This window comes from Symsagittifera roscoffensis, chromosome 10 (assembly GCF_963678635.1).
Source record: "Symsagittifera roscoffensis chromosome 10, txSymRosc1.1, whole genome shotgun sequence".
Classification (NCBI taxonomy): domain Eukaryota; kingdom Metazoa; phylum Xenacoelomorpha; order Acoela; family Convolutidae; genus Symsagittifera; species Symsagittifera roscoffensis.
Genome location: NC_087071.1, coordinates 16,085,166 through 16,229,344, shown reverse-complemented (window position 1 = coordinate 16,229,344; position 144,179 = coordinate 16,085,166). Strand labels below are relative to the sequence as shown.

Below are 144,179 nucleotides of genomic sequence, written 5' to 3'. Positions count from 1 at the left end.
TTTTGAGGGATTTTAAAAAATGCTCAAAACGCCAATTTACTTGGTAGAGAATGCTTTGCATGCCTTGATCAATTCATGGTTAATTGAAAATTCAAATAAAAAGAAAACCATTTTTGAAAATCATTTGCCAACATTTATTAATTTGATACTTTCATTATATTGTTTGTTCAAGACAAAATTGAGACAATTCAGGCAGTTTTTGATGCATTGTAAGCGCCAAACGGTCTTATCTTTGGTGGCTCTGCTTTTGAGTAGACCATGATTTCTGTCGTTTGAGGTCGGTTATGACTAAATCCGAAAATTTTCAGAAAATAAATTGTACAAAACTAAATTTTTTGGTGTATAGAAAAATGCTAGTCATACAATTTCCATATCTGAAAAATCTCTTAAAGACCTTTCATGCAAATTTTTTTACCTATGGAACTGCATGAAAAGTGTGAGATTAGCCCTTTTTCATATATTAAAATTGTATGACTCTTATTTTTATTCAACCCGAGATATGCGTTTGATATAAATGCGCAAATTATATATTTTTGTTTCAATTTTTCATACAGTTTTATTATGATAGGCTAAAAAGTCAGTTAACTTGACGTTTCAATTAATTATCAGGATAATTAAACTTTAAATAGGTAAATCATATTCCTCTCAAACTTTATCTCAAAGAAACCTGTATTATCTCCACCCTAAATCGATTTGGGGGAGGGGAATAGTCTGGTTGATCCAAAATAAGTAAATAGAATAAGTTCATTTTATATTTCTTATGTCTCGCTGTATTTGAGTCCCCGGGTTGACCGATAAAGCTAATGATACTGTTTTCATACATGGAAAACGCTAGGGATACACTTATTATGCAATTCCTTTAGTAAATTAAATTGCATGAAATGTCTATGATTAGTGATTTTTCTTATATGGAAAAAGTATGAGTAGCATTTTTCCATTTTAAAAATTTTTCCAGGTTTTTCATGTTAGATTTAATTTCGTTCAAAAATATTTGGGTTCTGTTCGTAACCGGACACAAAAGACAAAAGTCATATACCCTGAGTCACCAAATGCTTAACACTCTAACATGTACAGTCCGCACCGGATTTTGTGGGCTCGTACACGGGGGAGGGATTACACAGAACGTAGTGGATGTAAGCGAATGGCTGTAAATGTGGGTTGTAACTAAAAATTTCTGAGAAGTTGTTTTTTCTAATGTAAAGTGTAATAAGCCAAAAGCAACTGTTAGGATTTGAATATACTGCACTGTTATGTTGGTTTTACCATTTTAGCTCAAATGTATGAAATGTTCATGACAAGTATCTTTCAACAGAATTATTTTATTGAATTGCATAGCTAGCATTTTCGGTCTATGGAAGTCAACCTGGGTCATTTTAATGTTTTTAAGATATTTTAGGATTTTTTTGAAAAATTGGTATTGAAAATGGTCTTTAAAGCTGCTTTGTTTAATTTATTTACACATGTTTTTTTATTTATAAAATTGTATGATAATTGTTTTTGGTCTATGGAGGTCAACCCGGGTCATCTGAATTTTTTTGAGATACTTGGGAATTTTTTGAAGAAACTGGTTTTGAAAATGATATTTAAAGCTGCGTTGCTGAATTGAATTTCACATGTTCCTTCAATAAGTATTGTAACAAATATCTTTAGCTATGTTGTTTTTGGTCATACGAAATAGAATTGCAAATTTTTGGCTTCGAAAGCATCAAGTCCAACATAATAGAAAATCTATATAATCAAAAAAGCTTTCTCAAAATTTCGCCTATGTGTTTCTCCTCGAGGTCGAAGTGGTCCAGTTTTTGACCTTACTCAGCTCAATAACACTTCCCTCCATATCGATTCTAGGATCTACTTAACCCATACCCCCTTCAGGAAAGGGGGGTAATTATTAAGAAGATTAACTCAGTCGAATTTTCGACCAGTCAGAATGAAACAAAATTCGAATTATAAAGAGAACGCTCTAGTGCTAAGTTACTGCTTTTTATTATAGGGGTGACATTTTTTAGTAGATACCTTAGGGGTTGGAGGGAATTTTTAAGAAATTAACTATTCTTTTTTCAGTAGTCGTTTTTCTTTGATATTAAAGTAACCGTAGAGTCGAGTGGTTTTAGCTCCTCCCACGGAGATTGCGTGACCACGTGCGATTACTCGAACACGTCTCTTTCGGCTTTCTCTTTCACCGGCCTTGTTCCCGGATCTCAAGTTCACCTTGTAGTCCGGGCGCACGCAGATCACGTGGGTTTCACGCGGAAAATCGGAGCTCCTCTTGACATCTATGAGGCGGCGACTCCTCTGAAGCCTCAATGGGTCGCAGGATCCGACAGTTCAACCACTACTTCGATTGCATTCACAATGTCCCAAGACTCCTCACTGGGCGTGGTACACGGGTGGATGATTTAGTAAGCATTTTTCTGAATCTTTGTTCGAAGACTTCACGGCACCTGTATTATTTTTTTCTTGTTGCATAATTTGAAAAATTGTTGAACAACTTTCTAGGTTATAAATTGGTATAAATTTACCAGCGCAAAAGAAATACCGAAAAAATAATCAAATTTTTAAGCTAATGCTTAGCTTTTTATGAAATTTTAATAAAATCAGCAAAAGTTACTCAAACCCGAGTCGAGATTTTTCACCTAATTTGAAGCAAGATTTGAGCGGTTTGAGCGGTTTTTTTAGACAATTACGCTCAAAATCTTGCTTCAAAATGAGAGGTTTGAGCGGTTTTTGAACGGTTTATATAAAAAAACCGCTTAAAAAACCGCGCAAGATTTGAGCGGTTTATCTAGAAAAACCGCTCAAATCTTGCGCGGTTTTTGAGTGGTTTTTTTAGATAAACCGCTCAAATCTTGCGCGGTTTTTGAGCGGTTTTTTTAGATAATGATGTAGGAAACTATGAGATAAGCATTTTCGGTGTGGGGAAATGTAAGATAAGCATTTTCTGTTTATAGAGGTCAACCCGGGAAGTATTTCAAATGCATCTTAGCGTCACATTACCTTTCCAGGCCTTTTTGTTGATTTTAATCGGTTTTCTTTATAAGACCGCCCAAAAACCGCTCAAATCTTGCCTGAGATACCGTTCAAAAATCACCGCAAGAAATGAGCGGTTTTTGAGCGGTTTTTCCAAAAAAACTGCCCAAACCGCTCAAATATTGCTGGAAAACCGCTCAGACCGCCCATATCTTGAGCGGTTTTGGAGCGGGATCTCGAAGCGGGAAACCTTGTAATTTTAGTATCTTTTTCTATTCTAATGGCTCTCAAAAAAGTATCATATTCAGAAGAGAATCTAAAATTTTCTGAAAGATAAAAATTAAATTAGAATGTTTGTCAACCTGTTTTTATGATGTCAGCCACTTATAACTTCTGAGCTCGTCTGAACCGACAAACAAATACACAAATTAAGCCAAAAAATAATTTAAAAACAAAAATAATTTGCAAAAACTAACAAACAAAAACAGCACAAAAAATAAAAATTTTATAATTTATGATTAAAAATTCAATTATAAATATTAACTTGGTTTTCAATTGACTGTTTTTTCCAAAGCATCTTTCAGACATTGTAACCATATAATTAAATTAGTTTCTAAATGGCTGTATAAATTTTTTTTGCAATTTTTAGTTTTGTGTAATTTCGAAAAAAACTCAAAATTTTGAAATATTTATTTTATATTTCAATTACTGTCGTTTCATTTTTTGAATAGGTTTTGAAATGCAACTGATTTAGTTCCAACTACGGCAGATGTGCGGCGTCAGCGTGCATTTATCGCAGTCATGACCCTACAGTAGTGGTTTCGGATCTTCCGACAGGCACGACCGTGACAATCACAGCCAGGGCATATGTGAACTACGCGGGAACAGGATTGAGACTAAGCGAGTCACTCATCCAAACGAGAGGCACATACCCCAACACACCTTCTGGTTATTTTTTTTTCAGTTTCTTTACGAGACAGAGCAATTTAAGTAAATAAGTTATTTTACCAACATAGCACCGCGGCTTCGATTTACCATCAGACCAGATGCCTCTTTAAAGGTGCCACGAGTGAACAATGATTTTGTAGGAAATAGAGGACCACCATTACAGAAAAAAAAAGACTAAAAAAAAGTTTTTACTTCTATAAAAAAACCAGATTATTTTCACGGAAGTTCTTTTTGGACGAACTTTTTAGATTGAACTTAAACTATAGACTGCTTTAACGATTTTCAGCTTTAATGTTTTTTGCAGAGTGAAATTTTTGTACTTGTCATATACTCTAGGTACACACCCCAACAGAAATAGCAGTATAATTTTAAATGTGAACTGTTTCAAAACAATTAGCAAAAATCGCATCTATCCTTAGCTGTCAATTTTGAAAGATAGTTTTGTAATTGTGCACTTGTGCACATGGGTTAAATTGGTTCGAAGATAAGGATCTCGACTGATGATTCGACGACAAGAATCAAGCATAATCCTCTTTTTTATTTTTTTTAGCGCTAAGAGTTGTCGGTTGATATCTTACTGAGCCTAGTGTTTGTCTGTTTTGTCTTTTTGAGCTTGACGATGCTCATTTTGACCTTATTCCTGAATTTTTTACTTCATGTGGCCTCTCCGAAAACCGTTTAATATCGCTCGAGTTTAGTACTCTACTAAAAACTAAAGCTAATTGTAATTAAAAGTTTCATGTCAAACTTGAAAATTAAAAAACCAATCCAGACTGCTCGTATCAGGAAGTCTTGAATGTTCCGACCGCCTTTTAAGGTCTATGGAGCAGTGTTTGTTTAAAAATTTTAGCTCAGTTTTGGCTTTGAAAGTGCTAGCATATTTTTCAGCGTTTCAGTTGATGAAATTTATGATTAATACAAGATGAAAGAAAAAATTGAATTGATTCAAGGGTCGGATTGAGAAGGGTTGGCGGACACCCTGCTCGCGAATATTTGACTCACTCAACACCCAAATGCTCAAGCCTTCTGTGCTATTCTACGTATTCTACGAAATTAATAATCGGACAACCAACCGTGGTTTTTCTCTGAGGGAACCTTTCGGCACCAATCTTTAGTGCTCTTAAAAGCTTGGCGGGGGGGGGGGGCTTCTTGAAAAAAAAAACTTTCTACAAAGTGGCCAAAAACAATTGCCAGCGGAATATTGTTGCAACTTGGATTTTTTTAGTGTTTTAGGAAAGCTTGGAAAATCAATTGGTTGAATCTAAGAAACATTTGATAAAAAATTCAAAAATTGTAAGAAATGTGTGAAATTTTTCTCGCTCCTCAAAAAATTGTAGATCTGCACCTGAAATGATGTGTCTGCTAATGATGTGTCTACTAATCATAAAGTTCAATTTTCAAAACTTTAGATTTTCAGAACTTTACTTTTTAATATTACGTTTATGCTACCAAGCAGCGTTGGACTCTTTGATAGAAAATATATGTCCATTTTCAAGCCAGATTTGAATGGTTACTGTGTCTTTATAACTGAGTACGCTCAAAATTTAGCTTGAGGTTCAGCGGTTGGAACGATTTATGAGGTTTCTTAATTTTACTGGCAGTTTTTAAAAGTTTTACAAGCTCAAATTGAGTTGATCGATGGTTGGGGCTCACTCATAGAGTAGTTTCAGATTGAGTTCATCGGCTGCTCGTCACGTTAATTTCTTAATCTAGAACTACAGTGCTGATTTAAATTATCCGGACAAAATTAACAAAACTTGAATTTTCAAACGCATTTTTCTCAAATTGGGTTAAGATTAGACAAAAAATGAAGAGAACAAAAGTTGCTTAGAAATTCACCAGAATTAATATGATGCCATTTTTTCTCCAAAATTCTCAACAAAAATTTTACCTCAAAAATGGGTCATTTTGGCTTTTTTCAATTAATCAACAATTACGCTGAAACTACTTTGTTAATTGATAAGATAAATATATCCTAGGAAACATCTTACGCAGCTCAACAAAGTTTAACGAGGGTTAAAGCTTCAAAAACCAGTAAAAGAGAAAAAATTTCACTCGATAGTCAATAAATGTGATTTTTACTATACAAAACCCAGAATCTCTGTTTAAAAACAAATTTTAAACAATTTGCGCAAATTTTTGGAGATTTAACTCTTGTTAAACTTTGTTGAGCTGCGTAAGAAGTTTCCTGTGATATAATTTTTATCAATTAACAAAGTAGTTTCAGCGTAATAGTTGATTAATTGAAAAAAGCCAAAATGACCCATTTTTGATGTAAAATTTTTGTTGAGTTGAGAATTTCGGAGAAAAAATGGCACCATATCAATTCTGGTGAAATTCTAAGCAACTTTTGTTCTCTTCATTTTTTGTCTAATTTTAACCCAATTTGAGAAAAACGCGTTTGAAAATTCAAGTTTTGTTCGTTTTGTCCGGACAATTTAAATCAGCACTGTAGTCTTAATCTAACTCTTATTTCTTAGTCTCAATAGATCATAAAATTACTGGAAAGTTGATTAGTTGGGGATCAACGTTAGTCGTTATTCTCAAAATTTTTCTGATTGCAAATAGACAGAGTTCAGAATTATATTTATTGTTCCGACTTTCGATACGAAAGTAACGGAACATTTGTGCTCGGGGTGGGTTTTTTTTCTTCAGACAACTTTCGATTTTTTAACTAGCCATTTTTGACGGAGTTTTTTTATATTCCTCAAAATGTATTGTTGTCCTGAGCTTAAATTTGAAAATATATTTCACTTTTGATCATTATGGTAAAGTTATGGGGGTTTAAAGATTGGCATTTTGGCCAATTTGGAACAATTAACGCGCGACTATTTCGCGCTATTAACGCGTAAGTGGAGATTTAATCCGTCTTGGAAGTCGTTCCAAATTGAATGAAAGAAACGTTTTTGCCCTAATTGATTTGTTACAATGAGCGAAATTTTTTCTTTTGTACTTTATATGGCGTGTGGGGTGATGATTTCATTAAAAAAAGAGTTTCAAGTTTAAGAATTTTTTTTTTCAATTTGTTTTATTACAATTAATTTTTTATGTTACAACTGCTCCATAAACCTTAAAAGGAGGTCGGAACGTTCAGGTCTTCGCCCTGATACGAGCAGCCTTAGTAAATTTAGTTACGGAATTTTTTTTGACTTTATTAAAGAACTTACAACCATGTCCAATGCCAAAGATACCAAGCTTAAGGCAGTTTTACTAGGAGAAATGAGGGGTCGGTTGTTAGATTTTTTTATTTCTATTAGAAACTAAAATTATAAGTCTCAATTAAATTATATCATAGATCGTATTCGATCTAGTCCTAGAGTTAAAATGACATTTATAAAAACAGATAAATTAAAAGGGTTGATCAAATAAGTTTAAATTAATTATACATGGATGAAAAAATGTCTTAAATACCGAAATAGGTTTGGGGTATTTAGTATAAGTTACATTAATTTAAATAGGAGGAAAACATTAAAATTTTACTTCTGTCAGTTCTGGAATGTTAAATATTTTTTAAAAGTACTTTTTTGTTTAAAGAACAATTAGTGATTAAAAAAATAATAATTCCACTCGACTGAGCGAGTGGGGAAATTCTAAAGATTCAGGTTGATTTAATTCTCAGCTATTCTGCTGAGACCAACCTGCACCTGCAGTTTAGGCTTCAAAATTTATTTTCCCCTTTTTCTTCTTACTCTTGATGAAACTGACATTTGCAACTTATTGATTTTTTATTATAAAAATCGATAATTTAAAAGATCAGGGCAATTTATCAGTGTTGCACCTGCCTTACTTAAATAAAAAATCAAAGTCTTTTTCTAAGATCGCAAAAGAACTGGGGGATTTGTGGCCGCGCTGTCTGCTTTTTACGGCAATACAATAAAGCAGTCCGCCTAACTGGCGACATACTTGTTTTCAATATCCAGGCTAAAAGCAGCAGAAAAAAATGAGTCCATTTTTAAAAGAATTGTTTAATTCGGAAGGATATTTGAAATGTTCGAAAACTATATTAAACTATAAGTTAGTGAAGTATTTGCAAAACTACACAGTGGAACCAAGAAGAATTTTAACGGATCATTTCCGTCATGGGTTTGTTGAGAAAAAAAATGTTTTTTTTTTTAATTTAGAATTGTATTGATTGTTTTCTGGATGAGTTCTTGAGTGTGGTTCTTTCTTTCAATTCGAGTTCCAATCAAGATCTGATTGTAGATATTTTTTCTCTCGTTCGCGTCAATGGGCCAATTTGACAAGTCAAAATGACCCAATTTTGGTGTAAAGTTTTGGGCCCGAAATTTGTAAAACAAATTACACCATATTCAAATTGCTACAATTTTAAGCAAGTTTTGTCTTCATAAGTTTTCAACTAAACTCAAACCAATTTGAGAAAAACGCGTTTGAAATTTCAAGTTTAACGCGTTTTGTCCTGTTAATTCAAATCAGCACTGTTTACAGTGACCGTTCAGCGCAAATACTTTCTATCGTCCAGAGAGGGTCAAACACGTTGAAGTAAACTATTTTTCCTCTGAAAGAATATCGCTGAATTGAGCTCGGATTTTCTACAAGGGATTTAGGTGTGAATTAAATCATATATAGGTGGTCATTGAGTAAATTGTGCGTGTCGTTTTGAAGATTAAAGAAGTTATTGTTCCGACTTTCGATACGAAAGTAACGGAATATTTGTGCTCGGGGTGGGTTTTGTTTTCTTCATAAGCGGAGAGTTAATCTGTCTTAAAATCGTTCCAAATTGGTTGAAAAAGCTTAAATGCCATAATTTATTTGCTACAAGGAGCGAAATATATCCTTTTGTACTTTATATGGCGTGTGGGGGGATGATTTTCATAAAAAAATTCCAAATTTTAGAATTTTTTTTTTTCATTTTATTTTATTACATTTAATTTTTTAATGTTATTACTTCTGCATAAAACTTTAAAAGGCAGTCGGAACATTCAGGTCTTCGCCCTGATACGAGCAGTTTTGTTTCTTTCGCGTCAGATATATTGAGACGTACAGAACGTCTATTACCTAAACTGTAATTTTTGTTAGTTTTTGTTTGTAAGGTCTTTTTGGACTCGTTGCTCGCACCAGATAATATGATCGATGGTTGAGGCAACTTGTAGGCTAACTTCAGATTGAGTACAGTATCTAATCGACAAGCTAAAATTTCTTAGTCTTCTTCTTAGTTCCTATGTCTCAATAGATCCTAACAATTACTGAAAAGGTGATTATTTAGAGAGTGATTGTTTATTTGATCACAAATAAACAATCACTCAAAAGAGTGAGTTCACAATTATAATTATAAAAGTTAGTTACGGAATATGAATGCTTCGTATAAAAACTTCACAATCAAATTCAAAAGATATATAAAAGATATATACCGTAAAGGGTTGAGCGACAAAAGCCCCCGAGTCAAAAGCACCCGAGTCAAAAGCCCCCGGCGCAAAAGTTACATGTACAAGAAAACCTACATGCAAAAGCACGGGGGGCTTTTGACTCGGGGGCTTTTGACGGGGGGATTTTGTCGTGGGGGCTTTTGACGCTCAGCGACCGTAAAGCAGTAAACAAACATGAAACTACCAACTGGTCGCAAACTATAGTTTCACAAGCTTTTTTTTTGTTTTGAATCAGCGTCTCACAGCTCTGGGTGCAGAAACATACATGTTCACGTGGGCACGCCAGAAAGATGTGCAACAATTGAGTTCTACTTAAATGGCGGCCATCATGGGAGTCAGTCATGCCACGGCTCAAACAACTGGGACTTCCATGGTCTCTCTATGGGCTCAAGTTATAATTTTAGGGTAAAAAAAACTTTGTAATCTAAATAGTGGATTCCACAAACGGATCAAGGAAATTACAAAACTCTGATCAATTAATTCCAAAAAAGCATTCCCTCTGTTTTGATTTCAGCGTATAAAATTGACTTTATGGTCACTTGTAGCATAATTTCTTAATGATGATTTGGCTCAAAAAACCACGTAAAGTGTGGAAGCGATCTTTTTGTTCAAGTTTTGCATAGCTGAGATGAGAAGCCAATTATATAAATTCTACTTAACTTATCAATAACACCCACGTTTCTTAAATTTAGTTATCACGATAAAATATCACCTTTAGCTCGGATTAACTTTTACATGATTTAGTTCCTACTATTTTGGAATGATCCGTAAATGATTGAAAAAGTTCACAAAAAATCGTCGAGCACTACATTCAATTTCAAAAAATGCAGAGATGTCTAACGACGTATCTGATTTTCTAAGACCGTAATCACTCAAACTAAAGCTTCACTGACTGTGTATTCTGAACGACTATGAAACAATCATTTATGACAAGTAAGGCTCAAAACCCGTTTTTTATATATCATCAAAGATACATAATCAAAGACTCGATGATAACACGTATATTGTTTTTTTGATGAAAAATATTCATTTTAGGTTGTGGCGAAGTCCAGTTATGGCCTGACATCTTCCAGAGAATTTTCGGCCTCCACACGCGCTTATGCAGGAAAGTACGTTTAGCTTAAAAGGATACCTTTTTAGGAGACGATGACCGTAGTGAAGGTACTCTTACATAAGTCGAGATGAGTTTTTTCAAATTTGGTTTTTCGTGGTTCGATTTTTTTTCTTAGTTCAGTTCATTTCTTCTAATAAATGAAGGTCACTTCACAATTGAAAATCAAAAATAAAAAAAATTACAAAAACGTGATCAACATCTAATTTTGAAAGTGGAACTTCATTTTTCAAATTTCTCAGCGGAATAAAAGTTTTACCTAATGTTGCCGTTTTTCTGAGTTTATCGAAAACAGGGTCAATCATAAGTTCAAATAATTTAAAGGCCATATCTTTTTTATTATAAAATGTGAACGAATTCATTTTTCCAAGGTCATTTTCCAATTTTTTTTCAAACCTCCTATCTTTAGAAACCCCATATCTAGAGAAAAACCTCTATCTTCAGAAAAATAAAGATCGAACCACGACTAGGTCGTACCACAAGCGACAATTTACCGCAAGTGACATTTTTGATTTTTTATAAAATTACGCTGGCTGCGACAAAGATCTATTAAGCAAAAATTATACGTAATAATAAAGTAGAGTGCATCCGCAATTCATTATACTCTTCAGCAATTGATCCATAATCTTAGTTCAGCCAGATGATCTTCTAACAGTATCCGGGTCGAAATCCCGCTAAAAAACTTGCACGGTTTGATGGGTTTCCCAGCAAAATTCAAAAAAACCGCTGAAATTGCTCATCAAAGGAAACAAAAATAGTTGTGCAATTTTTTTCTTCATTTAAAGATAAAAACAACTGTTCAAAAATTGATTTTTGAGAAAAAGTAAAATTTATTTGCTTAAAAGTGGCCAATCTTACTGAAACATGTCGGTTAATCTTTTGAGACTGAATTGACTTTGTGAGCGTTAATTTCCAGAAATTCTATCAACGTTCAAACAATTGAAATAACGAGCATTTTCTCGGCAAATAACTCTAGAAATCCATAATTCAAACAATTTCTAAACATGCTTTAACTTCGGTAACATCGGCCATCGGAATAACTCGAAGCAAGCTATTAAAGGGCCATTATTTGTGCATGAGACAAACTTCTCTTTCTGACGGTCAGCCTTAATTAAGACTGAGCGAAAAAATGGTTGAAAAAGGTCAAGTGGGGCTATGGCCCCTCGGGCTTACATGTTTAAAGGTTAGGGTAAGGGTGGGTTCGAACCCACACCGAAACCGTAGACCATATGCCTAGCTTTTAACTAAGACCACTTGGCCATCTGGTCTTATTTAAGCTTAATTTTGGTCCAATGAAATTGCAGGCTTGTCTTATTTACAATTGCGTTGCAACAGCCATGAAGCATACCCGGGTTGACTATCACACCTCGCTATCATTCAACTTTTTTATTGACTTTCAAAAATTCAACATTTCTTTTCAAAGTTCCAAATACTGCCAAAAACGTTTTAAATGTGTTTCCATATCATAATTACAGAAAAAAATTTAGAAAAAAAATTAAACATAATATAATCAGAGGCGGATCAAGAATTTTCTAGAGGGGGGGGGGGAGGATTTTCAAAAAAAATTTCAAAATTTTGACGAACTTTTAATTTAGGTCGACCAAATTGATTTTCCGAGCTCGCTTAAAGCACTAAAAAGACAATGTTTTGGCTAAATTTTCTGCGCCGAAAGCAGAATTTTGAAAAACAAGCCAAAAAAAGGCGTTTTTAGGCATTTTTGGAAAATTTTGACCAAAAAAATTGCGTTTTTTTGTCGCGCGCTCCCCCCTCAAAGTAAGTATATATTAGCGCCAAAGGCGTATTTAGAACATTTTTAGGGTCCGTCACCAAATATGGATATCTCAAAATTGTACAAAGGGTCGGCAGGGGCTCGAACCCCCCCGCTTCCTCCCCTAAATCTGCCCCTGGTTAATAGCGTCTTGTTTGTTTCAGTTGGGCGTGCATCATACCATGTTGTGGGATCTGCTGCTAGTCTAAATGTGGAACGAACTTCTTTCTTCAAAGTTTCATGTAGCTGAAATTTAAAAATAACAATAATTTGAAAAAGAAATTGAGTCGGTGAAAAGCTTCAAAAAAGCTTCGATAAGAGGCAAAATTTCACCAAATTTTCAATATTTATTGTGACAAGCGTCTTACCCCATTTAATCAAACACTTTCCAATTTTCTTGCTGACTTATGTTTTAGTTTATTTATGCCACAGGGGCGGATCTAGGATTTTCTCGAGGCAGGCAAATTTTTGAAAAAACAGTCAAAAAAGCCATTTTTGGGCACTTTTTGAAAAATTTTGACAAAAAAATCGCTTTTTTTGGCGCGCGCTCCCCCTCAAAGTTAGTATATATTGGCGCCAATGGCGCCTTTAGAAAAATTTTAGGGTCGGGCGGCCAAAAATGGATTTCTGAAAAAATATCAAAGGGGGGACCCTTTGGGTCGGCAGGGGGTCGAATCCCTGACGGGAGAGGCGTCCGACCCCTCCCCGCCCCCTCCCTAAATCCGCCACTGTTATGCCATAACTGTGCCCATAAATGTATATTAGTCAATTATCAGTCAGAAATGAGTGGGATCAAAATCACACGCTTTAGGCTGAAACTTAATTGATGACAAACATTAAGTTTTTTTCTTAAAATTTTTGGCCGAGCCCAGAACGCCTCAGTAACGTTTCATCTAGATTTCAAATCATAAAAAATAGAATTAATTTTGTATTATAACGCATGTATTTTCAATATTTATTCAAACAAAAGAGTCTTGCTATGAGATAGAGCTAATCCGATAATAAGAGTTAAAACCAATCAAAATATGAAAAGATAGATTTGCAGACATGATATTTACAGATAAACTCGCATTTTAGAGAAGGGTATGCCTGCCAAGTTGACTAAGAGATGAGAAGAAATCTTTGACTTAGAGATGAAATATTTGGATGTTCAGAAAATAATTCAACGTTACTCTGGGAAACATAATCCAGCAATCTCCGCTGTGAGATCTTGCTGAGTATCTGCTAAAAAATCTTGCAAGAAATAGGCAAGAGTGTTGTATTTTCTTGCAAGATATCCTGCAATATGTGGACTCAGAGAACATATGGGATTAGTTAGTTATTTTTGAGAACAGCGAAATCACTGAAGTTTTTCTTAGCATTTTGTGATTGTCAGAATTAGTTAGTGACAGGATAAATAACAATTCACACTCAGCTTCAGTCTCTAGTCTCTTTTCCGATGTCATTGACGACCAAAAACCCATTAACTAAGTCAGCTATCTGCGCTTAAAATTGGTCAAAAAATATTTGCAACATACTTTTTAACACAGCAAAACATCTTGGAACAATTTTTCGAATCTGAATTACAACTGAAATGGCTAGGCTTTGATGCTATAATTGACACCTACGAGCTTTTTGAGCAAGCTAAAGTAGTGCTGAAAAACAACCCTTTGCTATAATTTTTCTTTCAACCCTATAGAGAGTGGACAGAACAATGAATCTCTAACATCGATCCCATGATTTTGATTTGCTAGCGATTTCCACCAGCATGAGGCCAAACTGTGCACTGGATAGGCGCAAAATTTTGTGTCTGTATGTTTCTGGATTCCAGAGACAAATCTTTAAACATGTTCCAAAACGTTAGAGGATTCCACTTACAAAAGTTTCGTGGATTCCGCGTACAGATAGCTGTAACGTAAATTTTGTCGGCACAATTGTTTTGTTGCGGATTCCGCAACAAGCAAATATAGCTAGTTGTTCTGGATTCCGCAATTGTAAGAGGATTTGCAAAATGTACGGGGAACCCGAAAATACAAGTGGAATCCGCAAACAAAGTTCGGATTCCACTTACAATTTTCGGATTCCACTTACAATTTGCAGATTCGACTTACAATTTGCGGATTCCGCGACAGCTCAATGTGACTATACACATGTATTTTTATTTGTTTGTGGATTCCTTAAATTGTTCTGGATTCCGCAATAACAGTGGCGGGTTCCGCAAATTTGCCTATTTTTGGAGCGATTTTGATCGGTACAATGTTTTAGGTATTTGTTCATGGAATCCAAAACAGCAAAGAAGATCAAAGAAAAGTAGAAATGTTGCGTATTCCGCGACAAATCTGATTTTTTTCGGTCGCAGAATCCGGGGGGGAGGATTTTCAAAAAAATTTCAAAATTTTGACAAACTTTTAATTTAGGTCGACCAAATTGATTTTCCGAGCTCGCTTAAAGAACTAAAAAGACGATGTTTTGGCCAAATTTTCTGCGCCAAAAGCAGAATTTTGAAAAATAGGCCAAAAAAAGGCGTTTTTAGGCATTTTTGGAAAATTTTGACCAAAAAAATTGCGTTTTTTTGGCGCGCGCTCCCCCCTCAAAGTAAGTTTATATTAGCGCCAAAGGCGTATTTAGAACCTTTTTAGGGTCCGTCACCAAATATGGATATCTCAAAATTGTACAAAGGCTCGGCAGGGGCTCGAATCCCCCCCCCCCCCCCCCCCGAATCCTCCCCTAAATCCGCTCCTGGTTAATAGCGTCTTGTTTGTTTCAGTTGGGCGTGCATCATACCATGTTGCGGGATCTGCTGCTAGTCTAAATGTGGAACGAACTTCTTTCTTCAAAGTTTCATGTTGCTGAAATTTAAAAATAACAATAATTTGAAAAAGAAACTGAGTCGGTGAAAAGCTTCAAAAAAGCTTCGAAAAGAGGCAAAATTTCACCAATATTTCAATATTAATTGTGACAAGCGTCTTACCTCATTTAATCAAACACTTTCCATTTTTCTTGCTGACTTATGTTTTAGTTTATTTATCCCACAGGGGCGGATCTAGGATTTTCTCGAGGCAGGCAAATTTTTGAAAAAACAGTCAAAAAAGCCATTTTTGGGCACTTTTTGAAAAATTTTGACAAAAAAATCGCGTAATTTTTGGCGCGCGCTCCCACTCAAAGTTAGTATATATTGGCGCAAAAGGCGCCTTTAGAAAAATTTTATGGTCGGGCGGCCAAAAATGGATTTCTGAAAAAGTATCAAAGGGGGGAAATTTGTCATCAGCCTAAAGCGGCAGGGGGTCGAATACCTGACAGAAAAGCGTCCGCCCCCCCCCCCCCGCCCCCTCCCTAAATCCGCCCTAAAACCCATTAACTAAGTCAGCTATCTGCGCTTAAAATTGGTCAAAAAATATTTGCAACATACTTTTTAACACAGCAAAACATCTTGGAACAATTTTTCGAATCTGAATTACAACTGAAATGGCTAGGCTTTGATGCTATAATTGACACCTACGAGCTTTTTGAGCAAGCTAAAGTAGTGCTGAAAAACAACCCTTTGCTATAATTTTTCTTTCAACCCTATAGAGAGTGGACAGAACAATGAATCTCTAACATCGATCCCATGATTTTGATTTGTTAGCGATTTCCACCAGCATGAGGCCAAACTGTGCACTGGATAGGCGCAAAATTTTGTGTCTGTATGTTTCTGGATTCCAGAGACAAATCTTTAAACATGTTCCAAAACGTTAGAGGATTCCACTTACAAAAGTTTCGTGGATTCCGCGTACAGATAGCTGTAACGTAAATTTTGTCGGCACAGTTATGCTATAACTGTACCCCTATATGTATATTAGTCAATTATCAGTCACAAATGAGTGGGATCAAAATCACACGCTTTAGGCTGAAACTTAATTGATGACAAACATCAAGTTTTTTTCTCAAAATTTTTGGCCGAGCCCAGAACGCCTCAGTAACGTTTCATATAGATTTCAAATCATAAAAACTAGAATTAATTTTGTATTATAACGCATGTATTTTCAATATACATTTAAACAAAAGAGTCTTGCTATGAGATAGAGCTAATCCGATAAAAAGAGTTAAAACCAATCAAAATATGAAAAGGTAGATTTGCAGACATGATATTTACAGATAAACTCGCATTTTAGAGAAGGGTATGCCTGCCAGGTTGACTAAGAGATGACAAGAATTCTTTGACTTAGAGATGAAATGTTTGGATGCTCAGAAAATAATTCAACGTTACTCTGGGAAACATAATCCAGCAATCTCCGCTGTGAGATCTTGCTGAGTATCTGCTAAAGAATCTTGCAAGAAATAGGCAAGAGTGTTGTATTTTCTTGCAAGATATCCTGCAATATGTGAACTCAGAGAACATATGGGATTAGTTAGTTATTTTTGAGAACAGCGAAATCACTGAAGTTTTTCTTAGCATTTTGTGATTGTCAGAATTAGTTAGTGACAGGATAAATAACAATTCACACTCAGCTTCAGTCTCTAGTCTCTTTTCCGATGTCATTGACGACCAAAAACCCATTAACTAAGTCAGCTATCTGCGCTTAAAATTGGTCAAAAAATATTTGCAACATACTTTTTAACACAGCAAAACATCTTGGAACAATTTTTCGAATCTGAATTACAACTGAAATGGCTAGGCTTTGATGCTATAATTGACACCTACGAGCTTTTTGAGCAAGCTAAAGTAGTGCTGAAAAACAACCCTTTGCTATAATTTTTCTTTCAACCCTATAGAGAGTGGACAGAACAATGAATCTCTAACATCGATCCCATGATTTTGATTTGTTAGCGATTTCCACCAGCATGAGGCCAAACTGTGCACTGGATAGGCGCAAAATTTTGTGTCTGTATGTTTCTGGATTCCAGAGACAAATCTTTAAACATGTTCCAAAACGTTAGAGGATTCCACTTACAAAAGTTTCGTGGATTCCGCGTACAGATAGCTGTAACGTAAATTTTGTCGGCACAATTGTTTTGTTGCGGATTCCGCAACAAGCAAATATAGCTAGTTGTTCTGGATTCCGCAATTGTAAGAGGATTTGCAAAATGTACGGGGAACCCGAAAATACAAGTGGAATCCGCAAACAAAGTTCGGATTCCACTTACAATTTTCGGATTCCACTTACAATTTGCAGATTCGACTTACAATTTGCGGATTCCGCGACAGCTCAATGTGACTATACACATGTATTTTTATTTGTTTGTGGATTCCTTAAATTGTTCTGGATTCCGCAATAACAGTGGCGGGTTCCGCAAATTTGCCTATTTTTGGAGCGATTTTGAGCGGTACAATGTTTTAGGTATTTGTTCATGGAATCCAAAACAGCAAAGAAGATCAAAGAAAAGTAGAAATGTTGCGTATTCCGCGACAAATCTGATTTTTTTCGGTCGCAGAATCCGTTTACAATGCACAAAATGCACAGTTTGGCCTCGTAATGAGGAGAATGAAAAAAAAAATTGAAAACTACAATTTTAAAAATTAATGATAATATTGCAATTAAATGCAAATGAAATTGAACTAAAAAGTTTTAAAAAGTTCTGATCATTGAGCGTGATATTCTGGAAAGGGTAGAGCTCTTAGTTAGACAGCAAGAGAGCCGGTTGCGATTCCCCCAAACCACGTTTCATTTTCAATTATCGCAACCACAATTCGATATTTTTGACCTGATCTTCAACTGAAAAAACTAAAAAACTGTCCAGACGATATAATTTGGGTCACAAATTTCAAATTAGCATAAAATTTAAATTTTAGAAAAAATTCGTGGACCTCAACGATGGCAATGAAAATTAAATCTCGCATATAGTGGTCTGATTCATTGAAGGATTTCAGAATTAAAAACGTGTCATACAGTTACATATTTTATCATAATGAAAACTTTGAACTATTTTGCGAAATTTTTTTTCCTGATAATCTCTTTTTGGTATTATGCTGCTTCGAGAAAAACAATTTTGTTTTGCTTAATCTTTAGTTACCGTAATTAATGGCCACATGGATGGACTTTGAGCTGCCCAGTTTTATTTTAAACCCATATCGAAGCAAAATTTTAGTTCTTGGTGTTTATTAATTTTAGTTCTTAGAATTTCTAAAAATTAGCAGCAATCAGTCAAATTCACCTGGTAAAAAATTATTCCAATTACATTTCATCATACAATTCATTGCGAAAAAAAAAGTTAGTTAACTTAAAAACTTTTGCAAAAAGAAAAATTATTCAAGAAAGACAAATCCGGGTCCTATACAAAAATGAAATTTCAGATTATGATATCTTTTGTCTAGTAGTTTGATGTCCTACGTGGTGGTGAGGAATGGCTTTGTTTTCAAAAACCATATAAGATTAAATATAATTTTAAGTCTTCAATCATCTAAGAACTGAGAATATACCCAACACATTTTTTTAAATGCCGTTTTCAATTCAAAACTAAAAGTTAGCCATTAAGTTTGTTTTTAAAGCTGATGGAATTATACTTTCCGTTTTTTTTCTGGTAAGACGGATTTTCAATTAAAGCGTTTTTGTGCTCTCCAAGACCGCTAAAATGGCCATATTAACAATGCCGCGGTCAATCTTGTCAACAAAGCCCAATTATTTGTAGTTCTTTTTATTTTTGGGAAGACTTAGACAAAAACTTGTTTTGCTAACACCCTATTTCGAAAAACTAGTATATATTCACCACAACAGCATATCTCTAAAAACTACAGTTTTGCTCAGCATCAAATGGCTGTCACAAAAGAGTGCCAAACGGACACTTTGGATCAAATTGTCAGCATCAATTGTGGCAAGGAAAGCTTCGGTGTGTACCTGTGCATGGTGGTGGTGGGTCAATCATGAAAGCGTTAAAGTCCATTTTAGTTTAAAACGTATCATAGAGCTATGTATTCTATCATAATGAAAGCTGTAATTATTTTTTCAACAATAATTCTCCTGAGAGTCTCTTCTTGGTTTTATGTATTTTTGAGGAAACCAAATTTGTTTTGCTTAATCTTCCATTTCATTGATTAATGCCCACATGGCCTTTGAGCTGTCCGAAATAAGATTTTGAACTAATAAGCAAAGTTTTAGTTTCTAGCGGGTTTCTAAAAAGTTGCACCGATCACTCAATCTTCGTCTGGAAAGTTGTTGTTTCAAAAACATTACACCCGGGCTGACCTCTATAAACCAAAACGCTCATCTTACAATTCCATACACCAAATGTATGAAAACTTCTAATCATACAGTTTTCTTATAACTTCAAAAAATCATTGAAAAAAGTTTCGAACTAGTTTCTGAGGCTGTTTGAACAAAAAAAAATAGCCTGATGAATAATCAAACTGTTTCTTTTTTTGAAAAAAAATGGTTATCATACAATTTCCATATTTTCGATGGCGACAATAAAAAAAAATTTTCAAGTAAAATTGAAGCTGCCCTAAAAACTTTTTTGTTTTTTTTTCTCAACAGCAAATCAAATTCTGTACTCAAACTAAAAATTTCCAAACAAAATTTGGTATACAAAGTCCTGGATACAAATGCATGCTGGATACAAAGTCCTGGATGCAAAAAAATGCAAGATGGTGTTGGTACACAATCTGCTGATAACCTGAAGTGAGTGACCAGTATAATTTTCACTCCGTCCATGAGTTTGAGGCTATAGCCAGGTTTCTATCTGAGATTCTTTCATCAGGATACGTCTCCTTTCAGTAGTTCGATATCATCAAAAACTTTTTCAATGGACTAATCTTTCCTTTGGTACTTCTTTTCAAACTTCACTTTTGCCCGATGTCGTTGTACGCCAGAGACGAAAAAAACTCATTAGATTTTGATGATTTTTCGAGCACTATCACGTTCAGGGCCATGCCGACTAGGTTACTTGTCAGTGCACTGTGTTATTGTTTTTTTCGAGAGATTTTTTTCCTCAAAGGGTAGCTTCATCACGTCTATCCAGGTGTCATGCAGCCGTCCGATTCGTCCTCATACTACTTTGGCGTCTTGAGTGTTCTCCGTAATCGGTTTCCTTCTTCAATAGGTTTCGAGAACTTCGTAATGAACGTTTCAAGGGTCTTCTTGAGCGGATCAAACATTGATTCATACATCGTGGTATCATAGGACACCGTTGTCAGATCTGGAACCAACTGATTTGGGCCATCCCGGGCCTATGTATCCCTGAGGAGGCTCCCATTTTTGTCGGATTTGAACTCGTACCGTGTGTCCCTGATGACGCTGCTCTGGACTTTTCCCTTTCCGTAGACTCATGTTTCATCTCGGTTTTCAGTGAGTATCTGTGTGTCTCGGATTTCGGAAGCATTGGTTGGCTTAAGTTAATTTTTTACTCGTGTCTGAGCGATTGTGTCGGATGTTGCTGGTCAAAATTTCATCGATTTTCCGCATCATAAGGTCAGCTTTATCGTCCAACCCACTCTCTAAATTCGTCATCGTTGGAGAATTGGTTCTTTCGTGATCGTTTAGCAGTCGCGCATTTTCTCTAGTCATTCTACATTCTCTTTCTTTGGGTACCTTGGCTGCTAGAGCTTAACTTACTGCGAGGTTTTGATCGGTTTTCTGAGCCAGTATGGCCTGGTCAATTCGTATCAGCTGGCTTGTCCCTAAGTTTTTTGAGATCTACCATAATATTGGCGATTATGCCACTCAGATCGTTAGCCGAGCCCAACACTGAGGTCAGACCCAGAGACGACGATGTCAATTGGGGTTGCAGCCTGGTGCTTGATGATGCACCATCCCTCTGCGGACCATCGACATCATCAGCCTATCAAACGTCGAGGACGTTCCGACATTGGTCTCAGTGACAAAGTGGACTCGTACTGTGTGTCCCTGGTGACGCTGCTCTGGACTTTTCCCTTTCCGTAGACTCATGTTTCATCTCGGTTTTCAGGGAGTATCTGTGTCTCGGGCTGGGAGAACATTTTGTTTCCGAGTGCATTGTTACCAGAGGGGCAAAGCCGGATGGTAATCAGCTAGCTTGTAGCGCTTTCATGCGTTCATCATAGAATGTCTGAGAACTCTTTTTTCATTTTCGAACTTGAATTTTCTTCTCGTGGACTTATGCTCGAAACCATGGCATTTTTTCTTTGTTTGGCCAGCGAAGGTTGCTCTTTTTTCCGAGTGTCGCTCTTCGCCTCTGACTAAGACAAGCTTTTAGACAACAGCTCTTCTCCTGCAAAAGCCTTGGAAAGCTCTGAGGTCCTTCCAGGTCCTTCAGTTTTTTCCTGCTCGGAGTCGGATCTTTCGAGTTCCCTATGATGTTGGTGGTCGGGTAGGATTAACATTTCTTCCTCGAAGGGATCAGGTTGCATTGCGTTCACAGCCCCAGCCTCGGCGCTTCGCCCTTCAACGCTATCTACTTTCTTTATGCATCTTTTCCTTCCGATCACTAAAAGATCATCGCGACCTTCATATGTTGCAAAAACTGCTCATTGACAAAAACTTCAGAGGTACTGCTCACAGAAAATTGGCTCGATCTCGACTTAAACTGTAGCGTACTATCCGTGCAAAGCCCAGGTATTTTTTTCACCTCTCCCAACAAATTTTTCAGTTCTATATCGTATGATGAGTGACGTAATGGAACTTTTTGATGACAGTGCGCAAGTACAAAAAAAACAAGTACATATTTATATCAATACTCGATTTTTTCAAAATTTCAGTCTTTGATAATTTCTATGAAGATGATTCAGCTAAGACTTAACACTGGGTCTGCCCATTGGTGAGATTAACTTAATCCAGCTTAAGTATTTGCTTAAAATAAGATCCCAAAAGTTTCAAGGGCAGAATAGCCGACACAAACAAAACACAACCTGCGATAATATAATAACACACCCTATAGGTGACAGCAATCTCCGTGACAAAATCAAATCACGGCCCTAGATATATCAAATCCTTGCCACATTTGAAATCAAGCATATCCTGTAAAAAAAGCAGTGATAATTTCAATAAGAATGGAGTAAAACCTAATTTTGAAGAAAAACACTTCCCCCAATTGGAACGCTCCAAATGAACGAAGCCCATGACAATGGTCGTCTACAGTGAGTGGTTTCTTGATATCGCACTCACCGGGGTATTCTTCTTTGAGTCCTGCCATTATCCCAGCTGTCGTAGCTCAATTAAGTAGCTGAGGGAAATCTCTGATTGAAATTATTCAAGACTTAATCCAGGCAAAAGCTCTCCCACACTCAAACTGTTCAAGTGCATGAGAGTAGGCAACATTTTTCTTCTCAATTGAGCTCTGCAAAACTGGCACACTCAGTAAAGCCTTCTTCTATGTGTTACTGGATAGCCCGAGCTTTCCTACTAAGTAGCGCAAGGCAACCACATAACCAAAATAACAATCGATAAGCTGTTCGGGTACTTTGATGAATCTCATCTAGAATCCAAATTTGATTGCGATTCTCCGGGCTAGCTGGCCTACTTACTCCTAGTTTGTGCCCCTCGATGGTGGCCAACCTTTATTTCAACTCTAAAGGGATGTTTGATGTACTTCAGTTTTTTCGGTGGGTTTTTTTGATTTCCGCTGAGGAGGAATATTAAGGGGATTATTTATTTCGGAGGGTTACTTCGGAGGGTACCCGTGACGCTTAACTTAGATTGAGAATTATTATGGAGGGTACCTAAGGCACTTAAGTACCTTAGTCATTTTGGAGGGTTCCGTCGGAGAGTTCCAGAAAGCTTCCAATTTTTCAATTTTTTGCCTCAAAGGGGTCTCCGGCTGGAGTCAAATTGACTTGAACACGCTTAATTTACTCCTGATTGTCGCTTTTAGGGTCAAATTGAAGTTTTTTTAAATTTCCGCTTGGAGGATCCTTAAATTTGGACCCTCCAAGTTGACATTTTCTAACTATTTTTCCGATCCAATTAAGGGTCAGAAAAATGAGCAAAAATGGCGTATTATGGTCCCAAATTTTTTTCCAATTGGTTCAGTGGTCTTAGAGAAATCATCAAAATTGAGTTTGCTAAATTGGCCTTTCTTCCCTGCCTATATAGGTTTTTAGTGAGTTTTTTCGCAATTTAATGAAAGCGCTCAAAAATACTTGGAACGAGCGCAGTATCCCTGGTTGGTTTAAAAAGCAAAAGTTTGGTCGAAAAAACAATTGGAATTGGAGTTTCCAATTCCTCCGTTTTCCGATTTCTAAGTCACCCTCCTTATCCACAGAGCTACTCGGAGGGTTGATTTAAAATCGTTGAAGTACCTGAGCTTCTTTTGTTAACAACCTCTAAGTGCCAAAGTTTTTATCGCTTTATCTCTAAAAAATCAAAATTTTGATTTTCAATTTTTTTGATAGAAATCAAAAAATCACGAAAAAAAAAATTGGTCAAAAAAGACTTATTTGATCGACTTCTCCTAAGTCTTTCTCGGCGCGGTTTTTTTATCAGAATAATCGAACTGAACATGTACTAGTTCTCTGCGAAGATGCTTTTTCCGTACGGAAAATCTTGGATATCCAAAATTTTGGGGCTAACATTTTGTTCGCAAGTTGGTATCTTTCAATAAAATTAGGTTTATTGGGTCTAAAATGGGAAATAGATAATATAAAGCACGGGTTGTAACCTATAAGTGGTCCTTAATTAATATTAGTATACCCCCCTTTACACCAAAATAACCGGTTGAGACCCTTGGATTGGCAGTCGAACCTGCCGACGCACGCACAAAAAATTGATGAAGACGTTAGTATTGGAATTGTGATAAAAATGAGGCTCAGAATGTTCTAGAATTTTTTTTAAATGTTTAAAATTTCGATTTGGACTAGAAATCCAAAAAAAATCAGCTATTTTGATCAAAAGTAGACAGAAAACCACAATCAGCGGAACAACGAGCGGAGCACTACCGAATTGCAAAACGAAATTTAGTTTGAATAAGAAGAGAAAACTAAGACTCTTGTTGTGACTACAAGATACGATAGGTGCTTATCGAAAGAAAAACGTATAGATGGAATGTTCAGTGGGACATTCGGGACGGATCCAAACCCCCCCCCCACCGTGCCACTAAATCAGAGAGATAACGACGTTGTCTCCGGGAGAGTGCGGAACTAGAGGCCCGGTGCCCAGAGACTGTTAGAGACTTTGAAAATACTTTTCAACTGCTGTAATGACCTGAAGGTATTCAATTTACTCCAACATTAATTTGTAACAGTCGCATTTCTATGTCACTTCTGAGGTTGAGAAAAACAGGCCCTATAATCGCTGGCTCAAGGGTCAGGGACACTATCTCTTGTGCTCTTATACCTCATTCAGTCGGAGCCAATTCGGTTCGTGTAAGACATGAGACTACAAATGGTGTTACCGCATAAAATCCACCACCAAAAAAGCCCCCACTCTAGAAATCAGACTACCCCCATAGCTAGTCCTCTAGATACTCAAAACAAGTGAACGCCAATAAAAACTGATTCAAAAGCTTTAGTATACTATTAGCTTTCTTAGACAGTGAACCTTTGATTCATTTCCGATGGATCAACCTAAAACTCGTCTTATCTCAACATAATCACACAAATTGCACTCAAAAAAATTAAATTAGCTAGTCAGATAGTGATGTGACTCTAGAAATAAGTAAATGATAAAAGTAAAGCAACTCCAGAAGTTTTCTGCAATAAGTAGTTTTAAATTATTTAGTTTAATCTTCTGAACCATTGGGCAGCTTCGGCTGTCCACCTTTTCAGTCAAGGTTTTCTCTCGCCCAACGAAGATACTCTCGCAAGACCTCGCGCTGCTCTCTATCAGGAACAAGACAGCTCTGCTCGAGTTGTTGGTTGCGGTAAAATTGCCAGCAGCAATTTTACTCTTGACTGATTCTTATCAATTTTCCCGCAATTCTGATTTTTTCCTTCTGAGAAAATTTACTTCCGATTTTCAGTTGTCGCGAGAAATTGAGCATGACATGGTCGATTCGAAGTTTTGAAAATTTACTTTTGTGCCCAAAATCAAAGTTTAACTTCCAAATCACGGTCAAATTTCCAAATCAAGGTCAAATGCCAAATATGACCGACTGGCACAATTTCGTACTTCAGAGCATAAGTAGTTAGAGTCAAGGAAAAATTTCATCCATCTTTAATGAACTTAGTAAATAACTGTCACTAAAAACATTAAGTTTTGATTTTCTAACATAGTAATGATTTTTTAATAGCACTCACGAGACCCAGCTGTGTGGTTGTTTTTGCGTGTAAACGAAAGCTGATCAAAAGTCGTTTCGCTGATGGCCTAAAAATGGTAAATTAATACTTATCCCATAACAGAGCAAAAAAGCAACTGGTTAGGTCAAAACGGTTGAAAATAAAAGCAGAATTAGGGTAACTGACGTCAGCCAGTCGTCAATAGGTACTTTTTCTACGCAACGTCACTGAAATGTCTGGGCGAATAATGCATCGCAATCGATGGAGGGTACAGTCGGACCGGTCCAATTGTGTCCCCCAACACCTAAGTTTATTGAAAGTGTTCCCGAACGATACTAAAATTGTGCTAACGATACCCAACAGTCGTTATGGATGTTGTCCCTGTTGTCTTTTGCTGTGTCTGGAGCACGTCTGTCCGCTTGCGGCTCTAACCTTCGGTCACCTGCCAAATTATCATTAACGTGCTTAAATACTCAAAAAACACTCAAGTGAGGGTACCAAACTAACGAACAAAATACTTGATCTTTCAATCAGGATCGACATAAATTAAACTGAAACAACAACAAATAGAAAAGTAAAAAAAAATCACTATTTTGGACCATCGTTCAGATTGCGTAAATTATCTTAGTTACATGCAAAAATAGTGATCTGATGGCTAGGTCTCAGTATCCCAAGACCACGAGGTCGCTCCTTAAAAAATGCTTCTGTCTGAACCGGCAAGCAAGGTGTAGTGTCATTAACCTGATAAGCCGACACAAGAGAAAGCTTGAAAAACTTTCGGAAAGACAGAATAGACCATTAAAAAACTTGGATGAAAGGTCAGCTAGAAATTTAGATGCTGTGATTTTGCCGCTTTGGTTGAGGGAAGTCTTTAGAAATTCACTTCCTTGCTGACATTGATAGTTTTTGTCTAAACTGAAGTTAAATAGAAAACCCGGAGAAAAATTATGTGAGATTGAAGCAGCTGCAAAGAGATATGCTAAGAATGTAAAATAGACCCCCTCTGACAAAGGTGTTGAAAAAGCCAGAAAGTGTTTGAAGGACAACGGTCCTCTGGCAGTGCCGTTTGATAAGGGGGTGGGTTTTTGTGTAATGAAAGAGGAGGCATATGAAAAAACTGAAAGATTTATTACAAGCAGAACAATTTATTGAGAGGAAAAATCTGACTGACAGCGTTATTATGAAAATTGAAAAAGACATAAACAAAGAATTACTCGCCATGAAAAAGAAGTACGAGATTAGCGAAGCGCTGTATACTAGGTTGAGATCAACTGGAGCGCAGCCGGCTAGGCTGTATGGATTAGCAAAGTACACAAACAAGACACACCACTTCGTCCCGTCCTTTCTCCCCTGATGTAAAGAGTTTTTACCTTAATGTACCGCTCAAGGAAGCGGTTGAAATAGCACTGAGGAGATTATATGAGCAAGTCAAACCTCCGGAAACATCTCGCAAGACTATGAAAAAACTACTGAATTTGGCAGTGAGTAAGGTACACTTTAAATGCTATGGTTTGTGGTATTAACAAAACGACGGTTTAGCAATGGGCGCCTCTCTTGCAGTAATATTGACCAATTTATGGCTCAAAAAATACGAACCTGCATTAAAGAAAGAATTATCAAAATTGACTGTGCTAAGTGAGGGTAACAAGGAAGTGTGCCCTAGATGTCAGAAAAAGGTGACATATCTGACAAAAAGGGTAGAATGCGGAGCTTGTTTGAATTGGTACCACTTAGGGTGTGGTAACATATCGCAATCCGAATACGCCGACATCGCTGAAAGAGTATGGTATCGCATGGCTTGCAAAAAACAACAGGAGGCAGATCGGACTGTGAATGGTTGTTAAGTTTTTCTAAGATATGTGGACGACATAGTTAGAACGGTCAAGGGCGATCCTGGGGTAGATCTCGAGGCTGCCAATAAGTTGCATCCAAACTTGCAGTTTACCATAGAAGAACTTGATAGTAACGGTACTTTGGCCTTTTTGGACTTAAATGTCAACGTGGATTCAGGAAAAATGGTCACATGTGGTTGGTACCAAAAGCCCACTGATACCGGCACCATTCTCAATTTCAGAGGCTGCGCACCTTTGCAGTAAAAAGAAACGTTATTGAAGGGACGGTTCATATGGTTTTCAGAAGTACCTCAACATGTGAAAATTTTGACCAGGCATTGGAAAAAAAAGGAAGCGATGGATTGAAAATCAATATCCGAAAAACTGGTCTGACAGGTTAGTGTTTGAAACTCTTAACAAGATCATTGAGGGAAAGAAAATTTAGAGGTGAAGGCATCAGAACCGAGAAATGATAAATGGTTGAAAGACTCACCACCCCTTCTTACAATGATATATCGGGGTAAACCATCTCAACTGTTAGCTGCAAAGTTTCGGCTAATATCCGGGGCACAAATAATTTTTTATTTTAAGAAAAAGGGAAAACATGCTTGCCATCCCTCAAAACTTCCTTTGCTCCTGAACTCAGATCCAAAGTGGTGTACAAGCTTACATGTAGTGGATGTAACTCCACCTATGTCGACCAGACAGTCCAAAATTTAGCCACGAGGGTCGATGAACACCGCAAAGGGGACTTCCCAGTATGACAACACTTGTTAGAATGTAATAAGGAGGTAGGCGGTACTGCTGAGCTGAAAACAGAGATTATAGACCAAACAGCCAACGCTCATAAGCTACTGACACGAGAGGCTTTGCATAGTTGGACGGAGAGGCCGAAGATCAACACACGCGATGAACTCAGAAGCCGGGAATTAACACTAAAATTATACTCTGTATAACATGGCTAAATGTTAAAAAACTGACATGTCAGAATCAAAAATATTTCCAAATTGAAATTTTATAACCATGAAAAAACCAAAAACTAAAAAATCTCAGAAATTCACCGGAAAATATTATTCATGATTACGTAATTATATTATGAAATTACAATTAATCAAATTTGATTGGTTAAAAAATTTTAGATTTTTTTTAAACATGTTTCTCATTTTTCAGATCTTTGATCATTTTGTAAATATTGTAAAAAATTTTAATCCTGATTTTGCAAAAAATGTGCGAGAACGTTTGAATTAACATTTTTAATTTCTTACTACTACTTATTATCATACAACTATTATTTTTGTTCAGTAGATAAAAATCATCATTTCCATCGGAGATGGAACAACCCTTTCCCTCGACAAGGATTCATTTCAGCTAAAGGTACAAATTGTATCGGAAGCTAAAAGTTGTTAAAAATAGTTTTAGTTTATTTCCGAGGACCTTCCGGATTCTCGAATCCGGACGAGAGCGGTCTTGTCGTCTTTCTGGAAATGTAGTAAACTCATCCCGCATGCCCTCCGTTTTCTCGGGAATTGCTCGGTTCTGATTGTACAGATACAATTCAGAATGTTCTTCCGTAAGTGTCGTCAACTATACTTCTGTCGTTCGCTATAATTTCTCGTACGTCTTGCTTTTCTTAGCGAAAATCGTTGTTCTGATTATTGCGGTTTTCAGTATTCGCGAAATTTAAAATTGTTGTCATGCACGCACAAATCGAAATTTTGAAAGTTGTTTTGTCACTCCGAATTGACCTCTACCAATTCGTTAATTTGAACGATTAATCGTTAAATCATCACAACTGCCAATTTTCCCATTCGGCTGCTATCAATAAAGTTTCGATATCGTCATGCATTTTGACCGCCATTCTGGTCGAATGTTACATTTCGATCTTTCTGTAAATCATAAGAAAGTTGAAAAAAGTTAGATTTTTAAACCTTAAGATGCACTGAAAATGTGCTTAAACTTAAGTTTATTTTAAAATGTTAACATTTTAAATCAATTTAGGTTATCCAAATCATCAAATAAGTGAACATTATCGACAGAACTAATCTTCAAACAGCAATATAATATTAAATTTTATGGGAGCTCTACCAATTTGGAACAGCAAACGAGAAAATACAATTAATTTTAGCTTAGGATGCTTTTTCATAAACTTTGATAACCTAGATGATAAAACAGTGGCAGCCTATGGAAGGTGGAATAATTTTGAATATATGTGACAATTAACAAATTTGTTGTAATTCATTTTATTGGTAGATGTTATTTGATTAACATCATATTTAAGCTATGATTTTAAATGAATAAAGTGTATTTTTTTTCTGCTCACACAACTGCCTGTGCTTACTTTTTGCAACCTGTTTTCTAGAGTTGAGGTTTGGCTGATGATGATAAGAGAACATAATCATGACAGATGATTTTTCCGATCACTTAGCTCTTAAAGCTGCTGATTTTGTTGAAGAGTCCTTTAGTGATGCTTTAACTGACCAGGCACCAGTCAGTGAAGATAAAGGAAATGTTGATAAGAAAATTAAAACTCGAAGAATTCATAAGAAACGCCGCGGATTTTCATGGGACAAATATCTTGTCACACAAGCTGCTAGAGGCTGCCCTACAGAATGTTTCCCTCGCTGCATGGAAAGCGTCTCAGTTTCTTTGAAGTTCAAAGAAGGCATGAAATTGGAATCCGTAGATCCAAAAAATCCTTCAAGTTTCTGCATTGTGACAGTGATGGAAAGGAAATCGTTTCGTCTGAGAATGAATTTTGACGGCTTTGCACCTTGTTATGATTTTATCTGCAATGCAAACAGTCACTTTCTCCTTCCTGTAAACTGGTGCAAACAGCATGGAAAAAGATTGGAGCTACCGAAAGGATATACAACTTCTGATTGGAACGAATACGGTGCCCTTGTTGGAGCCTCAACTTTGGCTACAGACGATTGCTTCCAATTTGTGCCTTCATCTGAAATTGAGCCTTGTAATTATTTTATCGAAGCGCTAAATAAATCGAATGAAATGCAGCCAGCATTAGTGAAAGAGAACATTGGTGATTATATTTTAGTCGAGTTTTTGTCAGTTTCCATTTCTCCCTCGGAACAGCGATGGTTCAATCTATCTTCCCCTTGTATCAAACCTTTCGGGTGGTCACATGATAAAGGGTTTGCTTTCAACGATTGTCAGTTGACAAAACAATCTAAACTAGAGCCGCTTCCAAACTTCTACTTCAAAAAAGCACCTGAGCTCAAATTTGAGAAAGGTTGTAAGCTTGAAGCGGTTGATCAATGGAATCAAATTCTAATCCGTGTTTGCACAATTATTGATATTTTCCATTTAGATGGATCTATAGCCAGGTTAAAACTTCAAATGGACAGTTGGTCCGAAGATTTCGCATTTTGGGTCGACTCCGATTCTGAAGAAATTTACCCTCCTAATTTTTGCTCCACTGTTGGGTACCCATTAACCCCTCCAAATGAGTTCCTTGGTCCAGCTCAAGGCTCATCATGTCCGACTCAATATTGTCGGGGTCAAGGTCACGTCAAGGGTCCAAGATTTCTGACTCATCATAATGGTTCTGGATGCCCGTACTCCACCAGCAAACTTCAAATTCCGGATAGGTTGACCCAACTTCATTCTCCGAATAAAAACTCACCCACTAGTTCAAACTCAACTAATTCGAGTTTGTCGCCGCAAATTGACTTAGAAACTAAAGAAAAGTTAGTCACCAGTAATAGTAATTCTAAATCGGAGATTAAAATTCATGCTAAAGTCGAAAAAGATCTTGCAATTGAAGCGGAAAAGGAGTTATTGAACAAAGAAGAACCGATAAGTTTGCACGATGAGGCTTCGAGTCAAAGTTTTAAAGAAGAAAGTGGTTCTATAACAGCTACAGAAAATCAAAACAGGCCCATAAATGAGTCGGAAAGGATAGCTGAGCTAATTACTGACGAAAGTGTTACAAAAATTGACACCGAAACTGAGAGTAGCAAAACAATAACAGAACCTGAAATTGAACAAATTTTAGTAAAAGATAGCCCACCTGACGAGGAGACAGAATCATTGAAAGTTGAAAACAAAGAAGCGTCAACTTCAAATGAGTTGATAACCGAAAGTTTTGTAAAAACGAAAACTAGCACAGTTGCTGGTGTTAAGCAAACTCAGTTTATTGAAAAACCAAGAAAACCTCGTTTTTGTTGTGGTGGAAATCGAGCTGATTTTGACCAAAATGAAGATTTGTTAGAGCGGGCGATCTATAATTCAGTGTTTGGCCTCCCATTAGAAGGAAGATATACAGAGTTAGGACTGTGTTCAAAGCATAAGCGCAAGTTGATGCCGACAGTAAGAACCAAGTTTTAACCATTTAGGCATCTTTAAAAACGTATATCTTGTTAAATGTTCTCCCTTTTCTCCATGTGGTACCTAGTTAGGAAGCTCCAGGAAGAATGTGTGAAGTGAGTGTTGCACTTAACGAATTTAGTACAAGTTCCCCCTTGCAGCATAGGAGGAGGAGTGGGGGTGGGGTTTATTAACTAAATAAGAAAAACGAAAAAAAAGATCACTGGATTAGAAAATTGAAATAACTTTCAAGAAGCAAGTTTTAAGTCAACTTCACGTATTACTTTTTGAAGTTGTTTTACACTTGCAAGATCCACTGTTGGGTACCCATTAACTTTCTTAATAAGTTCCTTGGTCCAGAAATTAAGATTGCTTTTAAAGTCAGATTGCTTTTGTTAGCAAAATCGATTAGCTTTATCACAAAAAATTGCGCCCTAATATTTCAACAATATAATTTAGCAAATTAGAAAGCGTTAGAGCGGAAAAAATTCTGAAAGTTTTCAATATTTGAACCATATAAAACCTAATCGAAGTTTCTATTGACGAATCAAGATTTTTTCAGATCGATAGGTAACTAGTTTTATTGGTCTCTAACTGTCGATTATACTACCAAGCTAAGCTGTTCACACTTTTTGTAACAGTTTTCTGTGAATTTTAACGTTTTAAAAGTCAGATTGGCTTGGATAAAACATTTGTTCGAATGTTTTTCTGAATATTAGTTATGATATTTAAACTAATTCGAAAAGTTTAGGTCAAAAGAACCGAAAATCCAGTCGCACGCTGGACACCTGAAGAGGTAGGAACATTCGTCGATTCTATTCCGAGCTGCAACGGACAAGTGTTCATCAAAGAACAAATAGACGGGGAAGCTTTTCTACTTCTAACACAATCAGATATTGTCAAGTTACTAGGAGTGAAAATAGGGCCCGCTTTGAAAATATATCACAGTATTCAGATCCTTCAGAATTATGAGGATAAGCGAAGTCGATATAGTAATAGTAGTCATAACAATATTTGTAATAGTTCGTCCAAATCTAATTAAAACAACCTAGTAAATTAATTAAAGTGCTATTTGTGAATTGACAATGAAATTGTATATTTTGTGGAAAGTTTATATTTCAAAAGTATTTCTCATAGTTTTGAAAGAAAAAATGCTGCATCATTGTTTTTTTTAGTTAGTCTGAGTAATCACTCCAAGGAATAAAGGTTTTTTTAAAAACTTTATTCATACCCACGGATTTGACCCCCTCACAAGGATTCGACCCCCTCACAAAGTAAAGGTCAAAAATGCCGTTTTTGGGCACTTTGAAAAATTATGACCAAGAAATTTGCGTTTTTGTGGCTCAAAATAAGTATATACTGGCGCCTTTAAAAAAATGTTATCAAAGTCTACCTAGGATTAAAAGCGTCAATTGATCAAATTGTAATTATCATTTGAGTATTCACTGATTTTCAAAGGAAGATCAAGCAAATAAAATTGGGATCTACTCAACGAAAGCACCCTATGATACTATCTAAATGTTGAACTGAGAAGGATGTACCAGGGATCCAAAAGTTGGGATATTACAGCAGTTTTTTTCACAAATCTCCATGCAGACAGAAAGTAGCAAAGCGAGCTCTCCGCGCAGCTAGTTAACTGTTTTCTCACGAATACTATGTTGGCTGTATACTTTCCGTAGAAAAAATCGTTTCAGGATTTTTCGAAGCATGCGTTTCCTAACAATTAGCTCCTGCTTCGTTCCATGTGTGTATTATTCAAATTTACAATTCAGGGGCGGTTTTAAGGGGGGAGGGAAAGCGAAGAGGATGCTCCCACTTCAGGGATTTGACCTCCTCACCAAGCAAAAGGGTCTCTTTAGTATTATTTTAAGAAATCCATTTTCGGCTGAGCAACCCTAAATTTTTTCTAAAGGGGCCAAAAAAGAATAATTTTGAAGGGTACAGCACGCGAAAAAAACGTGCGCAATTTGTAGTCAAAAATTTCCAAAAAGTGCCCTAAGAAGGCTTTTTGAACTGTTTTCAAAAATTTGCATGCGGTTGAAAATTTATTTTTCAAAATATATTCTTTTTAGTGTTCTGGGCGCGCTCGGAAAATCAATTTGGTCGAGCTAACAAAAATATGGACTAAATATTCGAAAAGTTTTTGAAAATACGCCCCCGCGAGATAATCTTAGATCCACCCCTTAGATGGTCTTCTAAGGCCAAAATTAGACGAAACGGTGTTTGAAACAAGGATAGCCGGTTACTGTGCAGGTAGGTTAATGCGCACGTACTTTACTTAAAAAAAATAACAAAAAGATTTTTCAAACTAGTGTCGCTATTTTCAGCGTGGTGTGATAAAAGGAGCTGAATGAAAAATGAAATTAGGCATATTCGACAGTCATAGTAAAATAAGCAAACTGAGAAACCATTTTTGTGGGTTAATGACTGACTAGAAAAGCAAAAAAATTCATTTTTCGGAGTTTTTTTTTAAAAAGGCGTTGAAATACTGAAAAAAAACCCTAAATTTACCACGGCAAAACTAGCTGTTTACGTTTCGACTATTGAAAGCTTTTAAGTCATTAAAATAAGCTATTGTAAGCGTGCTCGCTCGCTTTATTCGCTCTTTTTTTTTGAAATTTTTAAATGTCTCTCGAATCACTACTGTAAGGGTTTTAATATGATATGTCACTCAACTCTCACCGATGATCATTTGTGGTAGCTGATTTTGTGTGGAAAACAGAAAAAAAGTAAAAACACCCGAATACAAAGTTCCTTCCCATTTTTCATATGGTAGGCACAATAAGCTTCATTTCGACATTTAACCAAATTTAGGAATTATTTAGTTGAATATCTGATATCAAACGGTTGACTTCGGTGTTAGTCATTTTTTAAAAATGTCATATTAGTTTTTTGGTAAATTTGTTTGTTTTTGTTTAGCGACCAAATAGATGGATGTGAAACCGTAAAAATGTTGTTTGAACACGGATAGCCGGTTACTGTTCAAGTACCGCAGAACGTTCGGATCACGAACTTAAAAAATGTTTTCTCAATTCAATAAGTGTCGTTTTTTTGTGCTTGGTGTGGAAAGGGATCTATGCGAACGCGTTTTACGTTAGTGAATCTGGCTTATTCGAAAACATTTGTCTCCGGAAGACGAGTAACAAAGAAAAAAACTTGAGCAAATCCTTTTAAGTTGTCGTCGAAATTCTAAGGTTTGAAAGTAAATCCGTTGATAAGTTGCTTCAAAATAAATTGTTGTTTAGCCAACTATTTTAAGCTATCTAATAACTTAGAAAACTAATTGTTATTCAACGATTTGAAGCTTACCATTTTCAACGTTTCGACATGAATTGCTAGCTTAAAAGACTTCGTGATCTAAATAAGACTATAAAACAACTTGAAATGTGGGAAATTGGGTCCCATAATCTTTTTGCTTGAAAAAAAATACAGCCAATCATTTCAAGCTGTCAACTATATTTGAATCCATCGAAGCAGCTTGAAAATTTTCATTGCTTGATTGACATTGCTAAAAACGTTAAGAAAACATTTTTGCTCAGCTCTTAGAGCGATCAAACATTGAAATACTTCAGTTTTTTGCTTACAAAGATTGCCTTAAAAATACTACCAATTTTCGTGATGCAACCCAAGTTAACAAAACCAATTGAACTACAGTCACATTGCAAAAGTTTTCGTACAGCATGAAATTGATTTTTTTCCGTTAAAAAGTGAATTGTCGGACTCTTGTTTTTCTCAGGTTTGTCGGCTTAGTTGCCACATCTCGAGTTTTTCTTGTGCTGTAAGCAATTTTCATTATAGTCGCAAGTGTTTCTCATTGTAGTATCATGCCACGCTTTTTACGAACTCATTTTTTCGACTCAACTGGTGTCCGCTCAAAAATTGTTCGCTTTGTTTCCGATTCGTAAGTTTTGTTCCAATGCTAATTTAATGTTCAATTGTTTTGCTTGGCATGTTTGCCTAGAATGAACTTCTATTTAGACGAACGAAATTTATTGTAGATCTAGTTTTTTTGCAATATTTTTCATTTTTTCTAACTTAAATTAGATGTTTTTTTTAATGGTTCAAGTGATGCTTCGCCTCTGTGTGAAAACTTTTCGAGGAAGGGGAAAATGATAGAAGAGTAGAACAGGCAGAAAAAATACCTATTTAAATTTGTGTTGAATCAAAAGCGCACGTGTTTGTTTTATTTCATTGAATGGGTTTTGAATGAATTTGCTAGCTAAGTGAGTCATTTTGTGTTGCTTTGTGGATCTGATTTATTTTCATGCTCTTTAATGCTGGAAATTGACGTGATTGGCGTCTTCGCATGTGTTTGGAAAACCAAGAGAGAATAAAATAAAATTACAAGACAAGAGAAGAAAGAAGTTATATTTTGTTATTGCCGAAATACAGTTTGAATTGAATATTAAATTTACTTGGCAAACAGCAGACAAAATGTTTATTCATTTGGAAGTTTACACTCCTTATTCAAATCGTAACCTTACATTTAACTCCCTCCCCCATCACCTTCGCAGGGTATTTTTGACAAATAATTTTTTTCCTGCAATTCTGATCATGCTTATTGTTCTTAACGCTTCTCTGTCCACGTAATATTTTTTTTCACGCTGTCTTGTTCACGCTAATGTTTTGTTCACGCTATCCTGCTCATGATTTTTTAAAATCACGATATGCCCAATATTTTTTTCACGCTAGCTGTAGGAAATCATTGTCTGAAATTGTTTTTTATTAACGCATAATTCTGAACAGTCCCATTTTTCTATTTTTTTTAAAAGTCCTAAAGAGTTCTTGGATTGTCTGCTGTTTGACTTGTCACTTTCCATTAACCGTTGTCTACTCTCCAGTTATAGCTAGTCAGCCTGTCTGTTATAACCTGTACCTGTAAACCGCTAGTTGTTTCTGTTCGTTAGTAGTCAGTTGTCCAGTGTTGTGTTATTATTGCTGTCATAAATGAAGAAGAAACGGGAATGGTGAAAATGAAACAAAGACTATGCCAAAAGGTCAGTTGAGTTGAGTAGTCAAAATGGCTTTCCTTTTGCCGTGAACTTAATTTTTACTCTTTTCCTAGTCCGCTTCTGATTTTCGCTAGCACCGAATTTCGTAGCTTGCCCCCTCTCAAGTTTTCTATTTTATAGTTGTTTTACTTGTTATTACAGCCAAACGCAGGAAGTTTTGATGTAAGGTATAAAGACTAAATCGTTTCCAAAGTGTGGCTCTATTCCAGTTCTTCCCCCTGATTTTTTCTGAAATTCAATTATGAAAGTCTTTTTGAAATGACTTTTCATGTTATAAACAGCATTAAAACGTGTTACCGTGAACAAATGAAGAAACTTTTTCCATTCAAAATGCCGTGTGAACATTTTTTGAACAGCTTAATTTTGTAATTTTACGAGCGGGGGGGGGGGGGGGTGGTGGGAAACTTGAAAAGAGCCTAAATTGTTGTTATGTTCACCACAAGGTTCGTTCAATTCCGACAACGTTGAAGCAGTTTTTGAAAATTGAAGTGTAGGGAAAAGGGGTAAGGAAAAAGATTAAACTATAGTTTTTGGTTGTGCGACAAACGGCGCGAGAAGATATACACTAGTGGACAAAATTAACCGTAAAATCTGGTTTTCACTCTCTAAAATACCTGCAGATGAGGAAAGCATGCATTTTCAAACCCGGATTACTTTGATAACAAATTTTGTTAGTTTAATAGAGGGTATTTTTTTTTGGTTTATGAAAAAAGGGCTCTTTTCCAGTTTCCCCCCTTTCAAAATACTAGTTTTGTGTTTTACGTGTTAATACGGCCAACTGCGTGATGTTACGCTGTAAAGTATGAAGAAAAAATCTGTTCACAGTTGTCGATTTGTTCACCCCGCCAAATTTTATTGCATTATGGCAACGTTGAATAAATTTTTCAAAATTGAATTTGAAAGGTGGGGGGGGGGACTGGAGAAGAGCCGAAAAAGATTTCGCTGAAACTCGGAGTAAATGTTGTCCAAAATGGACATTGGAAACAGCATTTTAGAGAGTAACAATCTGATTTTGCGCTTAATTTTGTACTCTAGTCTAGCAGAAGAATGAATAAAATAGGTATCGATTCTTCTTCCGTTCCAGCGCACCGGAGTACTGTTGGTACCTAGTGATTAGGTTGCTACCTCGTGATGAGCGTACAGTTTTTCCGGCTCTTTTCCAGTTCCCCCCCTTTCAAAATACCGAGTTTTATATTTGTTTTACGTGTTATTATGGCTAAATGCGTGAAGTTACGCTGTAAAGTATGAAGAACAAATCTGTTCAGAATTGTCGATTTGTTCACCACGACAAATTTCATTGCATTCTGACAACGTTAAATAGACTTTTCAAAATTGAATTTGAAAGGAGGGGGGAAACTGGAAAAGAGCCGTTTTTCCTATTTGGCCAGACACTTTTCCACTTCCCCCCACATCAAACTTTCAATTTTGTTAGTTGTCTTGGTTGGTATTATGGCTGAATGCGTAATGTTACGATCTATGTTATGAAGAAGAAAACGGCTCTTTTTCAGTTCCTCCCTTTCAAATTCAATTTTGAAAAGTCTATTTAACGTTGTCATAATGTAATGAAATTTGGCGTGGTAAACAAATCGACAATTCTGAACAGAATCGTTCTTCATACTTTACAGCGTAACATCACGCATTTAGCCGTAATAACACGTAAAACAAACATAAAACCCGGTATTTTGAAAGGGGGAACTGGAAAAGAGCCAAGAAAACGGTTAATAATAGTTGGTGTTGTTCAACGTGCATATTTTCATTACATTATGACAAATTAAAGTTAGTTTTCCGAAACTGAAATTCAAATGTGGGGAAAAGTGGAAAAGAGCCCAGGATCGCGCAAAATGCTCTTGTTTCAAATATTTTCAAAGGCATCGGCTCTCGAAAGTTACTAAGTAAAGAGTATAAAACTGTGAAACAAACCTTGTTGTAAAAAAATAGGGCTCTTTTCCAGTTCCCCCTTTCAAAATACCGAGTTTTATGTTTGTTTTACGTGTTATTACGGCTAAACGCGTGATGTTACGCTGTAAAGTATAAAGAACGATTCTATTCAGAATTGTCGATTTGTTCACCACGCCAAATTTCATTGGATTATGACAACGTTAAATAGACTTTTCAAAGTTGAATTTGAAAGATGGGGATTGGACAAGAGCCAAAAATAGATCAGGCAGTTTCACCGGCTCTTCTCTACTTCCTCACATTTGAAATTTTGTGTTGAAAGTTGTTATAAGTGGTTATACGCTATGATGTTATGTATGAAAACGTTATGCGTGATTATGCGTTACGATGTAATGTATGGAAATATTTTCAGAATAGTTAGTTTGTTCACCATGCATTTTTTCATTGCAGTATGGAAACGTAAAAATTCCTTCAAACTTGAATTTCAAATCACGGCGAGGTAGAAAAAAGTCATTTCCCCAAATTTAAAATATTATTAAATGAAATCTGCTATTTGTTATGGCTAGTTGCGCGAAAGTATTATTACAAAAGTAAGAAAAAATGGGTTTAGAATAGTCTGGCTTTCCTTTAAAAAATTTCATTTGTTAACGAAAAACTGTCAATTAGTTCTCATAATGAAAGTTACAATCTGAAAGTGAGAGAGTCCTAAAATGTGTCAAAGATCTGAATCCTTTCTACGGAAAATATCCAGCTGTTTTTTTCTCAGTTGGACTGATTTTTCTTACTTGCGCCTTTTTAAAATGCTTTGAAAGTTACCAATTTACGATAGAGGGTTTTAAGTAACAATATGAGACTGAATACATCCAGATAATTCTTTTTGTACTCTCTTGTCTCCACATAAGTTCACATAGATAGCTTTGTAGCCTTGAACGGTGAGTGCACCACCTTTTTCTGTTTCATGACATTCCACATGCATTCAACCTTGTTTGTACTTGCTTTAGTTCTTGGATCCCTCTACTTTTGTCTATGATGAACCGTCAGATTACTGATTTGCTTTTCAGATTTTTGCTTGCTTTTTGGGAAAGTTTTCTATTAATTAGAAAATACTGAGTTCCTTTTTGAACTGATTAAATTATCGGAATGAAATTTTTTTTCGTGCGGCTAGACACAGCATTAGGAACTATTCAAATTCCCTACAAATTACCCCAAAACCTTTTGCTCTTTGTCATCATGGCCACAATTTTCTTGTGTTTCGAATTCCTCCATGGCCACGAATTCCTCCATGGTCATGGAATTCCTTGTTTTTCCTCCATGGCCACGAATTTTCTTTGTCTAAAAAAACTAGTCTATCTCAAGTTATGTCAGCTCCGCTAATTATTTAAGGATTAGCAAACCATGCTTGAGCACTTACCTCTAATAAATTGTTGTTGCAATCGACCATGGTTTTTCTAGAAACTGTAACAGGAGTGTACTAATTGACCAACAAAAAGAAAAGTAACGTGAATTTGCTGTATGATAGATGTGTCCCATGAAACCAGCTTATGTTTTTCAGTTGAGGTTGACGTCCCCCTTTTTTGTAATACGACGCTCTCGGTCTTCCTTCTCAGTTGAATCTAATTTCATTACAGATGCATATTTAATACATCATCTATCTGCATTTGACAATCGTTTTTCAATTTGATAGCGTCAGTTTTATCTTGTATAATATTGTTCATTTTGCACGTTTTTCAAATTTTTTTTCACGCAGGAAAAAATGCAAATTCCGGGCATTTTCGATTTCTTAGACATCCGATGAAAGTACCTTACAAGATTGATGCTAATTGGAAGAATGATATTTCAGTTGTGAAATTATGAGGGTGGAGGGATAATAAAATTAAAACCTTCGGTTGTCTAGTGTTTGAAGCAATTATGTCCTCGAACAATTGAACTAGGGGTGGCTGGTGTCTTCGCAATGTTGCTCATTTTGAGAATTCCAAACAGTCGTTGATTTTTTCATTAATCATAGCTGGCATTTTTCTGCCAACTACTCTTGTTTCAAATATTCATAAGCCTCGGCTCTTTTCTACTTTTCCAGCCCTCAAAAAATTACTATGTAAAGAGTAAAAAATTGCTCATATAGAAGTTTTCATGAAAGTGATGTTATTGAACTTAGCTCAGGCATTTTCACCGGCTCTTTCCTACTTCCCTCCGCATTTAATTTTTTTAAATTTCTATTTGTTTTATGTGATTGTACGTTACGATTTGAATGAAGTATGAAAAACATCTGTTCAGGATAGTTGTTCGTTCATCATGCATTTTTTTCATTGCATTATAACAACGTTAAAAAGCTTTCAAACTTGAATTTCAAAAAGGGATGGGTCGAAAAAGTGCCCTTTCCCCAAAATTATAATATTATGTTATTAAATCCTTGCTATTTCGTATGGCTTAATGCTCGAAAGTGTTATTAGAAGTGTAAAAAACAAATGGATAACAATAGTCTGGCTTGCGATGAAAGTTTCGCTCATTTTTTGACAGTGTAAAAATAAGTTTCATAATGAAAGTTTCAATCTGAAGGAAAGTGAAAATGAGCCAAAAAAGTATCAAATTTATGAATCAATGTCTTTGCAAAATATCCATCAATTTTTTTCAGTTGGGATTTTTTTGTTCGTCCATATTTTAAAAATGCTATATTTTTAAGGTTATCAATAACGTTAGAAGGTTATAAGTAACATTATTAGACAGAATACAATCAAATAAGTGTTCTTTGTTGTTTCTTTGTCTCTACATAAATTCACATGGATAGCTGTCTAGCATTGAACAGTGGGTGCCCACCGTTTTCTGTTTCTTGATTATGCTACTAAACATTGTTTGTACATGCTCTAGTTTTTGGATCCGTGAGAAGTTTGAAGAATTTTCCATTCTCCAGAAAATATCCGAGTTCTTTCTTGAATTGATCATGAAATTTTAGAAATCAAAATTTCTCTCGTGCGGTTGGATACAGCATATAGAAAGCATTCACTCATTTCCCTACACGTTTCCCTTCCAACCTGTTGCTCTTGCAGCATGGTCATGATTTCTTTTCTCTATTTCTAAAAAGACTCGTATATATCTCAGGATTTGTCAACTCAGCCAATTTTTAAAGAATAAGCCAAATTTGCTTGAGCTCAAAACTCTCTAAATTAGTTGTTTCAACCGACGATCGTTTTTGGAAAGATATTTATAACTCTTTTTTGGCAAACTGCAACAGGTGTTTACTCATTTGTTCAACAGTAAGAAAATTAAAAGTTTTGCTGTATGATAGATGTTCCCCATGAAACCAGGCTCGCTTTTGATTTGGGGTTGATGTTTCCTTTTTTTACACCGCTATCGGTCTTCCTTATCAGTTGAATTTAGTTTCACTACAGCTGCACTTTTAAAACATCATTTATCTGCATTTGAGAATTGAAAGTGTCAGTTTCATCTTGTATAATGTTCATTTTGCACTTTCTTAAAGTATTTTTCCATTCCATGCAGGAAAACGTGCATTTTCCGATCACTAACGTTTTTTTTACAACACCTGTTGGAAAATAAGTTGCAAGGTTGATGCTTATTAGAATGAATACTCAATTATGATTTTAAAAAGTGGAGGGAAAGGAAAAAGCCCTTGGTTGTCTAGTGGTTGAGATGCAGTTATGTTCTTGACCAAATGAACGAGGGCTTCCGGGTGTTAGGCAATTTTGCTCATATTTAGGATTTAAGTTAGCCATTGATTTTTTTTAATCAATCTTCTGTAGCAATTTTCCTTCGACTGCTGCTTTTGTTGATTTTTGGAAATCACCAGAAAGGTATAGTTGCAGCGAGAATTGCTATCTGACGTTTCAACCCGCTTATTTGCCTTCAGAGAGTAAATTGAAAAAAAAGTCACTCTACCTTTTTTGTTGCGATAAAATATGACAAGTTTTAGATATTCGCAACATTGAATGCTCATTTTTAGTTTTGAACTAAAAACTGACGATGAAGAATCTTAAATCAGTATCGGAATCTTTTTTTTTTCTTAAAAAGTCAAATTTTTTTTAAGTAAGTCATAATTTTTGTTTTGATTGCGTTCATTGAATCTTTTCCACTTGTCTGTTGGCTATTTTTTTTCAATTTAGGATTTTTATTTAGTTTTCTCGCAAATTTTCACCTACTTCAATTGTACTCTACTGAAAAAAAACTGACAACCGAAATTTTGCGAAATTATGAAAAAGTTGGAAACAAAATTTCAAATTCATTTCTTAATTTTGGCTCATCTCCTTTTCCCCTTCTTATTTCAAATTTTTCATTTTCTCCGACGTCTTTATGTTCATGAAATTGGTCTAGTTTTTGCTTTCAAAAGAAGTCATTAATTTTTTGCTCTCATTACCGTAGTCCTTTTATTGTATGCTTATGGACTTTACAGAATTAGGATGTTTATGTCCTTAAGTTTGGATTTTTTGCTTTATTCCTTTTTTATCAAACAAGTTGAATCTTTTCTCTGATTTTAATTTTTGCGTAGATGTGAAAATGAAACATAAACCAAAATCCGTCTTGTAATCAGCTGGTTTCAAAACCGCTTTTTAGAAACATCCGAAATAGAGAAGTAACATGCGTTTGAGAACTATTGTGATTTGTTCGTTTTCAAAACAGGAGCGGATTTCTAATGGAAAAGCTTCTTCGCCGCACAGTGAAATCACTGGTTTATTTCCTATGTAAAGACATAATTAATTATTAAGTCTTATTGCAGATGAGTTGGAGCGTTTGATTTGATTTGTGTATTGAGTGTTTTAGTTTCTGTTTCTCTGAAGATATTTTTATCGGTGTTTATTTTGACGCCAATGGATTTTGCAATAAAGGACAGTATTTCGAACAAAATCTTGATAAATTGTTAATTTTTTTCCTGGCCAAAAGGTTCAATAATAGTACAGGGGTTTTTATATTGAAATCCAAACTATTTTCAATAATCTTCTGTTATTCAGCTCTCCTATCTATTTTCGAATTATTTACTTTGCAAGAGTAGCCAATTTATAACTAATCTGGTTATTATGCGTTGGTTATGATGACTCTAGATAGCAAATGTCGGTAGATGCCATTGCTCAACGGGCTCCATTGCAACCACATCATTTCGGTGAAATATCAGAACAATTATTTATATAAATAATGAATAAAAATATTAGTACTAAATTTTGACTAAAAGGGGTTGTGTAACTGCCTTCAATGATTTTCAAAGTCTGAATGAATGGGAAATCTAAGTCATGTCAGGCAAACCAGAATTACTACAGTTTTTGCTGTAAAATTATACCTTATTGCTTTAAATGAAGTCTAATACGCACAGCCTTTCCGTATCATATGTTGAAGATCAAAATAATCACGATATTACACAAAAGTTAAAGTTTTGGGATCAAGTTCAAAAATGTTTATTTGACCTTTAAGCTTGTGAAAAGAGTAACTTGCAATTTTAAATACGTTATTTTCGTAAAATACTATTTAAAAATTTGTACAACCTTTTCTGATATATCGCCATCCTATCAATTCCCAGTGTCAGTGGAGACTCAACCATCAGTAGTAGCCCCATCATCTACCCTTGCAGCCTCATTACGTAATCAGACGCATTACAGCAACAGCAATAGGAGCAGCAACAACAGTTTGCATCAGACGATAGAGAGAACAGCTGCACCTCCGCCACCCCAAAACATAATCAGGTTACTTCGATTTTCAAGTGTTAGCATGCTGGTGAACTTAATGGTTAGCATGCTCTTCCTAATTTTTTCGATGAAACTGCGAGTTTGTGAGTCTTGATTTTCGGTTTTATTGTTTCGACCACTGAACGTGGGGGTGGGGAGGAACTTTGTCTTCGAGTGTTTTAGTATTTTCTTATTTTATTTTTTTTTCAACGCAAAATCTGGTACCAAAAAAATCATTGCAATGGGTCGAGTGATGATATATATTATCTATTATATGTATACAAATGTGGGTTTCACGATCTCGCCATGTTTAAGTTTTTTCAACGTTTTTTTCATCTTTAAGAAAAGAAATTTTTCACGTTTAAGCTATATCGTTTATTGCATTGGTGAAGACTTTTCAATTTTCCAGTTTGAATTTAGTGTTTATTTCACTTATTTTCCAATTAGCAACCCAATAGTGGGATGCTGTCAGTTTTCTCCAGTTAGTGCATTTTGCCTCCAATTATGAATAACCGAATCTTTTTAGTTTACGAGATACGACGACTTTTCGAGATTTTTCAAAAGTTTCTAGAAACTTTAATTTAAAAGATTTCACAAGGTTTGAAATTCTCAACCCTACAGTTGGGGGCTGTCAGAATACTCTAAGGGTTTTTGAATCTTGTCTACTTATGATATCTCAAATATTGGTTGTTTTTGAGATATGAAGTGTTTTGTGTTTCTAGTCCTGTACAAAGTTTAACCCAAGGTTGGATGTCAAAGCCTGTTTTTGTTCCACTTGCGGGTGCAACAATAATGCTTGAAAACCCCAAAACCTAGAAAATATCGCCATCTGCTTTAAGGCGTCTCTGTTGTAATCTGAGTTAAACTAATTACTATATCATGTTGTGTGGTGCAAATTGTTACCAACAATGGTCTGTTCCTTCTATACTATATTTAAATGCGAGTGACAACTTTCTCCCATGTTTAAGCATGATAATTTTGTATGTTTAACGAAAGAGTTTGTTCATGTTTCAGCTATATCATATATTGCAATGCTTAAGAAAATTTTTCAATTAGTTTTCCGCAAGGTCATCAATTTTCAGTAATTGTTTTGCGAGGCCAAATTAAGACTGTCTATCTACCCGTCTCATAATTTTTTTGCTTTCATCTATCTATTATATATTTATATACGGGCTTCACTATCTCGCCATGTTTAAGCTTTTTCAATGTATTTTTTTTGCATGTTTAACAAAAGAATTTTTTCACGCTTAAGCTATATCGTATATTGCAATGGCTAAGTTTTTTTACGCATTTCCAGTTTAAATTCAGTATTCATTTCATCAAGTTTAAAATCAGCAACCCAGTAGTAGGATATTGACAGAGTTTTCCCAGGTTTTGCGATTCTGGCCTCCATATATGAATAACCAAATGCTTTTAGTTTACGAGATAGGCAGTTTTCAAGATTTCTCAAAAATTTCTAGAAAATTTAATTAAGAAAAATTTCTCATTTTTTGAAATTCTCACCCTGTATCTCATTCCTGTTGTGGCATACTGGATTCTCAGGGGTTGGCAATCTTGCCTCCAAATCTCACTTCTCAAATCGTTGTAGTTTTCGAGATATGACGTTTTTTTATGATTTCAAAAACTAAGACTTTAACAAATTCCAAAACGTTGAAGATCTCATTCCTGTTGTGGGATACTGTGAGAATACTCTTAGAGGTTGTGAATCTTGCCTCTAATTATGGCTGCTCAAATCTATGTAGTTTTCGAGATATGACGTTTTTTAGGATTTTTTCAAAATTTTTCAGAAAAGTTAGATATAAAAAATTTCACAAAACTTCATATTCGCATCGCTGTGGCGAGGCTCTGTCATAGTACTCTCAGGAGTTGCGAATTTTGCCTCCAAATATGACTGGTCTAATCTTTGTAGTTTTCGAGATACGACGTTTTTTATCATTTTCTCCGAAATTTTCAAAAAAACTTAGATGTTAAAAAATTCAAAAACGTCGAAGATCTCAATCCTGTTATTGGAATCTGTGAGGGTACTCTCAGCGAGTTGCGAATCTTGCCACTGAATATGGCTCCTCATTTATTTGTAGTTTTCGAGATATGACGGTTTTTAGGATTCTCTCAAATTTTTTCAGAGAACTTAGATATAAAAAAATTCACAAAACTTGAAAATACTATCTATGTAGTGAGGCTTTGTCAGGGTACTCTCAGGGGTTGCAAATTTTGCCTCCAACTATGGCTGCTCAAACCCTTAAAGTTTTCCAGATATGACGTTTTTTGTGAATTTTTCAAAAAATTTTCATGAAAATTAAAATATATATTTTTTTCAAAGTATGAAATTCCTAACGTGTAGTTGGGGGCAGTCAGTAATCCCAGGGGTTGCAAATTCGGCCTCCAAATAAGAATGCACAGTAGTTTTAAGAGTTAAGACGATTTTTGAGATTTTTTTTTAGAAATTTTCAGAAAACTCAAATTACTAAAAATAATTCACCAAAGTGAAATTCCCCAACCTGTAGTTGTGTGCTGTTAGAGTACTTTCAAAGATTGCGATTATTGCCATCAAATAAGACTACTGAAATCTTGGTAGTTTTCGAGATGTGAAATTTTTTCTGGTTCTCAAAAAATCCCTTTTTTTAGAAAACTTAAGGTGAAGTTTCTCAAAGTTTGAATTTCCCAACGTTGTAGTTGGGTACTATAAGAGTACTCTCAAAATTTGCAATTTTTACGTCCAAATGCGACGGCTCAATTGCCTTTTCCAAGATGTGACGTTTCTTAGTTCACTTTAAATTTTTCGAAGAACTTAAAAAAACTTCACAAAATATTATTGTTCTTCAAACTTTGTATGAAAAACTTGAATAAAGAACTTTGCAAAATACGAACTTTGTAATTACGAACCTTGTAATTGGGTGCTGTCAGAGTACACTCAAAGAATGCAGATCTTTTTTTCAATATATGCGGTTTATTTTGAGTACCGGAGGTGCGTTAAACGCTAGTCAGTTTTAAGAGCGTCATCTATAGCGAAAGCGATGTTTTGAAACACAATTTTTTTTTACTAATGGTTTCAACTTCGTAAAACATTTTAAACTCAAAACCGTTAGATATTGTTTCTTGTTTACGCTAGCGAGCAGCTAGTGTTTTAGTAGCAAGCTTCTTTTCTTCTAACTTAACTTTTTTAACCCGTTCACTTCTGTGCCTTTTTGCTATAATCACGATCTATATCATTGGAAATTTCATAGCATCTGTTCTCGGCTTTATTTATGGCTAGTGTTTGTGATGAACTAAGCGTCCGTGGCTGAGTGGTTAGTGCGTGAGACTAAATTTTTCTAGGTCGGAGTAGGTCGTTGGTTCGAGTCCGAGACGTCGCCGAATTCTCACTAATTCGAGGCTTATTTTTACTTTTTTCATCTAGAGCTACTTGTCGTGTTCTCGCTAGTGTTTGCGAAGCGCAGCTTTGCCTCTGTGTTTATTCTTGTGATAGTTTTTGATAATTTACTTCGCTCTTTGATTACGCTTGCGGTTAGCAAGCGTTATCAAATCGTAAAGGAGACTTTTTTCACGTTAACAACTAGTTTAACTAAATCATTTGAGTGACTATACAGCTGACATACTTAGTATCATCAAAATTCAAATGTATTTTTTGCTGGGTACTAGTTACTACAGCCTAATTTCAGGGGGAGTTAAAACCTTCGAATTTTTTTTTACAAAACCAGTTTTTGTTTTTGGCTCAACTGGTGTCTGCTCAAATATTGTCGGCCTTGTTTCCGCTTCGTAAAATTTGTTCTGTTGCTAATTTGAGTTTCAATTGTATTGCTTGGAATGTTTGATCAGAATTCCAGTTTGATTAGAACAGGTGTTATGAAAGTGTATGGGATTGGGTTTTTTATTTTCTTTTTGAGACGCTTCGGAAAGTTATTTTTTTGGCAAAAAATTTAGTTTTTCTCAAAAACCCTTTAACCGAGTTTCAAAAAAAAGCTATCCATAGAAAGAGCGCCGATTTTCTTGTTTGCTTCTATACATCTCTATAAGGCCTTCGAAAAAGTCTGTGGGTCGAATATTTGACCAATGCTTCTATGCAACCTTCGAAAAAGTCTGTGGGAGGAATATTTGACCGGTAAGTAGGCAAGTTCTCTCGAAAACTTACCTACGGAATCTGAGTTTTTGGTTTCAAGGAATAGAATGGATTTGAAAAACTCCCCTCTTTAAGTGGCTACGCCCAATTTTTTCCTCACTTAAAAGTAAGGCCCTCTGAATAGTCAGAGGAGAAAATACACTCCAATATTTGAGATTGTGGTTTCAATCCACCGAACAGGTTGTTGGAAGCTCCTTTGTATACGCGTCATCGCCCAATTTTTTAGCACAAAAATTTATGGCCCTCGGAAGAGTCAAAATTTTGATTTTTGACAGTTGTAAGAAACTTGGTGACTTTTATCGAGAACTACCCTTCCAACCTGGGTTTTGGGTTCAATAGAAACTACAGGTTGGTCGAATCTCTTCTATTTGAGCGGCTACGTATTATTTTTTACAAACAAAAGCTATGATTCTCGGAAATGTCAACTACCTGATTTGTTGATCGATTTTTGGACTTCTGAATTTGCGCGGAAAAATAAGCTTAAAGAAACTTAATTTCATCCGGCTACAAAACTTTCACACTTTGTTTTTCTTCGATTCAAGTTTTAATCCACTAGTAGTTTGGACATTCAAAGCGTAGTTATTAACGCATTTGGAAAATTTTTGAATTTTTTTTAGAAGTCAAGTTCACAATTCTACATCATCAAAATCAGCAGGCGGCCAAAAAACTCAATTCCAGTCTCAGCCAGATTCCATCCGTTGTAAACTCCAGCAGACTACATTCGAGAGAGGCGCTTCCAGTAGTGTTTCCAGGGGCCAAACCAGACACAGCCCAGACTAACGCTTCTTCCAGAGTAGCCATTTACAATTCAGGTGCAAATTTTTATTTCGATTGATACCATTTTATCGTTTTCAATCTCGATTTTATGATAGAACAGATTTGTCTGTTAAGAATTAGCTTGCTGTAACGATTTGGCTTGGGCTTTAGTATTCTCTGCAATTAACAGGAAAGGTATTTAAGAGTTGTAATGTATAATTCTGGTCGAAAGCTTAGTTCTATTGATAGTATTTTAGACCAGCCGAAGTTTAAAATAGTAAAGGAAATGTACGCCATTTACATTGAAGTTTGCATGCTTTTAGTAATTCTTAAATAAATTTCGCAAAAATATTATGTAACTGCTCATATGGTAGCTGGTTTGTACTTGTAATAAAGCACCAACATTTTCAGTTTGTTTTCGATCTAGACTTTTCCGATAATTGAGAAAACTCTAATTGTCTCAAGTTTGGTTGCCTATTAATATCCTTTGCAATTCGCAATAAAACTTTTCTATCGAAAATAACCGATTGGTCGTTGAGGATAATTGAAAAATAAATCATGTCAATTCGGTCTAATATCTTCCTGCCCTTCCGATACTTTTTTAGCGGATTTTGTATTTTTAGGAGAAATTAGCTATCGAGACGAGACAAATTATGACGCACAGGCTATTTTTTCAACTAAAATTTCAAATGGTGGAAAGTTATAAAAAAAATTCTGATTTGTTTCAGCTTCGAACCCTAACCTACATAGTAGCTCCTCTCCAGCAGTGAGTCGCCATAAATTACAAGCGAACATCAGCCACAACAATAAAAACTACAATAATAGTAGTATCAGTGTGCAGAAGTACAACTCAATTGGACAGAGTTTAAACAGCAGAACTAATTTGAACTCGCAAGACTCACTTGCTCAGCAGGGATTCCAAAATTCCCCAGGGTTTCAGGTAGGCACAATGTATTTGGGCTGGATTGCATTATTTTTAGAACTTCTGTTATTCAGTGATGACTTAAACAGCTAATGTCAGCCAAATGTGTTACATGAACATGTAAAATCAGACGTTAATTATTAAACTGTCCCCAAAATGTAGCTGCCCTCATATTTAGTTCACAAAGAAGTGTATCGATGACAATAATTTGTTTAATAATCGAGATATTTTTCAGCATATATTGAAGAAGTATAATAAAGAAGCACTAAAGAAGTCATATTAAAGAAATACGAGTACCTGAAAACCTGTTTCATTTTTTCTAAATGTTTTCGTAATAATTAGGGGTTCATCATCCAGAGACCGGACTCACCTGGCCCGTTGGGCGACGTGGGAAGTAATTCCAGATTAGCACAGGGACAGTTGGGACCTCTGAGAAGTGCAGGAGCGACAGGAAAGGGTCAGGACAAGACGGCGGCTGTCCAGGTAAATATGTCCAGGGCACTTCCAGTACACGTCTTCCCAATTAACGACTTTTCTCCCCTCTTTTTGTAATAGAAGATTTTTATAAGATCATAATATAAGATTTTATAATATAAGATTTTTAAAGATTTTAATATACGATCAAGTGAGGTTTTTCTGAAATTCCCTCGTTTTCTAGTTCGATTTTTTTTTGAATTTTTCTCTTGCTATTTTGAAATGTTTTTAGGTGGTATAATTTTATATTTCTACTGTTGTTTTTCACGTTTTAAACTACTTTTGTTCGCGCAATTTGTTTTGCTTTTATTGAAAGTAATGAACGTAGTGAAGACTATACTATATAGGTTTTGATGATTTTTTTGTCTTAAAATGTTCTTATAAAGTCTTTAAATGCTCCAATAACTACAGATGTGCGTTCATACATATTAATTTGATCACTTGATAGCATTGTCTTTCTTCAGGTGAAGGCCAACACAGGCCTGATAGCCTCAATGCCGGTGGGTGGTGGTGGTGTCTCCTCCAATTCCCAGCAGGGGGGAGGGGGCAGGGGCTCAGTGTCGGAAGTGAAGAGCAACCTATCCACCAGTCACAGCAGACGAAACTTGAATCAAACAAACAAGAAAGACGAGAATAATAACAATAGTAGTACGACAGTGCTTCCACCCATTGCAAAAGATGCATGTTAGTTTCAAAGTTTTTAATAGCTATTGTTACCAGTTATCCGAATTTCTTGTTGGTTTTTGTGTAATCGTAACTTCGGTTTGTCAATAGAACTTCTAGTTGATTGTTTGTTGATTGGAATCAGTGTGTATGTGAACAGTGGAAGTGATTGGCCATCAGGGATTGAACCCACTGAGCAGCAAACAAAGAGTGCCCATTTAATACTATTTACGGCACTTGTTTTGTACGACCAGCTCTGAAGTTCTGTGGCCAAACAGGGTTTTTAGAGTGTTTTCTCAAATGTTGTAGTTATAGGTTTTATAGCTATAGGTTTTTTATAAGGTTTGAGCTTGTTAACTTGTTTTTCGTTGACCGAAAACAAAGAATAAAAACTAGATAATTTTGAGCATCCGCGGGAAAAAAAGAAGTTTGATTAGTCATATTACAGAAATATTTGGGCAATATCTTTGTTTGAATGAAGTTGCTCATACTTTTATATCTGAAATGATAGCTCTAAAATGCATTTATATGCGCGTTTTCTTTGCAATGGCACATGGGAAACTAAATTCAATCTATGTTGTTTTTGAGATAGTTGGTTGTTTGCTCGTGAATAATCTATGAAAATGTGATGTTGAATCTTTTTTCTAAGGAGTGTTACGTGATATTTTTCATTAGAACCATCAAACAGGTAAATAAGCATTGCTATTTTTTGAGATTTACGGATTTCCGTTTATTTCCTTCAAAATGTGAAACTGATATATATATATTTTTTTTTTGAATTTACGTTATTATTTAAGCGCAATATTGATTTTGTGCGGTTTGACTTTTGATTTCTCTGTACGTTCAGTGCATTCCTTCGTTAAAGGGAAGGAAAACGCCCTTATCGAACAGAAAAATTGTAAAGGTCATAAAAAACGTGATCGACCTCTAGTTTTGAACATAGTATTTAATTTTAAGATTTCTCTGCGGAATAAAAATTATACCTACTGATCCAATTTTCTCAAATTGGGATAATTTTATTAAAAATGCGTCAGAAATTGTTTTTGAAGTTCAAAGAGCTTGAAGGCCATATATTTTCTTCTTTTAACTTGAAAAGTTGCAGTTTTATTTTTTCGTGCGTTCATGACTCGTTTTCAACTGTCTGTTGGCAATTTTTTTGTTCCGACGACCGAAAGTGAGGATCAACTTTCACTTCGGATTTTTGAGTTTTTTGTACTGTTTTTCGAAGTAAAAATCAAGTTACAAAAATAATCTGATAATATGAATGGCTCGATTGGTATATATTACAGCCTTTTCACTTGTGACTCGACAACTAAATTTAAAAAAGCTACGTTAACTTTCTCAGCGTCGAGAAAAACCGTTTTAAAATTTCGAGGGAGTAAACTGTGGTGTATAAAAAGTACAACAAATTTAATAATATCGTAAAGAAACTTACTTTAAATCCTGGTTCTTAAGAGTCGATGAACGTAGTTCAGAATATTATATAGGTCGTGATGATATTCTTTTTTCTCCGAAAAAATTCTGAAAGTTTGTTCAGGCTCGAATTTGCTTTTTCTCTGTTTTCTTTTCATTTCTTTTTAAGTTCTGTGTTTTCCTTAGTGGAAAGGAAGGCAAACTCCACTATCAAACCGCGAAAGTGTGAAGGTTACGAAAAACGTGGTCGACGTCCAACTTCGAAAATGGATTTCAATTATCACATTTCGCAGCGAAATAATAATTTCACCCATTGATCCAGTTAGGGCCATGTATTTTTTTCATGGAAATTCGAAAAAAGAGACTTTCTCAAAAAACAAGTCAGTGTTTTTTTCTGAATACTTTGACTCTTTTACAACTGGGTTGGCTATATTTGAATCCTTATGCAGCGCTTCCTTAGCAAATAATAGTAATAAAAAATTGAAAAAATATATTTTTAATTTTCTTCTAATGTTTCATGCTCAGGTCCAATTCTTCTCCTCACACCGCAGAAAAAATTAACAAATGTTTTTTTTAACTAATGTGGTCGGAACTTTCTGTGCTGCTTGCACAGCAACCGGCTTTTCATGTTACAGTTTTTTTGGTTTTCAGCTCAAATTAATTCTAACCAGCAGACGACAGATACTAGCAGGACAAAAGACACCACAGGGACAGCAGTTGAGAACAGCAGGCGACAGAGTAATTTTGGAGCAGGCAGTTCATCTTCTAATAGACTGTTGAGGGACAGGGGACTGCCGCCTGTGGGTGGGGCACTCTCGTCAGGCGAGTAGTACAGTAAATAATACATGGGCTCTTCTACTTCTTTTTACTTATCCATATCAGAATCATCTCTTTTGTCACTCTCTCCACCCCCCATACTTCACATGAGCATCAATTTCATGGTGTAACGAGTGGTCGTACAAGGTATGAAGACCAAATATGTTTTTCATGGCCTAGCTAGTCCACGTGCTAATGTTAATTTTCTGTAACAATCAGACAATGTGAACAAACATTACTTGTAAAAACAATTGTCGGGGGGGGGGGGGGGTGGGGTGGGTGATTAATGTGATGGAAGGAAACATAAGGAATGAGTGTCTGTGCAAATTTTTTGTATACCATATTAGCGGTACCAGATGATCGAAAGTGTTATATACAGGGTGGGGGACTTTGTTTTAAACAGTTTAAAACACAGGGTTAAAAAACTGTTTAAAACAGCGGGAAAAAAACACGTTTAAAACAATTTGATCGAAATACACATTTAAAGCCGTTTTTCGGCTAATGACGCAATAGTGCTAAAGTGCTTGGGATGACTTACGGATCTTTGAGAAATCAACTTGACGTCGAAAAAGCGGGGAAAATGACTTTCTTGTACAAACAATTTAACTGTTGAATTCAGTGTTCGCGAAATAATTTTTTTACAGCCAATCAACAAAAAAAACGTAGCCGCGAAAAAAACATAAAAGACATAAAGAGTGTTTTTTTTCGTAAAAAACATGTTTTAATGTATAATTGGATAAAAAACGTTTAAAACTCCCACCCTGGTTATATAGTTGAAATTGTAAATTAATAGTGGTAGTAAGCAGGGTAACAAGAGCCGATGCATGAAATTTCATTTTGATTTGCTATCGTTGAAAAAACTTCCTGGAATATCGTCTGTGTTTTAGACTTCGATACCCAACTGTAATTAAGTTCACGCAAGCATGCACGAAAGTGAAATGTTTTGAACTAAGGAATGCCTGAAAATACTAGTCTTTTATTTATCGGAAACGAACAAATGATTTTTCCTGTTTTTTTACGCGGCCTCGAAACACTAGTTGTATATTCTGTCTGAATTTTGTGTTTATTCAAATTTGGGATTGGAATAATCTGGCAGTAAAATTGTCATCGTTTTTTCGATTGAAGTTGGGAACATTTTCCGAGAATTCAGATCATATATCTTGATTGAAAAGCAACCCATGTATTGTTGCAGGTATGACCCCAGAACAGGCCATGACCCAGTACATGCAGAAGTTGAGTGCCTTCGAACACCACGAAATATTCCAGTTCCCAAAAGTGAGTTCTGTATTGCTTATAAAATCTGTTAAATCAGACTATTGAAAAACAAAACACTTCCGAACTGAAGACATTTGAAAGAAAACTAATAAAATTATGAATGAAAACTATAAGTTAGAACGACCAATTGAAGTTTTAAATGCTCAAGCCAAGCATAGATGTCTTTTACTTCTAAGCTACATTCGAATATTATCATTTTTGATTATTTTCCTATTTTCTGAAGTCTGTCATTTGCAATACATCCGTATCTCTAGACGATTCTTTCTTAGATTGAATGTTTCTTTTGTTCAATTGGGTATGCGTCTCGATGCTTTGTTTTACTAATCCTGGCGAAGTGTTAGACCGGATTGTGTGGTTTTTTTTGGGCTGATTTGACTCAGTAAAATAAACGACTTGACTGAAGAGAAAAAGTACTAGAAGTATTTGGGTTTACCAATATAAGTAAAGTCAGTTCAGAAAGTCTGTTATTTGGCAGCTATAATGGAAAAAATCCAATTCGTTTTATAATGATTTTTCAGATATTAGCTTGATAAAGTGACTAGTTAGTTTCTGTTATTTTTGCAGGTCTACTTCTGTGGTCACAATGCCAAGAAGAGACAGGGGGCTGTGGGGAGTGGGAACAACAGTGGCTACGACGACGAGAGTGGCTGCTACATTCCAGTGCCACACGACCACATCGCATACAGATACGAAATACTAAAGGTCAGTCAGTTACCACCATATTCATGATTTGGATTCCCTTTCACCAGAATAATTGATAAAGGCGATAAAGTAACGAAGTAGTTTTCTGATCTATAATTCATAGAAAAATGAAAAAAAAAATTTTGCTGATTTTTTTCGAAGTTTTAGATTCCCAAAATGGCGTTAGAAACACCAAAAACTAATTTTACTAGAGTAATAAATAATGTAAAGCGTAAATAAGCTATTGGAAACGGCTTAAATTAAGCATAAATAAGCATTCGCTCGCTTCACTCGCTCGAAGCTAAGAATCCAAAATTTTAAACCGGTTTCTCTCGACACAGGGAATATGTTTTGGAAATTTGTAAATGTCATTCGAATCATGACTGAAAGAGCCTAAATATGATATCTCATTCGACCCAAGCCGATGCTTAATTGTGGTACTTGATTTTGCGTGGAAAAAAAACAAACAAATCCGATTACAAAGTTCCTCCCCATTGTCAATGGTCGGCACAATAAACGTGAAAGTGATATGCTAACCTATAATTGTTACCAGAAAGTACGTTTCAAGCTTATCTTTTCCTAGTTACGATGACTTTTGGTGGCACTTTTCAATCGGTAAATTGCGCACTAAATCAAACATGTGCTTTCAAATTTGATTTTTAAAAAGTTAACACAGCTGGTGCATTTTTAATTCATTTAGTCAACCGAAAAAAGTTATTTGTTTCGAACGTCATACAATGATAAAAAGCTCGACTTCAGAAATTTTCCAACTCCATGAAAGTCGCATTTTTTTTCAAATGAATAATTTAAACATAATTTGGCCCTAAACTTCCCAATTTATTACATGCAAAATTGTGTCTTTTTGTATTTGATGCTACCTTTGCTGCATTGAGTTGGCATTTTATTAGCATATGTAGCTGCGTTATTGGTGGCTAGTTTTTGGTGGTTTTAAGCATCCGTGGCTGAGTAGTTGGTGTGTCAGATTCAAGTTTGATAGGTCGCGTCCGACATGTTCTATTTTTTATTTCACTTGATAGAGCTGATTTTTGGTGTCTCGCAAGTGTTTGCGAAGCGCAGCGTCGCCTCTGTGTAACAAAATATGATCAACTTGCTTTAAAAATAGTACCTCAGACAGGCGTTTTCTTTAAGACTGATATTTAAAATAGTGGCTTAGGACGCTGATGCAATTTTGAAGTTGCAAAAGCAGTTTGGTTACTGGTCCTGTTGTTGAACTCCAGATATGTCAGAAGTTTAATGATTTTATGGCCATTGATTTGCCTCAGTTGGAACGGAAACTTTTATATTCACGGTATAGTTTTTTTCACCAGGTTCTCACAAACCGGCATAGTTTATTAAGAGTCGATTACCATAGTTCAGACTCTTATATAGGTCGCAATGATTTTTCTTCGCTGTTTTTTTTTTTCAGGAAAAGTCGTAAAACTTGTTCGGGCTCAAGTTTACTTTTTCGCTGTTTGAATTATATTTTCTTTTAAGTTCAGGCCATTTTCTTTGTTAAAAGGAAGGCAAACTCCACTAGCGAACAGCGAAAGTATAAAGGTCACAAAAAACGTGATCGACTTTTATTTTCGAATATAGAATTTAGTTTTAAGTTTTCCCAGCGGAATAAAAACTTTACCTTTTGATTCAGTTTTCTCAACTTGGGTACATGTTATCTAAAAAGCGCCAATCATAAATTGTTTTGGAATTCCAAAGCGCTTAAAGGGCATCTATTTTTCTCTTTGAAATTCGAAAGTTGACTTTTTCAACAAAGTCAGTGTTTTTTTTCTGCTTACTTGCGTTCATTGCTGTTTTCCAACTGTCAGTTGGCTATGTTATTCTCCAAAAAGCACCTAACACACAACACAATTAGATAGTAAGATTTGTCGAGAAAAAGATAAAAATTTTGGAATTAAACTCGTTAGCACAACTACCTAAAGTCCTTTATCGAATGGCATTTGTTACCGGCTTAGCAAAGTGATTATCAAAATATTTTGAAAATTTTACTGATGGAATCGCAGACGACCAAGTCGAACAAAAATTCTGTATGCTAAAAAAGTTATACGTCATATCATGGACGCCTCTCACCCTTACAATTGCTGTACGCGAACGACATTGGTTTCGAACTGCGTTAGATTCAGAGAGCTACCAGCTCTGAATGATGTTTCCTATGTTTCGGAGGCAGTACAGAAACATCTATCATCTAGCAGCCCTGTTAAAATTCAGAAAATATATTTCTGCTGCTGAATCATAAGACCGCATAAAACGAGCTTTGACTCATTAAGTTCTTCTACGGGTGATGTTGTGTTTTTCTCTGAGGGCAGATGGAGAGTCCCGGCGCCCATAATTGGATCAGGTTTCTTCCGTGGTTTTTGTTCGATACATTTGCAAGTTAAGATCCAGATACGATGATATCAGCGCTCAGATTGGCGAATGGTCTATTAAACGGGACAACTGATTGTCAAGAAAGAAGGCCTCAAGACGGTCAAACTCTGATGCCTTTCAGTCGATTGCCGAATATGGAGATTAGAATGAACCATGCCTCAACAATTAACCTTTGGATGAAAGTGACTGTGAAGAGAACAATACCGATGAATCGATCTTTCAATTTGAGACTAAAGAAGAAGTTGTTCAAAAGGAGCCTCAGTAACACTGATATTCTTTTTCCAATGATTATGAAACTGAAGGTGTACAGCTTGGGACGCATCAGATTTCAGCTATCAATGCTAGCACAGCGACAAGCCAGCACTCTCTTCAAATATGGCGATTATGGGGATCTTCTGGTTACTCCAACTTGTCCCAAATGTCAAATAATCTATTTAAGACAAACTGCTCATTACTTGTCATAAATTGTCTCTTTGTTGTTCACATAAGTCAAAAATATTACTTATTAGTTTGCAACAAATCATGACATTATTAAATGATTTCACAGCGTTTTGCGAGAACTAACGTGAGACACATTCATGTCATGAATATCCTGGCTCGGGAGAGGGAGGTCTTAGTTAGAACCGAATGGGAAGGGGTTGAGCCCAGTTTTTTTGTAGTGCAATTAGAGTGGTCTTAAATCTCCTTTGTTGGAGATACAAGGGCAAGTTTTACCACTGGTCTCGTTAAAGTACCTATGGCTCCTTTCAGTTTAAACAAGCGCGCGATGCCATCCGAGCCGGTAAAAACTTATAGAACTCGATCCAGTGGCCAGATGCCTCGTGTTGTAAAGTCTTCAAGTATCCACACGAGGTCATTGTTTTCCAATGGTTCCTCTGGTTGCATCCGTGTAATCCTTCTGGTGAGAGTCGGAGCGTACTCTTTAAGCAAACGCCTCGAGAAGCTGTGAAGTCCATGTTTTGCTCGCTTCCAGGACTTGTTTGACAGTTTTATGGTAGTTGCTTCGTAGAAAACTGCTACCGGAGTGTAGACGATTGGATGACCCATTAGGAAGTAGTGGGGTGTCAGTGGAAGGTCGTAGTCAAGGCCAATACTGCTATGCGTTAGCGGACGTGAGTTGAGGGTTGCCTCAGTCTCGGTTACGATAGTAGCAAATAGATCTTGATAGTCGACCAGAACCGAGATTTAGTAAGAACGCTCTTTCTATCATTGGGACGAGTCGCTCCCACACGCCGAAGAAGGGGCTGACGTTGGATTTATGCGCCATTCGACTTTTATTTGTAGCGTTTGAGGGTGGTTTTATTGAAGTTAGTTGGTTCTGAGCGTAGTTGCTTACAGGCGCCGCCGAAATAGCGCTGTCAGAGATTAAATGCTTAGGAGTGTCTCTAACCACCTGTTTCTAATTGCCGTTATGCAGTTGTTCGTAGTAAGTTGCCTGCTAGTTTATCGAGAAGGGCGAAACAAGTGGTTACCTTCTCTTAACTAAGCTTAACGTATTCGATTTCGCTTGAGGTGGCTGTTTGCCTCGTTACCTCTTCCTCAAGCTCCTCGAAGGTACTGTAGCGGATTCTCCGTTAGTAAAGCTGTTGTTGTAAGCTTGGCTTCGTTGGAGCCATTGAATGAGATAGTTTTAAGATTAATTGTTCAGTAGACAAGGTGGGTTACCATTTTACGAGCTCGGATGGTAGCGATCGCTAAGTATTTCCGTTATTTAAGCTTCATGAGTTTTCTCAAGAGTATTATTTCAAGTTAAGTTTACTTTTTTGCTGAGTTCAAGCATCCATCGGGTTAACCCGATGCTTAAGAAAGTAAAATGAGCTACAGGTCACGTAGTCATGAGCGCTTTGAATTATGGTTTAAGAGTATTTGGTGAAATTTTTTCCTAAAATATTTGAGAAACTTAGCTAAGATGTGCTTATTGAGACCTTTTTAGTTGTGGGTTAGAATTAACGTTACGGAAATTACTGGGGCCTTTGAAATCTTAAAGCGTGAGTTTTTGGGTTAAAATTTTTTCGCTAACGGGTGTTGGCTATCATTTTTTTTATTGCGAAACCTGTTTTTTTTAGTTAGTGCTACCTTGGTACCCCAATGATTCACAATTTTACAGAAACGTACAAAAATCTAGCACTGTTTTTGTTGTAGAAACACCAATTTTTTTGGTACTGGTCTGACTTCATTTTGGATATCAAATACGAGAATGAACATTTCAGTTATAGCACGAGTAAAAAAAAAATTGAATTTTTGGAATGAGTTCAAGTTATCTCCAAGAAGAGGCTCAGGGAATTAGGAAAACCCAGGAAATTCGTAATATTAGAAATTTTTTTGATCTGGCCTGATTGAACTGAGGAGGTTACCTATCGCTGGTAACTCTTTGAATTCAGGAGGTTCCCTCTCATTGGGCCTAGGGAACGGAGGAAATTCCCTATCACTGGGCCTGGGGAGGGGCCTGTGCAACTGAGGAGGTTCCCTGTAACTGGGGCCTGATTGAACTGAGGAGGTTCCCTGTCACTGGGGGCCTGATTGTCTGAAAAGAGGGGTCTTGTTTGACTTTTTCCGGCGTTGACTTCGATTTCTGAATGGTGGCCGCCAGATATTTAAGACAAGATGCTGATTACTTTTGTTTTAAAATATCTCTTTGTTGCATTGTTCGGCTGTGCATAAAGTAAGTGTTTCACCAACTCTGTTTGCACAGTAAGTTATCAGTTTACCGGGTGATGCAATCCTCGACAAAACAGTTGTGCTATCTGTCAAAAGTGAGTGAAGCGGGGCTTCATTCGCATTTCATCGTCAGCGAATTGGTGGCTTGTAATTCCAGTTTCGGAACGCTCTCTTGGTTTAGTGGTGCTACTTTCGTTCTGCCAATCAAAAAAGTAATGTGTAGGCCAGAGCTGCCAAGAGTTCGGAAGTTGATACATGTAGCCATTGCGTCTTGCGACGCTTCGCAGAAAACATGAAGAGGTATATCACTAAGTTGCACTTGGGGTACAATTAAGCGCGGCAGCCTCACAGGGAGGCTTGTTTGCATTGTTCGGCCCATTTGTCAATTATCGGAACGAATTCACTGGACACAGGTTCGTTCCAGGAAATACTTACAGGTCTTGTAGAAACTTTTCAAGTTTTTTTTTGACATACGGCGCTAGAATACCTAGTGAGTCGAATACCCTTGGTACTGTAGAGGGACTGTTCTCAGTGTAGACGTTGTAGTATTAGTTACCTTGGTTGTTAATTGCACGAATATCGTATCATCAATTGTATCGCATTTGTCTCCCAGGACCCAATGCACTGTAGCATTAGTAGAATTTTCGCCTCCATAATGGAGTAGATGACGTCATGAGTGTTAGATCCGAACTTAGTTAGGTAGATACGAATTCACTCTGTCGTGCTGCACGAGTTTACAAAGTCGTCCATGTATAAGCTTTTATGAAGCAGATAAGCAATATTGGGCTTGATTACGCAGTAATCGGCAGCTGTTTGATGAAGCGCAAAGATGGCAATGAATGGTGAGCATTTTGCACGAAAGATAAGTCGCGTGTATTGGTAATGCTTGACACCATTTTTGGTAGGCCAAAAGAAGCGAAGCGCATTTTGGTCTTCATATTTGATACCTATTCGCATAAACATGCCTTCAATATCCGCCGATACGGCCACGGGTTTTTCCCGGAATCATAGTAGCAGGGCAAACATGTTATTCAGGAGATCGGGCCCAGTTTTAGGACAAGAGTTCAACAGACGCCTTTGTACATTGAGGCAGTGTTGGCCACTCTGCGTGCCTTCCCGGGCTTAATTGGATTACTCACGGGGTGTTAACAAAGTAATTCAGGCTGTGGGTACTGAAAAGTAACCGTTTTGACGTAGTCATTTTCCAGGCCATTAGTTAGCAACTTCTCAAAGTTGCATGGTTTCAGAGTGTTTTTTGAGCCATTTTGTAGTGATTGCACTTGAGCTTAAGTTACCGGATTGTTGTTCGGTATTTTCACTTCACTTTTCTACGGTAGTTTTTTTTTCTAGCGATCTCCGTCATGCTCAATGCTTTTTTCCAAAAATCTTAATTGTCGTTGTTTTTATCAGAGAATGTAGCTTTGTTATCTTCGCAGATTCCTGCTCCTTCTACATCCCTGAATTTTTCCACTATTTCAGTGAGAGTAGCGTCTTATTGATCGTTCAGGTCAATGAAATAAGTCAATTTCGAAGCTGAGTGGGACAGTTATTGTCCAATCTATTAGATTTTGACTGCGTAGGACGTTCCTGTAGGAACTTTCCTGATATGGCGCTCCGCATTATTCCAGAAAGCATCTACGCTAAACAAATTTTGCACTGTGTTGTCGCCTAGATCAGGAAAGTTGACTCTGAGTTTTAACTGAGTAGACTGACTGTAGAGTGAACATAGGCTGAGTAGCGTTATGTGGTCCGATATTAAGTTTTTAATAAAAGCACTTCGTACGCTAAGCTGGTTGGCTTGGCTTACACTGAAGTGCTTCATCTGTTTTGCTGAGGATGTACGAGCAGCTGCTACATTTGTCGAGGATGGCGTAGCTATCTAGTTTGATGCCAATAATAAAAAAAGTTACCGGCATACAATTCAATTGATTTCTGATGTCACTCAAATTTTCGATAGGATTATTAGCATGTTTAAAGGACTTGATTACTGTAGTGCCAAGCTGTGTGTTATTTGGTTTTTGGTTGTGCGGCGTTTGGAACAGCTTTTTGCCGATGTGTAGAGTTGAATGGTGTTTCCCTCTGCAGTTTTTGGTGAAACATCGCTTGGCCGATGTGCATTCACTATATCTGTGTTGGCCTAAGCAGTTGAAGCGCAGTTTATGTTGTTTCACCAGATCTGCTCGTTGATCTACGTAAAGTTTCAAAAATTCCGGAATTTTTTCAATAAAGTGGGCTTGGTTATCCATTGAACATAATTAATTTGTGGGTCTTGTCGATATACCTGAAGATCTGTCGTAGTTTTGCTTGGAAATAGAAGTAAATTGGTTGGGTCGGCTGTGAAATTATTGTTGCTTCGTTGGTTGGCGATTTTGTTCCATTTGGTTTGAAGTCGATGGTTCTATGTCAAGGTTCTCGCATGCTCGCGAGTAGTTATTTAAGTACTGCGTCAAGTCTTTGTGTAGCGTAATCGAGGTCGTGCAGCACGCAGTGTTCTTCCCACTTCATTAGTAGACTTAATGGGAGCTTTGAGCGAGCAAGTCGGGTCAGGTTACGAGAACTTAGATCAGCGGTGTAGCCGGTGAGTTCGAAGTTGTGAATTAATTGCCGTAGGAAAGCAGCGTGTCTGATAAAGCCCTCTGGTTTGCTTAGTAGCAATTTAGGAAACTTTTTTTAGTTCACAGATGAACGCTGACACCACTTATTTTGAGTAACCGTATCTACGCACTATTTCAAGTATCACCTGTTTGTACTGAAAAGATTTGGTTCTGTAGCTCTAAGGATTTAGCATTAAATAATTTTCTTAACCGGGCTTAGACGTGGGTGATTGCCTATCGCAGTCTGAAAGAGTTCGAACCAGTTGTTGCACTCCAGTGGGTTGCCGTCAGGTTTATGTTATTTTATATCCGGTAACTTGAATCCTTTCAAATTGTAGTTGATTCCACTATTCGGATGATTGGTAACGTGGTTGCTGACTTGTCTTTGTTCATTGCCGAAAAGACTGTTGCGTTGTTCGTCGTGTGATTGGGAGTTAGTCCTATGGTGGTCGTTGAAGTGGTTAGAAACGAACTGTTCAGATGTAGAAACAGGACTATTCGTAATTGAAGTTGTTAGCAGACCATATCGTTTATTGCCAGTTGACATCTGGGCTTCGTGTGTTGAGTTATCGTTCCAAAAAGGCTTTCAATTGAAAACTTGTGGAGGCGAGGAGTTGTATCGTAGAGGAGCGCGGTAGTTGAATTTAGTTGCAGAGGTAGCGGTAAACCCGTTGATTGTCTGATCTATAGCTCTGTTGGTTTCCGGTGGAGGTGTAAAACCGGAGCGTTTAAGTCGAAAGTACGCAAATCGTAGCTGGACGTTTAAGTTGAAAAGTCGGCAGCCGTAGTACTTATGACGCTCTTGGTCAAGTTTTTAGTAGTATTCGGACTTTTTACTGGTACATTGGCTGTTGCAAATGTGCCTTGCACCCTGAGTGGGCTGTTTGACCTTCTGGAAATGGAACCATCGTTTGTTAAGACCTTTTTGTACTTCCTAACATTGATTAGTAGGTCGCACTTCCATTTTCGTAGCGTTGAAGCACTGTCGACGCAGTTATGTGCTTCATGAGTGGAAAACGCGGCCAAGTCGTCTGCTAGTTTATCGAGAAGATCGAAGCAAGTGGCTACCTTCTCGTAACTAAGCTTAACGTATTCGATTTCGCTTGAGGTGGCTGTTTGCCTCGTTACCGCTTCCTCAAGCTCCTCGAAGGTACTGTAGCGGATTCTCCATTAGTAAAGCTGTTGTTGTAAGCTTGACTTCGTTGGAGCCATTGAATGAGATAGTTTTGAGATTAATTGTTCAGTAGACAAGGTGGGTTACCATTTTACGAGCTCGGATGGTAGCGATCGCTAAGTATTTCCGTTATTTAAGCTTCATGAGTTTTCCCAAGAGTTTTATTTCAAGTTAAGTTTACTTTTTTTTTGCTGAGTTCAAGCATCCATAGGGTTAACCCGATGCTTAAGAAAGTAAAATGAGCTACAGGTCACGTGGTCATGAGCGCTTTGAATTATGGTTTACGACTATTTGGTGAAATTTTGGTTTGAATTGGATTGATTTACAAATTTTTGAGACTTTCGATATTTTCCTAAAATATTTGAGAAACTTAGCTAAGATGTGCTTAGTGAGACCTTTTTAGCTGTGGGTTAGAATTAACGTTACGGAAATAACTGGGGCCTTTGAAATCTTAAAGCGTGAGTTTTTGGGTTAAAATTTTTTTGCTAACGGGTGTTGGCTATCATTTTTTCATTGCGAAACCTGTTTTTTTTTTAGTTAGTGCTACCTTGGTACCCCGATGATTCACAATTCTACAGAAACGTACAAAACTCTAGCACTGTTTATATTGTAGAAACACCAATTTTTTTGAATTTTTATAGCACGAAAATGGTTGGCGTTAAACATTTGCAGAAATGGGTTTTGTGAGCTCGAAATAGAGTTTTGAAACTTAAGCACTAAGTTCTAGAACCTTATAAACCAAAAAATGGTACTGGTCTGACTTCCTTTTGGATATCAAATACGAGTATGAACATTTCAGTTATAGCACGAGTAAAAAAAATTGAAGTTTTGGAATGAGTTCAATTTATCTCCAAGAAGAGGCTCAGGAAATTAGGAAAACCCAGGAAATTCGTAATATTAGAAATTTTTGATCTGGCCCGATTGAACTGAGGAGGTTACCTATCGCTGGTAACTCTTTGAATTCAGGAGGTTCCCTCTCACTGGGCCTAGGGAACGGAGGAGGTTCCCTATCACTGGGCCTGGGGAGGGGCCTGTGCAACTGAGGAGGTTCCCTGTAACTGGGGCCTGATTGAATTGAGGAGGTTCCCTGTTACTGGGGGCCTGATTGTCTGAAGAGAGGGGTCTGGTTTGACTTTTTCCGGCGTTGACTTCGATTTCTGAATGGTGGCCGCCAGATATTTAAGACAAGATGCTGATTACTTATGTTTTAAAATATCTCTTTGTTCCATTGTTCGGCTGTGCATAAAGTAAGTGTTTCACCAACTCTGTTTGCACAGTAAGTTATCAGTTTACCGGGCGATGCAATCCACGACAAAACAGTTGTGCTATCTGTCAAAAGTGAGTGAAGCGGGGCTTCATTCGCATTTCATCGTCAGCGAATTGGCACAGCCATGTGCCCATATTGGTGGCTTGTAATTCCAGTTTAGGAATGCTCTCTTGGTTTAGTGGTGCTACCTTCGTTCTGCGAATCAAAAAAGTAATGTGTAGGCCAGAGCTGCCAAAAATTCCGAAGTAGAAACATGTAGCCATTGCGTCTTTCGACGCTTCGCAGAAAACATGAAGAGGTATATCACTAAGTTGCACTTGGGGTACAATTAAGCGCGGCAGCCTCACAGGGAGGCTTGTTTGCCTTGTTCGACCCATTTGTCAATTATCGGAACGAATTCACTGGACACAGGCTCGTTCCAGGAATTACTTACAGGTCTTGTAGAAACTTTTCAAGTTTTTTTTGACATACGGCGCTAGAATACCTAGTGAGTCGAATACCCTTGGTACTGTAGAGGGACTGTTCTCAGTGTAGACGTTGTAGTATTAGTTACCTTGGTTGTTAATTGCACGAATATCGTATCATCAATTGTATCGCATTTGTCGCCCAGGACCCAATGCACTGTAGCATAAGTAAAATTTTCGCCTCCATAATGGAGTAGATGACTTAGATAAGTCGCTTGTGTTGGTATTGCTTGACAACAGTTTTGGTAGGCCTAAGGAAGCGAAGCGCATTTTAACCTTCTTTTTTAATACCTATTTCCATAAACATGCCTTCAATATCCGCCGACACGTCCACTGGTTTTTCCCGGAATCATAGTAGAAGGCCAAACATGTTTTTCAGGAGATCGGGTCCAGTTTTAAGACAAGAGTTCAACAGACGCCTTTGTACGTTGAGGCAGTGTTGGCCACTCTACGTGCCTTCCCAGGCTTTGTTGGATTACTCACGGGGTGTTCACAAAGTAATTCAGGCTGTGGGTACTGAAAAGTAACCGTTTTGACGTAGTTATTTTCCAGGCCAGTAGTAAGCAATTTCTCAAAATTGCATGGTTTCAGAGTGTTTTTTGAGCCATTTTGTGGTGATTGCAGTTGAGCTTAAGCTACCGGATAGTTGTTTGGTTTTTTTTCTTCACTTTTCTACAGTAGTTTTGTTTTGTAGCGATCTCCGTCGTACTCAATGCTTTGTTCTAAAAATCTTAGTTGTCGTTTGCTTTTATCAGAGAATGTAGCTTTGTTATCTTCGCAAATTCCTGATCTTTCTACCTTCCTGAATTTTTTCACTATTTCAGTGAGAGTAGCGTCTTCTTGATCGTTCAGGTCAATGAAGTTAGTCGATTTCGAAGTTAAGTGGGACAGTTTTCGTCCAATCTATTAGATTTTTGACTGCGTAGGACGTGCCTGTAGGACCTTTCCTGATATGGCGCTCCGCAGTATTCCAGAAAGCATCTACGGTAAACGATTTGCACTGGGTTGTCGCCTGGATCAGGAAAGTTGACTCTCAGTTTTATTTGAGTTGACTGACTGTAGAGTGAAAATAGGCTTAGTAGCGTTATGTGGTCCAATACTTGGTTTTTACTAAAAGCACTTCGTACGCTAAATTGTATTTGTTTGCTTGGTTTACACTGAAGTGCTTCATCTGTTTTGCTGAGGATGTACGAGCAGCTGCTACAATTGTCGAGGATGGCGTAGCAATCTAGTTTGATGCCAATGTTAAAAAAGTTACCGGCATAAAATTAATTGATTTCTGATGTCACTCAAGTTTTCGATAGGATTATTAGCTTATTTAAAGGACTTGATTACTGTAGTGCCAAGCTGTGTGTTATTTGGTTTTTGGTTTACAATTTGCAGATTCCACTCACAGTTGCGGATTCCACGGCAGCTTAAATTATGTTTTTGGCATGTTGCGGATACTGCTTACAATTCACAAAATGCACAGTTTGGCCACGTAATGCATGATAAATCGTAATCGAGGTCGTGCAGCACGCAGTGTTCTTCCCAGTTCATTAGTAGACTGAACGGGAGCTTTGAGCGAGCAAGTCGGGTCAGGTTACTAGAACTTAGATCAGCGGTGTAGCCGGTGAGTTCGAAGTTGTGAATTAGTTTCCGTAGGAAAGCAGCGTGTCTGATAAAGCCCTCTGGTTCGCTTAGTATCAATTTAGGAAACTTTTTTAGTTGACTGATGAACGCTGACACCACATATTTTGGGTTACCGTATCTACGCACTTATCCAAGTCTCACCTGTTTGTACTGAAAAGATTTGGTTCCTTAGCTCTCTAAGGATTTAGCATTAAATGATTTTCTCAACCGGGCTTAGACGTCGGTCATTGCCTATCGCAGTCTGAAAGAGTTCGAACCAGTTGTTGCACTCCAGTGGGTTGCCGTCAGGTTTATGTTATTTTATATCCGGTAACTTGAATCCTTTCAAATTGTAGTTGATTCCACTATTCGGATGATTGGTAACGTGGTTGCTGACTTGTCTTTGTTCATTGCCGAAAAGACTGTTGCGTTGTTCGTCGTGTGATTGGGAGTTAGTCCTATGGTGGTCGTTTAAGTGATTAGAAACGAACTGTTCAGATGTAGAAACAGGCCTATTCGCAATTGAAGTTGTTAGCAGACCATATCGATTATTGCCAGCTGACATCTGAGCTTCATGTGTTGAGTTATCGTTCCATAAAGGATTTTCATTGAAAACTAGTGGAGGCGAGAAGTTGTAACGTAGAGAAGCGCGGTAGTTGAAATTTGGTGCAGAGGTAGCGGTATAACCGTTGATTGTCTGATCTATAGCTCTTGGTTTCCCGTGGATGTGTTAAACTGGAGCGTCTAAGTCGAAAGTACGCAAATCGTAGCTGGACGTTTAAGTTGAAAAGTCGGCAGCCGTAGTACTGATAACGCTCTTGGCCAAGTTTTTAGTAGTATTTGAGCTTTTTACTGGTACATTGGCTGTTGCAAATGTGCCTTGCTTTCTGATTGGGCTGTTTGACCTCGTGGGAATGGAACCATCGTTTGTTAAGACCTTTTTGTACTTCCTTACATTGATTAGTAGGTCGCACTTTCATTTTCGTAGCATTGAAGCACTGTCGAGGAAGTCTTGTGCTTCTTGAGTGGAAAACACGGCAAGGTCGTCTGCTAGATTATCGAGAAGGGCGAAACAAGTGGTTACCTTCTCTTAACTAAGCTTAACGTATTCGATTTCGCTTGAGGTTACTAGAACTTAGATCAGCGGTGTAGCCGGTGAGTTCGAAGTTGTGAATTAGTTTCCATAGGAAAGCAGCGTGTCTGATAAAGCCCTCTGGCTCGCTTAGTATCAATTTAGGAAACTTTTTTAGTTGACTGATGAACGCTGACACCACATATTTTGGGTTACCGTATCTACGCACTTATCCAAGTCTCACCTGTTTGTACTGAAAAGATTTGGTTCCTTAGCTCTCTAAGGATTTAGCATTAAATGATTTTCTCAACCGGGCTTAGACGTCGGTCATTGCCTATCGCAGTCTGAACGAGTTCGAACCAGTTGTTGCACGCCAGTGGGTTGCCGTCAGGTTTATGTTATTTTATATCCGGTAACTTGAATCCTTTCAAATTGTAGTTGATTCCACTAGTCGCATGATTGGTAATGTGGTTACTGACTTGTCTTTGTCCATTGCCGAAAAGACTGTTGCGTTGTTGGTCGCGTGATTGCGAGTTAGTCCTATGGTGGTCGTTTAAGTGATTAGAAACGAACTGTTCAGATGTAGAAACAGGCCTATTCGCAATTGAAGTTGTTAGCAGACCATGTCGGTTATTGCCAGTTGACATCTGGGCTTGTGTTGAGTTATCGTTCCATAAAGGATTTTCATTGAAAACTAGTGGAGGCGAGAAGTTGTAACGTAGAGAAGCGCGGTAGTTGAAATTAGGTGCAGAGGTAGCGGTATAACCGTTGATTGTCTGATCTATAGCTCTTGGTTTCCCCGTGGATGTGTAAAACTGGAGCGTCTAAGTCGAAAGTACCCAAATCGTAGCTGGACGTTTAAGTTGAAAAGTCGGCAGCCGTAGTACTGATAACGCTCTTGGCCAATTTTTTAGTAGTATTTGAGCTTTTTACTGGTACATTGGCTGTTGCAATTGTGCCTTGCACTCTGATTGGGCTGTTTGACCACGTGGGAATGGAACCATTGTTTGTTAAGACCTTTTTGTACTTCCTAACATTGATTAGTAGGTCGCACTTTCATTTTCGTAGCGTCGAAGCACTGTCGAGGAAGTCTTGTGCTTCTTGAGTGGAAAACACGGCCAAGTCGTCTGCTAGTTTATCGAGAAGGGCGAAACAAGTGGTTACCTTCTCTTAACTAAGCTTAACGTATTCGATTTCGCTTGAGGTGGCTGTTTGCCTCGTTACCTCTTCCTCAAGCTCCTCGAAGGTACTGTAGCGAATTCTCCATTAGTAAAGCTGTTGTTGTCAGCTTGGCTTTGTTGGAGCCATTGAATGAGATTGTTTTAAGATTAATTGTTTAGTAGACAAGGTGGGTTACCATTTTACGAGCTCGGATGGTAGCGATCGCTAAGTTTTTCCGTTATTTAAGCTTCATGAGTTTTCTCAAGAGTATTATTTCAAGTTAAGTTTACTTTTGTTTTGCTGAGTTCAATCGACCATAGGGTTAACACGATGCTTAAGAAAGTAAAATGAGCTACAGCTCACGTAGTCATGAGCGCTTTGAATTGTGGTTAAAGACTATTTGGTGAAATTTTTGTTTGAATTGGATTGATTTCGAAACTTTCGATATTTTCCTGAAAAACTTACGAAACTTTGCTAAGATATGCTTAGTGAAACATTTTTAGTTGTGGGTTAGAACTAACGTTACGGAAATATGGGGCCTTTGAAAATTTAAAGCATCAGTTTTTGGGTTAAAAAGATTTCGCAAACGGGTGTTGGCTATCATTTTTTCAATTGCGAAACCTGTTTTTTTTTAGTTAGTGCTACCTTGATACCCCAATCATTCACAATTTTACAGAAACGTACAAAAATTTAGCTCAGTTTAGGTTGTAGAAACACAATTTTTTTTTGAATTTCAATAGCACGAAAATGGTTGGCGCTAAACATTTGCAGAAATGGGTTTTGTGAGCTCGAATTGAGTTTTGAAGCTTAAGCACTAACTTTTAGAACCTTACAAACCAAAAAATGGTACTGGTGTGACTTTATTTTGGATATCAAAAACGAGTATGAACATTTCAGTTATAGCACGAGAAAAAAATTGAACTTTTGCAATGATTGCAAGTTATCTCCAAGAAGAGGCTCTGTTAAGAAACCCCAGGAAATTCGTAATATTAGAAATTTTTGATCTGGCCTGATTGAACTGAGGAGGTTACCTATCGCTGGGCATAGGGAACTGGGGAGGGGCCTGGGGAACTGAGGAGGTTCCCTGTCACTGGGGCCTGGGGAACTGAGGAGGTTCCCTGTCACTGGGGCCTGATTGAACTGAGGCGGTTCCCTGTCACTGGGGGCCTGATTGTCTGAAGATAGGGGTCTGGTTTGACTTTTTCCGGCGTTGACTTCGATTTCTAAATGGTGGCCGCCAGATATTTAAGACAAGATGCTTTTTACTTATGTCTTAAATTGTCTCTTTGTTCACAGAAGTCAAAAAACTAACTTATTAGTTGCAAGAAATCATCACATTATTAAATGATTTTACGGCGTTTTGCCAGAATTACCGTGAGACAAATTTATGTAATGAACATCAAATAGTGTTCCAGATTCTTCGATGCCCTCGTAGAGAATAGATTCGGCATAAAGATGAAAGTTATTTTCGCTGAACAATTGAGCTTGAAGCAAAATGGGGATTCAATAAATCATGTGCTGAATCAAAATGAGTTCTAAGCATGTGTGAACCGAATGAAAGTCGCAATTTTCAACGCAAATTTCCTTTTGAGTTAAACATAGCAAAAGGTTGATTGCTGATTTTGTAGTTTACAATAGCATAGATAACAATGCACAACAATCTTAAGCAGAACTTGATTTCAAAAATTTTAATTTGAAGTCGAAGCCAGGAAACGGTGCAGGTACTGCCTCACCCCAAAACTGCCCATACTCAGACCCCAATATGGAGCGGGCGTGAAGGAACAAGCGAAACTCTACAGTGGATTTACATTCGAACGAAGTGGGAAAAAATCAATGAAAATTGCATTAAAATACCGACATTTTTAAGTTTAGGAATAAATTAAATGAGCTAGTGCATGAACAATCAAAAAACAGGTGTTTTTAAACTATTGGAATTGTTTTGAGTTTTGCGTGGATACCCCGATGTTTGTTCCGATTCTGTTTCTGCGTCACTCAATAGCCTCAAAATGTTGAATGCAACTGAACCATAGAATGCAACTGAATTATAGAATGCAACTGAATCTTATTCAGGACGATGTAGAAGGTTGATTGGCTCCCTTGTCTAATGCTGGGTTTGTGGTTTGTCAAATCTTCAAGGGCGTTTTGAATTCGTATCAAACATTGTGCCTATTCTTACACTTACACTTCCATCTCTAATAAAAACGCATTTTCATCGATTTTATCTGACACACATTGCTCAAGATACAACCGGTCATTCAAATGCTTGAACCCCTCAATAAATCTCTCAAACTAATGTTCGAGTAAATCAGTAGAAACTAACTTTGAAGCGAGTTTCAAAAGGAGAGTCAAGCATAGCAAGGCATTTGTATGTCTTGCTTCCGTAAGTCTGGTGCGTTCGTTTCTTTCGATGTTGCCCATCGAATGAAATTTTGTATCTAATGTACTTTTTATGTTGTTTGTTTGCTGAAGTAAGCTCAAGCTATCACGAAAATTAGAAATTTTGTGTTTCAATGGCTCCAAGACTTTTTGTTCTACCTAGCTTGTTTGCAACTGATGCGTTTCGTCGTCAAAATCTTCAAGTAGACTGACATTAGCGACCAACCCAATGTACTTTTTCTGAAGACACTTTCTTAACTCAGTATTCAGTTTCCCAATTTGCTTACTTGTTGTTTTTTTTTTGCTCTCTTGACTACGCCTACTACCATCCTTGGTATTTTTCGAAGCATAAGTTTTTTCCGCATAATCATAATGTTGTTGAATGGATAGGAAGGGTACTTGGGTCTTATCCAACTCATTCTTGGATGAGTTGAAACGTCATTCCCGCCCATCATTACTATGACCTACGAAGAATTCAAAGACACAGTTTTCTCGAAATATAAGTCTGCAAAGTCTGAACATAAATCTGTAAAGTCTGAACATAAATCTGCAAAGTCAGAACATAAGTCTGCAAAGTCTGAACATAAGTCTGCAAAGTCTGAACATAAATCTGTAAACCTAAGTACTCATCAGTTGGTTAACTAAGGAAATTGTTGTTTTGCTTGTTGCATCATTGTTTGCTGTCGCGTGCATTTATAAACATTGTTTTAGCCAAAATTTGACGAAAAAATCTTAGTTCAAATAATTGTTTAGTGTAATACACTAGTCGAAAAAACTAAGCGCAAATGTAGGTTTCTGCTCTCTAAGTTTCCTGTTTCCAACCTTCAATTCGAATATCAGCTAAATTTTTGTATAGACCAAAAGCAAATGATCAGCGCTACCATCTGTGAAGTTATCAATGTTGTTTCAAGAACCAATTTAAGCCGGGTCTGAAAATGCCAGTTTTCACCATCTGCACTAAGTTTTGCATTGGAGTGAACTATTTCTCGAATAAGCGGAGTAAAAAAGTTGTTCATGAAACGTGAAACACTGAGTTAGAAAATTGAATTGATCAGTGTAAAACTTAGCTAAACTCGGCTGTGTTTTTCATTTTCTCGCGGTTTGCTAGTGTACTTTTGGTCTTTTTGTTCATTTTGAATTGTATTTATTTTAAAATTAATATCTGAATAGTTAATTTTTATAACACAGTCAAATGATTTAATCAATTACCTTTCTTGATTCAAGCGCATGTACCCACAGAATTATACTAACTAGATAGTTTCTGCCTGTTTAGGTCATCGGAAAAGGCAGTTTTGGTCAAGTACTGAAAGTATACGACCACAAAACGAATCAATATGTGGCCTTGAAAATTGTAAGGAACGAAAAAAGATTTCACAGACAGGCCCAGGAGGAGATCCGAATTCTGATGCATTTGAAGAAACAGGATGTGAATGATTATTATAAGATTGTTCACATTTTCGACAACTTCGAATTCAGGTTAAAGGAGTGATCAAGTTGTCAAATATGCCAAATAATGTCTATTGAAAGTTTTGGTGTAGAAGTTTGCTCGTTTTTGTTACCTAGGTAAATGGGACGACAATACTTATTTTTGTCTTTTTTTTTACCGGTGGCTTATATTTTGCCATAAGAAAGCTGAAAGTTCAGAACTAGCTACATCACCAGTAATTGAAAAGCTTCTTGATTTGGTTTATTAGCTTGGAAATGATTGTTCAAGTGTCAATGAACGAACTTCGTGAAGGCATTTGATTGGTAGTTTTTTTATCAGGAAAAAAGTAAAATTTTACCATCTTTACCTCGTGGGTGACTTATCTGATATGATTTTGGATCAATTACAAACCAAAAAATTCCCACTATTTCATTTCACAGCATCCAACTGTCCGTTTCAGTATTAATATCTGGTGGGAAATTCGACTTTATCTGAGAAAGTTTATCTGAAACATCCTGTAACATATTTTCAAAATCTTTTATAGGACTATTTCTGATGCCCATTAGCACCTTTAAACATCAAGAACTATCATCTCTAACAAAATGGGTTTATGTCCGTTACTGTTGGATATTTTCAAATAGCTATCATGGGGTGTTGGTTTTTCATCATTGCCAAAATTATTTATTGGTACAGTTTTCTCAGATGAGGTTTATCAAAAACCTCAATTTTAGAAAATTCGAAGAACTTTAAATTGATGTTTTTTCTTTGGCACTCGAATCTGGTTTTTTCATAATAACCCAATAAAAATTCAGTCATTTGGTCACTCTTATTTAACCTGCTCAATGTATTAAGACATCACCAGTGTATTACATTCGAACTGCTGAGTATGAACTTGTACGAACTGACGAAGAGGAACAGGTTCTCTGGCTTCAGTCTCCAACTAGTCCGGAAGTTCGCTTACTCATTACTCCAGTGTCTAGAGTGCTTGTACAGGTAGGCCTTATTAGATTGTGCAAGTTTTCTAATTACCGTAATTAGCAAAATGGGTTTCTGAAAAATGGTGTTTGCCATATATTGCAAAACTATTTTTTTTCAAAAATGGGTTTCTGAGTAAATTGCACACATCATATGATCATTATTTGTTGGGTTGAAGCACTTTCGTCCAATTGCTTGGTGAATGTTTTTTTTTCAAAAATGAATTTGAAATTTTTAGATATGCAAGTATTTTTTTTTTCGGTGAGATTTTGTTCAAAAATTTTAGTTGATGCTACATAATTATGTTTGTTTTTAGGAGATTCAGTTTCAATTTTTAATTAAAGTCTGACTCGAATTTACAACTTCTTGAATGTTAATGTTCAAATGTTCGAATTTACAATTTCTTGAAATGTTAATGTTTCAATGTAAATGAAAGTGCAGCTTCTGTTTTAGGAATAAAATAATCCACTGTGATTTGAAACCGGAGAATATTTTACTGAAACAGCAGGGAAGAAGTGCGATTAAAGTGATCGACTTTGGCAGCTCGTGCTACGAACACCAGAGAGTGTATACTTACATCCAGAGCAGATTCTACAGGGCGCCTGAGGTTATTTTGGGTGCTAAATATGGAATGGCTATTGATATCTGGAGTTTCGGTTGTATATTGGCAGAGCTATATACAGGTCAGTAGGTCAACATCACAACAATTAAGAACTCTTTTCATCCCCCCCCCAGCCTTTCAATTTTTCTATTTGTGATAGTTGTTTCACGTGTTATTATGGCTGAACGCGTGATGTTACGATTGAGTTAGGACCGAAGTGTAACTCATAGAGTAATTTCGGATAGGGTACACCGTCTGCTCGTCACGCTATCTTATTTTCGGCCGGATAGATTCGTGCAACTTCTTAGTCTAATACCGATCCTAATCTTACTCTTATACTATCTAGTCTCAGGTTGTTTAACTAGTCTCTGCTAGGCTCAATAGATCTAGGGTATACTGGTCTATTGCGGCTGTTGAAGTGCTCGGGAGAGTCCAACTAATTTCTAAGTTAAATTCAAATCTCTCTGGTGCTGAAATTACAAGTAACTTCAGCACTTACAAATAAGTGGGTTGTTAGTTAGATGGATCATGATTGGTTAATATTAAATACTTTACATTGGTAAAACATTTAATTTATCCAATCATAAAATGTAGTTTAGATCAGGTTCCACCCATCCGGGTTTTACAGAGTTTTTTAGAATAGTTCTTCTGCAATTCGAAGGATGGATGATGGACGTTTGTTTTTGGCGAACATCATAATTTTCTTCCGTTTCCTCTTTTGTTAGGGAAGTTCCAGGAAGCTGGAGTTAGAGACATAAGACGTTGTGTCTTCTAGTGACAACGACTACGTCTTTGCAACAAACTCAAATCTGATTTCAGAATGGTTTGCTATGTCAGGTTTTTCTGTTCTGCGTGGAGAACTTCTTTTGTGTATGATCTAGTTTGGGAATGGCGTGGAGATTGTGCGTGGAGGGGATGCCTGGTTACTCGGATCTGTACGTATACTTGAACATCGAGGTGGTCATTGGTCTAGTTCAATGAAGTCCTTTTCTGCGAGGTCAAGTCGTACTCTAAATCCTTTGAGTTGTGATTGTGAGCGGCATATCGATTGTAGTTGGTCATTCTCTCTCGAGTGTAGTGGGGTCGTCTTGTTCTTTTGATGTTCGTCCTTGGTGTTGTATTCTGATCTATATATTGCATCATGTGATTTTACATTTTATAAAACTTTTATTAGTTTAATATTTTTTAATAATGATTTTAGTTAGTTGTTTTCACAAAAGCTTTTTGTTTTAGTTCGGTTATTTTGAAGAGTTACTCACACTTGAGTAGCTCTTATTAAAAATAGTGGTGTGGTCACAAAGCGTGGATGTAGCGCGGTGGGTTAGGCCGGCTATAGAGCATGCTCAGGACGTCCTTCCTGGTGGGTTAGGCCAGGAGTGGGAGTATGATTTCATGCGGTTTTTGTGAGGGGTCCTGTTATGTGACAACGTTTTATGTTGAGTTTGTTGTGGTCTTACTTATGTTTTGTTGGTTGTGTCCTTTTTTCAAAAATCAAATTGTTTGTGGTATGGGTTTGTCTTTCGACTTTTTTGTGTTTTATTATTTCTTTCTTAGACTTTATAATAGTCTTCAAAAGAATAAATTATCCAGTTTTAAACTGGGTTAATCCGGTTTGGGTACCGTTGGTTTCTTTTTCTAAGTCATGTTGTTATTCTATGATTTGTGGTATTTAGTAAGCTGCGTTGGTTAGTTTTGTTTAGTATATGATTCCTTTCCAACCGGGCTAAAGGAAAGTTTGAAACATGTTATTATATGTTAGAGTTGTTGAGTGTGAAAACTTGAAACTGAAATTCATTATTTTAAGCAATTCTTCGTGGGCGAGCTGTGCGAGTGTGGATAGAATTTCTGTATGAATGAATGAGAATATCAAAAGGTTAGTACTGCATTTGCATTTATTTAATTTACTACATAGAATTTAGAAATTTACTGCTAGTCATGGGGGAATATTAAGATACAAATTTTCATCATAATTAGATTTACTGCTTGTGGGGGAAAATTTTAGAAATGAATTTACTGCATTGGTATTAAATTTATAAATTTATAAGTGTAAGAGATTAATAGAATTTTTGAAATCTGTTTGATGAAATTTGCGATTTTTATTTGTCTTTTGTGGTTTTTGTAGGTGATCGTCGGATGAAGGCTAAAAATCTAAAGAAAACATGAATAAAGTATGGTGAGTTTTTTAATATTTTAATTAGTTAGTTTTATTCATTTAATTCATACTTACCTGTTAGTCGTCGGGGAAAAAACCGTGGGGGAAGATGTCGTGAATTAGTTCTGAAGTTGTTAGTAGTTTAGCTAAGATGCGGATGATATTTTTAGTTTGAAGCAGTGGCCAAAGCAATTGAAGTGCCTTGATAGTGGTTAGTTCTTCAGTGCCAACTGCAAACTCATAAGGTGTGTTTTGGATTAAGTTATATAATTTGTGATTGAATTTAGTGTTGTGGATGAATTCTAAAATTGGGATTTCTATGGGTTGTACAAACTCGTGCGGGATAAGGAAGGGTCGGGATTCTTCGGCGTTGAAGGTCTTGGTAATGGGACAGAAGATGTACATTTGGGTTATGGGGTCATAATTACGAAGAATACCATGGAGGTTAGTGTCTTTAATACAATATGTGAAATTTAGGAAAAATGGTGAAGTGTATTTGGAATTAATGAATTGAAAACGATGGTGTGGTTGTCTAGAGGGTGTGTGTAGGTCAAAGTGATTTTGGATGAAACGATAATAACTATATGTGTGGGTTTGTTTAGTGCGCAACATAATATCGTGTGAGCAGTGTAAATCTCTTTCGTGTGGTGCAAGGAAATGAAAGGTTAGTGAAAATATTTGGAAGCGTTCTTTAAAACTTTCGTATGCTTGTGTGTCTGTTAGTGCTTCTGAAATAATGTGATCAAACTTTCGGTCGAAGATGTTTAGTGTGAATGTATATGGTGTCTTGATGAAAAATTTCTCGGTAATTTGTGGATTAGCGAAGCGATCGTCGTCTAAGAATTGATCTTGGTTAGCTCTGATGATGTTGTGATCATAGTATTCGAGTGTATATTCGTTAGCTCTAGGTGCAGTGTGTGTTTTTAGTGATTTTTTATATCCAACGTAAGTAAATTGTCTAGCGGTTAGTGGTGTAGTGAGTCGATATAGCATGTCCGTATTTCGCTCTATATCGATGTGAGTGTTAGATAAAGGTAAGCAAAGAGGGTTAGTGAAATGATAATATGAGGTCCAAGAGAGAGTAGGCATTAAAACGTATTCATCTACGAAGTTGCGTGTTTCGTTAGTGTCGTGGGGGGTGTTTAAGGTGTATTGTGGGAATGAGGGTAAGGTGATGGCTAAAAATTCTTTTGTGTTAGTATGCTTGGGGTGGTTGATGTATTCACGGGCTGTTCCTGGTTTTGCTGGGAAAGGATGGTTGGGGAACTTTCTTTTAAAAGTGCGGTAAGCTCTATTAGTGTTGAGTGAAGATTCAGTTGATGTGGATGATGGTGCTAGTGATTCAGTATAAGTTGAAGAGGGTGTAGGGGTAGGGGGGTTGGATGAATTTATTGTGGAGGAGATTTGGTTTATGGTTGGGGTATTAAGGTGGTAGGGTTGTTGTTGAAGGGTAATAAAATTATCTAGCTCTGGGGAGATTCGGGGGGTGTCTGGAGAATGAGATGATTGGTCAGAATGGTATGAGGAATAGGTTGGGGTAACTTGGGAAGCATAAGAGGGTGTGGGAGTAATTGGGTCAGGGTTATTGGATAATATGGGTTGAAAAGGGGGTTGAGAAAAATTAGAAGAGTTATGAAAATTATTGGATGGGGATGGTTCTGAGTCGGCGAATTCATCGGGGGTTTCAATATTCGGGTTATTTAGCTGTGAGATGGAGTATAAAACTGAGATGTGTGAATTAGTGTCGGAATTCATGCCTGATGTTACATTACTAGATGGAAAATCGGGTGGCGGAAAAGCAAAAAGTGGTATTATTGGGATTGAGGTAAGATTGGTTGGGTGGGAATTTGATCGGTGTAGTGATCCAAGTTGGCGGCTCATCGTGGGCTAAAAAAATGATTATTTTGAGACTGAAAAGCGGTGGTATGGGGTTGTTCAATAATTTGTTCATAAGTATTATCATCTTGTGACTGGTGTGTCATTATATGTTGAATGGGACTTTGTGATGTGGTGAGTCGAAAATTTGGATTATGTGTGATGGCTAAGTTTCGAAAATTTCGTGGGACTAGGGATAGTGGATGGTTATTTGGTAGGGCTGGTAATTGTGGTGCCGTTGGCGTTATGTCTACATTGTTATGTTCTTCGTCGTATGTATTTTGTCGTGTTGTTATTTTTGTGTTATATTCTTTTATTTGCGCGTCTAAAAGAATTTTGTTTATAGATGTAGAAAAGATTCCAAAAAATCCTGCAAATAGTATGCGTGCTACACTTGCTTGTCTGTTTACTTGTGTGTGTATAGCACATGTGTTGTAGATTCCTTTTAAAAGTGAGAAAAGAAATCCAATAAAGTTAAACATTGCGTATAAAATAGTCAATTTTTCTAAGATGTAGTAGGGCCATCCTAGAAAATCGAGGATCTCATTTTTGAGTGTAACAAAGCTAAAAATGTTAATTGGTGATATATCTTGGGGACGGTATTTTTCACCGTTTAGATATATGTAATCTTTAATGTCCTTAAAATATCCGCTATAGTCTTGCGTGTAGATATCGGCAAATCCTGCGGTTTCTGCAAGTTTGCGTAAATTTTGGTCTATTGATTGTCTTTGTATAGTGTCCATTTGTGTTAATAATTCTTGGAATTGTTGTGTTCTAATGTGATGTTGAATATCTGATTTTGAATAGATTCCTATTGATTTTAAGTCTATATTTGGGTTTCGGGCAATAGCGCGAATGCTTTCTGGTGAAAATTTTTTGAGTGGTTGCATTAATGTGGGATATGGTGTGAGAAGATAATATTTATTTTCATCAGGTTTTAGTTGTACTACATTGTGGCTGTTTTCTGATCCACATGGGACTGCGGTATCCCAGAAATAGGTTCTTCGTGAAAGTGTATCCACGAAATGTACTTTATTCTTATAAAAGATAGGGATTCTTTTATAACATCGTTTATCTTCAAAAACGTATAGTGGTGATACTTTTTTAGTACAAGTATAAAACCATAAGATGTTTCCTTCATAGTCTAAAAAATTTGATCTATTTCCAGATAATAAGTATCCTGCATAGGGTATTTTTAATACTGCTAGTGCAAGTGATTGTAATATTTGTGTTCGTTCTAATTCGCATAATTGGTGTAGTGTTTCTAATTCGGAGAGTGACATTTCTTGAAAAATTCGGCTAATTGTATAATCTAGTTTCATATCTAAATGAATATCATAGTGGATATTACCGAAATATGTAGTGTTCATTAGTGATAATTCTTGTAAGCGTGTGCTTCTGGTGTCCTGAGGTTTTAGATGTCCACCAGGTTGTCCGTTGCTTTTTTGAAAATTAACTGGTATATAGGATGTTCCTTCGTTTAAAGGATGACCTGTGGCATATGGGTCGATTTTTATTTTTCCAGTGGTCATGTCGAATCCTTTTTCGTATTCAACTAATATTTCAGAGTATTGTGTTCTGTGAAGTGGATTCCTGTATTTACATGCAAGTTCTGTTTCTTGATATATTTGAAAACGTGTCAATTTATTTTCTATATTGTCTATGTTTCTAAAATTAGAACTTAGTTTTCGTGATGGATGGACTTGTTCATATGGAATTGATTGTATAAAATATTTTTCGTGAAATTTTATCATACGAGCGTGTATTTTTGCTACTTGAAATGTTGTACATGTATCTTCGGGGAACCAAACAATTGTTGCTTGTGTTCTCGTTGTAGGGTCGCAATAACCTTGATCATTTTTACAAGGTAATCGGATTCCTTGATAGATCATTGTATTATCTGATAAATCTCGTGTTAGTTGTATTTTTTCGAGTTGTATTTTCCAATCGAAAAACATTATTTCTTGGTATCCTTTATTTTTTGTGTCTGCTTTGCAGTTTGATGGGTCATTTATACCAATGTGTGGTATCCAATGTTTATCGTGTAGGTCATAGGTTAATCGTCCGTGTGCGCCGTTATACGGGTATTTTTCGTCTAGTTTTATATGTCCTTGGTGTCTTTCAAGTTGTGATTGATGTACAGAGTCTGAAAAAACTTGAAAATTAACTAATTTTCTTTGGGAGTTTTTATTTTGTGTGATGTTTAGTCTTAGTAATTCATTTTTACAATCGTCGGGATTGAGATGTAAAAGACGTTCTATATTACTTTGATAGAATGATTCATGGTCAAGTCGGTTTTTGTTTCCATTCGAGACTTGTGAACAATGTACTTTCTTTTCGGAAAATGTTGCTGTGAATTTATAACCTGTAACTGTTGTTGCTCGGGCTTTTGAATAGAGTGTTGCTATTACATCTGTGGTTTCTATAGCTTGTGGTTCTGTTTCACATTGTGATACTTGATTTATTGCATATTTATGTAGTGTTTTTTGTTCATTTTCTTCACAATCGTAATGTGTTACTAGTAAATCTTGTGGTCCTGTACGAGGAGAAGGGTTTATGTTTTGATTTGAGATTACTAGAAAAGGGAGTTGGAGAAAAATTAATAATTTTAGAATATACATGTGTATGATAATCCTGAGTATGGATTATAAAATGTAATGTAGCCAATTGTGTTTTTGGTATATCTGTCGTATTTGTATATTACTTCAGTAGTTATAAACGGTGGTGGTAGTGATTGAGCTGTTATGTTAGGTGGATTTAATGGGTAGGGATGTTGGGTAATATTATTTAACTTAACTGTGATTTCAAACTTTAATTGTAAACTGTTTTGTTGGAGTATTTGAATATTGTGATCACGGATATCGTTGTGAATATCTTGGCGATATTGTAATCTATCAAGTGCCCAGTTATGAAGGCGGTTACTTTCTTGATGTTGTCCAAATAGTGGTGGAGGTGCTGTAAATGTATTCCAATCTAGTCTTAAAGGAATATTTATTGATGATTGTTCTCGATATCTGGCGTCGAGATTATTTGGAAAATTTAAGTTAAAGGGTGGTGGTGAAAACTGGCTTATTGATGGTGTTGATGGTAGTGATAATGTTTCTGGTAGTGATGAGGATGTTGTTGTATCCGTAGAAATATCTATGGGGTCATTGACTAAATTTGGTTCACCTTGTGTAAATGAATGTGTAGTCCAATATGGGAGTCGTGATGTTTGGTTTGTGGGGTTGAAAGGATTTTCACGTATTTGCTCAGATGTTGGTGTTGAACCTAAGTAATCTGATGGTAGGCTTGAGGTGCTACGTTGTGAAAGAAGCGTAGGGGTTTCTGGTAATATACCAATGGGGTTTTCTGGAGTGTTTTGTGATGGGGATTGAGGTATATCAAAATGAACTCGGGGAGTTTGAAAATTTCTGTTTCGTCGAGGATGTATAATTTGTCTATTTATTTCGACTGTATTTTGGTTTTGACTAGAATTTTTTATTCTACTTAGTTCTTGTGGTAGGGTTGGATATAGGTTATATGTTGGTTCGCTTAAAGGTGCTTGTCGTTGAACTGGTTCTAGTGGTTCTGATAAACGAGCATGTCGTTTTTCAAAAGTGTATGGATTGTCTTGAAAAGAAATTCGTGTAGATGTTTGAGAATTTTGAGTAATTGAAGGTGGTGTTGGGTTATCTTGGGATGATGTCGGTGAAGACTGACTTTGTGACTGTTGGGTAGCAATTTTTGATAGAGTTTTGAATTATTACTTTAGTGAGAAAATTTGTGTTTATTATAATATTCTTCCAAAAAAAGAATTAGAAGGATTGTTGCTAGGGCAAATGTGAAGATTGCTTTCTTTATACATTTACATATGGTCAAAATGAGGGATGATAAGAATGCTATGAAAATTACAAACAATAAAAAAATATCAGTTCTACTGAAAATTGTTCGTATCATTTAGACAAGTTGTATAAATCGTACCTGTGGATATAATCAAGGGTTTTGGAAAGTTGGAGGAATAGTTCGAGAATAGTGTAGAAAATTAAAAAAATGTTACAAAAAATGATTAGGATTATTAGAAAAGATTCAAGTATATCAAAAAGAAATATTATAAAGGCTTCAAGTATTGAAAAAAAATGTTTAAAATTTATAAGTATTTGAGCAACTGTTTGAGAGAAGAGCATTTAAGAAATGATCTCTTGGTCGAATATTTTTTGCTGTTTGAGGCGATTTTCTAGTGTGGTCGAATTATTTATTAGTTTTTTGACAAGTGGGTTGAGTTTTGTAAAAAATTGTTGGGGGCAATTTTCATGGTGACTGGGAGGTCGTCTTTTTCTTTATTTTTGTTTGTCAAATGATCCGGGGTATGGTGAGATTGTTATACTTTAGGCTAATTAAAATCTTCATTTTGTTACTTTAGGCTAAGTTATCAAATTTGTTTTGGGGGTATTCGTGGTCTGAGTTGGGGAAATATTGTTGATCTTTGGGTTATTAGATAAGGGAGGGGTACGGTATTATGGTGATATTTATTTTAGCTGTCAAGTTGGAGTGATTTGCTTATTTTTGACCTGGAGGTTGTAAAGTTATAGTTAGAGATGTGCCTGGAGTTCTAGATTATTCGTCTAATTGATCTTAGTTTGAGTTAGAGAAAGTGGCGGATTGGATGAATCCTATTGGTCTATTTTGAACTAGAGTTATTGCGTACTTGTGAGCATGTTATTTTGAAAAATTGAAATGAAAAATGTTACGGAGGTTTCAAGATTGTGAAGTATGAAATCTTAAAATTAATTTTTAAATTCTACTTTCTTTAATATTTTAGATTGGGGGATGAACATTTTGTAGTTTTTACGTGGTTGATTTCGGAGTCTTGTTGTTTTTCTATGTTCAGATTTGTCTATTTCTTCTTGGGGTATTATTTGTTCTGTCATTTTTCTATTTTTTCTTTGTTTTGGAGATTCTTTATGGTTTTGTGTATTGTTTTTGGTGGCGGTTGGTTTTGTGTTTTGATTTTCGGTGGGGTTATCATTTTGTTCTGTGTTTTTCAGATGTGGTTCATTTTGAATGATTTTTAATCCTGTGAAAGAATATAATTGAGTTAATTCGCGGAGTGCGTATTCTTTTGGGTAATAAGGTAATAGGTTGTTTCGATGTTGAACGATTTCTTTTGTGTTTGAGTCGGTAATTTTATATGTGACATCAGTGGGTTTTGCAATTATTTGGTATGGTCCTTTTCGAAGGGGTTGTAATTTTTTAGAAATTCCTTTTTGAGTATTAAAATTAGGTATTAAAACAAATGTTCCAATTTTTAAATCGGAGGCTGGTGTAAAACGTGAATTGATTTGTTCATTGATGTTTTGTCTTTGTAATAACTTTTTTGTTATTTTTTGATAAATTTCATTGTGTTTTTTATCTCTATTTAGAATCCATTCGGTGTGTGTACCGGAGGCTAGTTTAAGAATTTGTGGGTGATGAAAATGATCTTCATCATGTGTATGTAAAGGTAGGTTATAACAAATTGAGTCTTTATTTGGTTGACAATAACCTTGTGCGTTTTTATGAGAATTTGCTGTAAACATTATTGGTTTGCGTGGCTTTTGGTTAAAAACCATTTCGTATGGTGACATTCCTAAAGTTGTCGTAATTTGTGAATTATATGCTAAGGGAAATAATTTTACATCTGCTGACCATTCGGTATATTTTGTATCATTTCCGTTGATGATACATCTAAGATATTCTTGTAATGAACGGTTCATACCTTCGACTAAGCCGTTTGTCCAAGGTGCATGAGATGTACGTGGTTTGTGTTTAATGTTATATAAATGACATAGTGTGATAATTTCATTATTTATGAATTCTGTACCGTTGTCTGTAACTAAAATTTCTGGTAGTCCGAATTTTGCTATCCAGTGTTCATAGAGTGTTGTGTAAGCGTAATAAGCGTTACAATGTGGTACTGGGTTAAGTGCTACATAATGTGTAAATGCGTCAACAATTACCATAATGTAGGAGTTTCCTTCTGATGAGGGTGAAATTGGTCCCTTAGTATCAAATGAGATACGATGGTTAAAGTACAAACTTTGTCCTTTAAAATCTTGTTTTTGTGCTATTTGTTTTTGATTTGGGTAAGGTTTATTTAGTTGACATACTATACAATCATTGCATAGTACTTTTATCCAAATTGGTGCATTTGGGAAGTAAAAATTTTGTATAAAATTTGAATATGTTTTTTCTGATCCAGAGTGTCCTTTAATATTTTGTGTATGTGAAATATTAAAAGCTATAAGAATCATACTTAAAGGGAGACATGGAACTGTAGATTCATTCAGGTTATACTCTAAAAGGTCTGTATTTTTGTTAATTGTTGTGTTGTTAAATTTGCGAAAGTATCGGAGGAGTGTTTTGTTTCCTAGAATGGTTGAATCTGCTTTGATAGGTTTAGTTTTATATTTGTGCCATGATTTCAGTTGTCGAATTACTGGGTCAAGGTTTTGATATTGTTTCAGTGTTGAAATTGTAATTGTTTCTGTTGGGGGGAGAAAAATGTTTTCGATTTCTAATTTAGATAAGGGTATTGTATCAAGTGGGTCGTGAAGGTCAAAAACTTGATTTATTGTGTATTTTGAATCATTTGTTTGTGGTCCTGATAAATTTATTTTATCAGTTAAATCTTCTTTTTCAATTAGTGGAAAATGGTCTTTCTTAGGCGGGTGTTGTTTTGTTCGTTTTTGTTGGGTGTTATTTTTTATCCATTGAGAATATGGGATTGGTTTGAAAGTTGATGTTCCAAGTAGATCAACTTCATAATGATTATTTTGACAATCTAAATAAAGTGGGAAATGTTGTAAACTATTTATTTGTGATTGTTCAATATCAGTTTTTACTGCATATTTGCATTCCAATCGGGGTGATGTTTCGTTTTCTGCAAGGTAGAATTTTATGTTTTTGGGTATTTCAACTGTTGTTTTTCGTGTAAGTAATTCAGGTGGTGTATTTCGACTTAAGGTGTCTGGTAATGCAAGATTTTTTCCTGCAGTCCAAACTATATGTAAGTTTGGAAATTTCATTAGAATTAGTTGAAATCTGTAAACTCGGTGGTTTGGGTTAGACTTTTGTGTAAAAAGAAAGATGATTGGTTTATGGTCTGTGAATAGAACTGTGGGGTGTTTTGATCCAAGTATCAGAAATTCATATTCTGTCAGTGTATATATTATGGCTGTACATTCTCTCATTAGAGTTGAGAGTCGTAGCTCTGCTTGAGTGAATAATCGAGAATTTGCTGATATGAGGTTCATTTTATTTGTACCATTATGTGATTGTAATAGTGCTGCACCGATGCCAAAGTTCGAAGCATCGCACATTGCATAAAATGGTTGATTTGAGTCTGGAATTGTGTTTGAAATTTGTTCAGTTAAAAGTTTCTTTATTTCTTCAAATCGTGTTTGATGTTCTGTGTTCCATTCAAAATTATTTTGTTGTCTAAGGATGTTATAAAATGGTCGTAGATATAATTGCATTTTATAAACATATTTACTTAAAAAGTTTAACATTCCAAGAAATTCTTGGATTTTCTTTTTATTTGTTGGTGGTTGAAGTTTTTGAATAGCGTCAATGCGTGATTTCAATGGAGTGATTGTTTTTCTTTCTATATTATGTCCTAAGAATTTAACTTTTGTCAAAAAAAGTGTGATTTATCGGGAGCGGCCTTCAGATTTTCGTTCTGAAGTATTTGGTGATATTTTTCTAAAACATTGAACATTTCGTCTTTTGTTTGTGATTGCATAAAAACATCGTCTAAATAGGTGATTGCGTTTTTCTTGAGTATTAGTGGTCTAAAAATTTTGCTCATAAAAGCTGAAAATGCTGCTGGTCCTATGGATATTCCATAGAATAAGCGGTTGAATTCATATTGTTGGTTTCCGATAACAAATTGTGTTAAACGTCGTGATTGTTCATCTAGTGGCATTTGATTGTATGCACTATTCATATCGGCGGTTGTAAAGTATTTGCCGTTTATTTTTGTTAAAATAACTTGTATTGGTTCAATGGGCCAATTACATTTTGATTCATCTATGAGTGAATTGAGGTATCTAGCGTCGAGAACGATTTTTAATGATTCTCCTTTAGCTAGAATGATAACAGGGTTGATGAATGTGTTGCCTTTTGGTTGTTCTTCTTTGTTTACTGGTGATATAATGTTGTATTGTTCTAAAATATCGAGTAATCTGTTCACTTTATCATGTAAGTGAATTGGTACTTTACTTGCTCTCTGTTTTTTGAAAACTGCGTCTGGTTTTAACGGGAGATGTAGTGATGAACTGATTTTCCCAACATCGAATTTTGATGTTGCATAGACTGATGAATATTTAATTAGCTGTTTGGCTAATTTTTCGAATTCGTCTTGTGTTATTTGTGAATGTTTGAAATTAAACATTGTTAAAAATTTCTGTTGGTCCTCTGTGTAGTTACTTATGTTGAATGTAGGTTTGAAATATGGAGTTTTTGTGAAATAATCCGTATTTCTGTTTTCGTTACTTATTATATTATTTATAGATAATTCTTCATTAAGAATTGTAGATTGGCAAATATCTAGTAATTGGAGTATATTATTTACGCGATAGGCTTTTTCGTGTATTGGTGATATTGTAGCGTTGGTTTCGCAGTATCCTAAAAGTCCTAAAGGTAATGTTACTTGGTAAGGTGTGTTGTTATAGACATGTAAAGAAATGATATCGGAATTCGAATTTTTCAAATATTTTATGGATGAGATTGTGATTTTGAAAAATTTATGAATAGGTTTGAATTCAAATTCTGACATATAAAATTTTTGTTTGTTTTGTTCTTTATCATATTGGTGAACTTGTTTGATTGAAAAATTATAGATATTTCCTGATAGTGGTTTTAGGTGTTTTCTTTGTTTGTTAAATATCGGGTAGAATTTTGAAAAGAATGGTGGTTGTTTATTTAATCTTTGAAAAAATGTTAAGGATGTTTCTTTTGTTTTTGTATATTTATCTTTGATTAATATTTTACTATTTAGTATGTTAATTGTTGGTATATACTTCGAAATAAATGGTATTCCAATGATATTATATTTAATGTCGGTGATATGGAATATTTGTTTAAATGGCTTATTTAAAATTTTGCTTTGTTCCATTGTTCTGGTGGGGAGGAGAAATAATTGGATTTTTCCGTAGTTTATCAATGTTGATCCTTGTGCTGTTGCTAACTTACTGGAGGTTTCAAGAGGTATTAACTTTGGGTGTAAAGTTTTTATTTCATTCCATGTGGGGATGTTTATTATGTTTGATTCTGCTCCTGAATCAATTAAAAAATCTATTTCAAGGTCTGGTGGTTGAAATTCTTTATTTCTTGGGCTTTCTAAGAGAAATGGTATTGTCCAAATTTTTTCTTTGGGTTGTTCTTTTTGTATATTTTGATAAATGTGGTTTGTATTCAAGCATTTTGTTTTGGTATTTTTATTGGTTTGATCTGTAGTGTTAATCTCGTTTGTTTCTTGCGTCGTTGGTGTGGAATTTATGGGTGTAGTGTAATAATTTTGAAGAAATTCTGATTGATTTTCATATATGTGTGATGAAAAGGGTTGTTCATATATGACAGATTCATAGTCATTTTCGACTTTTATCATATTGATAGAAAGAGTGTTTTCAGTATCACTTTCTGAATCTGATGATGTACAGTTTATTTGATTGAGTTGTAACGTATCAGTTACTGTGTCATCAATACCTGGAGGGTCTGATGTTGTTTCTGGATTAGATTGTACTTGATTAATATGTCTTTGATGTTTAGGTGTACTACTTCTGTGGCGATTATTAGAATTATTATAGTTATTATTATTCAGGTGTGGTGATTGGGAATAATTTCTATAACGATTATTATAACTTGGGTGTCGATTTTGTGAATTATTTCGCGATCTGTTTTGGTAATTATTGTTTGGTCTGTTATAGTTCGATCTATTATATGAGTTATTCCTTGATCGATTGTTCGGGTAATTCTGGTTTCGGTTGTTTGAATAACTTCTATTTCGATTATAGGAGTAGTTTCTATTCCTATTGTATGATGAATTTCGTGATTGGTTGTTTGGATAGTAGTTATTTCTTGATTGGGAATTAGATCTAGAAACAAATCGTTGTGTGTTTGAATTTGATCTGGAGTAGTTATTTCGACTATTTGGTCTATTGTAGTGATTTTGTGATGAATTATACGTGTTTCTTCGTTCTGGTGATCTTCCTCTATAACTTGAGTTATATGGTGATTGATTTCTTGTATAATTTGTATTGTTCGGGAGTGGTTTTCCTGAACTGTTGTTGCTGTGGACTGTTTTGTTCGGTAGATTTTGATCTTTTTTCATGTATTGATAGAATGATTTATTTGGTTCTTTATATTTTTGAGGTTTATTTTGATTATCTTGCTGTTTTTGTCTACATTCGGAAATACTATGTCCGTATCGTCGGCAATAATTACACCATTTTTTGAAAGATGGTTTGCCTTTAAAGTTTGGGTTCTTTTCGTAGATATTGAGTATTTCAGTGATTTTTTCAATGAGGTCTGTCTCTGATTCCTGTATATTATTAATATTAGTGGGAGTCGTTTCAATTCTGTTAACGTATTGTAATTTTAGATTTTCCGTTTCTTCTAGTTTCATCGTGATTTCTGCTTGTTCTAATTTGTCTACTAGTTTTCGAAAATCTAAATCGGGTTCTCGAATTGAAGAAGGATGTGATGCTCTCTTTTTTATTGCTATTTTCCTTAATTGTGGTGTTAAGGTCATCATTAAGATTTCTGTCATCTTTGTGTTTTTATAGTCATGTGTATTTAATGAATATGCTTTTCGAACTAGTGTTTCGATTCGTACTGCTATTTGCTTGATGGTTTCGTTTGGTAATCTGCGAATTTCATTACATAAAACTCTTTGTTGTTGTTTGTTTCTTTCGGAGTCAAACATTTTTGAAAATTCTTGTGTAAATCTTTTCCAGTTTGATTTTATTTCTAGAGGTAGTACTGAAAACCATTTTTGGGCTGCGCCATCTAAGGTTGTTTGTATTAACGCTGTGCGTCGATGTATCCAGTTTTGATGTAGTGGCGTATTAATGGGTTCAGGTCCAATATTTAAAATCAGGTTTGCTGTTACTGCATTTAAATAATCTTCTACAGAGTATTCAGGGTCTGTTCCTGTGAAAACCATTAAAGGTTTGTTTGATGTTATTGATGATCCACCCATAAGGTATGGATTCATTGTCATTTGTAATGATTCTGCTGCATTTGGCATTTGAGAAAAATTTGAAAGTTGGTTTCTTGTTATCTCATGTTGTTGGAGATAATATGGGAGTGGTATTTCATTTTGCATTTGTGATGGTTGATACGAGTGTGCAGTCATTGGATTTTGTTGTTGAATTGGTTGAAAAGATTGTGTATTAATTGGATTTTGTTGTTGAATTGGTTGTTGATTTTGTGCATCTATTGGTTGTGGAGAAAAATTTCTATGATTTGTACGTGTTCTCTGTATTCCTTGTCTACGATATTCTTGAGTATTTGGTGCAAATATATCTGGTTGTAAGAAATCATCATCTGAGGATAAATAATCCATTTGATAAGATGTTTGTTTTTTATTTTTATTTTGTTGAAAAAATGGGTAATTTTCACTGTGATCCTGTGGAGGATTTGTTTGGAAATTTATTGAATTAGGTTGGGTCATTGGGTTATCCCAATTTCGAGATCTTGTATATTGGTTAAAATTCCTTTGTGGTTGATTACATGTTTTTGATGGATGTGTATAATTATAATTATGGTCTGTAAAGTTGTTTCTAGTGAATGTTTTGCGTGTTTTTGATGGTATTGTCATGGGTCTGTATGTTTGGTAATCCATATGTGAATATTTAGGGGCAACCGAAGGTTTAACGGTTGATTGTAAGGTTACCTGTGTTTGTGAAGGATTTGTATTTCTTGGTGTTGTTAAATTTGGGCGTATTGGTGAAATACTTTGTTGTGTAGTTGTTGTGTGTACAATTTCTTCATTTATGAAGTGTGATGGTGTCTGGATATCTTGTTGAGTAAGATTCCTAGTTCCATTGAGGTTTTCATTGTGTATAACTGTAGAGTTTAAACTATTATTTTGTGTATCGGGCAAAAATGTATTATAGTTTAATGGTGTTGCATCAATGGTTAATGGTATTACTTTTACATAATCTCTTATGTAAGATATCGTACTTATTGCTTGACTTGAGATTGATTGTGGGAAGCTTATAAATGCGGGATGAGACCATTCGGGGTCCCAAACATAATCTGATTGTTCTGTGATAGCGGTATCATCGTTCGAGTTTTGGGGTCTAAAATTTTTTCTTGCTTGTGCAATTAAATCAATATTGTGTGTGAAGTAATCTATTATGAACCATGCCAAAATTTTTTGTAGATCGTGTTTTGTATGTTGTGAAACGTCGTCTTTCGTGAAATTTTCTTTAATTATGTTTAAATAACTAGAGAGTAGTGTGATTTCATGTCGTACTCTTAAATGTTTAGATGTTTCTGTCGGTGAGACATTTGTTATTGGGATTTCGTTTTCTAATATCGAAATATAACTATATATTATTGCGAAAACTTCATTGGTGAATATGGAGTTTGCTCTTTGTGAGTTTTGATATTGGATGCTTTTTATATATTCTGAAAAAACTTTTGAAAATTCTAAATCAAGATCGTCTGTTTGAATTGTATATTTTCTATTATTATGGTTTGGTGAGGTGAATTCTATGGAGTAGATTCCATACTGTTGTGTTATGTTGCATATATCTTTTAAGTAGTGGTCTATGATTTGTCTTTTGATTTTTACATCTGGGAACTCTGTTTTACATGGACTAATTCCGGGTTCAAATAAATTTACGAGTAAATTTTGACAAAATATGTGTTGTCCTCTATCAGTATCTGCGTCTACTATAAAAGGAAAGATTTCATCATCATCTGGAGTTTCTTCACCTGGAGTGTGCGTTGAGCTCATTTTTTCGTTCGATGACTGTTAATATGTAATTATTAATGTGTCGAATTGGTTGATTCCAATTGTATAAATGTACTGGTTTGTGTTTGTACTGCTTTTTTATTCTTCTTTTTCCTCTTTGTGATGAATTTGAAGTTGTTTCTGAGTCAGAGAAATATAATTGATCGTGAATTGGGCAATTTTTATCTATTGATTCTTTTAGTTTGTAAAGTTCGTCTAAACTGTTGGTTTCTGATTCTGAAAATGCGTTTCGATTTTTTGAAAATCTTTTTCGTGTTATTTGTCTTTGTTTCGTTATTATTTTTCTTTTTAGTGTTTGTCGTTTTGTTCGAATGTATCCAACTGTTTGTGTATGAGGTGTGATTACAAGGTCGTATTTTTTGTTATCTATTTCACAATTGTGTAAAACGGTTGTTTGTTTATTTCCTAGGTTTTTAAATGACATAAGGTTTAGAATGACGGATGCAAAGGGTTGTTAAATGATTTCTATTTTCCTAAACTGTTAGTTCTTACGATTTTTTGGTTAGCTTAACCTGGGTCTGTTTGTTCAGGGTTGGAGAGAAAAGTATATCGATTCCGAAGAATGATTTTTTACTTTCTCGTGGCTAGTATAAGTTAAGGTGTTAACTTACTTAATCTTACTTAGGGGTAGTGATTGTGTTCAAGGGTTGGAGAATAGTAAATCGATCCACAAGGTTCAGGTATAATTAGAACGCGAGTAGTTCGTTAGATACTATTTTAAACTTACTAAGTCTAAGATTTATCCTGGGTCTGGTAAGAGGGGAGGTCAAGTGAAGGATGAATAACCGAAGTTCTTCACTGTTTATCCTAATTTGAATGATTAGTTTTGTTTAAAAATTTCTATTAGTCTTAGGTCTTTAGAAAGGGTTGGGTAGTGAATCGACGTTTGAGGTCGTTAGACACTAATTAAGTGGGTGGGGGAGAACAAAGTTGTTCTGTTTGATCCAAGGATAAGCCTTGATGATCAAATTTGAAATTTAATTAAGTAGAAAATGATTTAAGATCCAAGGATAAGCCTTGATGATCTGGTTTTAAAATTAAGTGAATTTAAGTTTTATTAAAATTTTAAATGTGTTTAAAGGAAAGATTTAGTGTTTTGATGATATTAGTGGGTTTATGATTGCTGTTATGTTTTAGATGATGAAGCTGGAACAACAGGATGATTTATGATTACTAACCATTTATTGTCATGCTACTAATTTTTATTTTTATTTTCCAATAAATATTTTTCAAACATGTTTTGTATAATACTGCAGAGTTTTAGGAAAACGATCTTAGATCTTTTTATCAATCGTTATTGTATATTAATAAATTTGTTTAGCGCCTGAAATGATTTTGAAGAGTAACTTCAAGGTTTTATGTTTGCAAATGGAAATCTAAATTCATTGCAAGTAGTATTCGAAATATAAAAGTTTGTTCTGGCTTTTGCCGAACTATCATATAACTATACGGCAAGTTTCTACTTTGTCGTATGTCGTCTTTGGTTCGAGGTCTTCTTCCAATTCCGGGTAGTTCTGTTATGGTTCGGAATATTGGCTCTGATCTATTGAGTCGTAGAGACATTTCGATTAAATTATTGTCGTATAACATTTTTGTAAATGTTTTTGTCTAATTTCTAATCTATTTTGGTTAATTCTAATCTATTAAGGTCTTGTTCGAGACTTATGGTCGCACCAGATGAGTTAGGACCGAAGTGTAACTCATAGAGTAATTTCGGATAGGGTACACCGTCTGCTCGTCACGCTATCTTATTTTCGGCCGGATAGATTCGTGCAACTTCTTAGTCTAATACCGATCCTAATCTTACTCTTATACTATCTAGTCTCAGGTTGTTTAACTAGTCTCTGCTAGGCTCAATAGATCTAGGGTATACTGGTCTATTGCGGCTGTTGAAGTGCTCGGGAGAGTCCAACTAATTTCTAAGTTAAATTCAAATCTCTCTGGTGCTGAAATTACAAGTAACTTCAGCACTTACAAATAAGTGGGTTGTTAGTTAGATGGATCATGATTGGTTAATATTAAATACTTTACATTGGTAAAACATTTAATTTATCCAATCATAAAATGTAGTTTAGATCAGGTTCCACGATGTAAGGAACTATTGAAGAACTCATTTCTTCACATTTGTTAGTTTGAACAGGATAGTTTTCAATTGATGTTCCGAAGAGGGAAATGTACAGGAGTCGTAATTCCATTTTTCCTGATTAATCAATTTTTTTTCAGGAATTCCAATATTCCCTGGGGAGGATGAGGCAGATCAGCTGGCCTGTATCATCGAACTGCTGGACATGCCTCCCCAGTCACTTCTGGACCAATCAAAAAGAGCCAGGAACTTCATCAGTAGTAGAGGCTACCCAAGGTGAAACTCCACTCATAGTTTTTTTCCACAGCGAATAAACCCGACAATAAGTTTTGAGTAGTTTAGAAAGATTTCTCAAATCAGTCATTTGTCAAAATTTTCAAAACACTACGACAGGCAATGCGTTTGTAAACAGAACAATGTAGCTACACAAGGTTATTTGACTGAACCTGACTTGATGACTGTTTTTTTTTGAAAATGCGTTGATGACCTCACAGTATCTTTTGATTATGTTCGGATTACAGGGCAGGCGTTTGAATATCAAATGGGTTCAAGGGCTGTCCTCTCAGAGTTGTCAATTGTGATTATCTTTGTTGAATGTTCATTTTTAACTAAAATTAATCTTCTTTTCTTAAGGTATTGTACAGTGTCGATGCAGGATGACCAGGTCATTCTGGGTGCGGGAAGGTCAAGGAGGGGAAAAGTGAGGGGACCCCCAGGTAAGAGTAAGATTCAGGCGATTACCTGTAATAAATTTAATAAAGTTGCGTATTTGCTTACTCTTCTACTTTTCAATTTTTCTGGTTCTCAGACGTAAAACTTATAGAAAAGTCTATGGTCGGATGCCTGATTGGTAATTTCAATAGGTAAGTTTTTCAAATCAGACGAAGTGAGTAGAAAGACTGTGGCGTAGAGTGTTCAAGAGTCGATGAACGTAATTCAGTCTCTCATATAGGTGCTGATGATTTTTTCAGGAAAAGCTTACGTTTTCGCTGTCTGACTTCTGGTTTCTTTTAAAGTTCAATTGTTTCCTTTGTTAAAAGGAAGGCAAACTCCGCTATCAAACAGCAAAATTGTAAAGGTCACAAAAAATTGGCTTGACTTCAGTTTCGACAGTCAGTTTTAGTATTCAGATTTTCCAGCAGAATAAAAAGTTTACCAATTGATCCAGTTTTCTTAAGTTGAGTTAATTTAATCAGAAAAGTATCAATCATAAATTGTTCTAGAAGTTTACAGAGCCCTAAGGCTATCTATTTTTTCTTTCTAATGGGAAATTGGAGATTTTTTCAAAAAAAGTAATTATTTTTTTTTCTGTTCATTTGCGATCATTCATTCTTTTCCAACTGGCTGTTGGCTATGAATGTTTTTCCCCGACTTAGACAACACCATGTAAAGCTTGAGTATCGAGTGTGGCAGCATATTACAGGCCTTTCCGCTAGTGTGGTAGCACACTAGCAGCCTTTTCAGTCGTGATTTGAATTCCAAAAAGAATACCGAAAAAAAGTTGTTAGAAAATGGAGATTTTCTGGTTTTTAGGACCAAATTTCACAACATTTTATGAGTTTTTTTTTCTTTTATTACTATGAATCAAACATACATACCACGAATCAAACCAACTATCAAATAAAAGTTCTCATTTGATGGCATTTTTGCTGCAGAGCTTTGTTAATTCGATTGCATCTGTTCTATCTGCTTAGTTGGTGGCTAGTGTTTGCCTATTGTCAAATGATCATGGTGCAGATGCGTTAATGTGAGACTCGTAATCTTCACGTTGGAGGTTGGATTCCGGCATTTAGGAAAAGTTTACCTGGTCTACTTTTTTGGAGCTACTTTTTTCCGTTTTCTGGCTTGGCTTGCGAAGTGCAGCTTTGCCTCAGTGTCGCTATACTTACCTCTCATTGTTTTGAAGTTTTTTACCTAAAAAATCTTTGGCTTTCACTAAAAAAATTTAACAAAAAATGTAAAGTTTTTTGCTTCCTTAGTTTTGAATTTCTCTACTCCTGCTGGTCGGAAAATTCTGAACAACGTGCAGTTGCACAGCAACTGGCAATCATTCTTCTTCTTGGCTTGATTTAGTGGTTTGGATAAGTTGAATTTGAAAGAAGACGCTCTAACATGGATGAGCTAAATTAAGGAGGATAAATGTTCAGGTTCGAAGACGTGGTCGCGTGCACTGCGTGAGTGTGAAGATGAAGTGTTCATTGACTTCCTGAAGAACTGCCTAAAGTGGACCCCCGAGGAGAGATTCACCCCTGGAAGGGCACTCAGACACGACTGGCTGAGGAGGAGACAACCGGCTCAGAACCAACAGGTTATAATATTTAATTCACTTGCTTGATTACATAATTACCAAGAAGTTTACAATCATCAACAAAGATATCTAAAAAGCCTGTGGCTTATCTAGAAGACAACTTGAAACTCAAAGCTAACAGATACCAGTCTATCAGATCAGGGAGAAATGATAGTTGCAAGGAACTCGGATCGACTGCAATTGTTTCAAGATTTGCAAAAAGTTTGGATCGGCCGAAACTGTACAAATTATACGGCAATACGGCTGTGTTTGGAAAAAAAACGGATTTTCCCGCCAAAACCTGCTCAGAACAAAAGATGAGTTGCAAAAGATGCTGATCAAAATGGTTTTATTTGTTTATCGATTTAGGAAAAAATGGCTATAGGGTGCCGGCACTTAAGGAACCTTCAATTATAGGACACAAGAATTGTTTTTGTTTCCAAGGTCGATGGTTTCACATAGTTTGATTTTCGAGAAATTCGATTTCAAGTTATGGAACTCTTTAGTTTCACCAAATCGAAGTTTTTCTCAAGACGTATTAGATCTAGCTTAGGATCCAATTCACGTCAACCGAAGTTCAAAACAAGTTTGGCGTTATTGATTAAAGATTTATAATAGTAATAAAGTATAATGTAATACTTGAGTTTGGACCCATACTGGAAACTACTTTTCATTAGCATCCTCTTGAGTTATAAATGGCCATCTATGTATTGAAAAGAGTTTGTGACATCTGTTTGAATGATTTCAGGGAACTGGCGCGCAAAATAGTATGAACACAAGTGGAGCACCAGCACCTAGTAGTCGAGACGCCAGGGCGTGAATAAAATATACATACAACCCCTCCCGGAAGAAACCGAACCCTAGTTAACCCACCCTACGATGCCTCAACCCAAACCGCCCATCGAAGAGAAAAAAAAAGATCTACATTACATGGCTCATTATTATAACTCCGCGCAGCTTATGAAATGATGCTGATTCGATTATGATTTATAAACCAAACAAACTTATTGTAACCCTTTAACTAGTTAGTAGATTTATCCACTTACTTTAAAACGGTCACAGACTAAACTGAATACTGTATGCAGTAGCTAATATGAACGTAATTTGACAAAGGGTTTTAGATTTTTTCGAGCTGTATTGAAAAATAAAAAGAAGCAAATTGAATGCAATTTTTTCAGATTTTTTTCTGTTTGCTTGCATTTTTTCGTCTGAATTTGTTACTTTATTCCGTTCGCCTGCTTAAAAGTTGATATTTGTCGTTTGACAATATGGAATTCGTTGCGAAATCTTTCAATCAATGAGAAAACGGGCATTATTTTTGCATCAAACCCAGAGTCAAATCGCTAGATTAGTGCTTGCTATTTTGTGCTAATACTTCTTTTAACTGGTCACATATTAACAGAAAAAGTTGTGCATTCATCTGTGTTGGTGTCCATATCAAATATCCGTTTTATTCCACAAACGAAGTTAGAATCTAATTAGCAGACAAGTTTATGACCCGAAACTCTAAAGGGCAGATCTTTTTTTTTATTTTTGCAAAATCTGATTAGGTTAAAATTAAACGAGCACATCAATATAGTTTTTATACGGATTTTGATTTTTTTCTCTAGCCGGAATCAAAAATGGCCAAAGCGATTATTTAGGCCTTCGTTTTTTTTCAAAATAGATTATGAAATCGGCATTTTTTGTATCGGTATTTAATTTGTCTGCATTCTTAAATTCCGTGTATTAGTGTAGTAGCAATAGTAAACAAGTTAGATATATAGTTATCAGATTTTGCAGATTTATAAATTTGTAAATATTCTAATTGGGAAATTAAAAATTGAAATACAAATCTGTAAATGATAAATTAACAATTCAGTTCGTAAATACAGATAACTGACAATTGATAAAACTGGAAACTTCAGAAAGCTCGAAATAAAAAAAACTTCACTGGAAATCTAGTCGCAAAAGTTGTCATTTGTTTCAATCAGCTCGTTTATTTGTTGAATTTGTTGTCTCAGTCGTTTGTTTTGTCATATAACCTACTTAGCTCTGTAAAGTAATCTGAACTAATTCTTTTCTTTTCCTTAGCGGACTCAAAATGTACATAAGTTTTACAATCGTCGATCAATTGAGTCTTTCTATTTCTGTTTACTTCATATAAAGATTTAGAAGATGAAACGAAAAGAATTGTTCTGATTATCAGTGCTCTTAAATTTGTAGATGTTTCATCTGATCTGATGGCGCACGTAACTACAGACCAACTCAGACTTACTGTTTCACTGTACTTTGTAGTGCAAATGAACTCGTAACCAGATGTTATTTTTGTAAATAAAATTCGATGCAAAAATTATCAAATCAGATAGATTTTTTCAAGAAACGAGAAACAGGATTCATTTACTGTGTTGACAAAATGCCGGAGTTTCATAGAACAACATATTGTATTTCCTGAACGAGATCTAATTATTTCAAAATAAAAAAGGTCTGAAATCTTACGAAATGAGGGTCATTCATTACAAGCGAAGATTTTTTTCTAACCTAAGTCGCTGATGAAAGAGCTCATTTGCTAGCACTTTCAATTTAATCATATTTAAGCATGAACAATTTCATGGCATATGTATTATAAAAATGTGAGGTTTGTTTTTCGTTTTTTTTTGCAACGCTCAGTAAATTTTTTGCTTTTCGCAGAAATTTCATTAAATTTTCTCAAAAACTACGGTACTAATTTACAAAAATGGTACCCATGAAAAAACCGGCTGCTCTTCTATGTGACTGCATATATCGCTAGTCTATACTATATTTAAATGCGAGTGACAGCTATCTTCCATGTTTAAGCATAATAATTTTGCATGTTTAACGAAAGAATTTTTTCATGTTTAAGCTATGTCATATATTGCAATGCTTAAGAAAATTTTCCAATTAGTTTTCCGCAAGATTTTTTTCATTTTTCAGTATTTTTTTTCGAGGTCAAATTTAGTCTGTCTTAATTTGATTATGACTGTCTTCGTCTATTATCTATTATATATTTAAATGCGGGCTTCACTATCTCGCCATGCTTAAGCTTTTTCAACGTATTATTTTTGCATGTTTAACAAGAATTTTTTCACTTAATCGTATATTGCAAAGGTTAAGGTTTTTTTTCGATTTTCCAGTTTAAATACAGTGTTTATTTCATCAAGTTTGAAATAAGCAACCCAATAGTAGGATATTATCAGAGTTTTCCCAGGTTTTGCGATTCTGGCCTCCATATATGAAAAACCAAATCCTTATAGTGCACGAGAAAGGCAATTTCGAAATTCTCACCCTGTAATTGGGCGCTGTCAGGGTACTCTCAGAGGTTGCGAACCTTGCCTCTAATTCTCATTTCTCAAATACTTGTAGTTTTTGAGATATTACGTTTTTTATGATTTTTTCAAAAACTTAGATTTTGAAAATTTCCAAAACGTTGAAGATCTCAATCCTGTTTTTGGATATTGTGAGGCTACTTCCAAGGTTTGCGAATCTTGTCTCTGATTATGGCTGCTCAAATCCTTGTAGTTTTCGAGACATGATGTTTTTTTGGACTTTTTGTAAAATTTTATATATTTCAAACTTAGATATAAAAAACTTCACAAAACTTGAAATTACCATCTCTGTGGTGAGACTCTGTCAGGGTACTCTCAGGAGTTGGAAATTTTGCCGCCAATTATGACTGCTCAAATCCTTGTAAATTTTCCAGATATGGCGTTTTTTCTGATTTTCTACGAAATTTAAAAAAAAAACTTAAAAATTAAAAAATCCAAAAGTTTGAAGATCTCAATCCTGTTAATGGAATCTGTGAGGGTACTCTCAATGGGTTTCTAATCTTGCCTCTGAATATGGCTGCTCAACTTCTTGTAGTTTTCGAGATATTACATTTATTTAGGTTCTTTTCAAGTTTTTCCTGAAAGCTTAAGAATGCCCAATCATTTTGTTTAAGAGATACGATGATTTTATTGATTTTTTTGGAAATTTTCAGAAAACTCAAATTACAAAATAATTCGTTAAAGTGAAGTTACCAACCCTGTAATTGTGCACTTTCAAAGATTGCGAATTTTGCCATCAAAAAAGACTGCTCCACTTTTTGCAGTTTTCGAGATGTGAATGCCTTTTTTTAAGAAACCTTAAGGTGAAGTTTCTCAAAATTTGAATTTCCCAACGTTGGAGTTGGGTACTGTAAGAGTACTCTTAGTAGTTACAAAAATTCCGTCCAAGTGCGACTGCTCAATTACTTTCAGTTTCCAAGATGTGACGTTTTTTAGTTCATTTTAAATTTTTCGAAGAACTGACATAAAACTTCACAAAATTTAATATTTCTTCAAAATTTGTTTAAAAAAAACTTGAAAAAAAAACTTTGCAAAATTTGTAATTACGAACCCTGTAATTGGGTGCTGTCAGAGTACACTCAAAAAAAAGTTTTTTGAATTGTTGAAAATTCGAAGCACCGGAGGTGCGTTACACGCTAGTCACTTTTAATTTTACTTCACGTTCTACATCCTTCGAAATTTAAGTAGGGAGAGATAGATTTTGATTTTTTTTTCATTTTCTTAAGTTTTGTATGCACAATTCTGAAATGAAGGGTTTAGTCGAAAAAAAGCAATTTATGGGAATCTCTCCTTGTCTAGTGGCTATTCCCTAATTTCGGTAAAAAAAGTTTTGACCTCAAACAAGGCTATTATTTGAAATTTTGGTTAATTTTTAAAACGTTGACTTATCAAAAACCACTGTCAAATCGGAGGTAAAGGGTTTAACTGAAAGAAAAAATCAGGTATGCAAATCTTACCTGCGCAAACGGCTATGCCTTGCGTTTGCCTTAGAAAGTGTCCAATTTTGAAATGAATTAGCCCGTATTTTGGAAAGTTAATTCATTTCTTCAAAAACTAACCTGATGATTCTGATTTTTTCATGCGTAATTTGTTTCATGTTTTTTTTCTGCGGAATACTATTCTCTAAAACCACTAGCTTATTCTGATTTTAATGTTTATCTACAATATCAGGGTGCAGAAAGCTTTAATTTAAAAATCAGGGATGTGAAATGCAGAAGCTATTACCACGTTTTAATAGACAAAAATTTATGAATTTGATAAAAGTCAAAAATTTGAATTTCTGATCGATTTTTGGAACCTGTATGCTTGCGATTAGCCAGCGTTATCAAATCATAATGAACTCAAAATTTTTTTTCCCGGTCAACATTGCCTAGAGGTAACGATTAGAATCTGTCCTGAATTAGAAGGTCCCTGGTTAGAATCTAGCCTGGACCTGTTTTTTTGTTTTCAAATAGGAATTATTCTATTTCAAATAAAATGGCCGTTTATTTGTCTGAGTATCTGTTGCCGGCCTAGTTGTCAAATCTTGAGGTGTTTTTTAGCTGCGCGAATTTTTCTTAGTGTTGCTTTTAGTGTTTGGTTTACTCCTATAAATTGTAATTTTACTTACGTTGATTTTTTATTTCCTTCGGTTTCGCTAAAAAAACTTCCTCGGCTCAAATTATTTCGGCCTATTTTTTATGACCTAAGTTTGGGTCGTTTCAACGGAAACAAAATCTAAACAATCCTCTCCACTGTTTTCAACTTGGTTGTATGTTTACCAATCGGCTTGTTGAAATTTCTTTTTTGTTATAGAAAATTGTTTCTAATTTTATTGGAAAATTTTAATTTTTTGAGAAGCTTCTACTGATTTTCAAAAAAAGTGGTTTCAAGTGAAATACCGCATTTTCACCTGTGTGCCTGCATGGCCCAATTTTTTTTCACGTGAACCCTCTGTCTAGAGCCTACTCTATTCTGTGCGGTAAAATTTGGCCCATGTTTTTTTTTTTTTTTTTTTCTCAAAAACTACCCCTCCAAATCTGAGTTTAAAATTATTGTTGAACAGAACGATTTTGAAAAGCTCCTTGCTTTAGCGGTTGCGCCAATTTTTGTCACACAAAGTTATGGCCCTCGGAATTTCAAATTTTTGTATTTTTAATCATTTCTCAAGCTTTTTCCATATTATCGAAAACTACCCTGCCTTGAGTTCAATTCAAAGAACGAATTATGGCTAGCCCAATTTTTTCTGACACCAAAACTTATGGGCCTTGGTTTAGTCAAAAAATGTTTGATTTTTTTGTCTTTCCGCGACCTTAACTTTTCTCGAAAACTAAGCTCACAAATCTGAAATTTTGTGCTCAAACGAAAATACAGGTTGTGAAAATCTTCGGCATAAGCGACTTCCGGAAAAAAACTATGATTCTCGGCAATGTCAAATTTTTTGATCTATTGACCGTTTTTTGGGCTTTTCTCGCTAATTATCCGGCCACATCTCATACCATAGGTTAAATCGAAACAACAGGTGAGAAAATGCCCAATGTTTAAGAAAAAGGTTGCTTTTCAAAAGATGCTTTTCAAATACGTCAAAGTTTTGAAACTTTGACAGTTTTTTGGAAACAGTTTTACTTAACGCAAAAACTAACGTGGCAATTCTGAGATTGCAATCAAGCAACCCAATTTTGGGTGTATTCGCTGCTTAAATGGCCACAACTTGCTTTTTGCAGAAAAAAGTTAAAAATTTCAGAAATCTTTTGACAGTTTTGTAGAAACTTTTTGATTTTTTTTAAATTTACACAATCAAATCTGAGATGAAAAGTTCAATTGAAAGAACCGATTGTGATAACTTTTCCTGCAGAAGAAGAGAATCCTCATTTTTTTGACAGAGAAATGTTATTTCTTTGGGAATTTTGATTCTTTTCAATTTCGTTGCTGGTTCTCACTTGTTTTAACAGAGAAACAATTGCGGTTTTGGGTAAAGTCAATTTTAAAGTCATATTTTTAGGCAATCAGTATAGCAACTTCCTTCAATATCAAACACACACCTCTAGCTTAAGCTGTGCCGCTAGTTGCTTTTTATGGAGACATCGGAAAACTTTGGTTCACTTAGTTTTTTTCAACATTTAAATTTTTTTGAGACTCAAGTTAAGTTTTTTTTGTTTGTGATGTATCGCAATTGAGGCGAAGCTCCGTTTCGCCTTTGTGTTTTCTCTCTTTTTCCAAGAAATACACCGTCAAATCTGAAACAAAGACTTGAAGTGGAAGAGCGATTAGTAGTTTTCTACTTAAATTAAGCGTTTATTCTCCTATTAAAGCAGAGAAACACTAGGGTTGAGCTGTAATTCTGAAGAAAAAAAAGCATTTCCGTATCCGTACACTATATGATTAAAAATATTAAAATGGCTAGATCCAGCATTAACTGGGCTATTAATTTTATCGCAAGTGAACGTGGCGCAGATGCGAAGACGTGAGACTCTTAATAAACAGGTCGGATATTCAAATTCGGAATCTTTTCTTAGTTTTTTGGATCGATATTTTGCTGCATAAAACTGGCATTTTGAAAGAAACTGTAGCTGTTCATTGGTGACTAGCTTAAGTAAAACTACAAGCGGTCGTGGAAAAGGTGTGAGAACGTGATACTCTTCATTTCAACGAAAAAAAAATTCAAGGTTTTTTTTTTATTCTTTTCCTCATTTCACTTCGTTTTGCCTGTTTAGGGCTCTTTTTCGCATTTTCCTCGCATGTGTTTGCGAAGCGTAACTTGGCTTCTGAAGTGAAAGCTAGGCTCTTTTGCTCTCTGTTAGCGAAAAAGCAATTGAGATGAAAAATAACACGACTAACTGTTTTGGAAATGGGTTTTAGTGTTAAGTCGCAAAATGAAAAAATTACCCATTGATGAACGTTGCTCAGTGCGAGTCAGTTTGATCAAAAAGGTGTAAAATATAAATAATTTTTGAAATTCAAAAAAGTAAATGTTAATATAATATTCTTTGGCGTTCCGACTACCCCCGACCCAGATAATAATCGACCATTTCTGGTAAAAACAGTGTATGGTAGAAAAATCTTTTTGCATAACTCGAAAAATGTAAGCAGGCTTATCCATTAGTTCGCGAAAAAAAATTTCATGTTTAAGCTATATCATATATTGCAATGCTTACGAAAATTTCCGTTAGTGCAATGCTTACTTCAATTAGTTTTCCGCAAGGTCATTTATTTTTCAGTATTATTTTTCAGATATTACGTTTTTTATGAATTTTTCGAAAACTTTAAGTGAAGATCTCAATCCTCTTTTTGGATAATGGGATAATGTGAGGCTACTTCCAAGGTTTGCGAATCTTGCCTCTGATTATGGCGTCTCAAATCCTTGTAGTTTTCGAGATATGATGTTTTTTTGGACTTTTTGTAAAATTTTACATATTTCAAACTTAGATATAAAAAACTTCACAAAACTTGAAATTACCATCTCTGTACTGAGACTCTGTCAGGGTACTCTCAGGAGTTGCAAATTTTACCGCCAATTATGACTGCTCAAATCCTTGTAATTTTCCAGATATGGAGTTTTTTATGATTTTCACCGAAATAAAAAAAAACCTAAATGTTAAAATTTTTCCAAAAGTTTGAATATCTCAATCCTGTTATTGGAAACTGTGAGGGTACTCTCAATGGGTTGCTAATCTTGCCTCTGAATATGGCTGCTCAACTTCTTGTAGTTTTCGAGATATTACATTTATTTAGGTTCTTTTCAAATTTTTCCTGAAAGCTTAAGAATGCCCAATCATTTTGTTTAAGAGATACGATGATTTTTGTGATTTTTTTGGAAATTTTCAGAAAACTCAAATTACAAAATAATTCGTTAAAGTGAAGTTACCAACCCTGTAATTGTGCACTTTCAAAGATTGCGAATTTTGCCATCAAAAAAGACTGCTCCACGTTTTGTAGTTTTCGAGATGGGAAAGCCTTTTTTTAAGAAAACTAAAGGTGAAGTTTCTCAAAATTTGAATTTCCCAACGTTGGAGTTGGGTACTTTAAGAGTATTCTCAGTAGTTACAAATATTCCGTCCAAGTGCGACTGCTCAATTGCTTTCACTTTCTCAGATGTGACGTTTTTCAGTTCATTTTAAATTTTTCGAAAAAATTACATAAAACTTCACAAAATTTTATGGTTCTTCAAAGTTTGTGTAAAAAACTTGAAAAAAAAACTTTGCAAAATTTGTAATTACGAACCCTGTAATTGGGTGCTGTCAGAGTACACTCAAAGAATAGTTTTTTGACTTGTTGAAAATTCGAAGCACCGGAGGTGCGTTACACGCTAGTCTCTTTTAATTTTACTTCACGTTCTACATCCTTCGAAATTTAAGTAGGGAGAGATTGATTTGTACTTTTTTTTCATTTTCTTAAAATTTGCATGCACAATTCTGAAATGAAGGATTTAGTCGAAAAAAAACAAATTATGGGAATCTATCCTTGTCTAGCGGCTAATCCCTAATTTCGGTAGAAAAAGTTTTGACCTCAAAAAGGCTATTATTTGAAACTTTGGTTAATTTTTAAAACATTTCGACTTCTCAAAAATCATTGTCAAATTGGAGATAAAGGGTTTAACTGAAAGAAAAAATCGGGTATGCGAAGCTTACCTGCGCAAGCGGCTATGCCTTGCGTTTGCCTTAGAAAGGGTCCAATTTTTGAAATGATTTTTGCCCGTCTTGTGGAAATTTATTTCTTTTCTTCAAAAACTAACCTGCTGATTCTGAGGCTGACAATTCATTAAAACTGAAATGGTTCTTAGATTTTTTCCTGCCTAATCTGTCTCATTATGTTTTTTCTGCGGGATACTTTTCTCTAAAACCACTAGCTAAATCTGACATTAATGTTTATCTAGAATATCAGGGTGCGGAAAGCTTTAATTTAAAAATCAAGATGTGGAATGCAGAAGCTATTACAATATTTTAGTAGACAAAAGATAATGAATCTAATAAAAGTCAAAAATTTGAATTTCTGGTCGATTTTTGGAACCTGTATGCTTGCGATTAGCCAGGGTTATCAAATCATAATGAACTCAAAATTTTTTTCTTTCCCGGCCAACATAGCCTGGAGGTAACGATTAGAATCTGTCCAGATTTAGAAGGTCGTTCGTTAGAATCTAGCCTGGACCTGTTTTTTGTTTTCAAATGGGAATTATTCTATTTCAAATAAAATGGCCATTCATTTGTCTGAGCATCTGTTGCCGGCTTAGTTGTCAAATCTTGAGGCGTTTTTTAGCTGCGCGAATTTTTCTTAGTGTTGCTTTTAGTGTTTGGTTTACTCCTATAAATTGTAATTTTACTTACCTTGATTTTTTATTTCCTTCGGTTTCGCTAAAAAAACTTCCTCGGCTCAAATTATTTCGGCCTATTTTTTATGACCTAAGTTTGGGTCGTTTCAACGGAAACAAAATCTAAACAATCCTCTCCACTGTTTTCAACTTGGTTGTATGTTTACCAATCGGCTTGATGAAATTTCTTTTTTGTTATGGAAAATTGTTTCTAATTTTATTGGAAAATTCTAAGTTTTTGAGAAGCTTCTACTGATTTTCAAAAAAGTGGTTTCAAGAGAAATACCGCATTTTCACCTGTGTGCCTGCATGGCCACAAATTTTTTTTACGTGAACCCTCTGTCAAGAGCCTACTGTGTAAAATTTGGCCCATGTTCTGTGCAGTAAAATTTGGCCCATGTTTTGATTTTTTATGTTTTCTCAAAAACTACCCCTCCAAATCTGAGTTTAAATTTTTTGTTGAACAGAACGGTTTTGAAAAGCTCCTTGCATTAGCGGTTGCGCCAATTTTTGTCACACAAAGTTATGGCCCTTGGAATTTAAAATTTTTTAAAACCATTTCTCAAGCTTTTTCCATATTATCGAAAACTAACCTGCCTTGATTTCAATTCAAAGAACGAATTATGGCTAGCCCAATTTTTTCTGACACCAAAACTTATGGGCTTTTGATTAGTAAAAAAATTTTTGATTTTTTTGTCTTTCGCGACTTTGTCTTTTCTCGAGAACTAAGCTCACAAATCTTAAATTTTGTGCTCAAAAGAAAATACAGGTTGTGTGAAAATCTTCGGCATAAGCGGCTTCCGGAAAAAAACTATGATTCTCGGCAATGTCAAATTTTTTGATATGTTGACCGTTTGTTGGGCTTTTCTCGCTAATTATCCGGCCACATCTCATACCATAGGTTAAATCGAATCAACAGGTGAGAAAACGCCCAATGTTTATTTAAAAAATATTGCTTTTCAAATACGTCAAAGTTTTGAAACTTTGACAGTTTTTTGGAAACTGTTTGACTTAACGCAAAAACTAACGTGGCAATTATGAGGTTGCAATCAAGAAACCCAATTTTGGTTGTATTCGCTGCTTAAGCGGCCACAACTTGCTTTTTGCAGAAAAAAGTTAAAGATTTCAGAAATCTATTGACAGTTTTTTAGAAACTTTTTGAATTTTTTAAATTTACACAATCAAATCTGAGATGAAAAGTTCAATTGAAAGAACCGATTGAGATAATTTTTCCTGCAGAAGAGGAGAATCTTCATTTTTTTGAAAGAGAAATGTCATTCCCTTGGGAAGTTTCAATATTTTCAAATTCGTTGCTGGTTCTCACTTGTTTTAACAGAGAATCAATTACGGTTTTGGGTAAAGTCAATTTTAAAGTCACATTTTTAGGCAATCAGTATAGCAACTTCGTTCAATATCAAACACACACCTCTAGCTTAAACTGTGCCGCTAGTTGCTTTTTATGGAGACATCGGAGAATTTTGGTTCACTTAGTTTTTTTTTCCTCAAATGAACGTATAAAAATTATTTGTTTGAAACAACGCTAGAATAAAACAAATTTCTCCAATTCGTTATAACTCGCACTTTTTTGAAATGCATGATATATGCATTATTTGGCTTGACGCTGTCCAATTTATTAAATGCAAAGTTTTCGGGGATGCCATAATACATGCTACTTTTATATCTGTTTTCATTTGGTGAGACTTCTGCTGCATAGCGTTGGCAATTTATTTGAACATTTAGCCTTTTTTTGGTGGCTTGTGTTAGCGATTTTTCAAATGTCGGTGTCGCAGATCTGAGGAAGTGCGATAAATCTCCTGATCAAAGGTTCAAAGTCTCCTTGTCTTTTTTCATTACGAGTCCAAACTGTGCATTTTGTGAATTATAAGCGGATTCCGCGACAAGGACGCTCTATTTTTTCTTCTTTTGTTCTTTCATTCACTTTGATCGTTCCGACAAAAACTGAACATGTTTAAAGACTTATCTGTGGAATCCTGTAGCATAAAGACACAAAATTGTCAACATATCCAGTGCAAAGCTTGGCCTGTTATTATTTGGTCTCCAGTTGATCAGTGAAACTTTCCAGCTATCTGATGGCTACGGTTAGACTTTCGAAAAGAGTTTCTGATATATACTTAATTTTATCGAACAGTCCACTTGCGAGGAAAAAACCAACAGCATGGAACGCACCGTCTTTTTTTCAGTGGAGCTCCATTGAAGGAATTGAAGATAATTACTAATGCCGGGTGCTTGTTTCACCACAATTCACCTCAAATGGCAACTAAGATATTTTCCACAAATGAGTTCTTTATTTTTGCGCTAGATTTGAACTTTTTATCTTTTCGCCATTTTTTAAAGTTCAAACACTTAGAACAAATCGTTTCTACTGGTTTCGATGAACGGCCAGCTGAAATTTAGGTTTCTTAAGTTGTTTGTTTTTTCACGGTTTGAGCCTTATGGCATGTTTTACAGTCCAAAGCTTAATTTGTGTCCCTTGTATTTTTTCCCCCGGAAAATGTTGCTCAAATGAGGTGCTCAAAAACCTAAAAGACTTAAGAAATTTCAAAAAATGCCTATCGCAATCAACGAAATGATTCTTGTTCACTCAATTGTACTCAAGAATTAGAGTTCACCCTTGCGAGAGTAATAGTCTTATGATCGGTATCTAGACTTTTCCTACCAGAATACAGCTTTTCAAAGAACTTTGTAAGAGTTTTCTGGTCTCGAATTTTTCTGGTGGCTTCAAATATATGCATCTGAACTGAATGGTAGATAATTTTGCTTTTAAAATTTTGAAATAAGCAGGTAAAAGTTCTTCGGATCAAAAAACGTCCGTTAATTTAAATTTAAGTTTGGATATTCTTTCAAGTGTCAATGAAATAAATGTATCTTTATCTGAAAGTGCCAAAAGCAGTCAGCCGTTTTTTTTCTAGACTGTCGGCTTATGCTTTCTTTTTTTCAACCAATTTTTTCTTATGAACTTCATCGAAATTTGTTTGAGCTAGCTCATTATGTTTTGTTTGCTGTATATCGCCAGTGGTGCTAAGCTTTGCTTCACTTCTGCTCATGAATTTTACTTTTTCTTGCTAGAATCGTCTGCGCTGGGTTTGAAAAATTTGTTTTGTTTTGCTTAAGACTGGGTTCCGAGTGTTGGCTACAATTTTTTTCAAATTTTGTGATGTTGTTCTGAAGTTTTTGTCTTTTTTTATCGTTTTACATTTTCTTCTTTTTTTCGATTTTCCATTACAATTTTTGTGAACTTTTTTTTCCAATTCTTACTTTTGATTGACTGTTGATTAATCTCATTACTTTTAGCCTAAAAGTTCTAAATTCTGAAGACTTTTTTTCACAATTGTAAAATCTCAACAAGAGAACAGAATTGCTTACAGTATTTTTTTTCTTTTATTCAGATTTTTGCAACACGACATAAAATTTTGTATTTGATTTCAAATCGACTGTCGTATTGATAACCAAAAAAATTAAATACGTAAAAATCAGTGATTGTTTCAGTTTTTTTATCATTTAAAACAAGTATATTTTGCTGTTAACCGGTGTTTTGAAACACTAAGTTTTTATATCTTTTAATTTGTACATTTGCCATTTGCCTTTTTTCATCAGCTTTCTGTTTTTAACCATTTCAATAGTTTCATTAGATTCCATTTCAATAGTTTTTTTAAATTGGCTTCTATGCTGTAAATTCATCTGCCAAATGAAAGGCTAATTCTGGTCTGCAGTAACAAAAAGCAAGTTTTTAGGTTTCACCACCGGAGAAAACAATAACAATATTTAAAGATATATTCTTTTGTTCAAATTCTGTTAATGTTTATCCAAAAGTCGGTCATGAAGCCGGTTTACGACATAACTCTTCGGTTCCCAAGCTTAACATTCCACGTTTTTAACTACCTTTTTCTTTACCCCAGAATTAGATACCCCACTACAATTTAACTTCTTTTTAAAACCAATTGTTAGAATCAAACTGAAACTTACTTGAAAGGAAATCGGAACCATAGCGTCGGTAAACATCAAAGCTTTACTTGCGAAAATTTTTGCGGAGCAAAACAAAATAACTTGCAAGCTGCTAAATGCGGCTTAGATTTGATCAGAAGTGACCTTGCCGATAGTCTAGACTTTGATATGAATTTGAAAACCAATTCAATCAGGACGATTCAAATTATTTACCAAAAATGATTTTTTTTCTGCAAAAATAAACTTGATCTTGAAAATAACCTTGTTAATAATAGATTAATTGGCTGATTTTAAATTAAAATTATGGAATGAAAATCAGTTGTGACCAAAACTTTGATCGATCTAATCTCAGTTTTTTTTTCAAACGGCAATCCTTTTAAAGTAAAACTTAACGAGTTTTCGAACGATCTAATGTTTGTCAATTTTTTTCTTTGATATGTCGGCATACAACGCAATGTCTAAAGGGTTTGCCAGCCCCTAATCCCAACCTAGCGGCCCACCAAAAGAGCGATTAACGGGATCAAATTGCCAGAGACAGCCTTTTTCAAATGCGAGTCAAGTCAATGCGTTTCTTTACTTCTCCGGGAGGCTGCAAGGAGACGTCTTTTCTCAAAAAAAATGTCAAATATTTTAATTTTAAAATATATACATAGATCAAATGAAAAAAAGCTAGGTTTAAGTTTGCAATAGCGCGAAAGAAATGCAAATCAGTTTTCTCTTCGTAAACCTGCATAATTTTATGCACTTTCTCGTTTAGGACTCGGTACTTTTCTTTGTTTTCGTAAATTGATGCTCGCTTGAGGCTTTAAGGAATTCAAGTTTTTGAAGGAAGACGTCTTTTTGCGAGTTTGCAATAAATTTCCACATACTAGGGCGTGAACCACTAAAATATGTCTGTATTCTATAATGCCAGCCCTCCACAGCATTTGTTGTTCTTGCAAAACCGGATGTTGCCCCATCTCGTTGTTTCCATAGTGAAGGAAGGAAAGGGACTTCTCGGTTCGGCCACCCGCAGTTGCTGTTGCTCGGCATTTATCATTGTGATACTTTGAGCAGTTCCAGTTAGTAGTGGTTTTGTTCATACGTGTAAGATAATACTTGTGGCCTGATACCACTAATATTTGTTTGTCTTTGGAGGATAAAGTAGAGCGGAAGGACGCTTCAACGATTTGAGCTCATAGAATGGTGAAAAAATAGTTCAAAGGTAAGGCAGTATAATTTTATGTACATTTTGTACAATTAGCACCATGTAGGTTATCTCTGTTTTAAACGCCTGAATGAGGGATTATTTCTCTAACTAATCGAAAAGCAATTATTTTCGAGATGCTAGAAGCCTCAAGTAATTTAAGACTGGTTTTTCAGGCCTCAATTAGTCCACTTAATTAGAATATTCCTTTACTTATAAAAAGGACTTAATTTGAAACAAATTAATGGTATGAAAAGGGGTTAAATTGTTGTGGGGTTATCTTGTTACGGGGTTATAAAGTAGGGTGGGTAAAAGTTAGGTGTTAAATAACGTGGGGTTAAAAAGTGGAACAGCAACTTTTCTGTGGAACTCGTTTTATGTGAAACCGGAGAAAGTGATTCATGATCTCAAGGTTTAAATGCATTGACACTTTCACAATTCTACTCTGGTTTTTATATTTTTTGTTAAGCTCCACAATTTAAAAATGAGCAAAAACGAAAGTGTTTCAGGACTTTTGACTTTCTTAAAAAGCGAAGCCCGCGAAAAGATCAAAGTCATCAATATCTCTTTGCTACTGTTTTGGTCTCATAATTTGTTGGAGCTGTTAAAAAATTTATGTTATTTGAAGCTCAAAAATGAAGTTTTGTCTATGCTACATGACAGGTAATAATTTTAATATTCACTTTTTTAAGTATCCTGACAGTTACCCTGTTTTCGTTTCAAATATACTGGCGATCATAAACAATTGCGCTAAATTTTTTCTCGGGATGACAAAATAGTTAGAAGATTTTGAAATCTTACAACATAGTGCCTTTGAAGCAACTGTTATCAAATTTCAGAAACTACTTGTCATCTTAGTTATTTTTGAACTTGAGTTTTTTTTGTTATCTTGAAGGAAACCAGAATTGCCTCCGAAATTTACCAGGAAGTACTAGTTTTGATCCAAAGAAAAACCCGTCAACTTCGATTGGATTTTTGTTCTTCAAAAGGCAAAGTTATTCATGATTTTAAACTAAAACAAGATATAAAAGTTTTGTCTAAATTCATTTTTTTTAGTTTTTGCGGTCATTGGAAATAATAAAGCTGATGAACAGTTTCTGACCCAATGTTTTCACGGTCAAAAGGATAACGAAGGCCATTCGGAACTGAATATGACTCATATTAGTTGGAGAAAATGGAAAACAAGCAACCAGGTAATTGGAAAATTGATTGTTACACGGATACTTTGAAGGGGCAAAGGGACACATATGACGCGAACTGCGTTTGTCTCTTATAATTCCAGCCCAACCATTTTCAAACTGAGTCAAATGGGGTCAATATTTGTTGAAGTAATCAGGTTAGATAACTTTTCTCACAATTTACCAAATTAATAAATCCCCAATCTAGAAAAAATAGAAAGTGGGTGAGATGAAATTACTTTTGGCTCCAGGAATTTATGATAGCATTTCTTTGCTTTTGAAATGTATCTCAATTCTAATCAGTACAACATTCAGTTTTGCAGGGTGAATTTACTTTGGTTTAAAAAATTTTGAGAAAAAATCCAACAACAAAGTGTAAAAATACAGGGGACTCGACCTCCTCATCAATCACAAAGCTCCTTTTGGTAATACCCAATTGTAGCTCAAATTCTTCAACCTTATTTTTCTCTGTAGGTACCATGGGCGCCAACAAATTCTATTTTTGAGGAGTGGAGCGGGTGCCGAAAAAAGCATTTGTTTTTGTAAAAAGCTTCCATAAAGTGCCTCAAAACGTCGGTTTTGTGGCACAGGTAGTTCCATTAAAGTTGAATCTTTAAAGTTTTTTCGGAGAGCTGAGAAAATTGATCTAAGAAGATCTAAAAATTGATCTAAAAAGTCGATCCAAACAAAACGACGACAGAAGCATTGAAGAGAAAATCGAAGACACCTCCACTCGTTAAAATCCTAGATTCTCGCCTGCGACTTGTGCTCCTATTCGGGTCTATTCAGCAACTGAGTTAGGACCGATGTGGTTAAATCATAGAGTAATTTCGGATAGGGTACACCGTCTGCTCGTCACGCTATCTTATTTTCGGCCGGATAGATTCGTGCAACTTCTTAGTCTAATACCGATCCTAATCTTACTCTTATACTATCTAGTCTCAGGTTGTTTAACTAGTCTCTGCTAGGCTCAATAGATCTAGGGTATACTGGTTTATTGCGGCTGCTGAAGTTCCTTTGGAGAGGCAACTAATTTCTAAGTTAAATTCAAATCTCTCTGGTGCTGAAATTACAAGTAATTTCAGCACTTACAAATAAGTGGATTGTTAGTTAGATGGATCATGATTGGTTAATATTAAATACTTTACAGTGGTAAAATATCTAATTTATCCAACCATAAAATGTAGTTTAGATCAGGTTCCACCCATCCGGGTTTTACAGAGTTTTTTAGAATAGTCTTTCTGCAATTCAAAGGATGGATGATGGACGTTGGTATTTGGCGAACATCATATTTCTTCTGGGTTTTCTTGTTAGAGAAGTTCCAGGTTCAATCGCTGTGTCTTTTCATGACAACGACTGGGTTTTCGCAACAAACTCAAATCTGTTTTTCGCACTGGGTTTTCGCAAAACTTCATGTAGAGAACTTCTTTTGGGTTGACCTTGTCTGGGAATGGCGTGGAGATTGTGCGTGGAGGGGATGCCTGGTTACTCGGATCTGTACGTATACTTGAACATCGAGGTGGTCATTGTTCTAGATCAATGAAGTCCTTTCTGCGAAGTCAAGTCGTACTCTAAATCCTTTGAGTTGTGATTGTAGGCGGCATATTGATTGTGGTTGGCCATTCTTTTTCGAGTGTAGTGGGGTCATTTTGTCTTTGGATGTTCGTCTTTGGTGTTGTATGCTGATCTTTATACTGCAAGGTGTAATTTACACTTTATAAATTTTTTATTAGTTTGGTGTTTTAATTATGATTTTGGTTAGTTGTTTTCACAAAAGCTTTTTGTTTTAGTTCGGTTATTTTGAAGAGTTACTTACCCTTGAGTACTTCTTATTAAAAATAGGAGTGTGGTCACAAAGCGTGGATGTAGCGCGGTGGGTTAGGCCGGCTATAGAGTATGCTCAGGACGTCCTCTCTGGTGGGTTAGGCCAGGAGTGGGAGTATGATTTCGTGCGGTTTCTGTGAGAGGTCCTGTTATGTGATAACTTTTTATGTTGGGTTTATTGTGGTTTTTCTTATGTTTCGTTGGTTGTGTCCTTTTTTCAAAAATCAAATTGTTTTTGGTATGGGTTTGTCTTTCGACTTTTTTGTGTTTTATTTTTTCTTTCTCAGACTTTATAATAGTCTTCAAAAGAATAAATTATCCAGTTTTAAACTGGGTTAATCCGGTTTGGGTACCGTTGGTTTCCTTTTCTTAGTCATGCTGTTATTCTATGTGTTGTGGTGTTTAGTAAGCTGCGTTGGTTAGTTTTGCTTAGTATATAGTTCCTTTCCAACCGGGTTAAAGGAAAGTTTGAAACTTGTTATCGTGTGTTAGAGTTGTTGAGTGTGAAAACTTGAAACTGAAATTCATTATTTAAACAATTCTTCGTGGGCGAGCTGTACGAGTTTGGATAGAATTCTTGTGCGAGTGAATGAAAATATCAAAAGGTTAGCACTGCTTTTTTGTCTTATCAATTTACTACATTGAATTTCAATTTTACTGCTAGTTTTTGGGAAAAATTAAGTTACAAATTTTCATTATTATGAGATTTACTGCTTGTGGGGAAACAATTTATAAATTAATTTACTACATTGGTATGAATTTTATTTAATTTAGCTGGTGCAAAAGATTATTAGAGTTTTGAACAATTTGAAGAAGTTTTCTATTTTTTATTTTTCTTTTGTGTATTTTGCAGATGATCGTGAGATGAAGACTAAAAATCTAAATGAGACATGGATAAAGAATGGTTAGTTTTTTAATTTGAATTTATTAGTTAAGAATATGTATAAATTATACTTACCTGTTAGTCGTCGGGGAAAAAACCGTGGGGGAAGATGTCGTGTATTATGTTGGAATTAGTTAGTAATTTTGCTAGTATGCGAATGATGTTTTTAGTTTGAAGCAGTGGCCAAAGCAATTGAAGTGCTTTAATGGTTTTTAGTTCTTCAGTGCCAACTGCAAACTCATAAGGTGTGTTTTGGATGAGATTATATAATTTGTGATTGTATTTAGTGTTGTGGATGAATTCTAATATCGGGACTTCTATAGGTTGAATAAAATCATGTGGGATAAGGAAGGGTCTGGATTCTTCTGCGTTGAAGGTCTTCGTGATGGGACAAAAAATATACATTTGGGTTATGGGATCATAATTGCGAAGAATACCGTGAAGGTTAGTATCTTTGATGCAAAATGTGAAGTTAAGAAAAAATGGTGAAGTGTATTTAGAGTTAATAAATTGAAAACGGTGGTGTGGTTGTCTTGATGGAGTGTGTAGATCAAAATGATTTTGTATGAAGCGATAATATGTATATGTGTGGGTTTGTTTAGTGCGTAACATAATATCGTGTGAGCAGTGCAAATCTCGTTCATGTGGTGCAAGGAAATGAAAGGTTAGTGAAAATAATTGAAATTTTTCTTTAAAACTTTCGTAAGCTAGTGTGTCGGTTAGTACTTCAGAAATGATGTGATCGAATTTGCGATCAAATATATTGAGTGTAAATACATATGGTGTTTTGATGAAGAATTTTTCTGTGATTTGTGGGTTAGCGAAACGGTCATCATCTAAAAATTGGTCTTGGTTAGCTCGGATGATGTTATGATCGTAATATTCTAGCGTATATTCGTTAGCTCGGGGTGCAGTGTATGTTTTAGTGACTTTTTATATCCTATATAAGTAAATTGTCTATGTGTTAGGGGTGTGGTGAGTCGATATAGCATATTTTGATTTCTTTCTATATCGATGTGAGTATTAGATAAAGGTAGGCAAAGGGGGTTAGTAAAATGATAATATGATGTCCAATGAAGTGTAGGCATTAAAACTTGTTCATCTACAAAACTACGTGTGTCGTTAGTGTCGTTAGGGGTATTCAAAGTATACTGTGGAAATGAGGGTAAGGTGATGGCTAAAAAATCTTTCGTGTTAGTGTGATTTGGATGATTAATATATTCACGGGCTGTTCCTGGTTTTGTTGGAAATGGATGATTTGGGAATTTTCTTTTGAAAGTGCGGTAAGCTCGATTAGTGCTAATTGATGATTCGGTGGATGTGGATGATGGTGCTAATGATGCGGTATAAGCTGAAGAGGGTGTAGGAGTAGGTGGGTTGGATGATTCTATTGTGGATGAAATCTGGTTTATAGTGGGGGTGTCAAGGTGGAAGGGTTGTTGTTGTAGGGTGATAAAATTATCTAGTTCTTGGGAGATTTGGGGGGTGTCTGGAGAATTGGATGATCGGTCTGAATGAAGTGAAGAGTAGGTTGGGGTGACTTGTGAAGCATAAGAGGGTGTAGAAATGGATGGGAGTGGGTTATTTGGTGGGATTGGTTGAAAAGGGGGTTTTGAAAAAACTGAGGGGTTGGTTTGAAAATTATTGGATGGAGATGGTTCAGAGTCTGCAAATTCATCAGGGGTTTCAATATTTGGGTTATTGAGTTGTGAAATGGAGTATAAAACTGAGATATGTGATTTAGTGTCTGAATTCATGCCTGATGTTATTTTATTGGTTGGGAAATCGGGTGGCGGGAAAGCAAAAAGTGGAATTATTGTAATTGGAGTGTTGAGGTTGGTTGGGTGGGAATTTGAGCGGTGTAGGGATCCAAGTTGTCGGCTCATCGTGGGCTAAAAAAATTATTATTTTGAGACTGAAAAGCGGTGGTATGGGGTTGTTCTATAATTTGTTCATATGTATTTTCATCTAGTGAATGGTGTGTCATTATATGTTGAATGGGACTTTGTGATATGGTTGGTCTAAAATTTGGATTATGTGTTATTGCTAAATTTCGAAAATTTCGTGGGACTAGTGATAATGGATGGTTATGTGGTAGGGGTGGTAACCGTGGTGCTGTAGGCGTTATGTCTACATTGTTATGTTCTTCGTCATATGTGTTTTGTCTTGTTGCTATTTTTGTGTTGTATTCTTTTATTTTTGCGTCTAAAAGAATTTTGTTTATTGATGATGAAAAAACTCCAAAAAATCCTGCAAATAGTATGCGTGCTACACTTGCTTGTCTATTTACTTGTGTGTGTATAGCGCATGTATTGTAGATTCCTTTTAAAAGTGAAAAAAGAAATCCTATAAAGTTAAACATTGCGTATAAAATAGTCAATTTTTCTAAGATGTAGTAGGGCCATCCTAGAAAATCGAGAATTTCATTTTTTAGTGTAACAAAGCTAAAAATATTTATAGGTGAAATATCTTGTGGTCTGTATTTTTCACCGTTTAGATATATATAGTCTTTAATGTCTTTAAAATATCCGCTATAATCTTGTGTATAAATATCTGCAAATCCTGCGGTTTCGGCAAGTTTGCGTAAGTTTTGGTCAATTGATTGTCTTTGTATAGTGTCCATTTGTGTTAATAATTCTTGGAATTGTTGTGTTCTAATGTGATGTTGGATATCGGATTTTGAATATATTCCAATTGATTGTAGGTCAATATTTGGGTTTCGAGCAATAGCTCTAATGCTTTCAGGTGAAAATTTTTTGAGTGATTGCATTAGTGTGGGATATGGGGTAAGAAGGTAAAATTTATCTTCATCAGGGTTCAGTTGTACTACATTGTGGCTATTTTCTGATCCACATGGGACTGCGGTATCCCAGAAATAGGTTCTTCTTGAAAGTGTGTCAACGAAATGTACTTTATTCTTATAAAAGATAGGGATTCTTTTATAGCATCGTTTATCTTCAAAAACATATAGTGGTGATACTTTTTTGGTACAGGTATAAAACCATAAAATGTTTCCTTCGTAGTCTAAAAAATTCGATCTATTTCCTGATAGTAAATATCCTGCGTAGGGTATTTTTAATACTGCTAGTGCAAGTGATTGTAGGATTTGTGTCCTTTCTAATTCGCATAGTTGGTGAAGTGTTTCTAATTCAGCGAGTGACATTTCTTGAAAAATGCGGCTAATTGTGTAGTCTAATTTCATATCTAGGTGAATATCATAGTGGATATTACCGAAATATGTACTATTCATTAGTGATAGTTCTTGTAAACGTGTGCTTCTAGTGTCATGGGGTTTTAGATGTCCACCAGGTTGACCTTTACTTTTTTGAAAATTAACTGGTATATATGATGTTCCTTCGTTTATAGGATGACTTGTGGCGTATGGGTCGATTTTTATTTTTCCAGTGGTCATGTCGAATCCTTTTTCGTATTCAACTAATATTTCGGAGTATTGTGTTTTGTGAAGTGGATTTCTGTATTTACATGCAAGTTCTGTTTCTTGATATATTTGAAAACGTGTCAATTTATTTTCTATATTGTGTATGTTCCTAAAATTAGAACTTTGTTTTCGTGATGGATTTACTTGTTCATATGGAATTGACGTTATAAAATATTTCTCGTGAAATTTTATCATAAGAGCGTGTATTTTTGCTACTTGAAATGTTGTACATGTGTCTTCGGGGAACCAAACAATTGTTGCTTGTGTTCGTGTTGTAGGGTCACAATAGCCTTGATCGTTTTTACGAGGTAATCTAATTCCTTGATAGATCATGGTGTTGTCAGATAAATCGCGTGTGAGTTGTATTTTTTCGAGTTGTATTTTCCAATCGAAAAACATTATTTCTTGGTATCCTTTATTTTTTGTGTCTGCTTTGCAGTTTGATGGGTTATTTATACCAATATGTGGTATCCAGTGTTTATCGTGTATGTCTTAAGTTAATCTTCCGTGTGCGCCGTTGTATGGGTATTTTTCATCTAATTTTATATGTCCTTGATATCTTTCAAGTTCTGCTTGATGTACAGAATCTGAAAAAACTTGGAAATATACTAACTTTCTATCTGTGTTTTTGTTTTTTGTGATATTTAGTCTGAGTAACTCGTTTTTACAATCTTCGGGATGGAGATGTAAAAGTCGTTCAATATTACTCTGGTAGAATGATTCGTGGTCAAGTCGGTTTTTATTTCCATTAGAGACTTGTGAACAATGTACTTTCTTTTCAGAAAATGTTGCTGTGAATTTATATCCTATAACTGTTGTTGCTCGGGCTTTTGAATAAAGTGTCGCTATTACATTTGTAGTTTCTATAGCTTGTGGTTCTGTTTCGCATTGTGATACTTGATTTATTGCATATTTGTGTAGTGTTTTTTGTTCGTTTTCTTCACAATCGTAATGTGTTACTAATAAATCTTGGGGTCCTGTGCGGGGGGAAGGGTTTATGTTTTGATTGGAGGTTACTAGAAAAAAGAGTTGGAGAAAAATTAAAATTTTTAGAATATACATGTGTATGACAATCCTGAGTATGGGTTATAAAATGTGATGTAACCAATTGTCTTTTTGGTATATCTGTCGTATTTGTATATTACTTCAGTTGTTATAAATAGTGGTGGTAGGGATTGAGCTGTTATATTTGGTGGGTTTTATGGATAGGGATATTGAGTAATGTTGTTTAATTTAACCGTGATTTCAAATTTTAATTGTAGACTATTTTGTTGGAGTATTTGGATGTTATGATCACGAATGTCTTCGTGGATGTCTTGTCTATATTGTAGTCTATTTAGTGCCCAGTTGTGGAGTCGGTTACTTTCTGCGTGTTGTCCAAATAATGGTGGAGGTGCTGTGAATGTATTCCAGTCTAGTCTTAAAGGAATATTTGTTGATGATTGTTCTCGGTATCTAGCGTCGAGGTTATTTGGGAAATTGAAGTTAAAAGGCGTTGGTGAAATCTGACTGATTGATGGTGTTGATGGTAGGGATATTGTTTCTGGTAATGATGAGGATGTTGTTGTATCCGTAGAAATATCTATTAGATCATTGATTAAATTGGGTTCACCTTGTGTGAATGAATGTGTTGTCCAATATGGTAGTCGTGATGTTTGGTTTGCAGGGTTAAAGGGATTTTCACGTATTTGTTCAGATGTTGGTGTTGAACCTAAGTAATCTGAGGGTAGGCTTGAGGTGCTAAGTTGTGAAAGAAGCGTAGGGGTTTCTGGTAAAATACCGATGGGGTTTTCTGGAGTACTTTGTGATGGTGACTGGGGTATATCAAAATGAACTCGGGGAGTTTGAAAGTTTCTGTTTCGTCGAGGATGTATAATTTGTCTATTTATTTCGACTGTATTTTGGTTTTGACTAGGATTTTGTATTCTATTTAATTCTTGTGGTAATGTTGGGTATAAGTTATATGTTGGTTCACTTAGAGGTGCTTGTCGTTGAACTGGTTCTAGTGGTTCTGATAAGTGAGCGTGTCGTTCTTCAAAGGTATATGGGTTATCTTGAAAGGAAATTCGTGTAGATGTTTGGGGGATTTGGGTAGTTGAAGGTGTTGTTGGGTTATCTTGGGATGATGTCGGTGAAGACTGATTGTGTGACTGTTGGTTAGCAATTTTTGATAGGTTTTGATCTATTCTTTTAGTGAAAAAATTTATGTTTATTATAGTATTCTTCTAGAAAAAGAATTAGGAGGATTGCTTTCTTTATACATTTGCATATTGTCAAGATGAGGGATGATAGAAATGTTATAAAAATTACAAATAGCAAGAAAATATCTGTTCTACTAAAAATGTTTCGTATCATTTAGATAAGTTTTGTGAATCGTACCTGTGGATATAGTCAATAGCTTTTGAAAGCTGGAGGTATAGTTCAAATATGGAATAGAAAATTAAAAAAATATTGCAAAAAATGATTAAGATTATTACAAAAGATTCAAAGGTATCAAAAAGAAATATGATTAAAAGTTTAAATATCGTTAAAAAGTTTATGAGAATGTTAAGAATTATGTTGACTGGTCGAGAGAAGAGCATTTAAGTAATGGCTTCTCGATGGAATATTTTTTGTTGTTTGAGGCATTTTTCAAAAGTGGTCGAATTATTTATTGGTTTTTTGACAAGTGGGTTGAGATTTGTGAAAATTTGTTGGGGGCAAATTTTATGGTGATCGGGAGGTCTTCTTTTTCTTTATTTTTATTTGTCAAATGATCTGGGGTATTTTTGAGATTTTTATACTTTAGGCTAATTAAAATGGTCGTTCTTTTACTTTAGGCTAAGTTAACAGATTTGTTTTGGGGGGTATTTGAGGTCTGAGTTGGGGAAATATTGTTGATCTTTGGGTTATTAGATAAGGGAGGGTTATGATATTATGGTGATATTTATTTTAGTTGTCAAGTTGGGGTGGTTTGCTTATTTTTGATCTGGAGGTCGCAAAGTTATAGTTATAGATATGCCTGGCGTTTTATATCGTTCGTCTAGTTGATCTGTGTTAGAGTTAGAGAAGGTGACGGATTGGATGAATCCTATTGGCTAATTATGAACTAGAATCGCTGCGTGTTTGTCAGCATGTTATTTTGAAAAATGAAAGTTCAAAATATTTCAGAGGTGCAAAAATTATTAAATATAAAATTAAAGCTGTTTTTGAAATTCGACTTTCTTTAATATTTTAGATTGTGGAATGAATGTTTTATAGTTTTTACGTGGTTGATTTCTAAGTCGTGATGACTCTCTATGTTCTGATTTGTCGATTTGTTCTTGGGGTATTATTGTTTCTATCATTTTTCTATTTTTTCTTTCTTTTTGAGGTGTATTTTGATCTAGCTTTTTTGTATTGTTTTTCGTTGTAGTTGATTTTTTATTTTGGTTTTCGAGGTGAATGCCATGGTGTTCTTTTGTTTTATTGTCCATATGTGGGATTTTTTGAATAACTTTTAAACTTGTGAAAGAATATAATTGAGTTAGTTCGCGTAGTGCGTATTCTTTTGGGTAATAAGGTAATAGGTTGTTTCGATGTTGAACAATTTCTTTTTGGTCTAAGTCGGTGATTTTATATGTGACATCAGTGGGTTTGGCAATTATTTGGTATGGTCCTTTACGAAGGGGTTGTAATTTTTTAGAGATTCCTTTTTGAGTGTTAAAATTGGGTATTAAAACAAATGTTCCAATTTTTAAATCGGAGGCTGGTGTAAAGCGTGAATTTATTTGTTCATTAATGTTTTGCCTTTGTAACAACTTTTTTGTTACTTTTTGGTAAATTTCATTGTGTTTTTTTATCTCTGTTTAAAATCCATTCGGTGTGTGTACCGGAGGCTAATTTAAGAATTTGTGGGTGATGAAAATGATCTTCATCGTGTGTGTGTAAAGGTAGGTTATAACAAATTGAGTCTTTATTCGGTTGACAATAACTTTGTGCATTTTTATGAGAGTTTGCTGTAAACATAATTGGTTTGCGTGGCTTTTGATTAAAAACCATTTCATATGGTGACATTCCTAGAGTTGTCGTGATTTGTGAATTATATGCTAAGGGAAATAGTTTTACATCTGCTGACCATTCGGTGTATCTTGTATCATTTCCATTGATGATACATCTAAGATATTCTTGTAGTGAACGGTTCATACCTTCGACTAAGCCGTTTGTCCAAGGTGCGTGAGATGTACGTGGTTTGTGTTTGATGTTATATAAATGACATAGTGTGATGATTTCATTATTTATGAATTCTGTACCGTTGTCTGTAACTAAAATTTCTGGTAGTCCGAATTTGGCTATCCAGTGTTCATAAAGTGTTGTGTAAGCGTAATAAGCGTTACAATGTGGTACTGGGTTAAGTGCTACATAATGTGTAAACGCGTCAACAATTACCATAATGTAGGAGTTTCCTTCGGATGAGGGTGAAATTGGTCCTTTTGTATCAAATGAAATACGGTGGTTAAAGTACAAACTTTGTCCTTTAAAATCTTGTTTTTGTGCTATTTGTTTTTGATTTGGATAAGGTTTATTTAGCTGACATACTATACAATCATTTCATTGTACTTTTATCCAAATTGGTGCATTTGGAAAATAAAAGTTTTGTATGAAATTTGAATATGTTTTCTCTGATCCAGAGTAAACATGTTTTGTGTATGTGAAATATTAAAAGCTATAAGAATCATACTTAGAGGGAGACAGGGAATTGTAGATTCATTTAATTGGTATTCTAGAAGGTCTGTGTTTTCGTTAATTATTGTATTATTAAATTTTCGAAAATATCGGAGGAGTGTTTTATTTCCTAAAATAGTTGTATCTGCCTTGACGGGTTTAGTCAAGGCAGATACAACGGGTTTAGTCAAGGCAGACGGGTTTAGTCAAGGGTTTAATGTTTTGTGTATGTGAAATATTAAAAGCTATAAGAATCATACTTAGAGGGAGACAGGGAATTGTAGATTCATTTAATTGGTATTCTAGAAGGTCTGTGTTTTCGTTAATTATTGTATTATTAAATTTTCGAAAATATCGGAGGAGTGTTTTATTTCCTAAAATAGTTGTATCTGCCTTGACGGGTTTAGTTTTATATTTGTGCCATGATTTAAGTTGTCTAATTACTGGGTCAAGATTTTGATATTGTTTCAAAGTATTCATTGTAATTTTATCTGTTGGGGGGAGAACAATGTTTTCAATTTCTAATTTTGATAAAGGAGTTGTATCAAGTGGGTCATGGAGGTCAAAAACTTGATTTATTGTGTATTTTGAATCGTTTGTTTGTGGTCCTGATAAATTTATTTTATCAGTTAGATTTTCTTTTTCAATTAAAGGAAAAAGGTCTTTTTTATGCGGGTGTTGATTTACTCTTTTTTGTTGGGTGTTATTTTTTATCCATTGTGAATATGGAATTGGTTTAAAAGTTGATGTTCCAAGTAGATCAACTTCGTAGTGGTTATTTTGGCAATCTAAATAAAGTGGGAAGTGTTGTAGATTGTTTATCTGTGATTGTTCAACGTCAGTTTTTACTGCACATTTGCATTCTAGTCGGGGTGATGTTTCGTTTTCTGCAAGGTAGAATTTTATTTTTTTGGGTATTTCAACTGTAGTTTTACGTGTAAGTAATTCGGGTGGTGTATTTCGACTTAAAGTGTCTGGTAATGCAAGGTTCTTTCCTGCTGTCCAAACTATATGTAAGTTTGGGAATTTCATTAAAATAAATTGAAATCTATAAACTCGGTGATTTGGATTGGATTTTTGTGTAAAGAGAAAGATGATTGGTTTGTGATCTGTAAATAGAACTGTTGGATGTTTTGATCCAAGTATCAGAAATTCATATTCTGTTAGTGTATATATTATGGCTGTACATTCTCTCATTAGAGTTGAGAGTCGCAGCTCTGCTTGAGTGAATAGTCGAGAATTTGCTGATATAAGGTTCATTTTGTTTGTACCATTGTGTGATTGTAATAATGCTGCGCCGATGCCAAAATTCGAAGCATCGCAAATTGCATAGAATGGTTGATTTGGATCTGGAATTGTATTCGAAATTTGTTCAGTTAAGAGTTTTTTAATTTCTTCAAATCGTGCTTGATGTTCTGTGTTCCATTCAAAATTATTTTGTTGTCTAAGTATATTATAGAATGGTCTTAGGTATAATTGCATTTTATAGACATATTTGCTTAAAAATTTTAACATTCCAAGGAATTCTTGGGTTTTCTTTTTGTTTGTTGGTGGTTGGAGCTTCTGAATAGCATTAATGCGTGATTTTAATGGAGTGATTGTTTTTCTTTCTATGTTATGTCCTAAGAATTTAACTCTTGTTAAAAAGAAATGTGATTTATCGGGGGCGGCCTTCAGATTTTCGTTCTGAAGTATTTTGTGATAGTGTTCTAAAACATTGAACATTTCTTCTTTTGTCTGTGATTGCATAAAAACATCGTCTAAATAGGTGATTGCGTTTTTCTTGAGTATTAGTGGTCTAAAAATTTTGCTCATAAAAGCTGAAAATGCTGCTGGTCCTATGGATATTCCATAGAATAGGCGGTTGAATTCATATTGCTGATTTCCAATAACAAATTGTGTTAAGCGTCGCGATTGTTCATCTAGTGGCATTTGATTATATGCACTATTCATATCTGCGGTTGTAAAGTATTTTCCGTTTATTTTTGTTAAAATGACTTGTACTGGTTCAATAGGCCAATTGCATTTTGATTCGTCTATTAGTGAATTAAGGTATCTAGCGTCTAGAACTATTTTTAATGATTCTCCTTTTGCTAGGATGATAACAGGGTTGATAAATGTGTTACCTTTTGGTTGTTCTTCTTTGTTTACCGGTGATATAATTTTGTATTGTTCTAAAATATCGAGTAATCTGTTTACTTTATCGTGTAAGTGAATTGGTACTTTACTTGCTCTTTGTTTTTTGAAAACTGCGTCAGGTTTTAATGGGAGATGTAGTGATGAGCTGATTTTGCCAACATCAAATTTGGATGTTGCATAGACTGATGAATATTTGATTAGCTGTTTGGCTAATTTATCAAATTCGTCTTGTGTTATTTGTGAATGTTGGAAGTTAAACATTGTTAAAAATTTCTGTTGATTCTCTGTATAGTTATTTATGTTGAATGTAGGTTTGAAATATGGGGTTTTTGTGAAATAATCTGTATTTCTTTTTTCATTACTTATTATATTATTTATGGATAATTCTTCATTAAGAATTGTGGATTGACAAATATCTAATAATTGGAGTATATTATTTACGCGGTATGCTTTTTCGTGTATTGGTGATATCGTAGCGTTGGTTTCGCAATAGCCTAAAAGTCCTAAAGGTAATGTTACTTGATAGGGTGTATTGTTGTATACATGTAGAGAAATAATATCTGAATTCGAGTTTTTCAAATATTTTATGGATGAGATTGTGATTTTGAAAAACTTATGGATAGGTTTGAATTCAAAATCTGACATATAGAGTTGTTGTTTATTTTGTTTTTTATCATATTGGTGAACTTGTTTTATTGAAAAATTATATATGTGTCCTGATAGTGGTTTCAGGTGTTTTCTTTGTTGATTATATATTGAATATAATTTTGAAAAGAATGGTGGTTGTTTATTTAATCTTTGAAAAAATGTTAGGGATGTGTCTCTTGTTTTTGTGTATTTATCTTTGATTAGTATTTTACTATTCAAAATGTTGATTGTTGGTATATATTTAGAGATAAATGGTATTCCAATGATATTGTGTTTAATATCAGTGATATGAAATATTTGTTTAAATGGTTTATTTAAAATTTTATTTTGCTCTATTGTTTTTGTGGGGAGAAGAAATAATTTAATTTTTCCATAGTTTACCAATGTTGATCCTTGTGCTGTTGCTAGTTTACTGGAGGTTTCAAGAGGCGTTAGTTTTGGGTGTAATGTTTTTATCTCATTCCATGTGGGAATGTTTATTATGTTTGATTCTGCTCCTGAACCAATTAAAAAATCAATTTCAAGATCTGGTGGTTGAAATTCTTTGTTTCTTGGACTTTCTAAAAGAAATGGTATTGTCCAAATTTTTTCTTTAGGTTGTTCTTTTTGTATATTTTGATAGATGTGATTTGTATTCAAGCATTTTGTTTTTTCTTTTTCATTAGATTGATTTGTAGTGTTGCTTTCGTTAGTTTCTTGTGTCGTTTGTGTGGAATGGATGGGTTCAATATAATAATTGTGAAGGAGTTCTAATTGGTTTTCATATATATGTGATGAAAAAGGTTGTTCATATATAATAGGTTCGTAGTCATTTTCAACTGCTATCATATTGATGGAGATAGTGCTTTCTGTATCACTTTCTGAATCTGATGATCCACAGTTTATTTGATTTAGTAAATATCTACTGTATCATCTACTGTGTCATCAATACCTGGGGGGTCTGATGTTGATTCCGGATTTGATTGTACTTGATTTATATGTCTTTGATGTTTAGGTGTACTACTTCTGTGGCGATTGTTGGAATTATTATAGTGGTTATTATTTCTGTGTGGTGATTGGGAATAGTTTCTATATTGATTATTATAACTTGAATGTCGATTTTGTGAATTGTTTCGTGATCTGTTTTGATAATTATCGTTTGATATGTTATAGTTTGATCTGTTATATGAGTTATTCCTTGATCGATTGTTCGGATAATTCTGATTTCGGTTGTTTGAATAACTTCTATTTCGGTTATTGGAATAGTTTCTATTTCAATTATATGATGAGTTTCGTGATTGATTGTTTGGATAGTATTTATTCCTTAATTGGGAATTAGATCTAGAAACGAATTGTGTTGTATTTGAATTTGATCTGGAGTAGTTATTTCGACTATTTGGTCTATTGTAATGATTTTGTGATGAATTTTGTGTATTTCTTCGTTCTGGTGATCTTCCTCTATAACTTGAGTTATATGGTGATTGAGTTCTCGTGTAATTGGTATTGTTCGGAAGTGGTTTTCCTGAACTGTTGTTGCTGTATATGTTTTTGTTCGGTAGATTTTGATCTTTTTTCATGTACTGATAGAATGATTTATTTGGTTCTTTATATTTTTGAGGTTTGTTTTGATTGTCCTGTTGTTTTTGTCTACATTCAGAAATACTATGTCTGTATCGTCGGCAATAATTACACCATTTTTTGAAAGATGGTTTACCTTTAAAGTTTGGGTGTTTTTCATAAATATTGAGTATTTCAGTGATTTTTTCAACGAGGTCTGTATCTGATTCCTGTATATTGTTGATATTTGTGGTATTTGTTTCAATTCGGTTAACATTTTGTAATTTCAGATTTTCTGTTTCTTCAAGTTTCATTGTGATTTCCGCTTGCTCTAGTTTGTCTACTAGTTTTCGAAAATCTAAATCGGGCTCTCGAATTGAGGAGGGATGGGATGCTCTCTTTTTTATTGCTATTTTCCTTAATTGAGGTGTTAAGGTCATCATTAAGATTTCTGTCATTTTTGTGTTTTTATAGTCGTGTGTATTTAATGAATATGCTTTTCGAACTAGTGTTTCGATACGTACTGCTAATTGTTTGATGGTTTCATTTGGTAATCTGCGATTTTCATTACATAAAACTCTTTGTTGTTGTTTGTTTCTTTCGGAGTCAAACATTTTTGAAAATTCTTGTGTAAACCTTTTCCAATTTGATTTTATTTCTATAGGCAATACTGAAAACCATTTTTGGGCTGCGCCGTCTAAGGTTGTCTGTATCAACGCTGTGCGTCGATGTATCCAGTTTTGATGTAGTGGCGTATTAATTGGTTCAGGTCCTATATTTAAAATTAAATTTGCTGTTTCTGCATTTAAATAATCTTCTACAGAATATTCAGGGACTGTTCCTGTGAATACCATTAATGGTTTGTTTGATATTATTGATGATCCACCCATAAGGTATGGATTCATTGTCATTTGTAATGATTCTGCTGCATTTGGCATTTGTGAAAAATTTGAAAGTTGATTTTTTGTTATTTCGTGTTGTTGAAGGTAATATGGAAGTGGTATTTCATTTTGCATTTGTGTCGGTTGATACGAGTGTGTAATCATTGGGTTTTGTGGCTGAATTGGTTGAAAAGATTGTGTATTAATTGGGTTTTGCATTTGTATTGGTTGTTGATTTTGTGTATCTATTTGATGTGGAGAAAAAATTCTATGATATGTATATGGTTTTTGCACTCCTTGTCCGCGATATTCTTGGGTATATGGTGCAAATATATCTGGTTGTAAATAATCATCATCAGAGGATAGGCAATCCGTTTGATGAGGTGCTTGTTTTTTATTTTTATTCTGTTGAAAGAATGGGTAGTTTTCACTTCGATCCTGTGGAGGATGTGAATTAGTTTGAAAATTTACTGAGTTGGTTGTTGCCATTGGATTATCCCAATATCGAGACCTTTTCTGATTATTATTATTTTTTCGTGGGGGATAGTTTGTTTTTGATGAATGTGTGTAATTATAATTGTGTTCCGCAAAATTGTTTCTTGTGAACGTTCTGCGTGTTTTTGACGGTATTGTCATGGGTCTATATGTTTGATAATCCATTTGTGAATATTTTGGAGCAACCGAAGGTTTAACGGTTGATTGTAAGGTTACCTGTGCTAGTGAAGTGTTTGTATTTCTTGGTGTTGTTAAATTTGGACGTATCGGTGAAATACTTTGTTGTGTAGTTGTTGTTGTTTGGACAATTTCTTCATTTATGAAGTGTGATGGTGTCTGAATATCTTGTTGAGTGAGATTCCTAGCTCCATTAAGGTTTTCATTGTGTATGACGGTCGAGTTTAAGCTGTTATTTCGCGTATCAGATAGAAACGTATTGTAGTTTAATGGTGTTGCATCAATGGTTAATGGTACTACTCTTACATAATCTCTTGTATAAGATATTGTACTTATTGCTTGACTTGCGATTGATTGTGGGATATTTATAAATGCATAATGAGACCATTCGGGTTCCCAAACGTAGTCTGACTGTTCTGTGATGGCGGTATCATCGTTTGAATTTTGAGGTCTGAAATTTTTTCTTGCTTGTGAAATTAAATCTATATTATGTGTGAAATAATCTATTATAAACCATGCCAAAATTTTTTGTAAGTCATGTTTTGTATGTTGTGAAACTTCATCTTTTGTGAAATTTTCTTTAATTATATGTAGGAAAGTTGAAAATAGTGTGATTTCATGTCGTACCCTTATATGTTTAGATGTCTCTGTCGGTGAGACATTTGGGATTGGGATTTCGTTTTCTAATATTGAGATATAACTATATATTATGGCAAAAACTTCATTAGTAAATATGGAGTTTGCTCTTTGTGAGTTGTGATATTGTATGCTTTTTATATATTCTGAGAATACTTTTGAGAATTCTAAATCAAGGTCGTCTGTTTGAATTACATATTTGCGGTGATTCGGGTTTGGTGAGCTGAATTCTATGGTGTAGATTCCGTATTGTTGTGTCAAATTACATATATCTTTCAGATAGTGATCAAAAATTTGTCTTTTGATCTTTACATCTGGGAACTCTGCTTTACATGGGCTGATTCCGGGTTCAAATAAATTTAGGAGTAAATTCTTGCAAAATATATGCTGCCCTCTATCATTGGGTGCATCTACGAGGAAGGGGTAGATATCGTCATCATCTGGACTATCTTCACTTGGAGTGTGTGTTTGGCTCATTTTTTCGTTTAATGACTGTTAATAGGTAATTATCGATATGTCTAATTGGTTGATTCCAATTATATAAATATACTGGTTTGTGTTTATATTGCTTTTTTATTCTTCTTTTTCCTCTTTTTGATGAATTTGAAGTTGTTTCTGAGTCGGAAAAATATAATTGATCGTGAATGGGGCAATTTTTATCTATAGATTCTTTTAATTTATAAAGTTCGTCTAAATTGCTGGCTTCTGATTCTGAAAATGCGTTTCTATTTTTGGAAAATCTTTTTCGTGTTATTTGTCTTTGTTTGTTTATTGTTTTCCTTTTTAGTGTTTGTCGTTTTGTTCTAATATATCCAACTGTTTGTGTATGAGGTGTGATTACAAGGTCGTATTTTTTGTTATCTATTTCACAGTTGTGTAAAACGATTGTTTGTTTGTTTCCTAGATTTTTAAATGACATAAGGTTTAGGATGACGGATGCAAAAAGTTGTTAGATGATTTCTATTTTCTTAAACTGTTAGTCCTTACGATTTTTTGGTTAGCTTAACCTGGGTCTATTCGTTCAGGGTTGGAGAAAAAAGTATATCGATTCCGAAGAATGATTTTTTACTTTCTCGTGGCTAGTATAAGCTAAGGTGTTAACTTACTTAATCTTACTTAGGGGTAGTGATTGTGTTCAAGGGTTGGAGAATAGTAAATCGATCCACAAGTTTCAGGTATAATTAGAACGCGAGTGGTTCATTAGATACTATTTTAAACTTACTAAGTCTAAGATTTATCCTGGGTCTTGATAAGAGGAGGGTTCAAGTGAAGGATGAATAACCGAAGTTCTTCACTGTTTATCCTAATTTGAATGGTTATTTTTGTTCAAAAATTTCTATTAGTCTTGGGTTTTTTGGAAGGGTTGGATAGTGAATCGACGTTTGAGGTCGTTAGACACTAGCTAAGTGGGTGGGGAAGAACAAAATTGTTCTTTTTGATCCAAGGATAGGCCTTGATGATCAAGTTTTAAATTTAATTAAATAGAAAATGAATTAAGATCCAAGGATAAGCCTTGATGATCTGATTTTAAAATTAAGTGAATTTAAGTTTAAAATGGTTTAAATTTGTTTAAGAAAAAGATTTAGTTTTTTAATGATATTAGTGAGCTTATGAATGCTGTTATGTTTAGGTGATGAAGCTGGGACAACTGATGATTTTATGATTACTAACAGTTTATTGTCATGCTACTAATTTTTGTTTTGATTTTCAATAAATATTTTCCAAACATGTTTTATATAATACTGCAGAATTTTAGGAAAACGATCTGAGATCTTTTTATCAATCGTTATTGTATATTAATAGTTTTGTTTAGCGCCTGAAATGATTATGAAGATTGACTTCAAGATTTTATGTTTGCAAATGAAAATCTAAATTCATTGCTAATAAAATTCTAAATATAAAAGTCTGTGTTGGCTTTTGCCGTACTATCATATAACTATTTGGTAAGTTTCTACTTTGTCGTATGTCGTCTCTGGTTCGAGGTCTTCTTGCAATTCCGGGTAGTTCTGTTATAGTTCGGAATATTGGCTCTGATCTATTGAGTCGTAGAGACATTTCGATTAAATTATCGTCGTATAACATTTTTAAAATGTTTTGTCTAAATTCTAACCTATTTTTGGTTAATTCTAAGCTATTAAGGTCTTGTTCGAGACTTATGGTCGCACCAGATGAGTTAGGACCGATGTGGTTAACTCATAGAGTAATTTCAGATAGGGTACACCGTCTGCTCGTCACGCTATCTTATTTTCGGCCGGATAGATTCGTGCAACTTCTTAGTCTAATACCGATCCTAATCTTACTCTTATACTATCTAGTCTCAGGTTGTTTAACTAGTCTCTGCTAGGCTCAATAGATCTAGGGTATACTGGTTTATTGCGGCTGCTGAAGTTCTTTTGGAGAGGCAACTAATTTCTAAGTTAAATTCAAATCTCTCTGGTGCTGAAATTACAAGTAATTTCAGCACTTACAAATAAGTGGATTGTTAGTTAGATGGATCATGATTGGTTAATATTAAATACTTTACAGTGGTAAAATATCTAATTTATCCAATCATAAAATGTAGTTTAGATCAGGTTCCACAACGCTAGAAAAAAAATTTGAAGAAATAATTCAAATCTCAACAAATTCTAAGCCAGCTGGTTAACTTAACTTTATCTATGCAGCTTATGCTACCGTTTTCAGGATCTGCTTCATGTCAAAACTCGTGGCAGCGATATCGACGTTTTCGAAGATTTGGATTCAGGAATTAAAGTTTTTAGCGAGGGAATTTTCAACGCCAAATTCGATAAACACGAGGACAAAGAAAAAGAAAATCGAATCAAAAACGATTGTGAAAAACAAGAAGAAAACGAAATTGTCGAAATCGAAGTTGAAAATTTGGACGAATTCGGCAAAAATCAAGACGAAGTAGGAGACAATGAAAAAGAAATAGAAAAAGATGCTGAATGTGGTGAATGCGATAAAAGCGCAAATTGTGACGAAAGCGACAAAGGCGACGAAGTAGATGAAGTTGATGAAGTTGATGAAGACGACGAAGGAGCCGACGGATTTATTGTGAAATTCAAATCGAATCACGCCGAGTCGTTTGTTCGGTTCATGCTAAGAGACATTCGCCAATCAAGATTTAATTTTCAACCTATCGGAGTGTACTTTTTTCTACTGGTTTTGGTTAAAAAAATTTGTAGAGCTATGTTATGCAAACAATTTAACGAGGCTTCACGTTATTTCTTAATCGTTACTTTTATTTTCTGTTTAATTTAAGGTCTCTGGTTGGCTTGCAAATTTACACAAGAAAGAGCGTTAATTTTTTTTTCTGAGTTTTCAAATTTGTAAATGTTTAATATCAAAAACCTGCATCAAAAATGTTACATGACAAAAATTTACAGTGTATAAAAATTGAAGGCAAATGAAGAAGTATTTTAAAACATCTCTTGGTGATATATTACAATAGGTGGTAGGTTCAATTTGAATAGCTGGATGGCTTTTTGTTATATTTCGCACATTATTTATAATTTGTTTCAAAAGCCAAATTCTTTGGCAAAGATGTGAAAAATTTGAATTTTTGAATTGCATTTCATCTGGCAGAGTAATGTATTCACAAAAATTATCTTAGTAATAAAATAATTGATTGAAAAAGAAATGATTTTTTTTCTGCATTATAGTTCTCATTTTTAACACATGCGTTCACTACACTCAAAATTACCACCTATTCTAATATATCACCCCTTTCTTTATATCAGAAATTGAAAAAAAACTGTTGAAAGATAGTTTTTAAAACATTGTTTGCTATAATTGTTCCTGTAAAAAACGATAACTAAGTTCAATGAAAATTGATGTTTGTGAGATTATTTATAAAATTATTGATCTAATGGGTTAATTTTTTGATTGAGCTTGAAATAGTAGTTATTAATTTTGCCATTTCAGTTCAGAGTGAAGAAAGTTGGATATTATGTTATGATCTGAGGCATTTTGTGTGGAACGGTGAGCTTATAAGTATTTAGAGTTTCCATCTTGGTAGATAATTGGTAAATAATTTTCCTATGACCCTATAAAGTATTGCCTGCCATATAAAAAACTATTCAATTGATTGAGTATATGTAAGTTTTATATAAAAAACTGTTCAAATGATTGAGCATATGTGAATTTTTGACCTTTTAGTGAATTTCCCCCTACTGCAACTGTGACGAGGGATAGATAGTTAACAAGATCCGATAAAAACTAATAGTCATTTTTTCGCTTCGTAAATTAGAGCGTCTTACATTGCGAGGACAAACTGTGCACTGCATAGGCGCATATTTTTGTGTCAATATGGTCCTGGATTCCAGAGACAAGTCTTTAAACATGTTAACATTTTGTCGGAACAATCTAAGAAAATGAAATAACAAAAGAAGAAGAAAGGGAGCGTCCTTGCTGCGGAATCTACTTAAAATTCACAAATTGCCCAGTTTGGCCTCGTTATGTAATGTGAGGCATGAATTTCACCGAAATAATGTTTTTTTTTTAACCCGAAATGCGTCTAAATTTTTTCAAATGTTGGTTTTTGGATCAGTTTGCCAAGAAATGCAACTCAAAAATGCCTTGAGTTCCAGCTTGGCAAATCATGTCCTTCATTTTGATAAATAAATGTTTTGCTAAATAGCCGTTAAGGCATATAATCTGCGTGCTTATGCAAGGAAAAAAGTTGTTTCACATTTCCGAATATTATAGGATGACAAATATAGATGAGTGATTACTGGCTTTGATAAGAACACTGGCATTGAAAAGCGTGAAGCGACGAGTCGTCGCAAGCGACAATTAGCAGCACGGTTGATTGAAAATTTGGGATTAATAACTTCGCGGATTCAGCAAAAAGTTTTGCAGTGGTTGTGGTGGGATTAAAAAACAGCGAACAATCAAACTTTTCAATTTGGCACCAGTTTTAATTACAAAACCAAATTGAAATGAATTAACAGTAAAGATAGATGTAATTGAACGCTAGTAGCATCCGAAACACCTTTGTTTCGATTCAATCAATTCAATTTTATTTTTAAGATCCTTGCACTTACTGACATCAATATGCTTTTTAGTTTTGTCGCGGGCGAGCGAGGAAAAAATCAACTCATCCACGGTGGAGAAAAACTCAATTTTAACCGCTACAACAATATTACAGATAAATCCAATTGGATTATGTGGATTTGTTTTTGAGTTAAATTGTGTTGGAACATTTCTTCGAGGACGCAGGGTGTTGGGCAATTCCCGTTTTCACTCTGGAAACAGTTCAAAAATGTCAAAAACGGAAAACAGAAAGCCGAAACTTCGGTCGAGGGATGGCATAAAGCTTTCCAGATTGTGATGGGCTGTGCTCACCATACCATTCACAAATTTATCTAATTCCTGAGAAAAGAACGGAGTCTGTCGGAGATTAAATTAGTAAGAATAACTGCCGGAGAAAGTGCTGCCAAGGCGGCAAAATACGAAAAAAACCAAGCCAGATTAAATGAACTCCTTTAAGTTTATAGCGACAAAAACTTTCTCAAGAGTCTTGAGGGCTTCTCGTTCAACTTTGATTTTTAGTTTCTCTGTTCGTTAATTCAACCCTTTTATCTAACTTCTTTTGACCTGATCAAAGCATTTACCACTACTGATTGTTGCTTGCTACGATTCTTCGCGTTATGCGAATAGTCGCTTTTTACGAATGCTACAAATTGTCGCCAAGACTTTAAAATTGTCTGCAATGATCACTGGCATTGAAAAGTGGATTCCAGTTAAGTAAATTTTTGCTGTCTTAAAAACCTCACGGCTAAAATATAGTTAAAACAAGATAAAAAATCCCCAAAAATTTTAAATTGTAAAATTGTAAAAAAGGAATAATTGAGCCGGCTCAAACTGCAAAATTAGGACGTCCGTAGTTTGCAGTATAATTGATTGAGATTTTTTGAAGAAGTTAACACACCCTCATTCGCAATATGCTTTTATAACCAAAATGGTTCTATGTATTCATTGGAATCAAAACTTTGCAAAAACGGCTTATATGATAAATCAGTTTTCTGCTCATTACGATGACAATTTTGGGACAATAAGGCAAAAATTTAAAAAGAATCTAGAAATTGTTAGTACAGTATAGAAAAATCAGACATACGGATTTGGGTTTCGAGCACCGCAAATTGGATTTGTTTGTTTTAGAAACAATTAATAGGCCCAGTTTTGGGACGTATTTTTAACTTGTTCAAAAGATGGGCTACCGTAGCTCCATTTTTTGATGATAAATAGTGGACCTCTGTCGCACTATGAATGAACAATTCATCAGCTCCTCTTCAGTAATTGTAGGCAATTGTTTTTACGTCGTTTGTTTTTTATACAAGGAAATTTAAAATGAAATGTTCTCTTCACCTCGAAAAAAAGTTCTCAAAAGAAAGCAATAAAAAATCGAATAAAATATTTTGTTTATTCCTAAATTTTTTCTAAAACAAGTTGATGAAGACTTTAGTTTCCTGTGGATTACTTTTGAAATACATGACTGTGATTGAAATTGTTTTTACGAGTGGTAGTTGGGTTAGTAATTTTTGCGGTAATTATTCTTTTTCGAAAGCAGTTGTTTGATAAAATTAATGTTGCAAGCACCAAATTCCTAGAATTTTTTTTGAGCTCCTAGCTTTTTCAAATTTTCGAGCTCTTAGCTTTTCCTTCCCAAACTTTGTAGCAATATGAATTTTTCTAACTTTTTTAATTCTTCTTTTTTGCGGCAGTTCTTCGAAATATTTTCAGTTAATTTGATGTAGACAAGTGAAAATTCTTAAAGGCAAATAAATATAGCTCATCAGTTTAACGTTTTAAAATTCTTTATGCAATAACTCAACAAAAACCCCTTATAGTTTTGATCATTCAATTCATATAATTAAGATACTTCCAGGCTTTTGAAGCAATTGAAGTTTATTTTACAGACCGATAAACATACAAATATCTCACAACGATTTAGAGCACTCTTATAAACTATAGAAAAATAATTGAAGGTTTCAAAATCACCCGTTTCTATCAAATTAACCACAAATATCGATACAAACAACGTCTCACTGCTTTGGAATGTCAGGGATAAAATTTGATTCTACTGGATTTGCAATGTCAGTCTCAATAAATTTCATATATAATTGATTGTATTGGGTTAAAAATGGATGATAGTCCCAATATTTTTATGTCAATATAAATCCATTTTAATCGATTATAGACAAATATTATGATTTTTTCAGAGGGAGTTATTGAAGTTTTCATTTTTTTTTCAAATTTATCTCATTTACTGTTTAGTGTAATTGCTACGTTTTACGTTTCATAAACTTACACTTCTCACATAATTTTTTAAATTTTAAATTTTTTTTCTTTTCCAACAGGCCGGTACAATCTTTTATTCGATTGTATTATACCATCGCCCTAGTAAGCAATCGCCATTTGCCCACTTTTACTATTGCCATTGGCCCACTGCTGACCCCCACCCTCCTCATGTCGAGGTAAGGGTGGGGAAGGGGTGGGGGTTGATTGTTTAACCGTTGAACATGGTTGAACGGGGGGTATTTAAGGGTTGAGGGGTTGGGAAATGGTTGAACGGCGGGAGGGGGGTTGACTCCACCAATTATTCTAACACCTCCCACCAGCTTACCCCCTCCCCCCGGTGTATCCCTCCAGTTCCCTCTCCCCAGTTTACCGACCCCACACCACCCCACAGTTTACTGAACGGGGGTGGTGGGGGAGTTAAAATATTAGGGTGTTTATAAGGGTGGGGCGAAGAGCTGGAGATTACGTTGATTAGCCCCCCTCCACGTTCAGTGTAAAAAATTTAGGACAGGGGTTAAAAAGGTGGAGGTTACGTTGAGTAGCCCCCCGGTAAAATATAAAAAAAAACTTGAGGGGGGGGGGGGGTAAACTGTAAACTAACGGGAGGGGTGTAAACAGATGTGCAAGACATAACAACCAAACAACATGTTTTTGTGAATTGCTTTCGTTTTTTTCGTTTCAGGCTGTTAAGTATTTAGCTCAAAATTTACCTTTGGTTCGTTATAGTTTGACAGAGAAAGTATAACAAGCTGGGTAAACAATTTTGCTACAGAAAACAATCAATAAATTCTTTTTTGTGGAAAAAAAAAAACATTTTTTTTTTGGATTTGTTGAGAAAAAAAAAATCGATTATAATAGAAAAAGAATAGGGAATAACGGATTATTTTGTTAAAAATGCATTTAATTTTTAAAACTGGCATCTGTAATCAATTATTTTGTCAAATTTTTTATTCACTTAAAATCCATCATATTCGACTATTTTCGATGAAACTCCATTGCGGTTCCTGCCTTTACTTGTACAGTATTTATGAATCTATAGGGCCGATATTTAAAAGAGACAAATCAGTTAGAATCGTTTCCCAGGAATACCATACACAAGTTTTTTTAAATATATAATCACTTAATTTCTGAATTTTTTTACACACAAGATAATAATCTAGATAAAAACAAATAAAAAGCAAAATAAAAAAACAAAACAAATAGATAAACATTTCAAAACGACCTAAGATAAAAAAAAATATTAGACTTTATCATCCAGTTTTTTTGGCAATTTCCACATAGTATTAGAAATCAAACTAGGCTGAAAAACAGCGAAGGAGAAGTAAGATTTGATAAAAGTGTTCCCTACCACAGAAAACACGGTAGACAGTTTTATGATCTAGAAGACACGATCTCAAATTAGTAAAAAATACCCCATCAAATCACAAATAGTCCACTAAAAAAGTTTGTCAACGAAGAGAACTTTTCAATTAAAAAAGCTATTAAAACAGGTTCAAATCACTTGAGGTTGTATTGTTTTTGATGTTGATGTTTATGTTTTAAGGTCATTTCGCTGTCTCTGTATTTTCTTATTTTGGTTGTTTTTCTTGTTCGTATGTCTGGAAAATTAAAAACCAATTCAGCAGATTTTTATGTGCAGATTTTATGTAAGGATAGAACTGAAAAATATGCCCTACTTTGCATAACTTTATGTTTTGCTAATCTTAGATAAATCCAAGATATTTACGGTTTGTCAAAAAGGCTTACATAAAACAGCTAATGTGGGCTTCAGCGCAGTCACTGTTCGAGAAATTATGTATCCCACTCTGTTGATTTGCACTTAGACTGCAATCGATGTCATGGGGAACAATTCATCTCAAGTACTTCAAAGACCTTGAGGCATGGCTGTTTCTGATAGCCGGCAATTGCTAATCCGGCATTGCTAGTCGCTACGCTCCTCGGGAACGCCACAAGCTGATTTAATCAATGCTCTACAGATGTTACCATTTAGCGAAATGCATGCCAAACAATTAAAAACTGGCGGACGTTATCCGGCAAACGTATAAAATTTTACGCCCATACTTTATAAGACCAAAAAATGCACCAAATACGTCTTATGAAAGTGCGTGTGTGTTTAGTTTGAGTAAAAAAATTAACGGTTCTTATTTATATAGATGCGTAATGATTTTTTGTGTGTAAATAGATATGTATGCATAAAAACTCATAATGTTGTTCGTATGTTCAGAATTAAAAAAAAGCAAAAAATGTAATTCTAAATTGAATTCCATCTGGCTTTGCTGTTCTGCTATGTCAAGAATTTCGAGAAGTAACCGCTTGTACTAAATAGTCATCAGGCACCACAATTGAGAGTTTTTATGTTTATACGAGGGTGAAGCCCGTTAGATAACATTCGTTCTACATAGTAAATGGGCACTACAAATAAAATCAAATAGGTGTGTACAAATCTAATGCAATTTGAATGTCTGTAAGTATTTTGGTATGTTTTTGCATATATGTAGTTATCTTTAGAAACAAGTGATTATAATTTTTTCAAGTTTTTTCATTTCAATTAGGCTGTATAATTAAACTTGACAAAAAAAGTTGAAGTCGAACTCAAACCAGTTTCTTCTCATTTTTTCTAACCTGAACTAATTTACCAGCTGCTAAATTTGTTCAGGTTATCAATCAGATACTATATGCAAACCTGTGACTCTGTGTACTTAGCTGTTGTTTTTTTGTGAATGGAAGCAGGGCCATGTACCTTTGTATGTTTTATGCTTGTATATACCTCCTTTGTTCAATAACAAAATCATTTTAAAACGTGCATCATTACATTGTGTAACTATTTTTTTACACATATCACTATAAGTAGAAAATCAGGCTTAACACAAAACTTAGAAGTAGAAACATACTCAATTCATTATGGTTTTGTTCTTAATTTCTCGAATGGTGCACACAAACCTATTTTTCGAAGTTACAACAAATTCGACAAAACTGATAAAAGCTGCTGTTTCCAGATTCTTTTTTGAACGTAACTCTTTGTCTATCTAAACGTATAAAGTATGTGGTGAGGGTTTGTACGAATGTAACAATTTATTTATAAACCTTACGAACCTCATCTGTGCAACTCTAGCCTGAAAAATAATCTTATAAAATTTTTAAAAAAGTTTCACTGGGTAATTACATGTAGCAGATTTCCTATTTGTACGTATAATTGTTTCTGTGTATGAAAAGTAGATAGCTAGGATGCTATGCATGTATGCAGTTTCTGTGCAATAAAATTAGTGTTATGCTTTAATGTAATTATGTATGTTTGTAAGAAAAAGAAATCAAAAAGAACTTAATTTAAGTTCGGATTTGTCTAGAAGAATCAAGAATAGTCCACGTCACTGTTTCCTTTAACTGTCTTATTGCGATGTATGAAATGCAGGTTTATACATGGCAATGTATGTATTTAGATTCTTTAATTTTATATTAGTTGTAAGCTTGTATGTATTCATGAATTTTTGTGTGAAAAATTGAAAATCAAAAAGAACCTATATTATGCTCCTTTTTTTAATAAAAAATCTGGATTAGAGTTCTTAAATGTACCTTTTACATGTACAAAATGATGGTAAATTTCATTAAAAAATAGTGTCATTGTTTGTGCGTATGTGGATAAGATTGTGTTTTTTATGATCTATGGTTGTGTGTTTTTGATGTTTATGTATATGTTTTTATGTCCTTTCGCTGTCTCTGCATTTTTTTGTGTATTTTTTTCTATGGTTTTTCTTGTTCGTATGTCTGGAAAATTAAAAAAACAATTCAGCAGATTTTATATAATTACTAGAGGTGCAGATCAAACATAATTTCATGAGAGAATGGAAAGCGAGACGAAAAATAAATCAATTGGAGGAAATTGGTTTATCGACGTTTTTTGAACATTTATTTGTGATAATACAATTTAAAAAAAATTCGACCCCAATTGTCCTGATTACCGCGAGCTTGCCGACAGATGGTAGGAAGTATGCAAAATTACGAGCCATAAAACGCGCCCGCCTGTATTTTTAGGTTTTAAACTAATTTGCAAACCTTGAGAGTTGTGCTGCGAGCTTGCCAACAGAGGGTAGGAAGTATGCAAAATTACGAGCCATAAAACGCGCCCGCCTGTATTTGTAGGTTTTAAACTAATTAGCAAACCTTGAGAGTTGTGCTGCGAGCTTGCCGACAGAGGGTAGGAAGTATGCAAAATTACGAGCCATAAAACGCGCCCGCCTGTATTTTTAGGTTTTAAACTAATTTGCAAACCTTGAGAGTTGTGCTGCGAGCTTGCCAACAGAGGGTAGGAAGTATGCAAAATTACGAGCCATAAAACGCGTCCGCCTGTATTTGTAGGTTTTAAACTAATTAGCAAACCTTGAGAGTTGTGCTGCGAGCTTGCCGACAGAGGGTAGCAAGTATGCAAAATAACGAGTCGTATAACGCGCCCGCCTGCATTTTAAAGTTTTAAACATTTTTTTCAAAACTTGAGAGTTGTCGCTTTCCTTAAAATTTCTGAGTTGTAGCGTAATCTCCATTTTCATGACAGCAAATAAAACAAGAGCAAGTTCAAAACTGGCCATATTTTCCTAAGTGTCTTAATACGCTTCAGCAGTAGAAGCAAGCTGGGTTTTCAGACATAATTAATTACACTAGTGTTCAAAATTAAACGCAAACTCAGGTTTCACTCTCTGAATTTTTTTAATTTCGAAGACGATTTTGGACAAAATTTACTTGGAATGTTAAAAGTTTTCATCAACTGACAGAAAATATTCTGAATTACCCTTTCTGAATGTTTCAGTTTTTTTTAATTAACTAACAGTTTCCGGGTCTGAAATGCTAGTTTTCATTATTTAAAATAGTTTTTTTTGGTGGTATGAAGTTATACAAGTAGAGAAAGTTTGTCACTCTGAACAAGGCTTTTTTCTCCTCTAAAATGATTGACCTGGCCTGATTAACTTCTTCTTCACCGTTTATTCAGAACAGAAAGTGTTCACCCCCATAAATAAACCTACAATAGTGGACAAAAATAAGCGCAAATTTGAGTTTTTACTCTCAAAAGTGTTTGTTTTTTATGTCCATTTTAGACAAAATTTAGCTTGATTTTCAGCAAAACATTTAGATATACCAAGAGCAAATTATCAGAAGTAATCTCTATGAAACATGTAGGTCTGAGTCGTGAAAATTGTGATTTGTTAGAAGAAGCCTACAATCGATTGACAAGCTTGCAACACGTTGGTGCGAGTGTAGTGGTCACGAAAAAGTAAACTTCATCTCCTAAACGAAGGATAGATTTCATATATCAAATATATGCCCTACTTTGCAGGACTGTTAGCAGCGCTGTTATCTGAAGTCTTGCACAACTGTATGTTTTGCTAATTTTAGATAAATCCAAGATATTTACAGTTTGTCGAAAAGGTTTATAAAAAACAGCTAATTTGGGCTTCAGCCCAATCACTATTCGAGAAGTTATTAATCCCACACTGTTGATTTGCGTCTAGACTGAAATCGGAACAATTCATATCGAGTCTTTCAAAACATAGAGTTATGGCTGTTTGGTTTAGCCGGCAATTGCTAATGGGGGCGTTGCTCGTCGCTACGCTCCTCGTGAACGCCTCAAGTTGCTGTAATTGTTGCTGTACAGTTTTTCACGTTTTTGCGCTAAAATTTGCGGGAGCAAAATGTACGCCGAGCAGATGAAACTTGTATCTTGAGTTTTCTATATATCAAACTGATATGATGTTGTGATTCCTCGGATGATCTTTAATTTTTTCTGGTCGATTTTTCTGGTTTTATCAATTTGATATAAAGAGAATTCAAAGTACAATTTTTATTTGTTTGGCATAAACTTCGCAAAAATGAGAAAGTATGTAGAGCAAACATCCAACTTCGATCTCAATTCCTGTCAACTGAACGAACTGAATTAAAAAGTTCATTTATCTATTTCAACTCAACTCAGTTCGTTTCAATTGTTCGAGACAGTTTTCGTTAAATTAAATATTGGCAAAACTATATTTTTTTGTGCTGATAAAGTCAAAAATTAACTGTTACAATTTGAGTTGCGTTTGGAATTTATAAAACCAATTAGCCCCATCAATTCACTTTGAAAGCATTTCGTAGTGCGGGTTGATAAAAAAGCAGTTTTGCCATGGTAGATTGGTTTAGTGGTAAGAACACTCAGATGGCCGCATGTAGATCAATAAATCGATCCATCGAGGGACCAGATGTTATTAAAGGTGGTCTGAATAAACAAAAACCTAATTGCTGTGAATTCATTTCAATCTCATATTAAATACCGTTCTCGAGAACTAAAATCACTCTCAACTAACTCACTAGTCCCAAATAACAATTTCATTCGATCGCGAAAAATGTTCCAAACGATCGCGAAAAGTTGGCAAATTGAGGAAATATTTTTGTTGTTCGATACTAAAGGTTGACATACACCAATTTATTTAACCAATATTTTAGGATACGTTTGTGGATTCCGCTGACAATGGTTAAGACTTTGCTTTTAAGGTCCACATTGCTATAGATATTAATTCCTTCTCTAGCTTTTAACTGTTCATATGCAAGTGCAGTAATAAACGAAATTGCACAATCCACTTACAGTTTGCAGAATCGGCGTACCTTTGCGGATTCCTCTTACAAATTTTGCGAATTTTACTTAGATTTGCAAATTTCAATTACATTTGCGGATTCCACTTACAGTATGCGGAATCCATTATAAGTTGCGCAGTCGAAAACAACTACCTAAGTTTTCTTGTTGAGGAATTGCGTTACAGGTATTGGTACGCGGAATCCACGTAAGTTTTGTAATCGGAACCCACTTACATTCGAACATG

At 35.1% G+C, this 144,179-nt stretch overlaps 3 protein-coding genes across 4 annotated transcripts in view; all 3 read left to right on the top strand.

Annotated features, from left to right (window-relative positions):
• The window catches only part of LOC134854991 (uncharacterized), a 36,865-nt gene extending 21,888 nt beyond the window's left edge, over positions 1–14,977 (top strand). The window contains exons 10-15 of the mRNA XM_063871371.1: positions 2,112–2,399; positions 3,722–3,915; positions 9,535–9,704; positions 10,335–10,408; positions 12,343–12,420; positions 14,925–14,977. Of these exons, the coding sequence (XP_063727441.1) occupies positions 2,112–2,399; positions 3,722–3,915; positions 9,535–9,704; positions 10,335–10,408; positions 12,343–12,382 (766 nt within the window). The 3' untranslated portion in view covers positions 12,383–12,420; positions 14,925–14,977. The remainder of the gene's footprint in view (positions 1–2,111; positions 2,400–3,721; positions 3,916–9,534; positions 9,705–10,334; positions 10,409–12,342; positions 12,421–14,924) is intronic.
• A 14,462-nt stretch (positions 14,978–29,439) lies between these two features.
• On the top strand, positions 29,440–32,558 carry LOC134855415 (lethal(3)malignant brain tumor-like protein 4). 2 transcript variants are annotated; one of them, XM_063871929.1, is made up of 2 exons: positions 29,440–31,414; positions 32,163–32,558. In XM_063871929.1, exons 1-2 carry the CDS (start codon positions 29,486–29,488, stop codon positions 32,451–32,453), a joined length of 2,220 nt encoding a protein of 739 aa, XP_063727999.1. In that variant the 5' UTR covers positions 29,440–29,485; the 3' UTR covers positions 32,454–32,558. The 2 variants fall into 2 exon arrangements, with proteins under 2 accessions (XP_063727999.1, XP_063728000.1); XM_063871930.1 differs by having other exon boundaries at positions 32,158–32,331.
• A 3,734-nt stretch (positions 32,559–36,292) lies between these two features.
• LOC134855159 (dual specificity tyrosine-phosphorylation-regulated kinase 2-like) lies at positions 36,293–97,409 on the top strand. Its single transcript, XM_063871573.1, has 17 exons — positions 36,293–36,408; positions 43,365–43,423; positions 43,835–43,997; positions 48,714–48,908; positions 49,581–49,792; positions 50,117–50,257; positions 50,713–50,932; positions 52,976–53,146; positions 54,333–54,415; positions 54,980–55,117; positions 73,129–73,331; positions 74,134–74,274; positions 74,710–74,939; positions 94,114–94,249; positions 94,607–94,689; positions 96,121–96,281; positions 97,009–97,409. Exons 7-17 carry the CDS (start codon positions 50,743–50,745, stop codon positions 97,078–97,080), a joined length of 1,608 nt encoding a protein of 535 aa, XP_063727643.1. The 5' UTR covers positions 36,293–36,408; positions 43,365–43,423; positions 43,835–43,997; positions 48,714–48,908; positions 49,581–49,792; positions 50,117–50,257; positions 50,713–50,742; the 3' UTR covers positions 97,081–97,409.
• Positions 97,410–144,179: the final 46,770 nt, after the last annotated feature.

What these genes read in the sequence shown, in the direction of transcription:
- LOC134855415 (XM_063871929.1), top strand. Translation starts at nt 29,486, where the DNA reads ATGACAGATGATTTTTCCGATCACTTAGCTCTTAAAGCTGCTGATTTT. An exon ending in AGCGCAAGTTGATGCCGACA is followed by an intron (nt 31,415 to 32,162) that starts GTAAGAACCAAG and finishes CGAAAAGTTTAG; the next exon opens with GTCAAAAGAACCGAAAATCC.
- LOC134855159 (XM_063871573.1), top strand. Translation starts at nt 50,743, where the DNA reads ATGCCGGTGGGTGGTGGTGGTGTCTCCTCCAATTCCCAGCAGGGGGGA. An exon ending in AAATATTCCAGTTCCCAAAA is followed by an intron (nt 54,416 to 54,979) that starts GTGAGTTCTGTA and finishes TTATTTTTGCAG; the next exon opens with GTCTACTTCTGTGGTCACAA. An exon ending in AAAAGTGAGGGGACCCCCAG is followed by an intron (nt 94,690 to 96,120) that starts GTAAGAGTAAGA and finishes ATAAATGTTCAG; the next exon opens with GTTCGAAGACGTGGTCGCGT.